Source organism: Euprymna scolopes, chromosome 30, assembly GCF_053919585.1.
Source record: "Euprymna scolopes isolate OS-2025 chromosome 30, ASM5391958v1, whole genome shotgun sequence".
Lineage (NCBI taxonomy): Eukaryota > Metazoa > Mollusca > Cephalopoda > Sepiida > Sepiolidae > Euprymna > Euprymna scolopes.
The window spans coordinates 36,595,591-36,719,328 of NC_136511.1; the positions used below are offsets into that span (position 1 = coordinate 36,595,591).

The following is a 123,738-nucleotide window of genomic DNA, read 5'->3' on the forward strand; positions in this document are numbered from 1 at the left end:
GGGGATTGGCTTCATAAGGTAATGGTTACAGGAGCAGGAGTGAGCACGCTAGTAACAATAATTTTGCTGTTGTTGGTGGTTGTATGGTGCGTGAAGAGAGCGAATGTTAGAAGAAAACAAGGTGATGAGCATCTCGGGACAGATTGCGCAGGTAGCAGGAGAGACCCTGGTTCGAGACCGCCTGTGATTCTGGAAAATGCGGCTGCTGGTGCTGACGAAAACGAAGTGCAACCCAGAGACCTCCCTGATGCTGAAATCCAAAGGAACTGAGGAAGACTTGATTTTCTTTTCTTTTCTTTTCTCTCTGTTTTACCCAAAGTTCTTGGAGGGCGCTGAGCTGAGAACCATCGAAAGAAAATCCCAACGATCATTTATTGAGGTGAGAAAAAGTCCTCAGTGAAAGAAAATCTTACAAGATGATTATAAAGAAGACTGGAATTGTGAAATAAATGAAGGTTCAACTACAACTGCTTAAGGTGAGAAATATTCCCCTAGCTCCATAAAAAGCGGGTCCTTTGAGAACCCTGATTAGGGCTTCATGCCCTTTATTACGAGACTGTGCTGTTGATAGCAGTGAAGTGGAAAAAAAATCCTGTAAATTGTGACTGACACTCTGTGAAAAAAAATTTGATTGAATTGATGAAAAAAAAAGGAAAGGGGGATTAACTCTTATAAAACCTTGAAAAAAAGGGGACAAAACTTTTGAGCAAGGCAAGTAACTCTTATGAGCTAATTGATGGACTTGTTGCATTTTATTGAGTGACAATTCTTGAATGATGATTATCTTATCTTTGAATTATTAATGTGAATTGAAAAAAAAACAGAATATACAAACAAAGAAAAAAATTGCATGTGAAAAAAATGAAGAAACAGTATTAGCCCTGAAGAACTTTGAACTTTTACATTTTGATGATCTTACGCACTTTTTTGAATTGACTTTCTTATGGACTTTTGAATGAAATAGTAAAGGGTGGATATGGGATTGTGTGTATGTTATCTTTTTGACGGGTAATTTGAGGATGGAGAGAGGGGTCTGGGAAGACAAATCTGACGGCGAACTGTGAAAAGGGATAGAGCGGTGTGCTGAGGAATTAGACTCCATTGCTTCGTAGTACCAATATAGTCTAATTGGGTGAATATGACGTAATCCTCCATGTGGGAGCTTTGAAACTACGCTGAGATAGCTAATCGTTCCCAGGTGACGCCAGATAAAATGTCAAAATGTCAAAATAGATATTGTTTGAAACCAGAGAAATATATTTTGCAGCTAAAGTTGATGGCAGGAAACTTGAAGCATAACATTGTCTGACCTTGGTGAACCAATCTGACATCTGACCTTAGTGAGTCGTGAGAATTAGTATGCCTGTAGGACTCAGATCCCAGATTCGCGAATTGCACACACGCAAAACTTAGGGCTTTTCGATTTCGTAGCGAAATCTTATTGGGAAACTTCCACCCCATCCACATACCTTACTACATATACGACTGTCGCGCGAAAATTAGTCAGAACAGAAGAGTTTTTCGAGCGATTGCTTTTTGATTTCGGGGAGAACAGATCGTATAGAGACCGCCGTTCCCTGAGGACCCGATCCTTCCTCTACTTTCTCATTCACCCGCCTGATACTGTCTGTGAAGAGATTTGAGACTTTGAAAAAAAATAACTAAGAACTGAATGATATTTGTAAAAACATTTGTACATAAGTTTGTGAAATCAATTCTGTAGAATAGAGTTTCACGTGTTTGTTCTTTTTCCTGCCTGCGGCTTCGATATTAGCTTTCAGCATACAGGATTCAATGTAAGAACCCTGAGAAAAGAACTAGATAATACGAGCCGAGATTTCCAAATAAACAGGGGTCCTAGCCAGTTTCATCAGAAAAGGGGTTACAAACAATTAATGATAATGATAATAATAATATTAATGATAATGATAATAATAATAATAATAATTATGATAATGATAACAATAATAATAACAATAATAATAATAACAATAAAGGAAGATTATTGCCACCCAAATTACAGCGAAGACCAGTAGTTGCTACCAACGAAATAAACGGCTATTGCAGTAATGCAAATTAATTTGCAACGTTTATCGAAAGAGGTAGTGAATACTGGAAATCTAGAGAAGCTTGTTGTCACTCAGACTCCGGGGAATACCGTAGGTTGTTCTCAAAGAGAAATCTTTGATGTTAAACTGTGTGAAAACTCCTAGTAAGTGAACAACAACAGCAATAATAACAACTACAATAATGATAATGATAATAATAATAGCAATAATAATAACAACAATAACAATAATAACAATAAAAATAACAATAATAATAATAACTAATAATAATAATAATAATAATAATAATAATAATAACAAGGCAGAGAAGCAGAGCAAATGCGCGAAACTGATTCATTTTGAGGAAGCCCCATGTCTTGACAAAGTTTCTGGGACTGATATTCACTCTTGATCTGAAATCGAACACATGCATCAAATCTGTTGCCAAGATCCCTGGGAAAATGATTTGATCATTCTACTGATCCAGCCGATGCTATTCTCTATATAAGAGCCAAGTAGGTCCTAAAATGGAGTACTGTTACCACATCTGGGCAGAAGTTGCTCGATTCTCAATCCTGTCTTGATAGAGGTCAAAACCGGCTTCGAAACCTAGTAAGTGATGCCCTTTTCTCTTCCCTGACACCTCTTTCCCACAAAAGAGACGCTGCAAGCTTGTCACTGCTCTAGTGTTATTTTTAGGACACGTGCTCGTCTGAGCTCCAATCTATGGTTCTCCCTCTCCTTGCCAAACTTTCACAAAAAAACACTCGACTAGTTACAACCACGATCAACAATTTCCTCCCACTTTCTATCTTTGCCTACATCTAAACGCAGATTCCATGAACAAAGTTTATTTCCCAGAACTACCCACCTGTGGAACACTGTTCGGTTATCCTGCTTCTCGATTGAATACAACATGGTAGCCTTCAAATCCTATGTAAACAAGTTCTTGTTGAATCATGACTTTAAATAATTAAATTCTATCCAATTTATACTATTAACGATTATAACACTACCACTTTACATTCATTAACCTTTATCCTCGAGTGGCATTTAGGGTCTTGATAGGTGATTGTAAAAAATAATGGCTCTCAGCATGTAACCAGCAAGGCATCTGATAAAACCTTCTGATGTTCCAAATTGTAGGCTTTTAAAATTTGTTGCCAAAAGGATTTTCAGGAAAATTAAATTTTAATATCATCTATATATTAATACTGTAGTACCCTTAGCATACGTATGTACGTGTGTCACGGTTTCCAGATTTTAAGTTATTCGATTAGGACGATTAGGAGATCCTATTTTTTAAAAAAAGTTGGTTAGAAGGTGAAAGCATACTACGAACATTAAATTGCTAGATAGGTACGCTAATTTAATTTTCGTAGTATGTTATCACATTCTAACCTCCTTTTTAACAAAAGGCTCTCCCAATCACCGAAGACATAATATAAAAAAAAAAAATTTAAATAATAATAATAATAATAATAATAATAATAATAATAATAATAATAATAATCGCGATAATGCAAATTTATTTGCAAATGTTATTGAAAAGGTGGAGAGTACTGGAAACCAGGGGCGACTTGTTGTCACTCAGCTTCCAGGGAACACCACATGCTGTTTTCAAAGAGAGATCTTTGATGACCTGTGTGAAAGCTCCTTGTAAGTCAACAACAATAATAATAATAATAATAATAATAATAATAATAATAAATGATAATAATAATAATAATAATAAATGATAATAATAATCATAATAATAATAATAATAATAATAATAATAATAATAATAATAATAAACAATTATGATTTCGTTTATCAACATCTCCCTGAAAAGAGATGAGATTCATTTCCAATCCCGGCTTTAAACCAGGAGCTTCAATGATCAAGGGTTTTCCTAAGGATGTTGGTAGTACTTACAATAGCGGAGGTATGAGGGCCGCCTAGAACATCGGGAAATCGTAGTTTTTTGCAATTGTCCTTCCAGACGACTTGATACTATTACTTGATGATGATGATGATGATGATGATGATGATGATGATGATGATGATGATGATGATGACGACGACGACGACGACGACGACGACGACGACGACGACGACGACGTTTTTGATCCGTACGTGAAACTAAAGTATACTTTCTTGGTTTTCTGGCTAGGATCCAAGAGTAGTATCTGTTCTGTTCAAAAATGCTATAATGTTATCATCGGTTTTCTGTTTGCACTGGGCGTCCATACAATGGAAAAATGTCATAGACTCCTATAAGGATATTCGAGATAAACCGTAATAACCAGATATATTCTTACACTATATGAACTAGATTATTTAGGTAAATACTTTTTCAGTTTTAACAAAAGGGCTACAGTGTTATCGTGGGGTCTCCATTGACGCTAAACATCCACAAAACGCCCATCAGCAATATATTACATATGCCGCTGTGGAATTTTCACAGGTCCCACTAGCCTTTTGAATCTTTTAATATGAAAGTGGCTCTATGTCTCCGACGGGATTTGAAACTTGCATGCCTAGATCAAAGCAACAACTAAACCACAAGGGAACAATTATGAAACGAGGAATAATTATCATCTTGTCCCCTATCCATACCCGCAAAATAAATTTTGGTTTAGTTAATGTATTTTTTTATCGTAAAACTGTAATTTTACACACAGTAAAATGCGACGAGTTTTAGGGCCGGGGGTTTAAGCTAAACAGGATCTTTTGGAATAAATACAGAAATGTGTTAAACCAATTTGTCGATATAAACAAGTCGGGAATGCAAACAATTGTGGTCAGATTATAAAACAACACAGTTTCGTATTTATAAACATGTTAAACGAGTTTAGCAAAGAACTGGGACGAGAAAGGAAAAGAGAAAGCGTCAGAAAAAATGCTCTTTGAAATGACAGGGGCGCATGAAAAGTTGTATCCACTTTCTGAACTATTATATTATAAATATTCGAGTGAAAGTGTTTTTATTTTGTTTATCGTGGTTTTCATGGTAATGTCTTCTAAGTTGAGTCTTTTATACAATTGGATATTATTTTCGTATTATTGGTGCCATTTAGATCGGATATATGGCACCAATATTCATCGGATATATGTATCCTATCTAAACGGCACCAATAATACGAAAATAATATCCAGTTGTGTGTGTGTGTGTGTATATATATATATATATATATATATATATATATATATATTTTATTTTCTCTCTCTCTCTCTCTCTCTATATATATATATATATATATAGAGAGAGAGAGAGAGAGAGAAAGAGACAGACAGACAGACAGACAGATATTGCAAACGTTGCTTTCATATAAGTTGTACCGCCTTAAGAGGTCTCTAGTTACTGGCAACGAGCTGACCGAAACATGCTCATAATTGTGTAGCAACATGCTACTGCTTATGTAGAAACAAAAAAAAACAAAAACAAATATATATATATATATATATATATATATATATATATATATATATATATTTATATATACACGTACTCAATTTTTAATCATTTCCTTCACTATTTAGATCTGATTTCCGATATGGATGGGTTCGAATCTCATAACCGGCAGGAATTGTTAGCCAACATGATGATTGCATAAGTATGAAACACTGGTGTCTGGAGGTATAAATGAATAGTTATTATTTAATTATAAATTATTCAGCTCTCAAAAAGGAATGAAGATTCACTAAAGCAAAATAGAATTTGCTAGATATCCATATGCAGCGCTGATATCACAGATAAGACGCTGGAAAGCCAATGTAACGCGGCCGTTAATCTTTACACAAAAATAAAACTAGAAATAAATAAATAAATAAATAAATAAAATCCGGGTCAGCATTTTTTTTTTTTAACAAAATTTTTATTTTCATTACTTTCGGCACCAGTTAAAAAGTATCTTGCTTCTACCTGTCCATTTTAGCCTAGCACATGTTTCCCTTTCTTCCAACCGCAAGCTGTGCACAGCCGGCCCATTCTCGTCTTCGACTTCACTTGTCCATTTTCTTCTTGTTTTAACAAAAGTATTTATTACTCTTCCCGGTCGAGATATGAGTTATTCCGTTGTGGTAGTGATGATCGGACACTTTGGACTACAAATGTTTCTACAAATGTCAGGTTGTAGTCTGTCGAAGTTTTGTCTAAGCTTTCTACTACATTGCCCAGTCTTTTCATCGATAACACGTAATTATACTGCCCGTGTTGCTGACTGTTCTTTCATGACCAATCAAGTGACAAAGATGTTTGTATATCATTAGACGAATCTTTTCTTTTCAATCTTTGCGCTGACTATCCAGGACCCAACTTTATCTTAATTGTTATCAGTCATCTTTAAAAATGAACTAGCATGGATACCGTCCATTTCACCCGATGTACACTTTTCTTCTACCTCCAAACGCATGCCAGCTACAGCCGGAACATTCTCGTCTTCAACTTTACACGTCCATTCTCTTCGACGTCCACTTTGCTCCTTCCCTGAGCACATGGTGTATTTTCCTCTCCTTTTTTCCTTCTTCTTGTGCACACCTCCTAATTTGTATATGTGTTTTTTTCTGCTACTGCTGCTGCTAATATCTTCACAAGCCAGCCATTCTTCGCAGCTGCTGATATTTTCCCACGCACTCATATGCACTTTGTTACACCAAGCCGCGGGCACAACCAATATTGGATATCTAAGCAAATGAGTAGATTAGTTAAAACTCTCCAGGATCAAATTTCCACCGGCAGGCAGTTCGGAAGAATGATGTATTCTTCACGACTTTTTTTTAACAAAGGATTCACCACTTATCAAGGCATGGATGCCACTCAAGGATAAGTGTTAATGATTCTACAGTAGTCAGTAGGACAATATCGTAGAAAGCAGGAAAACAGAACACAGTTCCACAGGCATGCAGTTCTAAGAAAACTTTGTTCATGGAATCTACGTTTAGGTTTATGCACGGGGAATTAGTGATAGTGGTTTCAGTTAAACGAGTGTTTTTCGTGTCAGGTCAGAGTGAACTATAGATTGGAGCTAAAACGAGCACTTGTCATGAAAATAACGAAAAAAGCAGAGATAGGCTCGCAACGTCTCTTACGTGGGAAAGAGAATAGGGCATCCCCTACCAGGCTACGAAGTCTATTTTGAACTCTGTTTTGGCGGAATAAGCTGCTGCTTCTAGCATCTCCTGTCCAGATGTGGCAACAGTACTCCATCCTTGGACGTACCTGGCTCTTATACAGGTAGAGAATTGCATTAACAGTGATATCTACTGGAGCGGTAGAATGATCTCACTATTTTTCCAGTGACATTGGCAACGGATTTGATGTACATGTTCCATTTCAGATCAGGAGTAAAGATCAGACCCAGTAGCTTGTCAAAACATGGAGCCTCCTCAAAACGAGAGCCATTCAATAAGCAATGCACTACACAAAGAGCTGTATAGAAAGAAGGATGATTAACCATTGAAGAATGCGGTCATATTATATACCGAGTTTGGATTGGATTGTATGGTGAGAAAGGAGAATCAACTAAACCACAAGTCAAGGAAAACAGAAAACAGACGCGGGTGGCTGATCTATGAAATAAGAAAATACATTTGAAACGAGAGCTCCGCGTTTTAAATTCTTATGAGTATGATGGTTTATTAAAGATCCAGAATGATCTCAAAGATAAATACAGATAGGCGGAATGTGTCAAGAAGAAAAAAACGACTGAGACGGAAGAGAGACGGTGAACGGTTCTTTCAACAACAAACCAGGAGTACTAAAAACGGAATAGGGCGTTTTTAAAATTGATTAAAGACACGCATACTCGGAATACAACCGACACATCCAACTGGAAACAAAATAGTAGAATGACATGACCAGAAATCAGCCCCAAGAAATTCAAAATAATGCAGGAAGGGGCAAAGCGTGTTGCCAACAAAACCAGAAATAAATCTGCACTCGAATAGCATACCCTTCTTACTTTATAAATGATGCTCTAAAGTGCTTAAATAGTTATATCAGCGTCGTTTTTAACTTAAAAAGTTGAGCAGTTGTGACAATGAGAATGAAACCATTTAAGCGATCGACTTTTTGTGCTTCCGAATTTCTTTCTCTACATAGTCACCATCATTCTCTATGTATTTTGGTATTTTCGGGTGTGAAGATATTCACAATTTCTATCTTCTACATTTTTAACTAACAAAAAAATTGGATGAACAAAAAGAAAAACGTTTCATTATTTAAAAACAAAACTTAAATTATGCTTTGAAAATGCTTAACTTTCTTTTGAGGCAACATAGAAATTTTTGACACAATTATGGGATCGTGATATCTCTTGAAGATTATTAGATTTTGTTATAAATAGACATCGTCCCTCTTTTGTGACCACTTTTAGTCTCGACGGTCTTGCCCAGCAGATCAGCTCAAAATAAACAGTTACCTGGGACTCAATCTGTTGTATAAGAATCATCCGAATTTTTACGGTTATTTCGTGTGAGTCTTGAGAGTTACGCATGATGATTGGTCGAGGTTAGGAGATAAGAGCACATTGCAAACAGAGGTATGGTGAGCAGTGCACTTAGAATGGATTTTGTTATAAAATCCAGCTTTTTTATTTAGCAAACTATAATTTCCGAATATGGCCCTGCTTGTATTGTCGACTTCGACACTGTACTGACGATAAGAGATTACCTTAATTGCATGTCTGATAATATTCCACCAACAACCTAGTATATGCATATCTGTTGTAAAGTGCCTTTTCATTATTTAAACGTTGCGATAGTGTCTTTCTTACTACCTTACAGTTGAAGGATAATATACTATAATATCGATAGGTATACCCTGCGTTAATTCCATGGGGTATTTTGTTACCCCGATTTTGCTTAAGTGCTCATAATTCCTAGTTGGCAACTTCTTTTTCTCCCTCCGAGTACTCTCCTGACTCAGTGACGTTGTATGGCGCAATTTTATTTCAGTTTTCCTTGGAGATAGACGTCGGTTTGTCCTTCTGAGGTGACCAGTCGCCCCAGCTGACAGTATGTATAATTATATGGCATATATGTTTGTATTTTTCCAGTGGGAATGAAAGTTTGTAGATATAAGCGCATATTATGTATCATTAGGTTAATTTGTAATATTTAATATAAAATTAATATATTTTGGTATTTTCTTTATCATAAGTTTTTTTTTTTTTTTACACAGTGATCACCACTTATCAAGGCCCGGAAGCCACTCAGGGATAAGGGTTATTGCAAGTACATTACGTTAGTGTGGAGATTTGATGAAGTGTTTACTTAAGGGGGCGGTTCATTAGGAATTTGTTAACATTAGACTTGAAGACATCCAAGTTGTAGTCCGGAGGGAAGCAGGCAGACGGAACAGAGTTCCACAGGCGTGCAGTTCGAAGAAAGAAGCTTTGTTCATGGAATCCGCGTTTTGATTTAGGCACAGATATAGAGTGGGGGAAATTTTTGAGAGTGGATTCAGCTAGACGGGTGTTTTTCGTGAAGGATTGGCGAGGCGGGACCAGGGATTGGAGTTCAGACGAGCACCTGCCATGAAAATAACGATAAAACAAGGATAGGCTTGCAACGTCTCTTCTGTGGGAGAGGGGGTGCAGGGTAGAGAAAAGGGCATCCCCCACTAAGCCACGAAGTCTATTTTGTACTCTGTCAAGGCATGATAGGCTGTTTTTGGCAGCTCCTGCCCAGATATGGCAACAGTATTCCATCCTTGGACGTACTTGGCTTTTATATAGATAGAGAATTGCATCAATAGTGAGATATCTTCTGTAGCGGTAGAAGGATCCCACCATCTTTCCAGCGACCTTGGCAACAGACTTGATGTACGTGTTCCATTTCAGATCAGGAGTAAAGGTCAAACCCAGAAGCTTGTCAAAACACGGGGCCTCACCCAGACGAGAGCCATCCATCACAATTGATGCCAGATGGGGATCAGAGCGTTGATGATGTAAGGATAGGAGTTTGGTTTTAGATGCATTAAAGGTAACTAGCCACGTCTTCCCCCACTGAACCACGCGCTCAAGATCAGAGGAGAGAGAATCAGAGAGAACTTCGTCATTTACAGCCTTTGATGTGTTGCCGTAGATGGTCGTGTCATCAGCATAGACGTCAACGAATGATTTAGGTATGTGTTTAGGGAGGTCATTGATGTAGATCAGAAAGAGAGTTGGGCCCAGGATTGACCCCTGAGGGACTCCAGTATTTATATTGCAGGCCTCCGATTTTTGTCCATCTACCACTACTCTTATGAGCCTACCGGAGAGAAATGATTTAATGATTGAGAAAACATTTCCAGTTATACCGTAGCTGGAAATCTTGTGAAGTAGACCCTTATGCCATACCTTGTCGAAGGCCTTTGATATGTCAAGAGCAATTGCCCTAGAAAGGAAGCCTTTGTCAAGAGATTCACTAATCCTGTGGGATATTACCGTCAGCACATATGCGGTAGATCTTGCAGAGCGGAAACCATATTGTGTGTCACTAAGAAGGTTATTCCTGCTGAGGTGGTTGACTATTTCTTTATTTAATATTGATTCCAGCAACTTACTCATAACACAGAGAAGACTTATTGGTCTGTACTGAGAGGGATATAACTTATCACCTGAATTCTTAAATACAGGGCAAACTGATGAGGTCTTCCAGGGGGTCGGAAAGCACTTCTCCTTAAGGCAGCGCTTAAATAGTTTCGTAAGTATGGGAGCAAGTTCTGGTTGAAGCTTTTTTAACACTATAATTGGGATGCCATCAGGGCCAGTTGCTTTACTGGAATCTAGGTTTTTTATAAGCTTGGCAACCTCATGCACGGATATTTGTATGTTACCTAGCATGTTCTGTGTTATAGGAGGAAATATGGGGAGTTGATGGCCTTCGTCGCATAGGGTAGAATTAGCTGCAAAGTTCTTTGCACATAGTTTGGCCTTGTCTTACGCTGACGAGATGACCTCTGGTCCGTTGATAATGGTTGGGATAGAACGCACACTTCTGTTCAGGATCCTATTTGTTATTTTTCCAAAACTGGTGGGAACCAAGCCGCTGATCAGCTACCTTGGATTTAACAGACTTGGCATATAGCTCTCCTGCATTTTTTATTACTCTTTTACAGTGGTTGCTGGCAGTCCTGAAAGCAGCTTTAGTCTCAGTGCATCTATTACGTTGGTAGCTATGGAAAAAGTGATTTCTGTGCGCGATAGCAGCAGCACATTCTGGGGAGAACCATGGCTGGCTGTTAGGTTTTTGTTGGAATTTTTTAGATGGTATGAATTGGTCTATGCCTACAATTAACCATTCGGTCAGATCTGATACTATAGAGGACACTTCCTTTTTAAACATGGAGTGCAGAGGTAAATCAGATATGAATGTACGGAAGCTATCCCAGTCAGCCATAGAGTATCGGTATACAGTACGGTGGAGGGGTACGTCTGGGGGCTTCTTACATTTCGTTTTTATCTTAACTGATACGATGGAGTGATCGGAGGATCCTAGAGGAGAATGAACGGTACATGAACATAGCTCAGGGGAAGTTGAGAGAAATAAGAGGCTTGCATATTGATTGGGTGTATCGGGCACACGGGTGGGTTCGCGAACAATCTGAGTGAGGTCATAAGCAATGGCAAAATCATGACAAAACCTCCCCTCATCATCTGTCTTATTTGAATGGGTCAGCCATTCCACGTTATGGACGTTGAAGTCACCACAGATGTGGATGTTAGCCGAGGGATGTGAAGACAGTGTGTGGTCTATTTTCTCAGATATGCTCTTAAAGATAGTAACTCCGCTGTTGTGGGGCCTATAGAGGGCAAATATAAATGCAGTGGTGTTAGCAAGTGCAACCCTGAAGCACATATAGGGTAAATTAGGATCTTCTCTAGAGATATCCCTGCCACATGGGAAGCCATCCTTTATGTAGGCACATATTCCATGCCCATGGCGATCTTGGGTGTCAGATTTAGCTGTTAAATTGGAGTATCCATTAATTATGAACTCATCTAGGGAAGTGGTTGGCCCTATTCCAGTTTCACTTAGAAATAATATGTCCGGTTTCGCCTCCTGTAATTGGGTTTCAACTTCTGAAAGGTTGGAACGTAGACCCCTGATATTGGAGAAGGAGACCTGATAGTAGGGGTCTACGTTGGAAGATGGGGTTCTAGGTTTAATCGAGTTTTTATTCTGGAGATATTTCATGTTGAGGTTTTGGGATTTGTGGAATAGGTCGGCATACTTGGTTAGAGCAGTACAGAGAGGGAAAGTAAGAGAGAAAAAGACAGGAAAAAAATTTTTATTTGTAGCACACGAAAAGTTAAAGCCGTAAAAATTACCCACTAGTATGGCATCGAGAGGCCCCACCAGAGACTACTGCATGGTCCAGATTCACTCACCAAATGGCAATACAGCAGTCCCAGTACTTTGCGCCTGCTGATAGGACAGCCTCCTTAGTGGTTAATCCAAGGTTCAGGTCCCTGACTATCAGGCGGATAACGTCAGCCCAGACAAAACGTTTACCTCCAGCACCCTTACTAGTGACATGACCACAAGGACAGACAGAGACAGAAAAATTTCCGACATCTCAGACTACTGGTCACCAAGTAGTACCGACCTTTAAGCAGCTTTTTCTTCACCCTTTGTCAGAAAAATCACTCATTGAATGAGGACTGAATGACAAAATAGGAGAAGCGAGAGTTACTGGAGCTGCCGATAACACATCCACTGTATTATCTACTCTCCATTAAAAAAAAGGGTGGGGAGGAAGGGGAATGGGTACAAGTGACTTATTTATATCTAAGTAGTAAGTCCGGTGCGAAGTTAATAATTCATGACACTTTTGATGATAATCTCCCCTCCCATACTAATGGGTGGAAGTTTGTCGTTATCTATCTAGTTTGAATCATTAAAGTTTCATCTTATAATTAATTAAAATCCAATAATTAACTATTATCAATTTGTAAAGTCTGCTTACTATTAATTTACATTATAGTTTAAATAATTATTCAAGGTTTTAATTTAGGAGGTTCGTTTTCATGAGTGACTGTTTCTTTGCACTGTATTATATTTCGAATGTACTTGAACATAAGGCTAACTATATAAGATAGTATGATTCGTCAGCAAGAAGAAAGTATTTTCAATACAGGCAAGCTTGAAGTAATAGTATATATTAAGTATACTACTTAAATAAAGTCCTAAGTTTATCTACTCTAGAGAATAATTTCCGGCATTTTTTTTTATCGTTAGTTGCCGGCATTTTGTTTGTTTTCATCGTTCAGCTTTTTAGCAGGAGGGGGGGACGGATAAGGCGGAATACAGACAAAAAGACAGGAGAAATACAGACAAAATACATAAAACACGAAAAGCAAATTTAAAAACAATGTAACAAAACATTTAGGATTAGTTTAGAGAAAAAAAATAAAAAATATTTAACGTTTTTGCACTAGAAATTCCGCCCGCGGTCTTTTTATCAACTTGTTAGCTAGCATATGCCTTTCTAGAGTGACAGAAGATTTCTATTTCCGGATAACTTGGTCGAGTGGCTATCTGTAGAATAAAAGTCGTAACGTTCCTATGTGTAAAGAATATCTAATTTACATTTTTTTTTTGTTAAAGAAAAAAAAAAGTTCTAGCTTTTTTTTTTATAAAGTCCTAAGTTTATCTACTCTAGAGAATAATTTCCGGCATTTTTTTATCGTTAGTTGCCGGCATTTTGTTTGTTTTCATGGGTTTTGATGGGATTATTATTTTATTTAAAATTTATTACTTTTTCAGTCTTGTAACTATGAGCTTAATATCTTAATATTTTTTCTTAGTTTTATAATTTATTTTATTGTATTATTATATATTAATATCAACAGGGACTATATAAATATCCTGAACCAAAATAATAACATTATAAACGTTTTTGCATAGGGATGTATAAATACCACTAATTATGTTTGGAACACTCAGGTGATTAACGCAGGGTTAAAAGCTCTTTATAATGTCTTTTATCAATTCGTTGTTTGTAGAAAATGCGTTCGGATATGGAAAAAGTAGTGGAATAGCTAATGAAGTAAAAGTTGCACGGAAAATGAACAGTGACCTTACAAGGACGTGTTTAGTAATATATCTGAAAAAAAATTACTTAAATTCTTAAGAATAGCGTCTGCACACATTGATGAAAATCGGAATTTGGCCAAGACGATGAGGAAAAGTGTTGAAAGCGTGTTTAGTGGAGAAAGGATAAACCAGTGTAGGTAGCATGTAGGATAAATTGTTTCTTAAAGCGTCCATGCGTATGTGCATCATGTATATGTGCATCATGTGCATCATGTGGAGTCGAGCTGTCAGAGTGAGGGAGAAAAGAATCAAGATGGCGGCGCCCACAACTTTTATAACTGGGCGGTTTCGCAAAGTAACGGAAAATCTCGTGGCTCATGTGCAAAATCTCGACGGTCGGCTACATAAAAGGAGGCCGCGGGGACGATCAATGATGAAAATCCTTGGAGAGGGTTGTACGGGAATTCTTGGAGAGATGGTCCGTGTGGCTGACTGTCTTGCCTTTTTTTAATTACTTTTTTCCTTCCTTCTTTTTTGTGTTACAGGGTATATTTCTGTCCATAAACCCTCCAGCTCTGTTCGATTTATCACATTAAAAAGTCTAGCTTATAAAATTATCAATGCCAAACTTCACTAGAAAACTCTGACAAAAGTCCTAGTAAAACTTTCACTGTACATGCAGTGGTCCAGGAAAGTTCTTTTGCTTTATCAAATATGTATTGGCTCGAAACAAAATATAGTTTAATAACTTGCGGCCTTCCGTGACCAAAAACTACAAAGTGTAGCAATGAAATTCAAACCATGTGCATCATTATGAAAAGACTAAACAAAATATGGTGCGTAAAAGGTTTACCAATGACTATGAAGTGCAGAAATTGAATGAATTTTTATTCGTAACGATGTATAAAATATTTAAAATGAGAAGCTAATAAAAAAAAATGAACGATCGGCTTGATTGGAAGGCGTTGGCTCAAATTACCTGAGAATAGATAAGTAACTCGTGCTTACTCCTATTTAACTCTACTCTGGTATAGGGGTGGTCGGTTTATATATAAGCCTCATAATTGCATCTCGGGACGCATTCACGTCGTTCAGAGAGCCGGCCCTCGTTACCGGTTGTTTGTATGGAGAACTGAAATCCAGGCAAAAAAACAAAAAAAAACAGTTGAATTTTCAGTGTATTCTACGAAGAATTTTTGCTTCACACAAATTGTACGATATTCCATATATAAACTGATCGAACGTTATGTTACAACTGCATTGATGGTTTTTCCTTTGTATACTTTCTGTCTTTCGACCGACTTGAGCTAAAATATTATTCGATGACATGCAGATTTCCATGATCAAAGGACACAACGTAAGTTGGTGAAAGTTAAAGTCAACGAGACCCAATGACAAACTAGGTACGGGAAACTGACTCTTCAACCTTAAACAGGTTACAACCAAACTAAGCAATATGTTTATAGAATTGAAGACAATTCTATTTTTAATAGAGTAATAGTTATTTAGGTTGCATGGATTGGGGGAAGGGGCGTCTGTTTATATTGCGTCAAATGTTCGCTTTTACGGTGCATCAGCCCTTTTAAGGGGTTTATAAAAACGAAGAAAAACGTACCTTATATATCTTCTTCGCATCTCTTGATCGTGCCCTCGAGTGGTTTGTTTCCCGACGTCGGCTTACTTAGAATAAAAGCTCTCTCATGCATAAAAACAGACGCGTCTCATTTCTGTGGACAATTGGATCTTTATTCAATTTCGTGGTCGAAGTCATGTCCTGTTCTCTGCTCATCCTTAGAAGGAGGGTGGGAATTTTGCTATCGACTTATCTGCCATCCATCCCAATTTCTCGCCGCTTCAACAAGAAGTCTTTCATCTTCTCGGAATTGTGACAGACTCTAGACTGTAGACTGCCGAACTCAAGAATTTAAACTCTAAAAAACGCATGTGCGTCCCTATTTCAAAGTGTATGTGTGGTGCGGTAACCCCCATTAACCGGCTTGCACTTAAAACACACTGACCTGCCTCGTAACCCTTTGATGGGATCCAAGAGAGGTTTGAAGTGTAACGAACACGATTCAAGCTTAACGGTCACTTTACACTCACAGCAAAATATCAATTGGGTGTTCAAAATCATTATAATGAGGTTTATTGATTTTGCCCTTTTCTCAGAGACCAAAGTTTTAAGTTGTTATCTCAATACTCTTTCTCCACTGAACTAAGACGTGTGATAGATAAACGCGGAGTCGAATAAGTTCACATAAAATACATTTTTGATAATAACTCATTTAACTTACAATAAATCATTCTCTATCTTTTTGACAGAATGGTCATTATTGACCATTTAGCACTCTTCACAAATCAGCGGCATTGACTCCAATCCTGCACCATTCTGAGCAACTCAGCCATGCTAATGTCCGCAATGTCCTTCAGGGGTTATACTAAAGAATAGATCTTTTGTTAGGCCGTCTGTTATAGCCACGTCCAAAAAATCGCAATATCCTGTCATTGTTTGTACGTTGGTCACACAAAGAAGTCTGCGATTTTCCTCTTGTCGAATTTCTTCAAGACCTAATATTCTGCTCCGTATGTTCCTGTTGAGAATACCAAAGCTTGCAGGAGTCGTTTCTTTTGTGTGTTGTGAAATGAATCTGTCTTTCCAGATATTGGTTAGTGCAATCATTCTCTTCAATGAAATCACAAATATTATAATCGGTTACAACTCGTTGTAACAATTATTACAATCATTTGCTGTGTAGTTATTTCTGTAGCCATACATTCATTTGCATCTTTGCCTGGGACAAAGTGTACTATCTGTTCTGATGTGATACCACGTGACCCAAATAACAAGTCGTTGACCCCAACTTTGTGTGCCGTGAATTTTTCCTTCATCTTCTTATAGTCATGTCGTCGTCTTTTACGACCGTCGAGTGAGAACGCACGAGCTCACAAGTGTAGAAATAAAATAACATGGGAAAAGAAAACGCAGACTCCGATGTTTTACATATATATCTGTTGGACTATAGATTTATGTGTGTCTCACATCAACTCTCTACACGCTAAGGCCCAAAATCACGTCCTGTCAAAGTTGTGTCCGTCTATTGGCGAAAGTTTATCTAAATCTCCCTAAACTTTTCCGACCTGGCCTAAGATACGATCTGCTATCTTCTGCGTCTGAACTTCAACTCAACTCCTAACCATTAACTGTACTGTCGTAAACTGGACTTTTTTCGACCGTAAATAGTTTCAATTATCATTAAAATCTCATTGAATGTCGTTAAATCCTCAGCGTCATAAAACTCACTGTAAATTCTGAAGTACCCATGGAAGACTCTGTCCAGTTTCAAAGGACAATGGGTATAATCTGTAAGTGTAGCTACGTGTGTAATTGTAAAGTACGTGCTGCGAAATCCCAAACTACACCTCTCCTAAATCGGAATTGCTTGAGTCCAGTGTGAATGAGATGTTCAGGACGACTGGAAACGGAGAGCACGTATAGCACCTGGAATTCCCAAATGGTCACCCATTTTAGTACTGCCAAGGTTCAACGTTGCTTAAAAGTAAATGGTACTTTATGGGTACTTCAAAGTACCCACAAACCAAATCTAAATATATCTACATGTCCATTATTCGATCCCTTCATTAAAGTCATTTGTCACACCCTAATTTCTCCTTTGCGTTAAGAACAAATCCCTCTTTATTGTCTACTCATAAACTATTTCCTACTTCTTTTGTCGCCTTTCCCTTTTCTTTTCTCTCTTATTTCCTAGCACTTGGACTCAGTTATCAAACTGATACTACAATTCATTTTTGCTATCCTCATTATCAGTTTTATAATAAGAATAAGTTTCCAGACTTTTTTCGTATGGTCACTTTTATTGATAGTAAACAGATAAAACTCTAGTCCCCTTTGAAGTCATCTTCTCCGGCTGCAATGCATTTGTTGCACCGTTCCAACAATTTCTGGAAGGCCCGTGGAAGTCCGTTTCTGTGAGCGTGTCAATGACACTCGTCACAGCCTCTTTTATCTCGTCAATTGTCTTATGAGCTTCTAAGGTTTTTCTTGAACTTAGGGAATAACCAAAACTCATAGGGAGCAAGGTCTGGATTATAGGGAGGGTGAGGAACTGTCTTGATGTCCATCTTAGTCAAATTATCTGTAATAAGGATGGAGTTATGGACTGGTGTATTCGCGCAAATCTTCTGCATCTTCAGTTCCTCGTGAATAGCTGTTTTTACAGTTCCCACACTGACATCAAACTGTGCACTTTATGTCTCTATGGACATACGACGGTCCTTGTCGATGAAATTCTTTATTTGGCCAATCAACTCTGGTTTTTTGACTCCCTTACTCGTCCTATCCATCTCCCACATCTCTCATCATCCCTCACAAACACCTTGCTTCTTTGAATCTCTTATGCCACTCAAAAACTGATGCTCGATTCATGCAATATGGTCTAATAGCAGTTTGAAGTATTCCATACGTTTCTGTGACATTTTTTCAAGTTTAAAACAAAATTTTATTGCATATCGTTACTTTAAAGTGTCCTCACGTCCACATTGCCTTTTTAAAATTCACCAGCTGTGACAATCAGGTTTTAGTAAGGTATATTCCAATTCCTGCTGTAGCTGTTCATTTGACTGTGAAATCATAAAATTTGGTCAATCATCTCATAAGATGTATAGCGATAATATACTGAATTTTCAGGAGTCTACAATAATTTTAAATGCTTGTACAAAAATTCCTACACAAAAATAGTCTGGAAACTTATTGAAGGCACTTCGTATTCCTGAAGCATCATGAGATAAATGCAATGTTTCCACTCTATGATGAATGTGATGAGAGCAATTGAGGCAAAGGAAGAGGTGCTGTCCGCCTGCAGCATCCAACACGTACATCTTTATGGTGAGTGGCACCTGTAAAGCTAGAACACTAGTGTTGTGTCGTTATTCTCTTCTATTTTCTAATGTTCTCCATGTTTTATGCGCAGGTGGGGAGGGGTAACCCATGATACTACACGAATAGGCAGGTGTGCTAACGAGCACTAAGGCGATGGTAATTCTTTTCACCTCATTCCAGGGAGCTGTCGCAGCTGTTCCTTAAAATGACATTTTGAATTGAACCTTCATTCAGATAGATATAGGATGGAGGAGCACACATACTAGGAAATTGTCCACTAGTGCTGAAATCAGCTGTAGCAAACTGATGCAGCAAGTATTCATTAAGCTTCTCTAAATGGAAAGAGAGGGGTTAGGTGAAAACAGGAACTTGCGTGTTTTATGTTTTAGGCTGATGAGAGAGATGTTTTTTTTTGTTTGTTTTTTTTTTTACACAGTGATCACCACTTATCAAGGCCCGGAAGCCACTCAGGGATAAGGGTTATTGCAAGTACATTACGTTAGTGTGGAGATTTGATGAAGTGCTTATTTAAGGGAGCGGTTCATTAGGAATTTGTTAACGTTGGACTTGAAGACATCCAAGTTGTAGTCCGGTGGGAAGCAGGCAGACGGAACAGAGTTCCACAGGCGTGCAGTTCTAAGAAAGAAGCTTTGTTCATGGAATCCACGCTTTGGTTTAGGCACAGATATAGAGTGGGGGAAATTTTTGAGAGTGGATTCAGCTAGACGGGTGTTTTTCATGAAATATTGGCGAGGGGGGACCAGAGATTGGAGTTAAGACGAGCGCCTGCCATGGAAATAACGATAAAAAAACGGTTTAATGATCAGTTTAATTATAAGGCAGGTTAACAGTCGTAGGGTCATTTTGTGCTGAAACCGTGCATATGTCAGAGTGGAGAAGTGATAAGAGAAGTATGACGCCACATTCATCAAATCTTTTTAAGCTTGGGCCTCAACATCAAAGTCCGTATCATACCTATATATATATATATATATATATATATATATATATATATATATATATATATATATATATATATATATATATTATTTTATTTTATTCATTTGAACATGGAATACGCACGGGTTATTGTAATAGGAACCAGATATATAGGAGGTAACTTGGAGGAGTTGGGGAAGCAAGATGTTCGGTTATATCCAATTTAAATTTTTATATGTTGGTAGGGACGAGAAAAGAGTAAGCAGGAAGGGAATTCGAAAAGCCAGAGGTTCAAGGAAAGAAGCTATCAGAGTAGAAAATTTCCCGGCATTTACGCGCCACTATAGTGAAGGGGTTTTTTTTCTGCTAGTCTGGTGAGTCAAGGATATTTTTGCTGAAGGACATTTTGATTATATGATAAAGAGGAAGAAATATGACAGGCGGAAAAGTTGAATTTGGTGTTTTGTTCTCCTTCAAGCAGGGTCTAAATAGAAAATATTCCGTCATCATATCTACAATGTAAATAAGATTTTATTGCTATTCCGGTGGGTTGAAAAGGTTTACATTGAAATGGGAGTGTAAAAATGCAGAAAGTTCTTTGGCGCACAGATACAACACTGCAGCTTAGCAAACAGCGGAGAATCTATTAGTTTAGAAATCCTTTCTTGCCGAAGTGGAAAAGGTTGATGGTTGGTGGATCAATACAAAAAATTCCAACAAAAACCTACCAGCCAGCCATGGTGCTCCCCAGAATGTGCTGCTGCCATTGCGCACAGAAATCATTTTTTCCATAGCTACCAACGTAATAGATGCACTGAGACTAAAGCTGCTTTCAGGAACGCCAGAAATCACTGTAAAAGAGTAATAAAAAATGCAAGAGAGCTATATGCCAAGTCTGTTAAATCCAGTGGCGGCTCGTGCCTGGAACTGTGGAACTGCAGCACCCCCAAGTCATTTCTACTCATTATTATCGATACACGTTAAAAAGAATACGTTTATTTTTTTTTCTTTATATTTATATATATATATATATATATATATATATATATATATATATATATATATATATATATATATATATATATATATATATATAATCCTGAAGCTTAATGTCGATAATTGTCCCCATACTCATATAAGCATAAAAGCAAAACTTTGCTTGGGACTGCGAAATTCACAGTTACACATTCTTAGTGAAATTCGCTTGTGCGCATGCCCGATCTAGAACGGTTAATATGAGTCAAATCGGAACTGTATTTTTCGCAGTTCCAAACGCGGTGTTTGCACGTTTTCGCTTTTTTTTTTTTAAGAAGCTTTGTTTACAAATGTTTTCTTCTTATTATTATTATTATTATTAAAAAGTGTAACGTGTTCTTGTAAATAAAATCTCCACCTTAAAAAAAAAAAAAAAATCCCACACTTTTAAATGCGATTTAAGCAGACAAAAATATATAATATGCCAAACTTTTTTTTTTAATTAAAAGTGTTCGGGCTTTTAGCCTTGAAGTTACAAATGTTAGTTTTTATTTTACCTATATGGCTTATTTTATTTGTATTTTTAAGTAGTTTAAAATTTATTTATTTTGTAGTAGTTTAACTTTACAGAATAAAAAATATTTACATTTTTTTATAGAAAAGCGAAGAAAAGTTTATTTCTTAAAATACATTTTAGTTAGAAATGTTTTTGCCTTATATATATATATATATATATATATATATATATATACATATATACATATATATATATATACATATATATTCACACGCATATACACACACAGACACATATATATATATATATACACACACATATATATACACCCACATATATATACATACATATACACACACATATATATATACACACACACATATATATATACACACATATACACACACATATACAACACATATATATACACACACATATATACACACATATATATATACATACGATATATATATACACATATATATACACACATATATACACGCACATATATATACACACCCACATAAATATATATATACATATATATACACGCATATATATATACACACACATATATATATACACACACATATATATATACATGCACACACATATGTATACACGCACACATTATATATATATACACGCACACATTATATATATATATATATATATATATATATATATATATATATATATATATATAAAGCTTTAGCATTTATTTACATCCCACGAGGACAAAGCAAGAAGTTTTACACTTTGAACAAAGTTTTTTAATTAAAATGTGCAATAACAAGACGAGTATGTAAAGCCGTTTTTATAATAAGCTTAGTAAATAGCAAAGTTTGTTTTTATTTTTATATAAAAAGTTGTAAAAAGATTTGTAAATAAAATTATGTATCTTTAATTTTTGTTTGTTTGCTCATAGTACAAACATGTAAACTTTTTTTATTCTATATTTTATTTACAAAGTTTTGTTATAAACACACATTTTTAAATTTTAAATAAAACTGTTATCCAATAAAACCATTTTTAAATGGTAATCTCCTAAATTTACCATCGTTTGCAGGCAAAGATTTTGTTTTTATGAAAAATAAATTATTAAAAAATTGTAAATAAAATGTATTTAAACAATGTTTTCGTTTGTTTGCCTGCGGTAAAATTTTATTTAATCTGTAAAGTTTAAAAGAAATATATTTGTATATTTTTTTATTACTCTGTAAAGTGTATACAATTTAAAATAGTGTTTTTTTATTAAAATGTTTTTGCGTATTACCCCTTTTTCGACGGCTTATAATGGCAAAGTTAAAAATATTTGTATTAAAAAAAGCAATTTTAATGACAAGCTTATTTTGTTATACGCCTATTTTTAATTAACAATAAGCTTTTTATAAATAAAACCGTTGTTAAATAATAAAACTTTTTTCGTTAATAAAAATCTGTGACCTAAAAGTTATAAAAGTATGATTCAACTCAGTTAGAACTTCTGGTTCAGTTGAATCGCAAAAAGAGGATCACATAAACATTGTATTCCTTCTACCCTAATTGATATTCTACTAATAGACTACCTAGTACTTACCTTTCGCAATACAATTGATATAAAAAGAATTTAACCATGGTCTCCTTGCACCCCCAAGAAATAACTTCTGCGACGGTAAATGAACTTCAACAGATTGAGTTTTCACAGCAGTCTCTACATGATAAAGTTGTAATTAAGAAAAGAAGCCGTTCAACGCCTGATATTCAAATATCTCAGCCAGGCATTAGCAACAACAAAGTGTATATTCGTAGCTTTAATGGTACCAACGGAAAAGTTAGCTTTGCGGCTGTGAACTAAAAAAGGGATTGTTCTGCTTTCCTTGTTTGTTGTTAGGGGGTGATGTAACATGGACAAAAGATAGTTTCAGAACTATTAGCAAAATGAAAGATAGAACTGAAAAGCATGAGAAGCACGTTGACAATGTAGTTTCCCTATCAATTTTGGGGACCATATATATTAAAGCAAAACTTAGTGAGGCCTGCAGACTTTCAATCAATCATCATAACATGAATGTTAAGAAGAACCGTGAAATTTTATCTAAAATAATAGATTGTATTTTCTTTTGTGGGAACTTTGAAACTCCCTCACGAGGACATGATGAAAAAGATGATTCAGTAAATCCAAGTGTATTTAGAGGATTTTTAAATTTTGCATCTTAATTAGATCCAGATTTAAAGAATCACTTAGAAACCAATAATGTCTTCAAAGGTGTTTCCAAGACTATTCAGAATGACGTACTTGACTGTCTTTTACAAATATACCATAATGAAATAAGGGCAGAAATTAGCAAAGCTTCCTTTGTAGCTGTCATGGCTGATGAAATAACAGATGTGTCTGAACATACACAAATGATCATTGTTTTACGGTACGTCTTGGATGAAAAAATACTTGAACGCATTTGGGGATTCTTTATTCCAGAAAACCAAACCGCTGACAGGATATCAAAATGTATTCTACAACAATTAGATATAATCCTTCAAGGGAATCGCTAAAAACTGATAGCTCAGACATTTGATGATGCAAATGTCATGAAAGGCAAAAAAAGCTGGTGCTCAGGTGAAAATAAAAGCAGTTTATAGTAATGCGCATTTCACTCACTGTTATGTGCATCAACTTAATTTGATAATGAGGAATGCAGCAAGCATTACACGAAATGCTAGAATATTTATCTCTAACATTTTGGCTATTCCGACTTTCTTTTCTAGACCACCACAGCGTCTGTCCATTTTTCAAGAAGCATCTGGATGTAAGCATTCTACGTGTATCCGCCACAAGGTGGAACTTTATCATACATAAATAGAGTTCATGAAAATGTTCAAGCATAAAAAAACTGTCACTGAAATTCAGTCAACATCATATGTAGATGAGACCGTTGCAGAAGCGACAGGAATTCTGAAATATTTGAACGATGACAATTTCATATTTTGGTTTGAGCTATTCCATAAAATTATGTCTCATTTTGAAATTATTTCTCGGGAAATTAGCATATATAAAGTCAATGAATACGTAACAAATTTCAAAACTGCTATTTTAGAGATAAGAAACACCAAATACTGTGAAAATTCTTCACAAACACTCAAGGGCGAAGCTAAAGAACTGTGTGACTATATATCTGTTGATATAACGGACAGATATTCTTCAACTAAACATTTAATACTTGCTAAATTGTTTTACAAGATAAGCTTTGCTAGTTTTAAGAAAAAAAAAACTACCTACAGAAGAGATATCCTTGACAACTGAAGCATATCCCATGATTGACAAAGAAAAGTTTGAAACTGAGCTAGAAATATTTTATAGTAAGTCAGATATCCATGAGTATTGCAAAGTAATTGATCTCCTGAAATTTATTTTGGAAAACAATTTAAACGATGTTCTTAGTGAAATCACAAAACCCATAAAAATTATCTTGACAATTCCCATGACTACATAAGAGATAGAACGTTGTTTTTCAACTCTGAGAAGAATAAAAACTTTTCTAAGGAACACCATGGGTTGCGAAAGACTAAATGCACTTGCAGTGCTTTCAATTGATAAAAAAAAGTTCTTCAGCAGTCATTCAGAAGTTAAGGAGAAAATTATCAATCTTTTCTCACAAATTAAAACAAGAAGAATGGAGTTTACTTTCAAATGAATGTAATAAGTAAAATATTTAAAATATTTACATCTATTTAGGATTCCTTTAAGTTATTGTATTTTTATACGTGTGCATACGTATAAATTATGTATAATTTTATGTTTGTTTTATTTTTACACAATATTAAAAAAATAGGTGTTTTCTTTATAACAGCACCCCCACTAATCTTAGGCACGAGCCGCCACTGGTTAAATCCAAAGTAGCTGATTAGCGGCTTGGTTCCCACTAGTTTTGGCAAATAACAAATAGGATCCTGAACAGAAGTGTGCGTTCTATCCCAACCATTATCAACGGACCAGAGGTCATCAACTCAGCTTCAGACAAGGCCAAACTATTTACCAATAACTTTGCAGCTAATTCTACCCTATGTGACAAAGGCCATCAACTCCCCATATTTCCTCCTATAACACAGAACACGCTAGGTAACATACAAATATCTGTGCATGAGGTCGCCAAGCTAATCAAGAACCTTGATTCCAGTAAAGCTACTGGCCTTGACGGCATCCCAATTATAGTGTTAAAAAAGCTTCAACCAGAACTTGCTCCCATACTTACGAAACTGTTTGAACGTTGCCTTAAGGAGAAGTGCTTTCCAACACCTTGGAAAACCTTATCAGTATTCCCTGTATTTAAGAATTCAGGTGATAAGTTATATCCCTCTCAGTACAGACCAATAAGTCTCCTGTGTGTCATGAGTAAGTTGCTGGAATCCATATTAAATAAAGAAATAGTCAACCACCTCAGCAGAAATAATCTTCTTAGTGACACAAATTATGGTTTCCATTCTGTAAGGTCTACCGCAGATGTGCTAGCGGTTATATCTCATAGGATTAGTGAATCTCTTGACAAAGGCTTCCTTTCCAGAGCAATTGCTCTTGACATATCAAAGGCCTTCGACAAGGTATGGCATAAAGGCTTACTTCACAAGATCTCCTGCTACGGTAAAACTGGAAATATTCTCTCTATCATTAAATCATTTCTCTCTGATAGGCTCATAAGAGTAGTGGTAGATGGACAAAAATCGGAGGCCTGCAATATAAATGCTGGAATCCCTCAAGAGTCCATCCTGGGCCCAACTCTCTTCCTGATCTACATAACTGATCTCCCTAAACACATACTTAAATGATTCGTTGACATCTATGCTGATGACACGACCATCTACGGCAACACATCAAAGGCTGTAAATGACAAAGTTCTCTCTTATTCTCTCTCCTCTGATCTCGAACGAGTGGTTCAGTGGGGGAAGACGTGGCTGGTTACCTTTAATGCATCTAAAACCAAACTCCTATCTTTACATCATCAACGCTCTGATCCCCATCTGGCATCAATTGAAATGGATGGCTCTCGTCTAGGAGAAGCCCCATGTTTTGACAAGCTTCTGGGCTTGACCTTCACTCCTGATCTGAAATGGAACACGTACATCAAGTCTGTTGCCAAGGTCGCCGGAAAGATGGTGAGATCCTTCTACCGCTCCAGAAGATATCTCACTATTGATGCAATTCTCTATCTATATAAAAGCCAAGTACGTCCAAGGATGGAATACTGCTGCCATATCTGGGCAGGAGCTGCTAAAAAAAGCCTATCCTGCCTTGACAGAGTACAAAATAGACTTCGTAGCTTAGTGGGGATACCCTTTTCTCTTCCCTGCAACCTCTCTCCTACAGAAGAGACGTTGCGAGCCTATATTTGTTTTATCGTTATTTCCATGGCAGGTGCTCGTCTGAACTCAAATCTCTGGTCCCCCCTCGCCAATCTTTTACAAAAAACACCCGTCTAGCTGAATCTACTGTCAAAAACTTTCCCCACTCTTTATCTATGCCTAAATCAAAACGTAAATTCCATGAACAAAGCTTCTTTCTTAGAACTGCACGCCTGTGGAACTCTGTTCCGTCTGCCTGCTTCCCTCCTGACTACAACTTGGATGTCTTAAAGTCCAACGGAAACAAATTCCTGATTAACCGTCCCCTTAAGTAGACACTTTAAATATCCACACTAATGTACTGTACTTACAATAACCCTTATCTCTGAGTGGCTTCCGGGCCTTGATAAATGGTGACCACCTTTTAAAAAAAAAAAAACTCCACACATGGATGAAAGGTGGCTTGATAGAGATATAGGATAATAGCAGGTGTGAGAAAATTTTTAGACCAATAAAGGGAACCTACATTCTTTACAGCATACTTGGCAATAACATCTATGTATTTATTCTGATTCATGTGATCTAAGAATATTAAGATGAGGAGTCCAACGTTGGACTTTCAAAAAAAACGTTTTCGTTATGACAACAAGTGGTGTATAGGTTTCCCATTCTATTATAGTACGGAGATCATATTCCAAGGATATAGTCATTGCCTTGCTTGTGTAGGCATTCGATTTCCCCTCATGAGATGAGAATAGACCATGGTGACATCACTAAATACACCCACGTTAGAGGTGATTGCATTATTAACGTGTAAACCGTGGGTCTCCCTTTTATTTGAAATATAATAAGCAATCAAAACTTCAGACACTAGAGAGAACCCATCTTGTTTTTCCCAGATGAGGTTGTCTGAAGATACTGACTTCCTGACCTTAAATGCACCAAACATTATTATTGGGTTCTTTTTCCTTTTTTTTCTTTGCAAAACTTAATTATGTTCTGCAAAGCCAAAAACCAAAACAACAATTTTCCTCTAAAAACAAAACAACCAAACCAAACACCATGAATTGAAAATATAAATAACTTAAAGCATAAAAACTTGTTTTCCAAAATTACAGGATTTGACATTAAATGGCTTGAAAAAGGTTGATATGCCGTAAAACCAAACAACCAAACTATCACATTTTTCTTTGATGAGGTTAATTTTCTCTTTGATAGGGTCATATATTTTGTAGGTTTGTTCTTGCTATTATAGTAGTTTATAATTACTTACGACGTGAGGTCTTTATTGGATAAGTAAACATGGCAAGCGAATTGACAGACAGACAGATAATTTTTTTTAATTTTATATATAGAAAAATTTCAACACAACAAAAGAGTTCATTTTGTCAAATATTTTATTATCAGAAAATGATCGAAAAATGAAATTGCTTGACATTTTGATGAGTTTTTTCTTTTTATGACTTTTTTGCTTTATTGCTTTGTCCAAATACATTGTAGATTTATTTGGAAATTTTCGACAATATAACGTCGTCATCAGAGTTACAATATAGGTTATACCTTATTTTTTGTAATATTGTTTCATTCAATTTTAATTATTTACCCCCTTACATGGAAGTCAGACACAAGGTCAAGTATTGGTTTGTTAAAATTGGTTTTGTGGAACAAACTGGATTTGAACTTGGTCCACTCAGGTTTTCAGACCATGTCGTTAACCACTTAACCACCGTCACCTCACTGCTCTTCTTCTTCTTCTTCTTCTTGTTCATCATCATCATCATCATCATTTCGTATGAACCAGATGATTATTCATATTATTTGGTTGGATTCATCGGACTGCTGTTTTCATCTTGAGTGTGATTTTGATGAAAAAAATCACACTTAAGATGAGAACAGTAGTCCAGTAAATCCAAATAATACGAACAACTAATCCTCATCTCAAAAAATCATAAACGTCAGATGATTATTGTTGGTATTCGTTTCCCTGTTATCTTTCTAGTTTTAATTCTTTCGGGTACTTACGGGAGGAACTATGAGAAGGCTGCCAGCATTCCTAAGTGAAAAGCGTTTCTGTAGAATGAACTGACTTTGAACTTGCTACACTTAGGTTTTCAGTCCGTGTCATTAACCATTTAGCCCCAGAAATTTTTTGTTATAAATCTGTATGATGTTATGACCATGTCTGGGTGAAATGTAAGGCCAAGAGGAGACTTCGTGTTTTTTTTTTTCTTACCTCTGACATCTTATATAGCAACCCTCATAACACCATATGGATTAATAAACCATTATGAACCAAAACCAAATGTTACTAAAAAAAAAAAGAAGATATGAAATGTCTGCTAACGACGTTATATCGTCGAAAAATTTACATTAAAAACAATAATAAAATATTTTATATAAAAATCATATTGTTTGGCTTTTCTACTCAGCATTTTAATAATTCCAAATTTCAATAATTCTTATAAACAATAGACATTCAACAATTACTTTTACGTCGTAGCATGTTTGGTTTTCAACTTCCGGTTCCGTCTATCCATGACTTCAAACAACCTCAACCCACGTAAATATAAATTAATAAAACTTACCTTCCAAGTATTTATTCATAAGCAATCATATTTTATCAGTTACGAAATACATTAATCACTAACGATACTCCATGTTTTTCTAGCTCTCCTGAAAACAAGCCCAGTCTGTTATTTGAATTATTAAGCTAACCGTTCTTATCTTGGATGTTATTATCAAAATGTTTCTGCAGCTGTAACCTCTAACTTCTTTTTAGATTAATCCGTGACGCAACGGATATAAGTGCTAAGTTAATCAGGTCTAAGTGATTGCTTTTGGGAGATAAAATTTGATTTTCATTACAGGCGACACTAAGAATTTAATTAGGAATTCTTTTAAGACTTGTACCTACTCACGAGAGGAATTTACTTCCGTTGATTAAATAAAAGTTTGGCTCGAAATTCCATACAGATTCCCGAGTTCGACATAAAAATTCTCGAATTCGATTGAAACATTGTGAAAATAAAAGTCAAGATGAGAACAATAGTCCGAATAATCTAAATATTATCAATCCTTATCTAAAAAGTTCGAAATAATAATAATAATAATAATAATAATAATAATAATAATAATAATAATAATTCTGATTTCGTTTAGCAACGTCTACCTTAAAAGAAATGGGATTAATTCTCAGACGACTTTTCTTCAATCCCGGCTCCAAACCAGGAGCTTCAAAGATCAAGGATTTTTCTAAGGATATTGGTGGTACCTACAATAGCAGAGGTCTGAAGGCCGCCCAAAACATTGAGGATTCATAGTTTTTTTCAAATGTCCTTCCAAACGACTTGATACTACACCTAGTGTACCAACTACGACTGGGATTATTTGTGTTTTAACAAGGCCAATGGAGCATAATTGCTCCACCTCGTTCTCCTTCTCTCTCACATTCCTGTCACAGGGTACTGAGAAGTCTATAATTTGCCACTTTTTGAGACCTTGTCAATGTTGACCAATAATAATAATGATAATAATAATAATAATAAGAAGAAGAAGAAGAAGAAGAAGAAGAAGAAGAAGGAAACATAATAGAAATGTTTTGTGGCTGAAAGATGTAAAGAATGAAATGTACCAAGTAAGTTAACGCGACCCCAAGATATGGTGAAAGTGAGCAAGGAGAAAGTGAACACAAACAATGTAAGAAAATTGGAAGGCTCCCGGACCGGATATTGTACCGGACTATTCGATAAAAAACGTTATCAACTCGCATGGAAGGATTGCATCTCAAATTGATGGAATGATGACAGGAGATGTAATTCCTGAATGGAGCATGCGTGGAATAATATTGCTCTGACAGAATAATGCATCAAAGGGTAGTGCAGTTGATACCTATCAGCGCAATGATGGAGAGACTGCTGACAGGCATTTTAGCAGATGAGATTTCCCAATACCTGGAACGGGAAGAGATCTTACCGGAAGAACAAATAAGATGTAGACGAGACAGTAGAGGTGCCAAGGATCAATTGGTTTTTGATATGAAAATAGTTTGGGATTGTAAGAGAATCATGTTAAGAAGCATGAAACAATGGACAGGAAGTTCATGTGAAGAGAGGGATTTTTAAGGAGACAGCCTGTCGCCATTGTTGTCTGTTTTGAGTATGGTACCCTAGTCGTTCATATTACGAAAGATAAATGCATGTTATGAGTGTGTGAAGGAGTACTGGATGAACCAAGTATTATTTATGGATGACTTAAAGTTGTATGCAAAATCAAAATCCAGCAAAGTATGCTTGTGAGGACTGTTCAAATGTTCAAATGTTCAAATGTTCAAATGTTCAGTAATGACGTATGAAGAAATGTGATGCCAGAAATTGAAAAAAAGGAAAATTGTTGAAAGTGAAGGAATAAAGTTTTTGACTAAAGAAATAATAAAAGACGTTGGAGGAGAAGGATGCACCTACTTAGGAATTGTGGAATTAGATAAAACAAAAGAAACTGAAATGAAAGAAATAATAGGAAAAAATACAAGAGAAGACTATGGTTGGTTCTTAGGTCAAGATTGAATGATAAAAAACAAAATATCTGCAGCAAACGTATGGGCAGTGGTTATATTTCGATATGAGCCGAGTATTTTTTTTTTTACACAGTGGTCACCACTTATCAAGGCCCGGAAGCCACTCAGGGATAAGGGTTATTGCAAGTATTCAATGGAAAGAAAATGAGCTGAAAGATATGGTCAGGAAGCAGCATACCAAATAGTGCGTGAAGAGTCAAGGTGAGTGAAAAGACCGAGGAGAGGAAGTACCAACTAAACCTTCACTGGATGAGTGTGAAAAGGACTGAGACCTTGGCGAAGCTTAATGCCACTCAAATTCTAGTTAAAACCATAGTTGGCACCAGCGTCAAATCAATGGTAAATTGCTGTTGCGATAAGGCAAATTCAATTGCAAATGTTATCGAAAGAGGTAGAGAGTACTGGAAATCTGGGAAGATTTGTTGTTATTCAGAGTCCAGGTAATACCACAGGTTGTTCTCGATATTGATATATTGATATATTTAAACAAGAATATATCCCACGTCTAAAAATATTCATACAAGATATCCTTTCAATACTTGAAATTAAATAAGAAGGAAAATGTAACAATCAGGAAAATCAAAAATAAAAGAAAAACGTATAAATCGGTATTATTATAAAGAGAAGAAGGAAAAATGTTTCCTAATAGATATAAGTACGGACAAAAATGGTCAGGAAAAAAAAACAAGACTACGGTTCTCAAAAGAATCTTAGCATAATTATTTTTAGTTTACGTTTAAATTTTGATTGTGCTTTGAAGATTAAAAAAAAAAACAAAGGTAATCTCTAAAATGAAAAATGTATATTTACGCGGTAAAAAAATTACAGTTAAAAATGGTGTCACGTGATTTTAGAAAAATAATTCAAATTAGTTCGAATAAATCATCTTTGAAATATTTTAGAAAAATAATTCAAATTAGTTCGAATAAATCATCTTTGAAATATTTTGGAAAAATAATTCAAATTAGTTCGAATAAATCATCTTTAAAATATTCTGGAAAAATAATTCAAATTAGTTCGAATAAATCATCTTTAAAAAATTCTGGAAAAATAATTCAAATTAGTTCGAATAAATCATCTTTAAAAAATTCTGGAAAAATAATTCAAATTAGTTCGAATAAATTATCTTTAAAAAATTCTGGAAAAATAATTATTCGTTTTCTGAAAATATTCCAACAATAAATAGTAGATGAAATTCATAAGATACTGAATTAAAAAAATGTTTTATTCTTACGAAAAATGCATAATTATTTTTAAAAAATGATTCACGTTAAAAATCATGTTTAAAAATGTCTGCAGACCAACGAAATAAAAAATGTCTGGCTTCCAAAAAAGTACGGAACACGCGAAATGTAGCAATTTCACGTTTCACTGAAGAATAAGTTACGCTCAGTATCTTTAACTTTGTGGACTAGATTTCCAACTTTTTGTAAAATCGGAAGGATCAATGGAAGATTAGGATTATTATACAACGCGAACTGAAAAAATATATTGGCTCTTGCACAAGTTATTGCGTAAATAATTTTTCAATAAAACAGTTACAATATATATATATATATATATATATATATATATATATATATGTATATATATTATAATATATACCAATCCTTATTTAATAAGCTTAATGTAATTACAGAGCAATACAGATAATAAATGACAAAAAACTATATTCCAAAATTCATGATGTTGGACATCTTATAGTTCATTCCTTGTAAAATTGTAAAAGTCAACTGAATTAAATTATAAGATGGTCAACATCATTAATTTTGGAATATAGTTTTTTTGTCATTTATTATATATATATATATATATATATATATATATAAGTAGGTTGTAGTTTGCTTGAAGCATTGTTGAAGAAAATTATAAGGTAAAATTAAAAGCCAAGAACAATGCGAGATTTTTTTTTATATAGAGTAAAATTAAATGCAAACAAAAGAAATAAAGTTCTTTTTTTTGTTGTTTGTTTTTTCTTTTTCACACAAATTTTAACTCTAAACAACAGTAATTTTTTTTTTCTGTTGTATTCAATGGTGATATAAATCTCAATATATTTCAGACTTATTAGTCCATTTTCAAGAGAAGACAGCGGAAGAGTGTTCAAAATTGGAAAAGTAGCCGCAGAGTTTGCCACGTGATACCGCGAAATATAGAACAAAAAATGACGTTAGGAGAACGTTAAAATAAATCAGTTGATGTTTGAAATACTTGTTGCGTTTGTGAATCAAGGGAGATGACTATTCAAGCAAGGTTTTTTTTTTTTTTTTAATTATTGTTTTTCTTATGTTTTAAACTTATATTATAAAAGCGGAGCTCAATTCCAGTCTATTGTTTAGTGTGGGAGTATTTTTTGAAATAATTAAAGATTCTAGGATACGAAGTTGACCTACGTTTCTTGAAGAAGCAAGAATGTTGATGTGAAAATCTGGTTCTGAATTAATGCAAGTGCGAATATGTTTATAGAACGACGAAGCAGTAGTGTTTAAGTGCTCTTTAATGCGGTGATGAAGCAATCTGGTAGTGCTTCCGATGTAAGATGCACTGCATTTAGCGCATTGTAGGTCGTAAACAACGTGGTTCTTAAAGCATAAACCTGTGTGTGATATTGGGCAATTAGAGAGTGAACAAGGGGAAGGTGTATGCGATGGATGTTTTCGGTTGAGCTGTTGTCTTAAAGTAGATCCAGTGTGGATGAGTTGAATGTTGAGCCCCTCGCTGCGGATGGCTTTTCGGATTGAAGATGAGATTTTGTCACTGAGGAAGGGTAGTTTTAGAAAACAATTGTTAGAGAAGGGTCGGGTGTTGCGTTTTTTCTTTTTAAGTGAGGATAGGATCGTATTAGGGTAGCCGTTTAGTGAGAGGGTCTGTAGGAAATTGTTAGTGTGTGTATGTTTGTCGGAGATGTTAGTGCATTTGTCTTGTATGCGTGAGATTTCGGCATGTGCGTAGTTTAGTTTGTCCTTGAGAGGTAGCGCAGATTTGAAATGTACGAAGAGGCGTTTGCTGGCGGGTTTTCTGTAGAATTCAGTGCATATGGCACCATTTTTTTTTATTTGTATTTTAAAATCAAGCAGAGAAACCTTGCTTGAATAGTCATCTCCCTTGATTCACAAACGCAACAAGTATTTCAAACATCAACTGATTTATTTTAACGTTCTCCTAACGTCATTTTTTGTTCTATATTTCGCGGTATCACGTGGCAAACTCTGCGGCTACTTTTCCAATTTTGAACACTCTTCCGCTGTCTTCTCTTGAAAATGGACTAATAAGTCTGAAATATATTGAGATTTATATAACCATTGAATACAACAGAAAAAAAAAATTACTGTTGTTTAGAGTTAAAATTTGTGTGAAAAAGAAAAAACAAACAACAAAAAAAAGAACTTTATTTCTTTTGTTTGCATTTAATTTTACTCTATATAAAAAAAAAATCTCGCATTGTTCTTGGCTTTTAATTTTACCTTATAATATATATATATATATATATATATATATATATATATATATATATATATATATATTGGTTTTATTGATCTTTATTATAAAGCAAAGTATACATATTTTATATTCTATATTTATTCCCGCCATTTGTCATTGCTGGTTTTGCATTATCAGGTTGGACTAGCGTTTAAAAGAGATATAAACATAAAATATACAAAACCAACGGTGACAACGGCATATAATATTGATGATGATGATGATGATGATGATGATGATGATGATTTTACACAGTTTTCTGCTTGATTCCTTCCGCTGATTGAAGTTTTCACACTGTTCTCTGTCTCCCTGTTTTTTCTATTGAACACATTTAGAGACGGCCCTTTTTGCCTCCTTTATTTCGATTCATATCTTTGATTCTACGTTTATATCCCGATTGTCACTGCTGGTTTGGTCTTATGAGAAGATATTAAACACCTCATCACGGTAGCCCTCCCCCACAGTTGCTGTCACTTCATTCTGTACTGATGATGTTCTCAAAGCGACGATAACGTTTTGTCCTTAAATGCGCTGTATCGAACTTACTTTTGTGGATATTCACTGTCTTAACTGCAAGTTGCTTGTAGCCATATCAAGCATGATCTTCCACGCCTCTCTATCAAATTCTAAACCGGAACTGACATCTTACTTCAAATACCTTCTACGTCACATGATTAAACTAACAAGTCAGATATGAAACCGCGAATGATCTGAAAGATAGTTACACACCTGTTACACCCAATGGGCCGATCTATACTTAACTGCCGAAGTATATATTCCTGCAAAGTAATAGGTAACAGGTGTTTAACGAAAAATAAACAGAAAGATCGGGTTAGGGTTAAAATAAGGGTGAGAGTGAGAGTAAGGGTTAGGGTTAGGATGAGAGTGAGGGTAAAGGTTATATATAGAAAACCGTAACGAAAAAATAATGACTTTTCATATATAGATACTTGTAAATGTCATCGATAATTCGATCGATAGTAAAAAGATAAAATGCAATAAAAAATAAAAAAATAAATAATTAGCGAAACTTTATATTCATTTCTAAACATTCGTCTCATGATGTCAGCGGCGTTGACCACCTGAAAGGTAAAAGGATAACAACTGTTATTAGTTTTTATATAAGCCAATGAAGCAATAAAAAACTGTATATAAACACACACACACACACACACACACACACATACATACATATATATATATATATATATATATATATATATATAAATATATATATATATATATACTAGCTGTACCCGGCCACGCGTTGCTGTGGCTCAGTTTGTAAAAATGGAACACATGTGAAAGTAGAGAAAAGTTTGATTCTTTTTTTCAAGGGAATGTACAAATTATTTTTTTAACAGATGTTAAGAAAATAAACAGAAAAATACTTCCATCATTAATTATGCAAAAAAATAAATAAAATGTTGATTTAGTGTTTCAATATGCTTATAAATTACGATAAAACTTGCTGAGTATGCACTGTTTTACGGTTGTTGTAAAAATGGAACGGAAACTTAAATTTCTCTTCATTTTAATCTTTCTTAATTTTTTAATTGTGCCCTCCCCAAACGAATATAATCAAAACAGTAACATTCAACAATTGTACTTTATGTATATGAAACAAAAAATATTTATTAAAAAAAAAATTTAAAAAAAAAAAGTTAATAACGAAAGGGAAATAATTCCATTTTTAAACGAGAAGTCAGTTTACCTAACTTACTGTATTAATGCTATTTTTTAAGCAAGAAAAAAAAGGTAAATATCCAGATACGCTACTACAGAACACCGACCACTCTAATTTGTTTTTTTTATAGGTAATTGAGGTCGCTGACAACGAATCTGATAGTCAAACTTGGGGCAAATTTACCGTTTGCATGGTATTTACCCCTGAACCCACGAACTTCTTTCCACCATTTTGCAGCTTCCGTTTATGCTACGCGCATGCACGCTGTAGCATAAACGACTGCTTCACCAAGCAAACTACGTTGGGGGGGAGGGGATTTTTTTTTTCCAGGACATAGAATTTTCTAATTTTCAAAAATACATTATAGCGCTTTTTGGGTGGAAAATTTAAAATTAGCTGAAAAAGAAATGAAATAAGAAAAGGAAAGCACACCAAGTTGGAGTAGGGGGGGTAATTTATCTGTTGTTGTTTTTTTACCAGGAATATCGAATTTTCAAATTTTCCGTAAGTAACGCACCGACATTTACCAATTAGAACACCATTTAACATTTTCCGAAGATTTTACTTTGTACATTGGGGGCGCGAGCAGGGGGGGGCGGATGTGATGTTAGAGTGGTCGGTGTTCTGTAGTAGCGTATCTGGATATTTACCAAAAAAAAATATTTAGGTTTGGCTATAAATTTCTAAACTCATTTCACCCTAAATAATTTAGGTGACTGAAATAGGAATCTAATTGAATATTTAATTTCCTGAATAGTATACGATAATTCATTTTTCTTCGAGTTATATCGAATACATTAATACGGACTTTAGGGGCTTTTTTCGTAATGTTACTGTAAAAATTATTTTTTATTGTTACAAATTACGATGCTTTAAAAAAGCAAAAATAAATTCTTGCGTTTTTTATTTACTACTGAAAACCATAACTTTAGTAAAGGTATTTTTTGTTTAAACAAAATAAAACATTTTCACTAAGAGTTAAGTAAAAAAAAATAATTAGTTCATTATATTCTGCGATCATTATTTGAAAAATACTGCAATTTTCATTAAAATTCGTTAATTTCCTGATTTTTGGTGAATTTTTAAGTAAAGGGAGGAGTCAAAATGTGTATACACTTTGAGCGTCGGCATTCATTTTGCGACCACATGTGGTTAATTTAAATTAAAGTTCAATCACATGGTTACATTATCAATAATAATGTAATTAAACCCATTGAAAATTTACCGATATTGTAAACACATTCTGTTTACATTAAGCCTGTGGTGATTTTTAGTGATGCAATGTTGTCAACTGAGATTTAAAAAAAAACCCGCGAGATCAGGAGAAAGAAATGTCCAGAAAATCGCTAGATTTTTAACTTATCGTCTGAAATTTTCAAAAATCGCTAATTCCCCCCCCACCAAAAAAAAACTCCATAATGTTCCGTCTTTTCTCACTATGGGTTTGTATTACTGTACACATAGATTCGAAAAAGTTGTCAAAAAACAAATATATAACAAATAAATGTTATCAAAGGCAAGATAAGTTACTTTTCTACCTAACTGGATATATTTTTCGTGTTTTTATTCAATGTAACATGTTTATTCAGCTCGAAAACCATACAGTGTTTACCGATGTATTGGAACATTCAAGATGGAGTCTGATTCTCTCTTTAACACGGTAAGTTTGGGAAAAGATGTTATAAATAAAAAAAACGGATAAAATACTGTTAAAAACTCGCTCAATACATGTTACTGTTACATAGGTTGACATATATTCGGCGGGTTTTTAATAGTATTTTGTATAGTTTTTTATTTATAACACCTTTTTCCAAACTTACGGTGTTAAAGAGGGTGTGAGACGCCATCTTTAATTTTCGAATACATCGGTAAACACTGTATGTTTTTCGAGCTGAATAAATATGTTACATTGAATAAAAACACAAAAAATATATCCAGTTTGGCAGAAAAGTAACTTATCTTGCCTTTGATAACATTTATTTGTTATATATTTGTTTTTTGACAACTTTTTCGAATCTATGTGTACAGTAATACAAACCCCTTCGGGGAGATTGGAATGCCCCCCACCTAAAATGTACTTGGAAAAATCGATTTTATAGTGAGATTTAAGAATGGTTAGTCGAAAAAAAGGTGAAAAACAAAACAAATAATCAATAAATAATTGTTACCAAAGGCAATAAATGCTACTTTTTTTTTTTACTTACATGAATGAGTTTATTTTATGTTTTAAAGTATTTTCAAGCGAATCTAATGCGGGTGTGTGGGTGCCAAATATCTCCAGATTTTCTAGAATTCCCCGCTAGATTGCAAACGAAATCTCCAGATCTAACAGGAAAACCGCTAAATTGTAACACTGGTCACGTGACAGGAAGCGGTAATAAATAATTGTCCCTAAATAAAAAATGGCCTCTCGATACAAAGAAAAACACCTATTTAACATAGAAAAATTAAGTGCAATGTTATAATTAAAAAGGAATATATAAAAACACACATGGATATAGTACACATATTATACCAAAACGTGGAAGCCATCCGTCCAGTGGTTTTTTAGACAATTAATTCCGAACGAACCAACAGTTACATTTTTATATAGATAGATATATATAACTACTTCATTTACTCACATATAATTAATATACGAAAGTATAAATTTATGCGTAAACTTTAAGTATTTACTTCAAAAGTGCTCAATACGTAGGTAGAACTAGTTAGTAAGTTATAAAATATATATGGCGATTAACCTACACTGAATATTCCGCGTTTCATCCACTCTAGGACTCGCATACAGAGTCCTAGAGTGGATGAAACGCGGAATATTCAGTGTAGCTTAATCGCCATATATATTTTATAACTTACTATATATATATATATATATATATATATATATATATATATATATATAATTATTTTCTACTATAATAATTAAATACCTACAGACACTAGTGATTCATCCTTTCGGGAATCTTCAGTACAGTGTGTCACGATTAATACCAGTCGAACGATTCGAACCCCGTATCACGAGACATCTCTGGCACGATTAGCGGAGACCTAATCCATTCGGCTACCATTAACCGCTTGAAATAACGTTGAATTTTAAACATCTTAATTTTAAATGTTAATTTACGTCAGTCAGACAGTGATCTAATCGTTATACGATTATCTACGCATAAGAGCTAAATTGACCAACTTTAATTGAACTGAAAGTGCTCAACGATAAGATACGAATTTCTTAAAGGGGCTGTCATAATCATTTTCTACTATAATAATTAAATAACTACAGACACTAGTGTTTCATCCTTTCGGGAATCTTCAGTGCATATATATATATATATATATATATATATATATATATATATATATATATATATATATATATATATATGTGCATATATATATTATATGTATATATATATATTATATGTATATATATATATATATATATATATATATATATATATATATATAATTAAATAGGTTAAATCGCAGATTAGATAATCAAATGAGATGTCTTATTAAATATTACAGCAATATATTTTCCAAACGATCCTAGCCAAAAAAAAAAGTAAAGTTCAATATATAAAAAGTAGAACACAGTATAAATGTAAGAATTGAACTTAAATTCTGTAGATTGAAATATACATAGAAGTATATCACAATTTGAGAATTTATTGTTTGAGACAAGGAACATATGGGAAAAGAATTATATGGATTTTCAATAAGGGATCATATTATCAGAGGAAATGAAATGCAATTAGCAAAATTATCTCTACAATTATATAAATGCAACTTTGTCTGTGTTTGTATGAGTTCGTTCCTTATAGACTCCGAAACGGCTGAACAGATTTTTTTTTGAAATGTACAGAACTTCAGTGTATAAGTCTGGGAGTGATTTTAGTTAAGTTTTGTCTCAAAATATCCCCGATAATTATCGATAATCGAAATCGTTATTTTAATTCATCTATGATCAGTAAAGCCATTTTTCCATGTCATCGCTTTGCAACAATGATAGAATAACGGGCCGTGAAAATTCTACTGTTGGTAAGTTGATAGTGTGTTTTTTTTGTTTGTTTGTTTTTTTTTATTTTGATTGCATGACGTGGTCTGTAGGTTCAAATCTCGCACGTAAATTTCTTAATATTTTTTTGTTCGTTAACTGGAAAGAAGTTTATATAAAATAATTTTATAAAAGAAACAGCATGTTCTCTGGGGGTGCAATATAGAATAACATATTTTCGACAAGTTATTCCGGGGCAATTTTACGGATTTCGATGACAATAAAAATATAGGTGTGTGAAATATTCGTTGATGATCATTCAATTCCGGGTAACGTGGGTTTCCCTGCTAGTCAATAATAAATAAACACATTTTTAATACATAGTTACCAAGCCTGTTATAAGTTCTGCCTTGTGACATACGTATTAAAGTATTTTGTTTCAGAATCTATGTATCATAAATAGATGAAAAAAATGTTTAGTATTCAATGTGATAATTATACCAAATATGATATTAAAGCATTATTTTATTCATATAACAATTCTCTGACATTTGTTGTTTACATTATATATTCCAGAATAAGAAGACGCGTTCATAATAACTTCAGAAACCACAGAACAGTTTTTTTTATCATGACTATTATGAAAACTATATAAAAACGGATACCCCAGTACCTTATTAAACTTAGCAATTTTTTGTTTCCGTTAGCAGAGTTAAGTATCGATTTGCAAATGATTCGTAATTAGATTTTTAAATCACCCATGCTGAAGATCGAACTGATTACAATTGGCATTTAAATCCGTTACGCTACGGGTCCCAGCGGATTTCTACCCGGTAATGGATGACACAATAATAGCAACCTATCTACTCAGATTACATAAATGTTCCGTTCGAAATCCTGTACAAACTCACGTTAAGAAGCTCCTGAAGAAAGTCGTAGGGTTTATCGGCTGAATTTTTGTGAGAATTATATCCAGTATTCGTATTATTTGGATTCCACGGACTACTATTATCATCTTCAGTATTATTTTCACAGCGTTTTGGTCGATGTAACCTCCGATCTCATTCAGGTGTATCGTGTCGAACTCGGGAATATTTCTGCCGATCTCAGGAATCTACACGGAAACTTATTTAATTCACTGGGGTAGCATGCTCTTAGAATGCTTTCGTTCCCTCAACCATGACTGAATAGAAGTCCTAAGGAATTCGAAATTGTATCTTTGGTGGCGCACACTGACGATTGAACCTTCAACCTTCAGAAGCAAGTTACTTTTACAACTGAATTTTCGCAATTATTCTAACAACTGCTCCACAGTTCCTTGCAGACAATTCTAGTACGAATTTTAGGAGCCGTCAATCTCTTTTATTTCTAGATATAAATATCACTGTACACATTATTAATAATCTATATATCCATAAAAGTGAGAATGTGTGAGTGTGAGGACACTTCTCAACCTATATACTCAACTAATTTTTGATCTACAGATTCAAATTTTGGTATATAGTCTATTCAGACATGTGGAAAACTTTTTATTTGGTTTTTTCGTTTAATTTTAGGCACAGCAAGAGAGTGAATCAAATTGTTGAAAGTTATTGCAGTGAGGTGAACATTTATGGCGAATGTTTTACTTAAGGGGGGCATAAATAAAATATCAATCAAGCACCTGCAATAAAAAAAATAAATTATTTTAAATAGGGATCGAGCAAAGACAAGCTCAGGCCGTCTCTTGTATGTAAAAGAGGAAGTAGGGAAATGAAAAAATCTTTGCCATCTAGATTTCGAAGTCGTTATTTTTGTACCCTGTCAAAGCAAGAAAGTGTATTCTTAGCAGATATGGCAACACTACTCAACTAAGGCAAAAGTAAATACACCTGTATTGAGTTAAACAACTATCATCATCATCTAATAGGTCAAAATTAAAAAAATTGTTACATGGGGGGGGTCGGATTTTTATCTGTTTGTCAACTTTTTCACGGCTGCGCATGCGTGAATCGTTCCCATGACAGATTACTTATATTAAGAAAAAGTTGGTTTGCAAACACTTCTTAAAATCGTAACAAGCTGGCCTAATGGTTATCATACTTGACGCATTATCTTTAGGTTTTAATTTCGATCTCAGCTCGAGCATTTTTTTTTTACTTATAAGAAGTGAACTGCTTAGAAAAAAACATACTACTCGCATGCACATGTCTTAGTTTCTTTGGGCTTTTTTTTACTTTTTTAAAAAAATAATTTCATGTTATGATTTACACGTAGAGTATTTCTGTTTATAATAAATAAGCATTTTACGTTAATTAAAATATGATATGCATATTTTACGATTAAGCAATGCTGGGCGGCTTGCTAGTATTAATAAATGGTTAAAACCGAAACGTGTAAAAATAACACTCAAGATGAGAACAATAGTCCGAACATTCCAAATAATGCAAATTAGTAATCATCACCTAAAACACCTGGATTTGTAATAAATTATAAGTAAAGGAAAACGTAAAAAATTCACTTACCTGTTCCGGGTCGGAACATGACTGTTGGCGGAGAAAATAAATTGGAAGGCAGTTCTCTTCCATCGATGCCAATAATGGTTACTTTGATGTCAAAATCATCATGGACATCGAGACGCAATTGTAATAAACTCTTGGAGATGTCATACAAGAAGAGTCTGTCAAACGCCCAGAACATTTCGTGTTCTCCTCCCAAAATGGCGAAAGTGCCAGCAAATGTACACTCGCCGTCTTTGCGGCAAACATCAAAGGTAACATCGGCCGATCGTCCAATCGTTCTCAAGAGGAATCCAGCAAAAACTCTGTCTTTCTCCTGATTCTTCTTTAATTGCACGTTCAATTGAGAAATGGTCATTCCATCAAAGATAAGGTTGTCGTAATCGTAGTGCAGGCCGTGGTAGTCAAATGATTTGAATCCAGTCGCGTGATCGTGTGTTTCAGCGTTGTCGTTGCTTTCAGAGCTGAAAGGCATCAATGGTTTCTTTAATTTGTTGATCTCACAGTTGGCCGTGTTATAAGGCAACCCTCGGTACTTTTGAAGAGCCTGCCAAATAGCCCAGATACGATCTGTGTTGGAGTGGTGCAAGTAGAAGAGGGGATCGTAGGAAGTGTAGTGGAGTGTCGACATGCCATACGGACTGCTGCCTCCTACCCAAGAATGGATGGCGTTGTGGCCTATCTCGAATTGGATTTCAAAATCGCAAAAGTCAGTCTGTTCGAGAGCAAATGCTATTTGTCGGTAGAAGAATGAATGGTCATCTTGTTCTGGGTCATCGAACAACTGTGGTCTTGGTGCTCGTGTTGTGTCGGTATTGGCCACATCGATGTGAGCATGGTGGAATGGATTGTTTTCAGTTCGAGTGACTAATGTTGGCAAACTGGTGAATGCTGATGTCCAATCCCAATAAGGAATACCAATGGTTGCACCTTTGTTTTTCATGGCGTCTTCCATTTGTTTGACGAACAGTCTGTGCCAGTGAGGGAAGGTAACCATTCCGTGTTGGCAGCAAGCGTATGCTGTTCCGTTGGAGTAGTGGCAGCTGAGTGGCATGCCGTGGAAAGCGGCGATCTTCTGGTAACCATGTTCGCCTTTGTCAGCTTGTACAGCGGCCAAGGCGTCTTTCAAGTTTTTGATTTCTGAAGGTGTCAAACTGTTCACGTTCTTTCTAACCATCTTTCCATGGACAATGGTTTCGGTTTTTCGCTTTAAAAATCCTACAAAAATAATTTAAGACATGATAATCGAGTATATAAAGGAGAGTATTCTGTGTGCATGTAATAATATGTAAAATAAACAAAACATTCATTCTTTGACCATAAAGTGACGCAGATTTCGGCATGGGTTGGCGATAGATTTGTCAGAGATTTTATATACTAACTATTATATATTTTATATACTAACACTTATATATTTCTCAATTAATTACTTCTCTCATACCGACTCATTCCTTGATGAATCCATATAAAGGAGAACTGTCTTTGTATGAGTGTTTGTGTCTCCAAAAAAATGAATGGGTTGGGTGGGGAATAAAGGGTGTGGAGGCACGATGAAATGGGGTAGGACTAAAAAGAAACGGAATAACAGAGTTGAGAAAATAGAAGTTTCAATTCAAATATGTTGCCCCGGGTAACGGCGGATAGCCCTGCTAGTCTGCATATTATACGAAGATATATGCATATGTTTATGTCTGTACTGTCACTGTTGGTGTTATATTGTTGGTCTCTGAGAACACCGGAGAGTAAACTATATGATTATTATTATAATTGTTTGAGATGTTTTTCAGCTGAATAATATAACAAGATTGCTAATGTTGGGATTTTTATCATAACAGACAGTCAGGAATTTTAGTTAACAATTATGTTTTCACTTGGAAATGGAATTTTAGAATCAATAGCAAGTTAGGAATGTAAACTGACAATTATAATAACTTTGAAATTCTTAGATAAATAGAAATACGATACAACAGATCAGGTGATGATTAAATAATAATGATGTAATTAAAATGGAAGATAGTTTGATACACACGTAGAGTTTAGTCTAGAGATAGTCGAATGGAAGCAATCGGGGGTAAAACGTCCTCACATGTTAAACACCTGTTATATACATATCAACTCGAGTAGGATTTTGAACACTGGACGATTTCAAACAATAGAGAATCTAGACGATCACGAACATTAAAGACTCTCATATATATATATATATATATATATATATATATATATATATATATATATATATATATATATATATGCGTTTGGAAGCTAAATCATAATGCAATATTATAAAAATAAACAAATATTTTATTTGTAAGAAATTTATAATTTTGTGCATTTTTTCTTTCTTTTTATTTTTTTCCTCTTCTTTCTCGTCGTGTTATGAGACGATATCCAGAAATATTTCTCGATAGTTTTTTGTAAATATTGAATGATAAGAGGATATCGTTTCCGAAACGATCGTACATATAAACATAATTTTTGTTATGTTTCTCCCTATGAAAACTAAATTGGTAATTTCACACAATTTCTATATATAGCTCTAAGTAATTACATCTATTGAGCTTATCATAACTGCAATACTCAGAGCACAGCACCTTTAAATCTATTTTATTTAGACTTTGCTCATTAAGACCCTGTCTATTACTCTCTCTCTCTCTCTCTCTCTCTCTCTCTCTCTCTCTCTCTCTCTCTCTCTCTCTCTCTCTCTTGATTTTTTTTTTATCTTGATTTAATTTGAATAAAACAAAATGCGTATAGGATACGTTTGAAAATCACAACGCAATATCATGAAAAAAATATTATATTTGTTTGAAATTTATGATTTATATATTTCGGAGTATAACTCCATCCTCAGAATTTTGTGCATTTTTTACTTCCTTTTTTTTTATCCCCTCTTCTTTCTTGTCATATTGTTAAGTTGGAGAAAAGAACAAAATCAGTAAAACTCCGCGTGTTGCATCTCAGCAGTCGTATTTTTAAGTACCGGAACGATGCGTTGGTTACGCGTGATTAATGATAGAAGCTTTGATTTAATTTGAATAAAATAATATACGTATATATCGTTCCGGCGGTTCATAATACAAGCGCTTAGATACAGCACGCAGACTTTTACTAACTGAGTTTTTCACTTTTCTCCAACTTAACAACATGACAAGAAAGAAAAGGAAAAATAAAAAGAAAAAATGCACAAAATTATAAATTTCAAATAAATAAAATATTTGTTCATTTTCATAATATTGCGGTGTACTTTGGCTTTCAAACGTATCCTATGCATATATATATATATATATATATATATATATATATATATATATATATATATATATATATATATAAATATATATATAAGCCTGAATCCTAGAGTGGATGAAACGCGGAATATTCAATGTAGCTTAATCGCCATATATATTTTATAACTTACTATATATATATATATATATATATATATATATATATATATACTCAACATCCTAGACGACCATAGACACTGTCATGAATATATATATATATATATATATATATATATATATATATATATATATATATATATATGCGATATACATTATTAATTATATAGACGACACAGACACATTGCTTAAACAAGTGTTATATATCCGCAGTATATAACAGATCACGATTTGATTATAGACTCGTTATAAAGATGACTATATAACATTGGGTTTTGAAATCCATATCGTGGTCATGAACATCTGATCTAAAGCGCAATGAGCTTTATTGTAAAGCAGCTTTCGTAAATCTTGCGATTCTTGCCAGATGGTCAAACTACAATGCAGTAAGAGGATACAGTATAAGATTGTAACAATATATGTATATATATAGTAAGTTATAAAATATATATGGCAATTAAGCTACACAGAATATTCCTCGTAGCTTAATTGCCATATATATTTTATAACTTACTACCTAGCTCTACATACGTATTGAGCACTGTTGAGGTAAATACTTAAAGTTTACGCATAAATTTATATTTTCTGTATATGAATTTATGTGATTAAATGAAGTAGTCATATATAAATATATATATATATATATATATACACACACACACACACAGTATATATTGTTACAATCGTATACTATATATCAAGAAAAAATAAATATGAAATAAATTATAATTAAGTTTATAAAATTTATAAAAATGTATATGGTTAAATTTATATTTCACTTCAATACAGAAAACATGTAGAGATGACGATATTATATTAATACTTTATACAATGGCATTTCGAAGCTTAACGTTACTCGTCAGAAGAGGCGAAAGGAGCTAAGGTTAAAGATATATATTTACGACGTCTAGCATATGTTATATTAGCTTAGAAATGGAATATTTATATTGAAAATAAAATGAAATAAGATATAGGGGGGAATAGGCTATTTACAAGTATTACTTTTTATTGTCTTTTTCATTGGATTTATCGGATGCAGGCGTAACTATCATCAAGCGTAACAATGCGACTCAAGGAAGATACTGATGAAAATATTTAAATAAAATAAAATCACCAAAAAAACTTTATAACGAAAATAAAAAGAAACAACGACCTACCGTAACAATTTCTGTGTCATTCTTGTAAACAAATTTTTGAAAGTGAAAAATTAAACTTGCATTTTTCAACCAATTTTTTTTTTTGGTCAAATAAAACTAAACAAAACTAACAAGAAAATCAATTTCTTCGTGTTTCATATAATTTTTAACAATTTTTTTTTTTTTGCATTTTTTTCTTTATTTTTGTAAGTAATGTAAAAACAAACTTATTTTTGTTAATTTTTTCCTGTAGAGTGGGGCTGGGTAACCGATTTTACAAAATTAAATTAAATTAAGACAGCTGGGATATTCCCTTAGGATGAGGTACACTTTTCTACGGTCGTGTCACATGATGTCAAAGTTCGGTGAGAAGAGACAGCCGATGTGGAAGAAACTTCGCCAACTGAGTAGCTTTCCGATATATGTTTTAAGATGGAGGCAAAAAGATCATTACCAAATTTCTGTCTTCATATAAATCCGAAAAGCTAACTCTCGAGAAACTTTCGGCTAGTCCCGTTAATTTCTAATACCTTCAGTCTGTTCTTTTGCCGCGCATTGATAAGCGTCTTACGTAATATTACAGTCAAACCCGAGCGCATGACGTCATGTTACGTCTGTTAGTTACATCTGGTTCAAATTCTGCACAAGTACCGATTTGTCGGATTCTATGACATTGGAGCAGATCAGAGGATTTATCGAAAACCACCCGAATGTCACGAACAGTGAGCTGCTCAAATAACTTTCAGCACAGCACGTTGAATTTACTAATTCCGTCGATGTAATCATGGTTTTTATCTATATATATAAAAACGAAAATGTGTGTTTGTATGTATGTGTTTTTGTTTGTATGTATGCATGTGTGTTTGTATGTCTCGCAAAAACTTTCCACACGGATTTTTACCAGATTGGTATCATTTTAAACTTCCAACCTTCGCCCGACAAATATCGAAATATTGACCAAAAACGTTAATTTTTCCACCCTGAAATCATCACTTTTCTACCGGGGGGGGGTCAGAAAAACCCGTCCTCTCATGACGAGTTCGGGTCTACACATGCGCAAAGACTTCGGAACCTGATTTAGTTTAAAGATTTAAAAAAAAAAAAACGATCTAATTTTGTGGACGTCCTCTTAGCTCCGAATCGTGGTGTGAGATGTCTTTCTTTTTTTTTTCGATTTTTAAAATTTTAATATTGAAGCAGGGTTATTTAAGCCATTTTTCACGTAACGTTCGTTTTTCTGTTTCGCGTTTACCTTACGTTAGTTTTTTTACTTCGCTTATTCTTATATTCTTAGGTTTTCATTAACACCCCCACCCCCATCGGACACACACACCCAAAAATACCCGGGCAACGCCGGGTACCCCCCCCCCGCTAGTTATAAAATAAAGCCGGATCGATGCGAGTGGACTTAGCTAGCATGATGAGTCGACTAACTTGGGTAGCGTATAAGGATGTCGAGTTAAGAGAGGGTTCAGCTTTATAAGTACATTTAGCAGAATTCTTTATTGACGCACTGAGTAACCTCTTAATTAAAATTCGCTAACTTCATCGAAAACTCAAGACAATGTTCGACTGCCGTTCCAAATGGGAACTTTGATTACAGACAAGAACAGATGATAACATTAATTTTTTTATGAGTCAACGTTAAATGAATATATTTCCTATCCCGATATCTACTATTATATAAAAGTCACTGTGTGTGTGAGCGTGTGTGTACGTTCCTTCCTCATAGTTTCCGAAACGGCTGAGCCTATCTTTTATAAATTTCACACAAACTTAATTTATATGTCTGGCAGTGTTCTTAGATATATTTTGTACAGAAATTCATCCGATAAGTATCGAAAATTAAAAAAGAAATCGATCTTAAAAATAGGTTTTCTCTCTTATAGCTAAAAAAAATTATTTTTACAGGGGAATATTTTACGTTGCACCGACAACCGAGAGATAATAAAATTTCAGCAAAGCATTTCTTCTTAAAAAAAAAAAAATGAAGCAGATTTATTATAATCTGGAGCTTAGTGTTAGAGGATTCGACTACACATCGAATGATCCCCTGTTCAAGCCCGCGTGTACCTCCCGATTATATTTTAATTTTTCTTATTAATAAGTTCAATTTACGATAAAAGAAGAGGCATTATTTAAAATCGCTGCAAATCATTTCTTCGTTTGCATATTTAAAAAATAAACATTAATCAGAAGTAACTTTTCCGGGGCATTCATCGTCAAACCCAAATATCAGCTGACGTTATACTGTAAACAAAGACAGATGGAATTTGATGAGCGACATTTTCATTATCATTTTTTTTTTTATGCGAATTAGTCAACCGGGCAAATTATTTCTCGTAATATTTAATATTCAATAGAGGACTGATTTTATAATAATACATGCACAATCTGCAAAAATTAAAATAGCATGTTTAAGCGTATTGTACGACAGGGCAACGCCGGCTGGCAGCTAGTGAAGCTAATATATTTTCTACCGTATATGTTATGTCAGCAGATGAAAGACCGACGAATATATTTTCAGTCACTGCAGACCGACGAATATTTTCCTACGATAACAAACAAATATGATATTTCCGATGGTTATAGAACGGAAAATCTATTTCCGCAGCCGTTATATTTGGAATTTAAGCTTAACTGACCGAAAAACCTGCTCCTTCCAACTAAAACGCGGGTGACCGACTTACGGACCGACCGGATGTAGAGATGCTTGGCCGTATCTAATAAATAAATAAAAGAACAGAAAATAATTCTCTTTTTACTTACTTTTCTCGGGCGTGTAAATAAGCGAAGGTCTTGGGATGACATTAGCGTCCAGTTGCTTTCCTTCCACCGACTTTATTCTGACCTTCAGATGAATCCTGCTCTCGGGTTTGAAGAGATCCTCGAGTGGGATCTCCATCCTATGGAACACACTCGTTATATCCATCCTGTAATTGCGGTCAAAACGCCACGGCATTTCTGTGGCGCTGCCGAGTATGAACAGAGCACCAGCGTCCACACAGTCAACGTCGTTACAAATGTCCAGGTGCACACCGGCTGAGGTCTGAATGCCGTGCAGCAAAAATCCGGCAAAAATGCGATGTTTCGTCTTCTGGTTTCGAATAGCCTCTTCCAGTTGTGTGGGACTCATGCCATGAAAGTCCAGATTGTCGTAACTGTAGCCGAGTCCCCGATAATCGAAAAGGTTGTTAGGGGTGGAAGCCACTCTGGTGAAAATGTTGGGATTCGAACCCCAAGAGAAGGGTTTCATGGCTATGGACATCTGATCTAAAGCACAATGGGCTTTATTGTAAGGCAGCTTTCGTAAGTACTGCAATTCTTGCCAGATGGCCCAAAGACGATCCACCTGCATTGAAAGAAACATGATTAAATTGATGCAATTAGAGAATAAATCATTGTGACAATATATATCTGGGGGGGGTAAAATAATGCAAATGATGAGTAACAAAATTTATAGTTCACATATTATTGATATCCAGGTCATCTACATCTGCCAATCCATGAGGCACACTGCTCATTCGAGCCAAAACACTGAACATTCACCATCAGACCGAATTTGAGGGGTGGGGGGACGGCGCACTCAAATGTTTACAGGCGCATCATCTGATCAATCAATTCACCAATGAACAGTCACTATATCACAGTACCTGAAGACGGCCTATGTGGGTTGAAAACGTGAGTACGTTTGGCAAATTTCTCTCGCAGAAAGGCGAAAAAGTTAATCCACCATATTAAAAAAAAATGGACAAAAAATGAATATGCAGAGCTTAGCGCCGATATTCAACCAGACCTGCATAAATGAAAGAAGGCTGCCTAATTATACGAATTTTTAATCTATCTATCTACCTATCTCTCTATCTATCTATCTATATATATATATATGTGTGTGTGTGCATATATATATATATATATATATATATATATTCGTAGCAGTATTGACGGTGAAATAAGTAACACCCTCTTCGAATCAATAAAACAACTTAGAATTAAACTAGTTATTATTAAAAATTAAATTAGCAATTTGGGGGCTGTAAATTTATTTAAATATTAATTCAATGGATTTTGTCATCTGACACCCTAAGTTCGTAGAATCCATGCTGACTTACTTATTTTCCTACTTCACTCCCTTGTCTAAATGTTTTTTTTTATCCATAAATGCAGCAGTAGACATATGCCCATCGGAGTGAAACACTCTTGGAGCCATGGATGGTTTTGCTGTCAGAATAATAATTAGAGGATATATAATATTTTATTTATTCAGACACCCAAGAATACAACGCATGAATTATATGACATGGGCAGCATAAGTGATTAATAACAGATGCGGGTTTAACCCATGGGTAATAAACCAATTCTTCGGGATTCAAAAACATAATTTATATACTTAACTTGTTAAATAAGCCATCGTAGCACGTTCTGGACCTATATGATTAAATTAATTATTAAATCATAGACGCGTTCTAGTAATTAATGAACCGTAAATATCAAACAGCCTGAATTACCTTCCTTTAACCGTTATAGGAAACAAAAATTGACCCAGTTTCAAACAGAATTAACTAGCAGTACTTAACAACATAATTGGATTATCTCCCTTCATAATTATCCTAAGAAACGATACAAAAACATTTTTCAAGTAAAATAACAATGAATTTTAAAACATTAAATAATTAAATAATAATAAGTAGATTAGAACACTTCACCCGAAATATTGTACAAGGATTTATATATATTTAATACACCCATTTTATTTATTCTCATATTCAATTAAACTTAAAACCTAAAACGGTCTTAAATCCAAGTGCCAATATAACGATAATCTATAAACATTACTTGCCACTAATACAAAACTAAAACTAACCATAACGCTTTCGAAAGGTTGTTACGGCCATAATATAAATATAGAAACAAAAATGTAAAAAAATTATTTTTATAAAAAAATCAACTACTGGGAAATAAAGGAATAGCAGGATCTAATTTAGGAACCCAACGAATGGGATATATAAAAAAAAATTTTTTAATGGCTTAGGGTTCTCTGTAGAAACTTCCAATTACTCTGTTCTTAAATAAGGATACGAAAATTAATATTAATATATTAATATTTAAATGGGCTTTTCCGTAACCACAGACAAGGTAAATGTTTCTCGCATGCTTTTCCCGTTAGGGATTTTCTACTTTTTTCTTTATCTTCAAAAAATGCTCCATTGCCGAAAGTGTGTTTATTCATAAAGTCTGACGAAATGCTGGTTTTTGAAAATTTTCAAACGATATAATGCTTGAAATTGTCGAACTGGACATGGAAACAATTGTCACATAAAATGAAATACACTTTTCGTTGTCATCAACACCTTGTCTTGAAGTCTTGATTTTGCACACACAGTATATTAATGCTCAATTATGAAATGTGATAATTTTGTAGCTTAATTCTTAAGTCAACCTTTTTTGGCTTAAAACCTATTGGTATATGAAAATTTACTGAATTACACGAATTCAGTATATTACATATATATATATATATATATATATATATATATATATATATATATATATATATATATATATATATATTAGTGATGGAACGATTCCAATATTTTTCCCGGTTCCGATACAATTACTGATTCCGTGCTGAATTCCCGAGTCCGATACAGTTACCGATTCCGATTCTCTATAAATCTCTTATTATTTAACTAGAAGATTTTTGATTTCCCTGATTTTTGTAATAACACATGTTAATATGCAGATATTTTCCTAAACGTCAAAATACACTTGTGAAGGATGATCTATTGATTTTAGCTTTACTGGTAATTTCAAATCAATAAATATTTACTATTTTATCATTATTACTAGCAATGGAAAATGTTACTTTAAACAAAATCAAATAAAAAAAAGATAATTAAAAGAATCGTTTTGGCATCAGAAAATAGGCATCAATTTTTCCAATTTCGATACCGATTCCGATACCCCAAAATCTTCCGATTTTTCCGATTTTTGATTCCGATCCTGATTAATCGTCTAAACATTCACACACACACACACACACACACACACACACACACACATATATATATATATATATATATATATATATATATATATATATATATATATATATATATATATGGTGTACAGAAAGTTGTTAGATGAGAAAATTTTCTCCCAAAATTAATCAAAATTCCATACCACCAACGGACTTTATATGCACCGGACATACCAATAACTTGGTTGCAAATTAATTATGTAATGAGGTGAGGAATGATAGATGAATAAACAGTTAGACATTTCTTTACTTGAACATACCTGCTTATTTTTTTTGTTTGTTTTTCTTTTATTTACTCTTTTGATTCTGGTCCTTTCCCCCGTTGCTTTTGGCATTTAAAAAAAAAATATATATATATATATATATATATATATATATATATATATATATATATATATATATATATATATATATATATATATATATACTGGAGTTACCAAAGTGTAAATCTTTAACAAGGCAAAACTTATCAAGATAAAGAAAAGCTCAAGACTATTAAAAAGAGCAAACAATGATATTAAATGAAAGATGAGGAATAAAAGTTACATATAACTTTATTATATCATCAGAACAATAAGGAAAAGTTATTATTTACCATTTTATTCTATTCTTTTATTCTATTCTCTTATTCTATTCTATTATTTCCATTTCATTTCTAAATGTCACTCAGCCAGTTTTTTAGGGTTTTTTTTCTATATTTCTAGTCCTTCTCCTCTTCTGATGAGAAATATTTAGCTTCGAAATGCTATGACTTAAAAAGTTTTTTTCCTTAATTTTCCCTTGACTCTTCCTTATTATTCTATGGATATAATATATATATATATATATATATATATATATATATATATATATATATATATATATATATAACTTTTATTCCTCATCCTTCATTTTATATATATATATATATATATATATATATATATATATATATATATAAAAGCTGAGAGATTCTGCACCAGCGGAAGCAATGAACCTGGATAAATCCTGGGAAATCCTGCAAACTGCGATGCATGACGCTGCAGTCACATCCTTTGGAACCAAGCGGCCGCCTTGCGAAGACTGGATGGCTGAGAATCCAGAAATCTTGGAAGCTCTACTACTGTCCAAAAACGATGCTCATAAGGACTATGTAGCAGGCCGACACGCAGCACCTGGTTCAAGCTGAAAGAGGCTCGCAGTCAATTCCAGAAAGTTGCTCGACACTGTGCAAACAACTACTGGAACAACCTGTGCGACGAAATCCAAACTGCTGTTGACTGCGGTAAACTACGTGTGATGTACCGTGGACTCTGCAAGGCAACTGGACCGAACGCAAAGAAAGTTTGCCCTTTAAAATCTACTACAGGGGAGCTCATCACTGATCCTATGAAGCAGCTTGAACGCTGGGTGGAGCATTACTCTGTACTATATGGCGAACCGCGCAACATCACAGTCACAGCTTTAAATTCCACTCCGAACTTCAACACCCTAGTCGAACTGAACAACATTCCAACTATGTCAGAACTCGAAGTAGCTCTCCAACACACGAATGTAGGGAAGGCCCCTGGTACCAACGAGATTCCAGCAGACCTGCTCAAGTGCGATAAGTTCCTGCTCCCGCACTTGTACGACCTCCTCTGCACCAGTTGGCGCAACGGGAAATTTCCAACAGCTATGAAAGATGCTAAAATTGTCACTTTATTCAAGAAAGGAGACAAAGGAGATTGCAATAACTACCGTGGTATATCTTTACTCAGTATCACCGGCAAAGTCTTTGCCAGAGTGCTCCTTCCAAGGCTCCAGCAGATTGCAAACCGCATTTATCCAGAATCGCAATGCGGTTTCTGCAGCGAGCGCTCAACCACGGACATGATATTTTTAGTGCGTCAAATCCAGGAAAAACGCAGAGAACAACGTAGACCTCTCCATATCGCATTTGTGAACCTCACGAAAGCTTTTGACATGGTCAGTAGAGATGGTCTTTTTGCTATCTTACAAAAGTTGGGCTGTCCACCAACTCTTCTTAGTTTGATGATCACTCCATGATAACATGACAGCCGCAATCTTCCTCGAGGGCGACATGTCTGACAATTTCTCCGTGTGCAGTGGAGTCAAGCAAGGTTGTGTGTTGGCTCCCACACTGTTTGGCATCTTCTCAGTTCTTCTGTACCACGCTTTTGGAAATCACGAGGACGAAGATAGTGTGTTCCTTCATACTCGATGGAGAACTTTTTAACTTGGCTCGCTTTAAAGACGCTGCCAAACGGAATCTGATCGCTTTTGGCATCGATGTGAATGTGTGGGAGGAGCTAGCCGAAGATAGACCAGCATTGAGTAAGGGTGACGAAGGACTTGAGAACCTTTGGTTCGAGAGGCTGGCGCAGAGAAGACAAAACTAGTGACTACGTTTACTGTTGCTTGCATTAATCTTTCGTAGATTGCTTGTCTTTATTATATATATATATATATATATGCGCGTGTAAGCTGCAAAACTAGGAAGAAGACGATACTTAAAATCGTGTATACTTACCATGGAATGATGGATGTAAAAACTCGGATCAAAGGAACTGTAGGCGAGACTGGACATGGCGTATTTTTGATGGCCACCAATTAGGTAGTGAATAGAGTTATGGATGACCTCAAGTTGCACTTCGAAGTCGCAATAGTCATCTTGTTCAAACATTAACATCACCTGCTTAAAGAGGCGAGATTCTCCGTCGCCGTTGCTGTCGTGGTATAATTCAGCCTGCACGTCGCGGACGGTATAAGTGCTTTCATTTTCGATATAACCCCGCAGGAATGGGTTCTCGATGACGGCTACCCTCAACGCATCGTAATATTCCGCAACGCTAATCAAGGGCGGTAAGTGCGTGATCGGTAACGTCCAGTCCCAATATGGAATGGCTACGTTAGCTCCGTGTCGACGGATTGCTTCTTCGAAATGCAACAAGTACAAACGATGCCAGTGTGGAAATGTCGGCATCCCGTGAAGACAGCAGGCATATTTCGGATTCTTTGGATCTGGGCACATTGCGGTGCCGTGATAACTGGCGATTGTCTGGAATCCGTTATCGGACTCGTCATTCTTCAGGCGTGTCATGGCTGACATAAGATTTTGGACATCACGTTCTTCTAAGGAATGGAGATTCTGTCGGATTCGGTTCAGAGGAATAGACACGCCAAGATTTTCATCTGTGAATAAAAACGATAACAGAAATGTTACACTGAATAACTAGAAGAATATTCACCCCCAGTCAAGCAATTCAAGGGAGTAGAAGGTTTTCCTGTATCTAGGGACCTCAAGAGTTTAGGGGTGGGATTTTGCTTTTTGTCTTAGTCGGGAGTCTGTTTGTCGAAACGGCACAAGTGCTATGAGTTCATTAGGGCATATTTCATTAAAGTACAGGCACATGGATGCAATATTGCGGTGATGGGACAGAGGTTGAATATTGGTCGATAGTGCGAAACCTATTATATTTGGAGCACTTTTGGGGACCCCTCTAAGAGTGAGTTACTCGTGGTAGATGCACTAACTCAGATGTGACAACAATACATATCGCATGGACGAATTTTGGCTTTGTAAAGATACTCTCCGATGTATTTTTCTAGCACGTTAAAGGGAGCCAATCTTCTTTGCAGCAACGTTGGTTCTCAGTGTATTTGTTCCAATTCATGTTGACTGTGAATGTTGAGCCTAAAAGTGTGAAGGAAGGGGTCTCGGTTGATATTTGTTATAGCAATTAGTGGTTGAGAGGGTTTTCTGCAGTTGTTAAAGTAAGATGCTTAGTGGCATTATGACAAAATTTACATAATAATGTATCCATGTTATGTCCTTGTTATTTCGAATGAATAATGCATATTGCTAAGTCTATGATTTTAACAAGAACAGACATATCATTGGTGTTCGTGCCTGGATACCGATCTTTTTAGAATGTATTACTTAAACTAAAACTTTGATTCAAAGTAACTGTTTTCCACAGTAAATTTTTCGTATCTAACTTATTTTAAAAGTTTTGGTGAGAATGATAAGAGTTTGAGTGGGTGCAACAAAATCAAAACATAATGTGCCCATGATATTCACTGTGTTGCCGAAAATATATATTCCAAAATCCATAATGATCAGTTGATTAGTTTAGTAGTTTATTCTGTACGCACACAAACACACACACACATATATATACATGTATATATGTATATATACATATATATATATATATATATATATATATATATATATATATATATATATATATATATATATATATACACATATATATAGAAAGCGGAGAAACCTTCGGTTACAGTTGGAACTATTTGGTGGGACATCTAAGGCTTTTTTTTATTTTTCGTTTCTATCGCTTTCGTTATTATTACAATTCTACAAAAAAAGTTTCTGTTCCTTCTTTCAGACGTATATCCTCGAAAAGTCTGTCTGACGAAAAGCGCTTCGGGTTCTATTACATTTCGTGATTTTTTTTAATCGACTTATTTTATAAAATAAATAAGTCGATTAAAAAAATCACGAAATGTAATAATAATAATAGAACCCGAAGCGCTTTTCGTCAGACAGACTTTTCGAGGGTATACGTCTGAAATAATGAACAGAAATTTTATATATATATATATATATATATATATATATATATATATATATATATATATATATATATATATAAGTACATACAATCTCACAAAATATATACTAGGACTATACTAATTAGATTCACTTACAAATTTCATAGATTTTTTTAAAATAGCAACTCACGTTCGGCAGGAATTCGGATAATAGTTGGTTCGGAAAGCGTTCCCTCTGGAAAGATGGTTCCATTTGGCGAAATTGCCCACAGTCTGATAACAAAAAGTGAATCGTAGTTGAGATTCATACGTCGGAGGGGGTCGGTAATTTCCACGAGATACATCCGGTTAAACGCCCACGGCATTTCGGCACTTCCTCCCAATATCGAAAAATGACCCGCCATACCGCAATTGTCGTAGTCGATACAAATCTGTTATCAAATAAAACATAGATAAAATACATATTTTATATAACAATTAATATATCTATCTATATATCTATAAAAGTGAAATTGTCTGTGTGTGTACATTTCGCTACCAAACTACTCTGTCAATTTTCAGTCTACAGACTCGATATCGTGATTTGGGAAAATCTTTTTAATCGGTTTTCTGCCAGAAATTTGGCTATCAAGTGGTCAAAGTTCAACGATTTGACCTTTGAAAACTCAACCAAACTCCTCCGCTAATTTTGGGTTTAAACACTTGAAACTTTAAATGTAGATTAGTTGAACATGGATCAAATTTTTTTATCTGTATTTGGGCCCAAAACAATAAATGTTAAGGGGTAAAAATTGGGGTAAAAATTTAAAAAAATTTTGACTTCTGCAGTCTCTACCAAATTACTCAGTCAATTTTTGGTCTAAACATTTGAAATTTTACATAAAGTATATTCAGACATAGGGCAAGCTTTTTAATCGCTTTTTGGCCAATAATTTAGCTGCTAAGTGGTCAAAATTCAAACTATTTAGCCAATTTCGAGTCTAAACATTTGGAATTTTACATAAATCATATTCAGACATGCAGCAAGCTTTTTAATCAGTTTTGGGGCGAAATTTTTGCTGTCAAGAGGTCGAAAGTGAAAGAGTTGACCTTTGCAGACTCTACCAGACTCCTTCGCCCATTTTGGGTCTAAAATTTGAAATTTTAGATCTAGATTACCTGGACATGAGTCAAACTTTTTAATATATATATATATATATATATATGCACATAAAGTTATGAGCAGTACATAGGACACGAGCAAACCCGGGCTGAACTGCTAGTTATCAATGAAACGCTTTACATCTAAATGATGTGTTCCAAACTTCATAATGATTGGTTAATCAGTAAAGGAGTGAATCGTGTACATAAAAAATGTCAGCAAGAGTTGTTAGAAGACACTAAATGGAAAATAAATAAATAAATAATAAAGAAATAGAAAATAAATAATACAATAAATAAATAAATAAATAAAAAATAAAAAATATAAAATAAAAAAATAAAAATTATTTAAGAGGAGAGGATGGCCGGTATCTGCAAATTCAGGAAAAAGCAAGAAAAAAGTAAGTAAATGCATATAGTAAAATATAAGTAAATATGCATACAAGATATGAAAGTGTGGGTAGATTGATATATTAGATAGATAGGAAAGTTTAAACAATAAAGCAGAAAATGCAGATAAAAAACCGGCCATGCAAAGAAGAAATAAAGAATTGAAATAAAGGATTATTAAATTATAAATTATCAAGAAGTATGTAGAAAAACGATAAAGTTAAAGAAAAAATTTTATATATCTATATAAAAGGTAAAAGTAATAACTATGTAATTTCAAAATTGCCATAATTAAATTTGGACTTATGTTTACAGAAAGAGATCAGTTCATTTTTAGAATTTATTATATTGTTACTTTGAGGGGAAGTAATTATAGTTATAGCTTCGGTTGTGCAGAGGCGACAGACTATCCATTCACGTGTAATCACCTTTTTCTTCACCATATTCCCTCTGCTTTTTTTGTTATCAAGTAAGATCTCCAAATTGTACGCCTTATTTACGAGACAAGATATGAAAAAACAAATCGTTATGTTTGGTCTCTTATGCTATGATCACAACGTAGTATCTGTTTTGTGTTGTGGCGGGCAATGCCAAAGGTCTGAACGATTATTATTATTGATTTGTGAACTGTTTTGTAGAAACAGATATGCAGGGAAAACGTTTTAAAGGAAAAGAATGTTTAACTAAAACTATTTATGTTAAAAATCTAACAGAGGAATTTTAACTTAGATTTAGGAATGTTTATTAATAAAATATTACAGAGATATTTATGTAATAAAATAAATTTAGGAATTTAATTTTATAAAAAAATAAACAATTAGATTGACCTGGTAATAAAGTAAGAGTATGTTTTGCTATATAGACTAGAGATACAAGTAAGAGGGTCAGAACGAGGAAGCCGTCCACAATAGGTGGTTGACTGTCAGTCGTAGTGTTATATAGCGCCAGGACCCCTAGGTTGGGAACGGTCGTTGTTAGTTAGTTCCCCGCTGCAACAAAACCAAGTAGCCGTCTTTTATTGATCTTCTATGTTTTCTGATTGTTATGGTAACGGCTAAGACTGTAGAAGCATTCGACTGAACGACTAAGAGACGATGTTAGGACTAAAGGGGGAAAGCGTTGTAAATCCCTGACTGTGAAAATGAGGATAAACGAGAACAAACAAAAACAAATTCTTTTGTTACTGCTTCACAGTGAGATGTGTACTTGCTTTGTCCAAGAGACGAAGGGGGCCACAACTCAAGATTAATAATCCGTTATCAATTGTGTGCTTATGCGTCATGTTTGTTGAATCCGTCTCGAATTAATGACTGTTACCTTGTCCATGTTACGTGAACTCTGTTTGAATACGTGCAAACACACACAAATACACACACACATACACACACATACACACAAACATTTATAATCACTAGACGATACACGAGCATCGGTTTCATGCACACATATATTTATATAGACTAGTCTGCATGAATGCACTATATACACTCGTTATATACAACCTCATTATACAACAGAATTGTCGATAAATAACTGTTACCAAAGGCAAGAAAGGTTACTTTTGTACTTACCTGCATATTTTTGTTTGTGTTTTAAAGTATTTTATTAGATACTCACTGCAAAAGTAGCATACGCTGAATGACCAAATCCTTCCAATAGGAAGCCAGCAAAGACACGGTCGTGTTGCTTCATGTTCCGGATGTACGATTCCAGTTGTGGAATGGACATTCCGTTCATTTCCAACATGTCGTATTCGTAATGGAAGTTTTCTTTGTAGTTGAACACATCGGTCGGCTTGGAGTACTTGTGTGTCATTGGGTTCAGATTATACGGGGGTCCGAAAGAGAATGGCTTTAATGGCTCGTTCATCAACTCGAGAGCGCAATTCCACTCGGAAGGAGGAAAACCGCGGAATTTCTGCAATTCTTGCCAGATGACCCAAAGACGATCAACATTGGCATGGTGCAGGTAAAAGACCGGATCATAAGCGGCGTAGTGTAGATGGTTCATCGAGTACTGTTCACTGCCACCAATCCATGTATGGATGGCGTTGTGGACAATTTCGAATTGGATTTCAAAGTTGCAATAGTCCGTTTGCTCCAAAGCCAGAATAATATTGTCAAACAACCACGTCTGTTTTCCAAGAATCGGTCTTTCAAACAGATACTCGCTTACATTTCGTTTTGTTATCGTGTCGGGACTAACAAAAGATATATTGCCATGGTGAAAGGGGTTTACTGTCACAACACCAGTGAAGGGGTTCATGTATTGTTCGGAGGCGAAAAAATTAGGCACTTCATATATCGGGTGTGTCCAATCCCAGTATGGTACGCCTATTTTAGCGCCGTGCCTGTGTAAAGCCTGCTCAAACTGGACGACATGCAACCGATGCCACTGGGGGAAAGTTGGCATGCCGTGGAGACAGCAGGCGTGTCGTTTCTTCGCCATTGGGTCGGGACAAAGGGGAGGTAAGGCATGAAAAGAGGCGACTGCTTCGAAGCCGTCGGATGATTTGTCGAGGTGCATTCGCGTCATAGCGTTTACTAATGAACTTATCTCATGCAACGACAGGCGCTCGACATTCTTACGCACGAGGTTGCCATGGAGCGACTCAGGGGTTTGCGTCGGCTTGGTCTTTTCTGAAAAAAAAAAAGCAGAATTAATCATGATATATATATATATATATATATATATATATATATATGTGTGTGTGTGTGTGTGTGTGTGTGTGTGTATATATATACTCCAAGTTCAAGAGTGATAACTCCTGAATTTAACGAAGTTATTAGATGTGCTCGGTAAAATAAGAGCAAGAATATTTTTCAAATATATATACATACAATTATTTCTTTTATACCAAGACACTAGCGACACTTTTGAAATCAGCAATGCTGGAAGCAATAATTACTAATGGTTGGGATATTCGAACCCAGTTATGAAGTCAACCTTTAACTCCATTTTCCAGTGTGTTACCTCTGGGCCAGTATCAATTAACACGAAAACTAAGATAAATTAAACTCCTATAAATGGCAAATGCGTGCATAGCAGAAAAGCAGTCAGAGAGTGTTTTAACGATCGAAATTTCTGACGTTGTATATCGCCTTTTGTTTATTTCCTAGATAGAGCTACCCTATGCGACGAAGGCCATCAACTCCCCATATTTCCTCCTATAACACAGAACAAGCTAGGTAATATACAAATATCCGTGCATGAGGTCGCCAAGCTAATAAAAAACCTAGATTCCAGTAAAGTAACTGGCACTGATGGCATCCCAATTATAGTGTTAAAAAAGCTTCAACCAGAACTTGCTCCCATACTTACGAAACTATTTAAGCGCTGCCTTAAGGAGAAGTGCTTTCCGATTCCCTGGAAGACCTCATCAGTTTGCCCTGTATTTAAGAATTCAGGTGATAAGTCATCTCCCTCTCAATACAGACCAATAAGTCTTCTCTGTGTTATGAGTAAGTTACTGGAATCAATATTAAATAGAGAAATAGTCAACCACCTCAGCAGAAATAACCTTCTTAGTGACACACAATATGGTTTCCGCTCTGCAAGATCTACCGCAGATGTGTTCTGACGGTTATATCCCACAGGATTAGTGAATCTCTTGACAAAGGCTTCCTTTCTAGGGCAATTGCTCTTGATATATCAAAGGCCTTTGACAAAGTATGGCATAAGGGTCTACTTCACAAGATTTCCAGCTACGGTATAACTGGAAATGTTTTCTCAATCATTAAATCATTTCTCTCCGATAGGCTCATAAGAGTAGTGGTAGATGGACAAAAATCGGAGGCCTGCAATATAAATGCTGGAGTCCCTCAGGGGTCAATCCTCGGCCCAACTCTCTTCCTGATCTACATCAATGACCTCCCTAAACACATACTTAAATCATTCGTTGACATCTATGCTGATGACACTACCATCTACGGCAACACATCAAAGGCTGTAAATGACGAAGTTCTCTCGGATTCTCTCTCCTCTGATCTCGAGCGCGTGGTTCAGTGGGGGAAGATGTGGCTAGTTACCTTTAATGCATCTAAAACCAAACTCCTATCCTTACATCATCAACGCTCTGATCCCCAGCTGGCATCAATTGTGATGGATGGCTCTCGTCTGGGTGAGGCCCCATGTTTTGACAAGCTTCTGGGTTTGACCTTTACTCCTGATCTGAAATGGAACACGTACATCAAGTCTGTTGCCAAGGTCGCAGGAAAGATGGTGGGATCCTTCTACCGCTCCAGAAGATATCTCACTACTGATGCAATTCTCTATCTATATAAAAGCCAAGTACGGCCAAGGATGGAATACTGTTGCCATATCTGGGCAGGAGCTGCCAAAAACAGCCTATCATGCCTTGACAGAGTACAAAATAGACTTCGTGGTTTAGTGGGGGATGCCCTTTTCTCTACCCTGCAACCCCTCTCCCACAGAAGAGACGTTGCGAGCCTGTCCTTGTTTTATCGTTATTTTCATGGCAGGTGCTCGTCTGAGCTCCAATCCCTGGTCCCCCCTCGCCAAACTTTCACGAGAAACACCCGTCTAGCTGAATCCACTGTGAAAAATTTCCCCCACTCTATATCTGTGCCTAAATCAAAACGCGGATTTCATGAGCAAAGCTTCTTTCTTAGAACTGCACGCCTGTGGAACTCTGTTCCGTCTGCCTGCTTCCCTCCGGACTACAACTTGGATGTCTTCAAGTCTAATGTTAACAAATTCCTAATGAACCGCCCCCCTAATTAAACACTTCATAAAATCTCCTCACTAAAGTGATGTACTTGCAATAACCCTTATCCCTGAGTGGCTTCCGGGCCTTGATAAGTGGTGATCACTGTGTAAAAAAAAAAAAAAAAAAAAAAAAAAAGCTAAATTTTAATAATCTTAAAGCGGCTTATAATTATAAATATTAATAATTCTTTTTATACCTGCAGACACTAGTATTTGATGCGTTTGCAATCTCTTTCTTTTCCTTAATCTATCTATCTTTTTTCCTCTTCTCTGTCCTTTGTTTATTGATTATTTCTTATTGACCTCAACCTCGCATCTTTCCTTCCTATATTTGCTATTCTTTTTTCTTGCCTTTCTTTCTGCATCAATATTTACCTATATTTTGTTTTATATTTATTAAATTTTAGATTTTGATCATATTGTTAAAATTTCATACAAACTTATAGTAGTTTCATATTCACAAAAGGTCTCCACAGAAACTAAATATAGCCCATATTACACACATGTAGACAGCTTTATTAATTTATTTATCACGGACATTTATCCTCATCTTTCTTGGTTGTTGTTTCACGAAGTTTCGGCCAACTATTCCTCTGGCTTTCGTCAGGTGGTAACCGCGACGGGATAGAAACATTGACACAATTTCTGACACAAACATTGACACAATCTCAGATACAATCATTGACACAATCTCCTATACAAACATTGACACAATCTCCTATACAAACATTGACACAATCTCCTATACAAACATTGACACAATCTCTGATATAACCATTGACACAATCTCTGATATAACCATTGACACAATCTCTGATACAAACATTGACACAATCTCTGATACAACCATTGACACAATATCTGATGCAAACATTGACACAATATCTGACATAACCATTGACACAATCTCTGATACAAATATTGTCACAATCTCTGATATAACAATTGATACAATCTCTGATAAAAACATTATCACAATCTCTGATACAAACATTGAAACAATATCTGATACAACCATTGACACAATCTCTCATAGAACCATTGAGACATCTCTGATGCAAACATTGACACAATCTCTGATACAAACATTGACACAATCTCTGATACAACCATTGACACGACCACTAACCAGTTACACACTCCATCATAATTTTATTAAGTGTAACGTTTACTTACTGTGCTTTGGAATGTAAATAATCGTGGGCGTTGGGAAAATAGGTCGGGAGACAATGGAACCATTAACGGCGATAACTTCGGTTGTGATTCGAAAGTGACTCTCCTGATTAAGACCCAATAGTTGTAATTCGCCGGTGATTTCATAGCGAAAGAGACGATCAAACTTCCACGGCATTTCGGAATCGCCACCCAGAATCGAAAAAATCCCGGCGTAATTGTTACAATCCTCCTCGGTGGGGCTATGACGGACGCAGATATAAATCCGGACGTCAGCCGAGGCCTGGACACCGTGCAACAAAAACCCAACAAAAACTCGATCTCGATCTTTTCGCTTCTCCAGGGTCATCGCAAGTTGTATTATATTAAGACCATTAAAGGACAGGGTGTCGTATTTGTAATGCAAAACGTTCTGATAATCGAACACGTCGTTCGGTCTGCTGTGCGTGAATGTCAGCTTGTCCTGGTTAGCCGTGCTGTTGCTAAATGGCCGCATTGGTTGGTTCATCTGGGGTAGAGCACAGTTGGCCTCGTTGAATGGCAACTTCCGGTAACGCTGAAGCTCTTGCCAAATCGCCCACAAACGATCCACATTACTATGGTGAAGGAAGAAAACGGGATCGTAGGCAGCGTAGTCTAGGGAAGACATGGAGTGGGGATCGCGACCGCCAAGCCAGGAATGGATTGTGTTGTGGAGCACTTCGAAATGAACCTCAAACTCACAGAAATCGGTCTGTTCAAATGCAAACAGCGTGTGATCATAAAGATATCTGTTATTAAACAACTGCGATTGAGGATCACGATCAGTTATGGCGTGTTCGAAGGTGATCTCGCCTTTAAAGAAAGGATTCGCCTCAATATGGAGAGTACGGGAATTGTAGTAAGAAGCCTCGCTGAAGAATTTCGGCAAAGATTCAAATGGTTCTACCCAATCCCAGTAGGGTACGGCCACTCCAGAACCGCGGGCCAACAATTCGTTTTCGAGTAAAGTGACGTAAAGACGATGCCAGTGTGGAAATGTAGGCATGCCATGCAGGCAGCAGGTGTAAACCGTGTATCCGTATCTATCAGGACATTTGGCCGGAAGTCCATGGAATGAAGCTATTTCCTCAAATTTGCCGTCCTTTTTCATACGTTTCAGTGCACCACGAAGCGAGTTGATTTCGCCGTTGTTTAAAGCTTTCAAATTCTTTCTTACTTTGTTGGCCTCGGTAGCAACTTCGCTCCATGCATTACCTTCTCCATGCACAACTGAAACGATATGATAAATTAAACAATTATTTAAACAATTATTTCAAATAAGTGTCTACTTTTCTTCAAACATGACGGAAAAACATTCATATAAAAATGGTAGAATTATATCAATAATTTATTTTTTAATATATAAATTAGTATTATCAGTTATGATGACCAAGGGAAAAAACGTGCATCTTGAATTTCTCTCTGAATTCATTTCAAATGGTGTGGACTATCTTATTTGCTATTTGTTTTTGCAGTGTAAGTCTTGAAATAATTTTATTTTATTTTGATAAGGTAGGACTGAACTATCGCGAGTAATTCTTGATGATCTAACGGGAAAAAATAGTAAGAGCCGATTTTGCATTTTTATTTACTTCTTTCGGTTGTTGGTATGTGGTGTGGCTAGACATTGCAAAATGACGCTTGATGTAAAAAAAAACAAACATCGACGATGTAAGCGGCTAAAATGAAATTGGAAAAGTATAATTGTCGCTCAGTTAAGGATAAAAATAGGAAAGAAAGGTAGTTAAAAATGGAAGACGTATGAATCGATATTGAAGCAGAAAAGCAAACAGAAAATAAACACCTGCATACACTGGGCAGAAATTCTTTTTTTTTTTTTTGCTCTCGAAAAAAATAGCTGATATTGAGTACTTTCAAGCCGCTGAACATAAACACAAAGTCAATTTAACCCGATCTGTTAAAGATTTATTGTCTTTAAAATAAACTTATTTTAATGTATTGGCTTATAGTACAGTACTCGATGACTTACTTGTATGTGTTATCTCACCTGGAGTTATACTTGTCTACAATTGTGTTTGTTCTCATACTTATACCCATATTGTACTCATAATTATACTCATATTTGTACTCATAATTATACCAATACTTGTACTCATAATTATACCAATACTTGTACTCATAGTTATACTCATACTTGTACTCATAATTATACCAATACTTGTACTTATAATTATGCCAATACTTGTACTCATAATTATACCAATACTTGTACTCATTATTATACCAATACTTGTACTCATAATTATACCAATACTTGTACTCATAATTATACCAATACTTGCACTCATTATTATACCAATACTTGTACTCATAAGTATACGAATACTTGTACTCATAATTATACAAATACTTGTACTCATAATAATACCAATACTTGTACTCATAATTATACTCATACCTGTACTCATAATTATACCAATACTTGTACTCATAATTATACTCATGCTTGTACTCATAATTATACCTATACTTGTACTCATAATTATACCAATACTTGTACTCATAATTATACTAATACTTGTACTCATAATTATACCAATACTTGTACTCATAATTATATTCATACTTGTACTCATTATTATACCAATACTTGTACTCATTATTATACCCATACTTGTACTCATAATTATACCAATACTTGTACTCATAATTCTACTGATACTAGTACTCATAATTATACTCATACTTGTACTCATAATTATACTCATAACTGTACTGATAATTATACTCATACTTGTACTGATAATTATACTCATACTTGTACTCATAATTATACCCATACTTGTACTCATAATTATACCAATACTTGTACTCATAATTATACTCATACTTGTACTCATAATTATACTCATAACTGTACTCATAATTATACTCATACTTGTACTCATAATTATACCCATACTTGTACTCATACTTGTACTCATACTTGTACTCATAATTATACTCATACTTGTACTCATAATTATACCAATACTTGTACTCATAATTATACCAATACTTGTACTCATTATTATACCAATACTTGTACTCATAATTATACTCATACTTGTACTCATAATTATACTAATGCTTGTACTCATAATTATATTCATACTTGTACTCATTATTATACCAATAGTTGTACTCATAATTATACCAATACTTGTACTCATAATTATACCAATACTTGTACTCATAATTATACTAATACTTGTACTCATAATTATACCAATACTTGTACTCATAATTATATTCATACTTGTACTCATTATTATACCAATAGTTGTACTCATTATTATACCCATACTTGTACTCATAATTATACCAAGACTTTTACTCATAATTCTACTCATACTAGTACTCATAATTTTACTCATACTTGTACTCATAATTATACTCATAACTGTACTGATAATTATACTCATACTTGTACTCATAATTATACTCATACTTGTACTCATACTTATACCCATACTTGTACTCATAATTATACCAATACTTGTACTCATAATTATACTCATACTTGTACTCATAATTATACCAATACTTGTACTCATAATTATACCAATACTTGTACTCATAATTATACTCATAACTGTACTCATAATTATACTCATACTTGTACTCATAATTATACTCATACTTGTACTCATACTTGTACTCATAATTATATTCATACTTGTACTCATTATTATACCAATACTTGTACTCATAATTATACTAATGCTTGTTCTCATAATTATACCAATACTTGTACTCATAATTATACCAATACTTGTACTCATAATTATACCAATACTTGTACTCATAATTATACTAATACTTGTACTCATAATTATACCAATACTTGTACTCATAATTATATTCATACTTGTACTCATTATTATACCAATACTTGTACTCATAATTCTACTCATACTAGTACTCATAATTATACTCATACTTGTACTCATAATTATACTAATAACTGTACTGATAATTATACTCATACTTGTACTCATAATTATACTCATACTTGTACTCATAATTATACCCATACTTGTACTCATAATTATACCAATACTTGTACTCATAATTATACTCATACTTGTACTCATAATTATACTCATAACTGTACTCATAATTATACTCATACTTGTACTCATACTTGTACTCATAATTATACTCATACTTGTACTCATAATTATACTCATACTTGTACTCATAATTATACTCATACTTGTACTCATAATTATACTCATACTTGTACTCATACTTGTACTCATAATTATACTCATACTTGTACTCATAATTATACTCATACTTGTACTCATAATTATACTCATACTTGTACTCATACTTGTACTCATAATTATATTCATACTTGTACTCATACTTGTACTCATAATTATATTCATACTTGCACTCATACTTGTACTCATAATTATACTCATACTTGTACTCATACTTGTACTCATAATTATACTCATACTTGTACTCATACTTGTACTCATAATTATACTCATACTTGTACTCATACTTGTACTCATAATTATACTCATACTTGTACTCATACTTGTACTCATAATTATACTCATACTTGTACTCATACTTGTACTCATAATTATATTCATACTTGCACTCATACTTGTACTCATAATTATACTCATTATTATACCAATACTTGTACTCATAATTATACTAATACTTGTACTCATAATTATACCAATACTTGTACTCATAATTATACCAATACTTGTACTCATAATTATACTCATACTTGTACTCATAATTATACTAATGCTTGTACTCATAATTATACCAATACTTGTACTCATAATTATACCAATACTTGTACTCATAATTATACTAATACTTGTACTCATAATTATACCAATACTTGTACTCATAATTATATTCATACTTGTACTCATTATTATACCAATAGTTGTACTCATTATTATACCCATACTTGTACTCATAATTATACCAAGACTTTTACTCATAATTCTACTCATACTAGTACTCATAATTTTACTCATACTTGTACTCATAATTATACTCATACTTGTACTCATAATTATACCAATACTTGTACTCATAATTATACCAATACTTGTACTCATAATTATACCAATACTTGTACTCATAATTATACTCATAACTGTACTCATAATTATACTCATACTTGTACTCATAATTATACTCATACTTGTACTCATAATTATACTCATAACTGTACTCATAATTATACTAATACTTGTACTCATAATTATACTAATACTTGTACTCATAATTATACTAATACTTGTACTCATAATTATACCCATACTTGTACTCATAATTATACCAATACTTGTACTCATAATTATACTCATACTTGTACTCATAATTATACCAATACTTGTACTCATAATTATACCAATACTTGTACTCATAATTATACCAATACTTGTACTCATAATTATACTCATAACTGTACTCATAATTATACTCATACTTGTACTCATAATTATACTCATACTTGTACTCATAATTATACTCATAACTGTACTCATAATTATATTCATACTTGTACTCATAATTATACTCATACTTGTACTCATTATTATACCAATACTTGTACTCATAATTATACTAATGCTTGTACTCATAATTATACCAATACTTGTACTCATAATTATACCAATACTTGTACTCATAATTATACCAATACTTGTACTCATAATTATACTAATACTTTTACTCATAATTATACCAATACTTGTACTCATAATTATATTCATACTTGTACTCATTATTATACCAATACTTGTACTCATTATTATACCCATACCTGTACTCATAATTATACCAATACTTGTACTCATAATTCTTCTCATACTAGTACTCATAATTATACTCATACTTGTACTCATAATTATACTCATAACTGTACTGATAATTATACTCATACTTGTACTCATAATTATACTCATACTTGTACTCATAATTATACCCATACTTGTACTCATATTATACCAATACTTGTACTCATACTTGTACTCATACTTTTACTCATAATTATACTCATACTTGTACTCATAATTATACTCATACTTGTACTCATAATTATACTCATACTTGTACTCATAATTATACTCATACTTGTACTCATAATTATACTCATACTTGTACTCATACTTTTACTCATAATTATACCAATACTTGTACTCATAATTATACTAATGCTTGTACTCATAATTATACTAATACTTGTACTCATAATTATACCAATACTTGTACTCATAATTATACCAATACTTGTACTCATAATTATACTAATGCTTGTACTCATAATTATACCAATACTTGTACTCATAATTATACTAATACTTGTACTCATTATTATACCAATACTTGTACTCATAATTATACTAATGCTTGTACTCATAATTATACTCATACTTGTACTCATAATTATACCAATACTTGTACTCATAATTATACCAATACTTGTACTCATAATTATACTAATACTTGTACTCATAATTATACCAATACTTGTATTCATAATTATACTCATACTTGTACTCATAATTATACTCATACTTGTACTCATTATTATACTCATACATGTACTCATATTTGTACTCATACCTATAGTGATAATTGTACTTATATTTATACTCATACTAATCCTCATATCTAGTTAATATAGTTCTTTCAGCTTGATACACAATTTCTTTTGGGAACTCAATTGATAAAATTATTAATTTATTAATTAATTACTTAAGTATTAATTCTATTAAATTTTTCTTAATTTTTTTTCTTTAGTTTTGTGACAGAGAGCGGATGCGCGAATGCAAATGCATGCGAAGTAACGTCACCAGCAAAGAAAAAGACTATAAAGGTAGATAGATAGATAATATATAATACACACATATACATATATATATATATATATAGACAGATAGATATATAGATAGATATATATATAGATAGATAATATATACTACATATATATATAGACAGATAGATATATAGATAGATATATAGATAGATAATATATAATACATATATATATAGACAGATATATATATATATATATATATATATATATATATATATATATATATATATATATATATATATATATAGATAGATACTGTTATAATAAGGAATATTGTATTCTGTGTGAGTTCCCTATAGACTCGGAAAGGGTGAGCTGATTTTTTTTCAAGTTCACACAAAAGTACTTTGTGTGTCTGTTCTTACATTAGTTTTGCTTCGGAATGCGTCTGATAAGTATTGAAAATCGATAATTGAAAAAAATCTGATTAATGAAAGAAGTACGATTTTGTTGATTTAGTCGGGGCAATGTTTTTAAAGGGATTAAAGATAATGCCTCCAGTAAGACCAGAGGTTGTTCATTTCATCTAATAAAGTCGCGACTAATGGTAATTTTGTTTACCTAAATTGAATAAAATAATATCCTGTACTTTTTTTATTGAATACTATCAATAATCTCGTGAAATTCAATTGTTTTTACTTTTGTTTTGTTTTTTATTGTTTTTTTTAATTTTGAACATCCACTTTCACCTTTTCACCTCTTTTTCTAATGATTTCCTAATAACTTCCTTTCCCTCACACTGATAACCTTGAATAGGCCTTCATTCTTCTTTCCTTTTTTTTTTCTTTCTTTTCTCTTTTTCCTTATTTGGAATGTCTGGAGTATATATGTCACATGATCCATCTGCTCCTCCCTTTAAATTTTATATTTTAGTTTAAGTAAATAGAATTTTTTTCTTTATTCGAGGACTGGTTTCTTCTGTAGAAAGCAGCCATTTTTTAAGTCGCTTTATGAGAATTTGTGGATTAAACCGACCATCTGTCCGAAACATTAGCATGTCCATTGTCGCGACCTTGTAAATTTGTTTATATTAATAAAAATATATCTTGCTCTTCTTTTATTGAGCTCTCTTAATAACCTTGTTAAATGCATTAGTTATCACTCTTGAATACCTATATCTTGATATATATATATATATATATATAGTAATTTATAAAATATATATGGCGATTAAGCCGTAGCATTCAAAGCTGATCACGTTACAACTGCACCAATTTGACACGCATATATACTGATTAAAAATAAACTAAGATCAATGTACAACATGTATAAATTACTAACTAGCTCTACCTACATATTGAGCACTTTTGAAGTAAATACTTAAAGTTTACGCATAAATCTATACTTTCTTGTATTAATTTTATGTGAGTAAATGAAGTAGTTATATATATGTATATATATATATATGTATATATATATATATATATATATATATATATATATATATATATGCACATACGCGCACATATATATGTATACTACACACAAGGCTTCAAGCAAACTAAAACCTTTTATAAGATACTAGCGGAGGGGGGAGGGGGAGGCGCTCAGCTTTGCCCGGCCGTAAAATACGCTTAAATATGATATTTTAATTAATCCAGATTTCGTATATATTATTATAGAGAAATAAAAAAATGTATTTGGGTGCTATCAACTCGAATCTAAACCGAAAGAAAAACCGTAGCATTCAAAGCTGGTCACGTTACCACTGCACCAATTTGACACGCATATATACTGATTAAAAATAAACTAAGATCAATGTACAACACGTATAACGATGTTTTTCGATTTTAACCCCTTAAAAACTACTTTCACCGGCTAAGGACCCATAAAAAAGGCCATAAAAAATACAATCATTTGAGGCCCCTAGTGCCACTCTGCGACTTTTAGTTTCGGAAGAGATAGAGTTTGAAAATATGGAGACAGACAGACATTGTGAGTTTTATAAATTAGATGGATATACATACCTTTACCTGGCTCATATATTACAGTCGGCTCTAGGTCTACGTCCTCTACTGTGGCGCCTTTCATATCAGTCATTTTGTAGTGAATGCTATAACTGTCGGCGTAATGAAGTTTCAGTTCATCCATCTGTTCTGTAATGTCCGATTTGTACGATCGATCGAACTTCCATGGCATTTCGTTTTCACTTCCCAATACGTAGAACTCGCCGGCTTTCATTTTATTATCACTTGCATCGTCTTTAATAAAGTACTCAACGAGAAGAGATTTCTTTAGACCTTCCAGCATAAACGTAACAAACACTCGGTTCTTCGCCTTTCGTCGGTTGATTTCTCGTGACAGTTGTGGAATAGACAGACCGTTCAGTTCTAACGTGTCGTATTCGTAGTGGAAAACCTTCTTGTAGTCAAACACGTCGAAAGGAACAGAATGTTCACGTGTCTGTTGGTAAGGGTTGATCTCACTCGACAAGCTGAACGGAGACATTGGTCGGCGTAACATTTCAATGGCGCAGTTGGCCGAATTGTACGACTTGCCACGGAACTTCTGCAGCGCTTGCCATGTAGCCCAGATCCTGTCGACGTTTGAATGATGCAGCATAAAGATTGGATCAAAAGCAGAGTACTCAAGGGATGACATCGAGTACATCTCGGTTCCACCGACCAAGGCATGAATGTGGTTATGGGCGATTTCGAACTGAACTTCAAAATCACAGAAATTTTCCTGTTCCAATGCATAAAATATCTCATCAGCAAGGTGGGTATAATGTCCGAATTTGGGTTGTTCAAAGAGAGTTGCTGATGGGTCTCGACTTGTTTTAGCACCGGCCTCATCAATGGCACCACTGAAGAATGGATTTGGATGTACCTCGCCCTTCTCGTCTGTGTATTGCTCTTCTGTTACAAGTGCTGGAAGATCGGTGAGAGGTCGGGTCCAGTCCCAATAAGGAACACCTCCATTATAACCTTTATCTCTGAGTCCATATTCAAAGTTTAGAGTAAGTAATCTGTGCCAATGGGGGAAGGTGGCCATTCCATGTTGACAACAGGCATATTTCACTTCAGCTTCAGGGCTCGGACACCATTTCGTAGAACCGTGGAATGCGGCTACTTGTTGGTAACCAGTGACAGTTTTATCGGCCGCAAAAGCAGCCAATGCTGTTCGAAGTTCAGTCATTTCGTGATAGGCCATACTGGCAATGTCTTTCCTTGAGCGGTGCGTCTCGTCAAATTCCACACTTTCCACTGCAAATTCAAAGAAACAAAACAAATCATAATTCATTAGATATTATTGCATAAGAATTGTCTGATAAATAACAAGACTTGCTTTGAAACATTTATTTCAAACCCAAACAACAAACGATGCGTGATTTATCTCATCACATGTAATGTTAACTATTGGTTGAACACACTAGCATATAAAACGGTTAGGTGATAATAACGGGAAATGAAAGGTCAGTTGGGATGACCTTGTTGAACATGAGATTAGAATTACTGAGACTGTAGAAACTGATATGACGTCACATTTTTATGGAAATATCCCCAGACAAGGCGTGAAGCCACTTGAAATCGACACAAACAATACGCGAAGGCACTTAATGTAAGGAGCTAACAAAAACGACAGATGATCATGCAAAAACAGAAGATTCTTATTAACTTTAATCTTGAAAGGAGGAAGACAGTGAGCAGGAAGAGAGTTCCACAACCTTGCATTTTTTGGAATAAATAATTGTATTAAAACCAAAACAGCGAATTGGTGGAGACCACAAGACCAACAAGTCAAACGAACTGTAACAAAGTAAGCAGGAAACAGATCAGACAATTCTGAAGAACACGTGTCATAATAGTATTTATAGAAAACACTTTGCTCAAAGAGAGTATAAGTGAGAAAAGTCACCAGTTCGTTTGGGGTATTAAACACGTGAACATGTTATTTAATGATTAAGTAGTGAGCTTTTTTTATTTGATTGTTTTTTTAACACAGTAGCAATGTGACACTAAAAACAATCTTTTTAAAAAATAGAATAAATCACTGAAGACGGAAGCAATGTTTCCAATCCCATGTGCCTCTTTTGGGGGAACTAGTTTTCCCCACATTTAAAGCATTAGTGTCTAAGTGCTCTCGTGGGTAGGCACGTAAATAACAATTTTTTTTTTTTATATTTTCATTTTTTTTTCCTTTTCTTTTTTTTTTTTAATAAAATTGCATAGTTCCGTTTTATGATAACGCAACTCTGATTCATTTTTCAAAAAAAAGGAAAAGAGTCAATGTGCGCTGCTGGTCCAACCTGCAAAGAGTGTTTATTTCGAGAATCGTGGGGAGGTTGAAAATAAGAAAATTCCTTTCAGAATTACCACCTTCAACCTCCCCATGTTAAGAACGGCTTTCGGAATAAACATCCCTAACTTCCCCATGTTAAGAACGAAATAAACATCCTTTGCAAGTTAGAAAAACAGCGCACATTGACCAAAAAAAGCAAAGGAAAAAATTTTGTTAAGTTTTCTCAAACATTTTTTTATTTATATTATCGACTACTGCTAGTTTTTTATTTTTGTTTTTGTTTTTTGTTGTTGTTTTTTAATTAAACTGGAGAAAAAAAGGTTCAAAATAAATCATAAATAAACTGAAGTAACTTTTTACTTTAACTTTGATTTTTTTAACACAAACTATATTCTAAAACTTTGAAACGAAAATTGATAACAAAATTTGAAATATCTCACAAGATATAAATATTAGGTTGGTGCAAAAACAATGTCGTTTAAAATTGAACGTCAAGAAACGACATTATTTTTGCACCAACCTAATAGTTGTATTTTTATTTTGTTTACTTTCTGACTTAAGAGAGAATTTTTTTTTTAAATAGTTTATTTTTTGCAAATATCTAAAGGTATGAAACTAAAAAGATATTTGCCAAAAATAACTTCGACTGAAATTTGAGTAAATTCGTTTTATTCTTCATAAAATATTTTTTTTTTTTTTTTTTTTTTTTGTGCTAACGAACCATCTGTGTGGAAAAGTTGCTTTAACTGATTAAACCCTTAACGACTGAGACAATTTTCTAATACAGTGTGCCAAATAATTGTCTTAGGTTTTTACGATTTAATTAAACGTAAATAAAATCGGGTTTAATTTTTAGTCGTGCATAATTAGTAAAACCAAGGCACGACTAACCTATAACAAACTTGTTTATTTTTTTACAAAGATTTTCAACGAAAAAAAAAACGGAATAAAAGTAGCACATAGAATTGGAAAAAATAGTATAAAAAAATTATTTTTGTGAATACTTTTTATATGAATCTAAAAATATATTTGCCAAAAATAACCTCTCGATTTGAAATTTGTGAGTAAATTCATTTTATTGTTTATTTTTATTAATACAGCAGATTTTTACGATTTTTTGGACTGACAAAACCAGCAGCATGTTCGTGTAAAATTTGCTTTAATAGTAAAACAGCAGCAGGAGCAAAAACTCGTAACCCGGCACGACTGAATGTCCGATTCGGCTGCTGCTGCTGCTGATTCAAGCAACTTTACATGTTGTTTGTAGATGACAAACAGCAGGAGCAGTCAGTCGTACAATGATCGGGGATAATTTGGTCGTACATATTTAGTAAAACCGCATGGTATGTTATATTTCAAACTTAATCCTAATCGTAATCCTCTTATATACTAGTTCAAAATTATACCTATCCCTAAACCTCACCCTCTTAAATGCTATTTTAAAATTAACCCTAACCCTAACCCTATGCCCTTATATTCTATTTAAACCCAACCTCTCCTTTAACTCTAATCCCTTTATATGCTATTTCGAACTTAACTTTCGGGAGTATTTTTTTACAATCAGCCATTTAATATGCCGCGTAGCAAATGAAAATAATATTTCAAAATGAAACGTGACAGAACGATAGACAGACAAAGCCATTTATAGAAAAGTATGGACGCATCTAAGAACGAATTCCAATGAAAGTTTTCACTCACCTTTTTGTGGCATGAAAATGACAATTGGAGGCGGTAAAGCTGAATCCGGTATGACAGTTCCATTCATGTCTGTAATCTCTACTCTTAGTGAATATTCGCCGTTTATACCGATTCCAAGTTCAGCGACAGCCGCAGTAATTTCATGTTTATATAGACGGTCGAATCTCCAAGGCATCTCTTTGGTGCCCCCAAGAACCGTAATGGAAGAACCGCCCTTGACCTGGTTCTCACCGGAAACAACATAAAGGTCCACAGTGGCTGACGTCCGAATTGCCAACAATAGGAAACCGGCAAACACTCGATCTTTGGCCTTATTAGCTTCGATCTTATTTTGCAACGACCTGATCGACATCCCACTAAAATATAAAGAATCATAAGTATATTCGAATGCCGAACGATAGTCATAGATGTCGGTCGGCACCGAATGCTCCTTTGTTTTGGCGTTGTCGTTGAAAATAGACTCAAACGAAAATGGTTTCATGGGTTGGTGCACTTCAGAGTTGGCACAATAAGCCTTATACGGCTTTCCTCGCTGGATTTGAAGGGCTTGCCAAATAGCCCAAAGCCTGTCAACCTGTGAGTGATGCAACCAAAACAAAGGATCGAACGACGTATAGTGCAAAGACGACATAGAATAAGTTTCGTTGCCTCCAATCCAAGCGTGAATGGCGTTATGTACAACTTCGAATTGTATCTCAAAGTCACAGAAATCGTCCTGTTCAAAGGCCAACATCATGCCGTTAAATAGATAGCCGTGGGAACCAGTTGCCAGTTGGTTGAAGAGCCTGGAATAGATAGATAGATAGATAGATAGATAGATAGATAGATAGATAGATAGATAGATAGATAGATAGATAGATAGATGTAGTCACATTAAATAGGGAAGCAGTTAAATAGATAGCCGTGGGAACCAGTTGCCAGTTGGTTGAAGAGCCTGGAATAGATAGATAGATAGATAGATAGATAGATGCAGTCACGTTAAATAGGGAAGTATATAGTATCAGATCTGATCGAATCGTTACTTGTAGGCATAGGCCAATTCATACCATCTAAAAAATTCCAACAAAAACCTAACAGCCAGCCATGGTTCTCCACCGAATGTGCTGCTGCCATCGCAAAAAGAAATCACTTTTTCCATAGCTACCAACGTAATAGATGCAATGAAACTAAAGCTTCTTTCAGAACCGCCAGCAACCACTGTAAAAGAGTAATAAAAAATGCAAGAGAACTATATGCGCAGTCCAAAGTAGCTGAGCAGCGGCTTAGTTCCCACCAGTTCTGGCAAATAGCAAATAGGATCTTGAACAGAAACGTGCACTCTATCCCAACCATTATCAATGGACCAGAGGTCATCTCGACAGCATCCGACAAGGCCAAACTATTTGCCAAAAACTGCGGCAAATTCTACCCTGTGTGACGAAGGCCATCAACTCCCCATATTCCCTCCTATAACAGACAACACGCTATGCAACATACAAATATCTGTGCATGAGGTCGCCAAGCTAATCAAGTAACTCCAGTAAAGCAACTGGTCCCGACGGTATTCCAATTATAGTGATAAAAAAATTACAACCAGAACTTGCCCCCATACTTTCCAAACTGTTTAAGCGTTGCCTTAAGGAGAAGTGCTTTCCAACACCCTGGAAAACCTCATCAGTATGCCCTGTATTTAAGAATTCAGGTGATAAGTCATCCCCCTCTCAGTACAGACCAATAAGTCTCCTGTGTATCATGAGTAAGTTGCTGGAATCCACAATAAATAGAGAAATAGTCAACCACCTCAGCAGAAATAACCTTCTTAGTGACACGCAATATGGTTTCCGCTCTGCTAGATCTACAGCAGATGTGCTAACGGTTATATCTCATAGGATTAGTGAATCTCTCGACAAAGGCTTCATTTCTAGGGCAATTGCTCTCGACATATCAAAGGCCTTTGATAAGGTTTGGCATAAAGGCCTACTACACAAGATTTCCAGCTATGGTATAACTGGAAATGTTTTCTCTATCATTAAATCATTTCTCTCAGATAGGCTCATAAAAGTAGTTGTTGATCGGCAGAAATCAGAGGCCCACAGTATTAAGGCTGGAGTCCCTCAGGGGTCTATACTGGGCCCAACTCTCTTCCTAATCTACATCAATGATCTCCCAAAACACATACTAAAATCTTTCGTTGACATCTATGCTAATGACACGACCATCTATGGCAACACATCAAAGGCTGTAAATGATGACGTTCTCTCTGATTCTCTCGCGTGGTACAGTGGGGAAAGAGGTGGCTGGTTACCTTTAATGCATCTAAGACCAAGCTCCTATCTCTACATCATAAACGCTCTGATCCCCATCTGGCATCAATTGAAATGGATGGCTCTCGTCTAAGGGAGGTCCCAGGATTTGATAAGCTCCTGGGTTTGGCCTTTACACCTGATCTTACATGGAACACATACATCAAGTCTGTGGCCAAGGTCGCTGGGAAAATGGTGGGATCCTTCTACCGCTCCAGAAGATATCTCACTAATGATTCAATTCTCTATCTATATAAGAGCCAAGTACGTCCAAAGATGGAGTACTGCTGCTACATCTGGGCGGGGGCTGCAAAAAACAGCCTATCCTGCCTTGACGGAGTACAAAATAGACTCCGTGGCTTAGTGGGGGATGCCCTTTTCTCTACCCTGCAACCTCTTTCCCACAGAAGAGACGTTGCGAGCCTGTCATTGTTCTAGCGTTATTTCCATGGAAGGTGCTCGTCTGAGCTCCATTCTCAGGTCCCCCCTCGCCAATCTTTCTCAAAAAACACCCGACTAGCTGAAATCACCGTCAATAATTTTCCCCACTCCCTATCTGTGCCTAAATGAAACCGTAGATACCATGAACAAAGCTTCCTTCTTAGAACTGCACGCCTGTGGAACTCTGTTCCGTTTGCCTGTTTCCCTCCCGACTTCAACCTGGATGTCTTCAAGTCCAACACAAACAAATTCCTGATGAACCGCCCCCCCCCGCCCAAAGTAATGACATCTTACCAATTCTCCAATATTATTGCTACACTATCCCTTTGATTACTGTACACACAATAACCCTTATCCCTGAGTGGCCATTGGGCCTTGATAAGTGGTGAACTCCATGTAAAAAAAAAAAAAAAGCAGTTAAATAGATAACCGTGGGAACCAGTTGCCAGTTGGTTGAAGAGCCTGGAATAGATAGATAGATAGATAGATAGATAGATAGATAGATGTAGTCAAGTTAAATAGGGAAGCAGTTAAATAGATGACCGTGGAAACCAGCTTCTAGTTGGTTGAAGAGCATGGAATAGATAGATAGATAGATAGATAGATGGATTGATAGATAGATAGATAGATAGATAGAGTAACGTTATATAGGGAAGCAGAGATGATTATAAACAAATAATTTCAAAATAAAAAATATTTTTAAAGGCAATTTCAGATAGCTAATCTCTGCAAACAAAGGAAAGAAAGAAAAATCCGGGTCGATATTTTTTTTTTTTCTTTTTTAACAAAAGTTTTTTTACCCGTTACTCTTCTGCCTCGATACCACTTAAAAAGTCTCTCGTTGCTACATGTCCATCTACCCTGACTCGCGTTTCTCCTTCTTCCGACCGCATGCCGTTCACAACCGGCCCATTCTCGTCCTCGATTTTACACATTCATTTTCTTCACTTTTGCACTTTTCTACTCCCGACCATGTGGCGCACTGTTTTCTCCTTTTTTCCTTTTTCTTCTCGCGCACACTTCTTAATTTGCATATGCGCTATTTTCGACTACTGCTGCAACTAATCTAATCGCAAGCCAGCCATCCTTCGCTGCTGCTGATATTTTCCCATGCGCTCATATGCACCATGTTACACAATTAAAAATTATTGCCTCTGAAATTCCAGAGAAACCTCATGGTCATTATTAACGATAGACTAATTGTAAACGGCAGTTGTGAGAATGCAAATTCATTTGCCGTAAGTATAAACCATTACAAAGGTATAAATCGAAATTTAAAATTAGTGAAAAAGAAATAAGTACTTACAGCTGATTGATTTTTCGTGAAGTAAAAATATTAGCTTTCAAGAATTCTATCGGTGCATGGAAAAAAGGATTCAGCTTTGTTTCATTCGTGTGAGGGTCTTTGTACGTCTCGTCAGCGAAAAGATGGGGAATACTTGTCAATGGTTTGGTCCAGTCCCAATATGGCACTCCGATGGGTGAACCACGAGCGGACAAGGCATCTTCAAACTGAACGATAACCAATCTGTGCCAATGAGGGAAGGTGGCCATACCGTGGGCACAGCAGGCCACACGGTTGAGGGCATCTGGTCGAGGGCACTTGGCCGGAAGACCGTGGAATTCGGCCAGGGCTTGGTAACCATTGATGGACTTATCAGCCATGAAACGTTCCATCGCAACTCTTAATTCGTAGTCTTCTTCTTTTGTTAATCGGTTGATGTCCTTTCGGGTTTTTAGTCGCGTTTCGTCAACCTCCCGCATCGCCGCTGAAAAAGTAAAAGTTTATAAAAAATTTTTTTTTTTTTTACTTATATATATATATAAAAACAATATTAATCTCAAATTTTTTCTATTTATATGTATAACCCATTGTATTGTTATTTGTGCGGTAATCGAAATAATCCGATGAAACAAGAGACAAGTGGTTTTGATCAAAGTTAACACCTTACACAGCCTAACATCACAAGTGCATTTGAGAAGTTTTATTACCACACAAGCAAAAAGGCCCCACCTATAAAATCAAAAGTAGGTTCTTTGATATACTGAGGCACGTTCAAAATGAATGTTTATGTTTAAAGAACAATTTCACCATGATACATAACTTTTCCCTTTTAAACTTAAATTCAAGCCATTATCACCGCACAAGTAGTAAGGCCAGGTATATAAAATTAATAGTAAGTTCTTTGATATGACAGGGACGCATTCCAAATAAATGTTTCTGTCAAGAGCACAACTGAACCATGATACTTGACTTTTGCATTTTAAACTTTAATTCAAGCATCATATATCAAAAAAATTATTTTATAAAATCAATGATAGATTCTCTACAGTGCAATGTAGACTACAAGGTATTGCAGGGAATCATGTGAAGCTCCCCCCCCCCCCCCGGTTCACCACGATGGATCCTCAAACCGAGCAGGCAATCAACTGATTTGATTGAAAAATGGGCGATTTCACCGATTTTGTATGACAATAAAAATATGAGAGTGTGAAAAATCTGTTGATTATCATTTAATCCAGGACAACGCCAGGTCTCCATGCTAGTATTAGATAATAATAAATACCGAATTGACTGCATGAATTAAAATATAATATTTATGCATATTTTACGACTGCACAATACTGGGCAGCCTGCTAGTACACACACACACACACAAACTAACACATATCTATATATATGAGTGATGGGACGATCCAATATTTTTCCCGATTTCGATACAATTACCGATTCCGTACTAAATTTCCGAATTTGATACAATTTCCGATTCCGATTCTTTATAAATCTTTGAATATTTAACAATAGAGTAGTTATTCATTCTCGATTACTGTTAAATGTGCAGATATTTTCTCAAACATCAAAATGCATTTGTGTGTGTTAGTGGGGGGGATGATCTATACACTTTAGTTTTAGTGTAAATTAATATTAGAAGTGGAAGATTTTACTTTAAAATAATCAAATAAAAAAAAAACGATTAAAAGAATCGTTTTTGGCATCGGAAAATAGGCACAGATTTTTCTGATTCCGATACTAATTCTGATGCCCCCCAAAATTCTGATTTATCATCCCAACACTAATATATATATATATATATATATATATATATATATATATATATATATATATATATATATATATAAAGTCACAGCTGGTGAATTTCAAAACTGCAAAGACACTAGAAAAACGATATGCAATAAAATTGTTTTAAACGTGAAAAAATTCCACAGAAACATGTGGAATGCTCCGAACTACTTTTGAACCATATTGCATGAATCAAGCATCATTTTTTTTTTGAGTGGCATAAGAGATTCAAGGAAGGTAGGGAGTCTGTGAGGGATAATGAGAGGTGTGAGAGGAGTAAAGACGTAAGAACACCAGAGTTGATTGGCCAAATAAAGAATTTCATGGATAAGGACCGTCATGTTTCTTTAATAAACATTGTAGTCTGTCCCTTCTGATACTAACTAAAGGGATGGATTGCAACGAAACTATTTCCAGTGAAAACTATTTCCAGTGAAAACTATTTCCAATGAAAACTATTTCCAATGAAAACTATTTCCAGTGAAAACTATTCCCAATGAAAACTATTTCCAATGAAAACTATTTCCAGTGGAAACTATTTCCAGTGACCTTTTATATTTCATGTATAGCTGAGCACTAGGACGTACTAAGAAAAATTAAAACACATATATAGTGAACTTTATATATATTAGTACATATAATATTAGTATTATATAAACTTTATATATATTAGTACATATAATATTAGTATTATATAAACTTTATATATATTAGTACAGGGCAAAACAATAGGAAATTTTTTATGAACATAATGAGTTCTTGTACTCTGTACGGAAAAAGTGGTTAAAAGGATATATATATATATATATATATATATATTAGATTTGTTATTGTTGTTATTTTTCAAGCGATACATACGGTTAATATTGGCGCCGCCTTGAAGCTCATTTTTTATTTACTTAGAAAGTCGCCATTTTTAATTTGTTTGGACGTATATAACATTTTTTTTATTTATTTATTATTTTTAATATTTTTTTTTTTTCGTTACATCTCGTCAGTACAGTTCAACTGTTTCTAGGGATCGAACCTCAGACCATGTTTACCACAGTCCGGTGCCTTAACCGTTAGGCCACAAACCCTAGATGAATTTTACTGTTTAAATAGATAAATAAATAAATACAATTCAATAGTTAAAATAGATATTGATTTATTTTACTTGATTGTAGATGGTAAATTCTTCAAATATTTTCAGATGCAACATCCATTTTCAAGAGGTAGAAAATATATGTCCACTCTTTATGCTCTCGTTTCTGATTTAAGAAAATCATATATTTTCTACCTTTTGAAAATGGACGTTGCATCTGAAAATATTTGAGGAATTTACCATCTACATCTAAATGAATATTTATTTAAACTATTGAATTGTATTTATTTATTTATCTATTTACAGCGACTGAATAATTCCTGCATTGACAATCCTTCAAACACACTTTTTATCCGATAAACAATGCTCCAAACGAACTCTGACATACTTCTTTTTTATATATATATATATATATATATATATATGATGATGATTGCAACATCTTGTCAGACGAGTACCACTCCCTCAGACAATTAAAGTCCATGAGCCCAAAAATGATTTCTATCGCCACAGGACCATTTTAATAGACAAATGCTTGAGGGAGTATCTATACAAAGATAATGTTACAGAGCCTTAGCTTTGTACGACAGCTAAGTCTCTCTCTCTCGGTTCAAAATGTTGAGATCCAGCAACAAGCAAGAGCAAGATAGCCAGCAACAAGTTAAACTGCAGACCAGCTTAATGCAGGTACTGGTCTCCCGCTTTATGTTGTTGTTTTTTTTAATCAGAGATTTTCTTCTCCTAGAAAGGTTGCATTCACCACGGCTTACCGGAGCCCTCTCCACACACACACACACACACACACACACACACACACATATATATATATATATATATATATATATATGATTACGAAAGACTATATTGTATTATCTAAATAATATTGATTTAATATTTATTTAAAAACGGCCTTGTGCCTAATTTGCTCAGTGGGGGAGCAAATAAACACCATCTAAATAATATTGAACCGTTTTGATAGCAACACAAGTGACTGAAATGGTAACATTTAAATTTAGCATCCGATGGAACGTTAAGAATATCATTGCCACTTTTTCTTTACTTGATAAAATACACAGATCTGCTCGTTGAAATAAATAGGAATGAGGAAAATGTTGATCAATAGTGTTTACTCTTCTTTCAGCATTTGTATATTACTCATGTCGTATTGTTTATATAACAAACGGTCAGCGCTGGTTTAGCCAACTATTTACAAACTGTAAAACCAGAAAAATCACACACATTCACCAGAAAAAAAAAAAAAAAACGATCTTAATTAAAATAAAACACATCGACTATTAAATTCTTGTGTTTATATTTTCATTAGAACATGGGTGACTTATAGCAATATAAGTCACACATTTTTCTTGTGTATTTAAATAGAAACAGAACGTGATAATTATGTGAAAATACGTTTTTCGCTGACCGTTACATAGCGAATGCCATGTTTGGATGAGTGAGTTTGGTTGGCACCTGAAAGGTCAAAGCGGAAGCTGGTGTAACCATGTGACTTCATGTAAGAGTTTTTTTTCTCTCTTTTTGGACTAAAAACTTGCCAAGCGGACGGTGTTTATAAAAAAATAAATTCAACCATAAGTTTTTAATTTTCCTTCCACATACAACTAAAACAACTTTACGAGATGTTACGAAATAACAGACAAAATGAACATAAACTGTTGTTATAACAAAAAATAACATTATGCGAGTCACTATATATATATATAATTATTTTTTACTATAATAATTAAATACCTATACTCGTTATTTGTTTTTTTACATAAGCAGAAATATGTTGCTACACAGTCAAGAGCATGTTTCGGTCAGCTAGCTACCAGTAACTAAAGACCTTTAATTAGCTGACCGAAACAATGCTCATAATTGTGTAGCAACATATTACTGCTTACGTAAATAAACAAATAAAGAGTATACCCTGCTCTACTTCGGTATTGAGCACTCTTGTATTAACCTCGTTAAACTTCATTGGTTACTTAACCTCTGGAAAACAATAACTTCAGATATATATATATATATATATATATATATATATATATATATATATATATATATATATATATATATATAAGCTAGTAAAAAGCTGCTTTAGAGAAATCTAAATATGATGAAATATGTTCAGTGATAGATTATGTATTATTACGATAAAATAACAAATTTAACTGTAAATAATATTTATTATTTATATATATATTTGCAGACTGTTATTCTCATGTTTATAAGTTGTTGTTTCACGATGTTTCGGTAAATTATTCCCCTGGCCTTCGTCAGGTGATTAACTGCGATGGGTTAGGAATACTGAATCTCTTAACTGTATCCTCAGTAATTACTGCCTTCCATAATTGTTGTCTCACCATGTTTTGGCCAACTAATCCTCTGGCCGGCGTTGGGTAGGATTGAAACTGCTATCTTCAAACAATACTCACCTGGAACCGCAGAGACTCAACGTCTCTATCCACTGCGCCACTGTTGGATTTTTTTGGTTTTATAAATCCAAACGTCGTGAAAAACAACTATTAAGATGAGGATAACGGTCCGTAAGTAAATAAATAAATAAATTACTCATCTCAAAGAATTTCGAATAACAAAATAATATACCATTTAGTACGGACCCGACAATGAAATACCAGATAAGAACGAAAAACTTGGAGTAGTATTTTTTGTGACGATGGACATCCAAACTATTCTTGCAGAACGTTCCTTTCGGAATAATACTTACGGTCTTGAAATCCATGCGGGGGAATATAAGAAACTGTAGGTTTCGGAATGATGTCGTCTGCCAGAAACGTTCCGTTTATTGCAGTGACCTTGACCATTACGTAATAGTCTCCGTCAAATTCTAAGCCGACAGCTCGGACGGCGTCGGTTATTTCGTGAAGATAAGCATAACCAAAGTTCCATGGCATTTCGTTTGCACCGCCCAGAATGAAGAACTGTCCTGCCTCGTTATCGCAATTATCGCTGTGCCTTTTGTCTTTTGCAGGAATGCACAACATTATTTGGATATTCGCAGATGATTTGATGCCACCCAATCTAAAGTTGGCATAAGCTCTTGGACGACTTCGACGGACTTTCAGAAAACTGTCCAGTTCTGCGATGCTCATTCCATTTAAAGTCAAATCATCATATTCATATTCCAAATGATCGTATGCGAACACGTTGCTAGGTTTGGCGTTGTCCTTGGTGAGAGCGACCGGATTTGTCTCACGACCAAACGGTTCCATTGGTTTATGGAAAAGGTTCAATCCACAATTGGCTTGCGGTGAAAGACCTCGGTGTTTTTGAAGGGCCTGCCACAAAGCAAATTGTCGTTCAACATTGGAATGATGCAAGAAGAAGAGTGGGTCATAAGATGTATACTCCAGACTGGACATAGAGTGCTTTATACGACCTCCGACCAAATAGTGGATGGGGTTATGGGCTACCTCAAACTGGACTTCGAAATGACAGAAATCTTCGTATTCCAAAGCGTTGAGCACTCCTTCTAAAAGAAAATTCTGATGTCCTTTTTGAGAAGCTTCATATAATCTATCGTCAACAGCCCTGGCCGTGACTTTATTTTCAAATTTTATCTCGCCAGAATAGAAGACATTCTTCTTTGCCTTTTTACCACTTGGGTCAATAAACAGTGGATGTTGTACGAGTTCTGGAAGATGTGTCATGGGTCGGGTCCAATCCCAATAAGGGACACCAAGTTTTGAACCGTGGGCGGCCATTGCTTGTTCGAACTGCACCATGTAGAGCCTATGCCACATCGGGAAGGTAGGCATACCATGCAGACAGCACACAATGGTTGAACCATCAGCAGCTTTACAATCAGCTGGTTCTCCGTGGTAGGCAGATATGGCTTGGTAACCTGTTGGTCCTTCATCGTCTTGCATACTGCGTAAAGCTACTTGCAGTTCAAGAATCTCATCCGGGCTCAGTTGGTCGACATTTTTGCGCATAAATTTGCCTGTAAAAAAGAAAGACATTTTAAGTTAAAGACAAACCGTGTCTTAAATAAAGGAGCAAACGATTATTTTAGAGTAAATAAAACGTGAAGGTTTAGGGTGGCTTTCTTTTTTATAAGAAAACATCACGCACATATTTTTAATATAAAAAGATTAAAAAATATTTTTGCACATAATTTTGCCTTTATATCGAACGCAGGTAATAATTTTATTCAAAGTAAAAAAAAAAAGTCGTTTAATACGAATTTTGGAATAGAGGGCGCATGTATCTTGTCTTTGTTTAATCTTTGCTATGTCCCACCCGCGACTGGGAAGTGACGCTGACTAAGTAACTTACGACACGGGTTGATAATCTGAGTGTGCCATGTCCAAATTCGTTCGTTCAATAGAAATACTTTCACTTAGGGGTGTTAGCAACCTTCACGTGGTCCCTCAGATTTTGTTATATGTCTTTCTACAAATAATTGTAACTAGAAAGATAGCAGGGAAACCAATGCCAACAATAACCATTTTCATACGAAATGAATGAATGATGAAATACCAACCAATTAGCAGCAAAATATCATCCCATTCACTTTAGAGGACATTTTCTACTCTTATGGCTTTTTACTTCGGGCAGTTTGTCTTTAGAATCCCCTTTCTATTTTCTGTCCCCTTGACCGCACCATTATGTAGAAATTTAAATATAACATGCAAAAAGATCTTGCTGGGCATTTTGTGTGCCAATAACTCGATTAACGCGGTACGAGTTGAACCCAACTTGCTTGTGTCGAATTGAGTGCAAAGGGCTCAAAAATGGTTACCAGTGATATAAATCAAACATGTTAACTCTTGATTGGCGAACGATTTCACTGAGAAATTGACAGGCGCCACAGGTCAAAGGGTGTATTTTAAGTACAAACGGTTAACGGAATATTACCGCCTCATACATACACCTTAAAATAAATAGGTACGCACATACGTTTCTAGTCTAATTAATGGCTGTTAGTCTATAGTTAGCCAGTCAAAGACTTGAGAAAACGAAAAAAGAAAAAAGTGATCGGAATCGATTGAGCGATGCGAGGCTTCCCAGAGAACGATGGAATCCGGAATAATGACTTTCTCCAAACAGTCAAATCCAGTCGTGTTTTTGGGAGCAGGCATGAATCTTCGCGCAGTGGGGGACACCAACCAAGAATGAGAAAAAGGTACGTGTCTTAAGATCTCCTTATATGTCACACACACACACACACACACACACACACACACACACACACACACACAAACACACACAAACACACATACACAAATGACTGTATCATACAAAGACAGACGAGCTCGACCATGTTATAAGTATATAGACACCCCACAAGAATATACACGTCACATTATATAGAGAACATACAGGAGAATATATACACCTCTCCCCCCACAACAGAACATGCAACTACTAACCAAGGTTGCTCTCTATAAATATGCGTCCTAGCACAGTAGCTTCATTGCCAATATAGCTTGTTTGCGACGAAGAAAAATAATAACATTTTTAAGAACTAAAAAGTACACAGTTAAAATTAGTATGATGGAGACATTTAAGAATTTTCTGAATTATTCTGATTATTCGTATTATTTGGATTCTTCGGACTATTGTTCTCATCTTGAGTGTTATTCATACAACATTTCGGCCGATGTAACCTTTGACCTTCTTCAGGTGTATTTTGTCGAACTCATGAATATTTCTGTCAAACCCGGAAATCTACACGAAATTTCGAACAGAACCCTTTATTTAATCCACAGCAATCCCTCGGTTCCCTCGGTCATCTCCGGGTAGAAGTCTTAAGTAATTTGAAATTGTATTCTTAGTCTCGTCTGCTCGCAATGAGGATTGAAATTTCGGGGCTTCTGCACTTTTGTTACCGTGCTGTATTTTTAAATATTATTTTCAAGTTAAATGAAAGTTTTACATCTTGTTCTATCAAATTATTAGGTAAAAGTACAGAATAATTACAAAACACTCTCACCTACCCATACTAAGAATAGCCTTCTAAATAATAACGTTATCATTTCAGCACGGTAACAAAAGTGCATAAGTACCGAACTTTTGACCTGTAGAAGAGTTTCCCTAAAAACTGAATTTTACCTAGTACTTTATCCGTTAGACCACGGGTCCTTGTAGACGAAGAAAGTCGAAGGTTACATCGGCTGAAACGTTGTGTGAATAAGTAGTTCGAATAATACAATGCTGACATATAAGATCAGTAAATACGATTACTATATGGGGACAATATGTTGTTTTTAATGGGAACCACCACTTATCAAGGCCAGAAGACGACCCGAGGATAAAGGTTAATAGATGTAAGGTGGTCATTGAGACAACAGCGTAATGATCGGTAGCAGTGTAAATTGGGTAAAATTTGATTATTTAAGAGGACAGCTCAACAACAACTTGTTTACATTGGACTTGAAAAAGACTATGTTGCAGTCAGCTGAAAAGCAGCCCCGCGGTATAGAGTTCCACAGGTGGACGGTACAGGTCTATATAAAGAAGCTTTGCGTTTAGATTTAGGCACGGAAAAATAGTAGGAGAAATTGTTCACAAAAGTAGAAGAAAAAAAGAAATAGACATTTTCTCACCGCAAATTATTTCCTCGGGGCACATCCATAACTGAAAAATGAAAAGAAAATAAATATGTAACAAATTATGCAAATTAGTTTCAGATGTAGAAAAACAGTCAAGACTTGGAGAATCTAAATATTGATTTACTTGTCCGACGTCCGGTGTCACAAATATCCACCATCACCGCAAACATTAACTAATGAGAAACTCCCTTTATACTCGCTCTTTATTAGTTAAAAATCATTAAAACTATTTCCTCTCCAAGAATTTTCAAAGCAAAAAAAAAAAAAAAAAAAAAAAAACATGACTGTCTGTTTACGGCTTCAAATTGGCCGTTTTATTTTATAATTTAAAAAAGTCATATTTTTAAATTATAGATTCTTTTTTTAAAATAAAAAATGCGCAAGTGAATTAACATTTGTTTCTTTATAATTTATATAAAAATTATTCAGAAAAAAAAATGTGTTGTGCGTTGAATATTCATTGAAAAAAATGCAAATTTTTTAAATTAATTCTGTTTAGCTTAAATAGGTTAGAAAGAATTTACTAAGTAAATGTTTTCAATTCGTCGTTATTTGTTTTATTTTATTTTATATTATTTTTTATTCTTTATTTATGATGTGTTTTAAAAATTTCAACTGCTGTGGAATTTCCACGGGTTCAGCTAATATAGTACTATGACAATAAAGCAAAAGAGAACTTGTTTAACAGTGTGCCTTAATGGTACAAAAATTTGATCATCTCTTTCTCTACTCATATATATGTGTGTGTGTGTGTGTGTGTGTGTGTGTGTGTGTGTGTGTGTGTGTGTGTGTGTGTGTGTGTGTGCACGTTTCATTGAAGAGCAGAGACAACTCTTATTTGTTTTCACTTACAATCCATTTTTTCTTTTTGACGGGCTAGTTTCCGAGCATTCTGTTCAAATGTAAAAAAGAAATTTGCCGTATCCGCAAACGTTTTCAACCTCCATAGGTCATCCTCAGGCGAGTGAAACTAGCCCGTCAAAAAGAAAAAATGGATTGTAACAAAAACAAACAAGAGTTGTTTCTGCTCTTCTATGAAGCGTGCATAAAGGGGAAAATGCTGACCAAGTATACTAATATATATATATATATATATATATATATATATATATATATATATATATATATATATATATATATATATATATAGTTTGGGGATTAGAACAAGAGTCTAAAGAGCAGAGTATATTTTAATGTATTAGTAAATGCATTAATACAATTAAAATAAAAGAAAAGAAAAAACAGTGCTCGTTGTAATGTAGATATATAATAAGCTCGATAGGCATATATATCCTAGAGCTATTTTAATATTGAGTAAAATGATTGATAATTTATAATTAAAATTAAAAATTAAAAATCGATTTCATAAGGAAGAACAAACAAAATCAATAAATTGTACGATCGTTTCTAAAATTTTAGAAAGGCGAACCATTGCAAAATACATCTGCCTTACTTAAAAATGGTAGGTATATTTTTGTGTCTTTAGTTAAACACCCACCACCCAATATTTTTGCTGATGAAGAGACCTTGTTTTCAAAAACTATATGATAAAATTATTGCCCAAGACTCAATGTCTATCACAATAAAAACATCGTTTCCGAAACGATCGTACAATTTATTGATTTTGTTTGTTCTTTCTTATGAAATCTATTTTTATTTTTTTATTTTAATTATAAATTATCAATCATCTTACTTAATATACTACACTTTTTGACCCGTTAAAAATGGGAAAGTTATAGCCCATTGACTTAGAAAATGAATGCTTGATGCCAAATAGATTGTTTAATATGGTTAAATTTGTACTCATTTTTGCATTATATAGTAATCCATGTTAATTCCTATTAATCCTTAACTGTTTATCGAACTGATATTATAATACTTAGTTCGCTGCACTTTATCATAACAAAGCTTCATACAAATGTTCAGCCAAATCGTTTCTGAGAAAAAATTAGACGAATAGATAGACAAACAAATAGAAATATAGATTTATATTACAAGATTCATTCCTTAACTAATTAACCGATCATTATCAATTTGGGAACACGGTTGCTAGGCGTAAAGGGGTCGTAATATGGGCTATATTTAGTTATGAAATGGGACAAAAAGAAGTAGAAACCTTTTGTCGAAATTCAGATACCCCCGATTTCTGTGAAAATTTAACACTAGGCATAGCATTTGATGAATATTCTTTAAATGAATAAATGGAACTTTGTCGTAAATAATGTATGAACTTTCTTTTTATTAACACTTCTTGTGTTTTTTTGTTTCATGCTATTGGCTTCTATTCCATATTTAGCTAAACCAAGTCCACTTCCGGCGTCTTAACATTGCGTACTAAATTTTTGAATATAACCACTTTATTGGTACCCCAACAAAAGGAGAATGGACCTGTAAATTCATTCTTGTCCGTTCGTACTTTTCTCAATAGCTACACCTAAAATGGCTAAAATTGACACTTTTGTGCTTATTTAAAAAAAAAAATGATGCTTTGGATTTTTATAAAACTTTCTGAAAAGTTGTAATTAACTGATTTCTATATAATGCTGAACTAGGTGTGTCAGAAACTTCGTGAAAATATTGAATAATTGAAGACATCCAAGTTGTAGTCAGGAGGGAAGCAGGCAGACGAAACAGAGTTCCACGGGCGTGCAGTTCTAAGAAAGAAGCTTTGTTCATGGAATCTACGTTTTGATTTAGGCACAGATAAAGAGTGGGGAAAGTTTTTGACAGTGGATTTAGCTAGACGGGTGTTTTTCGTAAAAGATTGGCGATTGGGGACCAGAAGTTGAAGTTCAGACGAGCACCTGCCATGGAAATAACGATAAAACAAAGATAGGCTCGCAACGTCTCTTCTGTGGGATAGAGATTGCAGGGAAGAGAAAAGTGCATCCCCCACTAAGCTACGAAGTCTATTTTGTACTCTGTTAAGGTTGGATAGGTTGTTTTTAGCAGCTCATGCCCAGATATGGCAGCAGTATTCCATCCTTGGGCGTACTTGGCTTTTATATAGTTAGAGAATTGCATCAGTAGTGAGATATCTTCTGGAGCGGTAGAAGGATCCCACGATTTTTCCAGCGACCTTGGCAACAGACTTGATGTACGTGTTTCATTTCAGATCAGAAGTGAAGGTCAAGCCCAGAAACTTGTCAAAACATGGGACTTCTCCTAAACGAGAGCCATCCATTTCAATTGATGCCAGATGGGGATCAGAGCGTTGATGATGTAAAGATAGGAGTTTGGTTTTAGATGCATTAAAGGTAACCAGCCACGTCTTCCCCCACTGAACCACTCGTTCGAGATCAGAGGAGAGAGAATCAGTTTATTCGCTATTTCGTGTTAGGGGTGTCAATAATTCCTACAAAAATTCTGATGCACCTGATGCTGAACTTAGTCATTTTTTATGCCTCGTTCAATGGGCACTGACGGGGGACCATGCATGCTTCACTTGTTTTTCTTAAAACAAGTGAAGCATGTATTGAATTTTGGGGCATAACTAGTAAAGCCCTCAATTCTGAGTTCTTGACAAACTAGTAGAGCTTCTCCGATGAGACGTTTACGTTTATTTATGTATTTATTTATTTTTGATCGTAAATCACCCGATGACGTAAGAATGAACAAGTCTAACGAAGCCAACTGCGAGGGTCGTGTTTTGCATATCTTATCAAAAAGATCGTTTAAAAAAAAATATTATTTACATTTGATATTAGTAAACCTGAAAACATGACAACTCATTGTTTTTTTTTAACAAAAGATCGAGTTTCATATTTCTGACGAAATGAAATTCTTGTTGATTGAGCTTTGTTTCATTGGCAAATTATCTTGAGATACGTCCATTCAGCCTTTCAGTTGCGTCGATTCAATCTGCGCGTTTAGTGTTGAAACATAAAAAAAAAACACTAAAAAGACCAGAGAAAATGGGCAAGTGATTAATTTCCAGAGGTGAACAGTTTCTTAAAAAATTAGAATGAACTTATTATACAGGAGAAAATATAAAATCAATTTAGTATATATATATTAATACCGTAGTATTGTTCTCTGCTCGCTTCATAGTGACTTTCTGCTACTGTTTCGAAAGTTTCATTTTAATAAAAACAAAAGAAAGAAAAATGTGAATAGTGTATGTACTAGTGAGGAAATGAAAATATCACATTCCAAAAATCACATAAATCGATTGTTATGTATTTTGTTTTTTATCTTATCGAACTGTGTGTTTTTCTAACTGGTGTTATCTTCTGGTTATTTAACGGACTATTGTCCTCGTGCTCCTTAATGTCTATTTTAACGGCCTGTGACTCGTCTAGTGTTCGTGGGTGCGTGTGTGTATTCACAGTATATTTATAACGACATACCTGTTGCTGCGTGTCCTTTTGCCATTTGTTCACTGCCTGGGGGATTCGCCAACGTCTTGCGGAGCTGGGTTCTGTTATAACAAGCACGCATGCACGATACACAAGACGATGTGTGTTTTTAAATATTAGTTTTTATATATTAGTTTATTTCACACCCAGGCATGTCGTCTTCCACAGTATGGATTGAAATCGACGATCTCGAACTTGTGGCGTTTCTCTGCATCCATTTGGAGACCGTCGCCCCCTTATGGAGATACCTGGTTAATTCATCTTATTTCCTTGACTTCTCGAACCCAACTCAACTAAACTTAGCTTATTCAAATCGGAACACCTGACACATCATGTCCGGTCTCCATTCGGATACTTCCGGTGCAAACTGACCGGTCAACCAAGTTTGATACATGTCACAACATAACTTTTGACCCTTTCTGCATCTGTATGATTGCTCAACTTATTGTTTTCCATGATTCAATCTCTGTTATTTACTCCGTTAGATAGATAGATAGATAGATAGATAGATAGATAGATAGATAGATAGATAACTGAATAAATGCTTTTTACTCGACGTTGCCCGGCGATTACCTAACACGATCAAGTAGTTTTATAAAGAAAATAATTTTTAAGCGATTAATGGGAATTCATAGACATTACAACAAAAATCTCGCAATTGTTAATTATTGCTGAGTTATCTTCTTTGTTTCCTGGGATTATATTCAAGATAGCGACGCAAGACAATTGCTGCTCTCTTACTCAAAAAGTTTGATGTTCTTATTTAAAAATAAAACTACTTAAGCCAATTCCAAACTATGAGTTATTCTCTTGCTTTTACGTCACGTGTTCCAAATATGGCGAAGCGGCTTTTTTCGATAAACCTTTATTTAATAATGCAATAATATTTAACTAATTGCGACATGACAGTTAAATAGAGAAAATTACTTTTAATTGAAATTGACATAAAAAGTAAATAATATTTAACTAATTGCGGCATGACAGTTAAATAGAGAAAATTGCTTTTAATTGAAATTGACATAAAAAGTAAATATTAACTACTTTTTAATGGAAATTCAGTTTTTTTTTTTTAATTTTATTTTGGGATTTCTTATAACGAAAAAGGCGCAGAAGTTTGTGACCAAACGATAGCAAGAGTTCTGGTAGCAGAACGATACCAAATTGAAAACTTAATTTGACACACTAAAACCTACGTCATCAAAAAAAAAAATGGTCTTAAATCCAGAGTCTACCTTTTCTTTCTTCATATGTATTAAATGGTGACGGTGGTTAAGTGGTTAACGATCCGGACTGATGACTTAGGAGTCTCAAGTTCGAATCGTTCGTTCCACAAAAATCACTTTCACTCAGAATGTTGGCAACCTTCATGTGATTTCTCCTGTAAGTACTCGATGTCTTTCTCGAAAGAATTCTGACTACAGAAATATCGGGGAAATCAATGCCAACATTAGAATCTTCGGATTCATGAGAGATCATGATGATGATGATGATATACGAGATGTCTTCATTCCAGGCGTTTTTACACAGGCATTTAAAATTGTTATAGACTCTTGAAAATTCAGTATTTTATTGCTATACATCTTATAAGATGACTGGCCAATTTTTATGATTTCAGGTTTAAACTCAACAGTTACAGCAGGAATTGGAATACACCCTACTAAAGTTGATAAATTTCAAAAATGCAATCTAGACATGACGACACTTCATAAGAACGATATGTAATAAAATTCTGTTTTAAACTTGGAAAAAATGCAACAGAAACGTATGGAATGCTTCAGACTGCTTTTGTGCCATCTTGCATGAATCGAGCATCAATTTTTGAGTGGTATAAGAGATTCAAGGAAGGCAGAGAGTCTGTGAGAGGTAATGAGAGGTGTGGGAGAGGTAAAGAAGTCAGAACACCAGAGTTGATTGACCAAATAAAGAATTTCATGAATAAGAACCGTCGTGTGTCTATAGAGACAATAAGTGCGCAGTATGATGTCAGTGTGAGCACCCTTGGGACAAACTTTGTCCCCAAAGAAGTTCACAAAGAAAGATCAGACTATTTGACCAAGATATGCATCAAGATATTTCCTCGTCCTCCCTATAGTTCAGACTTTGCTCCCTGTGACTTTTAGGTATTCCCTAAGCCCAAGGAAAACTTTAGAGACTGTCGTTATGGGACAATTGAGGCGTTGAAAGAGTTTGCGAATAAAATACGTGCTTTTTTCTAGCCCTCGGACGAAACCATTTAAAATAGTGAGGGAAAACGTTTAAGCAAAAAATAACAAGTCAGGTGATCAACTCAAACTTATCGCGGCGTATGAAATAAATTCGGTAAGAATAGTCAACTATGAGGTTTTTCCCTTTAGGTCATCGGAAATGACAAAAAGAACTTATATGAAAAATTACTGACGTAATTCTATGAATTTACGTGATTAGTTTAGTGATGTACTCGAAAATTCAGGAGTAGGAACACTAGCGAAGCATAATTTTTTTTCTCACTCCTGACATAGGCTGCACATTAGTATTGCATAATGCGCAACTTTAAACTATAATTATTATTTGTTAAATATTTTAAGTAAAAATTGAAAACCAAAAAGTGGGCAATTTTAAATGAATAAAATCTTTTATTATTATTTATTATTATTATTATTATTATTATTATTATTATTATTATTATTATTATTATTATTATCATTATTGTTGTTATTATTATTATTATTGTTATTATTGTTATTATTATTATTGTTATTATTATTATTATTATTATTGTTATTATTGTTATTATTATTGTTATTATTATTATTATTATTATTATTATTGTTATTATTATTATTATTATTATTATTGTTATTATTATTATTATTGTTGTTATTATTATTATTATCATTATTATTATTATTGTTATTGTTGTTATTATTATTATTGTTGTTATTATTGTTATTATTATTGTTATTATTGTTATTATTATTATTATTATTGTTATTATTGTTATTATTATTGTTATTATTATTATTATTGTTATTATTATTATTGTTATTATTGTTATTATTATTATTGTTATTATTATTATTGTTATTATTGTTATTATTATTAATATTATTATTATTATTGTTATTATTATTATTGTTATTATTGTTGTTATTATTATTATTGTTATTATTGTTATTATTATTATTATTATTGTTATTGTTGTTATTATTATTATTGTTATTATTGTTATTATTATTGTTATTGTTATTGTTGTTATTGTTGTTGTTATTATTATTATTATTATTATTATTATTGTTGTTGTTTTCACCACTCACTAGGAGTTTTCACGCAGAGTATCACGTTATCGCAACAGCCGTTTACAATTGATCTCTCGTTGGCAGCGACCATTGGTTTTCGCTGGATTTGGGTGACAATAAGCCTCCCCAAGGTCCCAGTTCTTTTCGCACTCATCCAGCGGAGGTCTGGCTAGTGCTTTCTTTTCCCCGGTTTTTCTATCCTTCACGGCCCTCTTCAACTCTTTGGTATGGTGCCTGTTTATGCCAATCCCCGCCTTTTTATGTGAGTGGATAAGGATGTTAACTTGCAATTATACTTTCAGTTTTCTTACTTCCATGTGGTGTTGGTGTTTCTTGTTCTGTGACTCATGTGTATTAGTCTCCGCATTCAAGGGTTTTCCTTAATATTTCAGCTGTTTTCAGTTATTGTTATCCGTTGTATTTTCTCAGCCATCTCTCTGATTCCAATCTCTCTCATTCTTTTTTCGAAGTTTTTTGGTATTGTTCCTAGTGCTCCTACTAATATTGGTATCATCTTAAATTTCTTCATTATTATTTATTTACTGAGTCGAGACTTCCAAAATGTAAAAACTTCGTCTTCGGAGTAAGATTTTTTTCTTTTCCTCATTTTGTTGATATTAACCCCAGGGATTGGGTAGGAAGAGTCCCCTTAAGATAAAAAAACTGTCCAATAAGGTAACAACAAGTCTGAGCGATGCACTGTGATTAGTAGCTCGTGTTTGAATAGAGAAATGTTCACGTCTCAGAAAGCATCGTATATGTATGAATTTTTAAAATAGAAACAATTATTTGATTTGATTTTAAAATTGTACCATTCTTTAATTTATATCAAATTAAGTATTCGTATATGTTTATATATTTGCACGTACATCACTCCTAAACTAATTAACCGATCATTGCGAATTTTAACACATTGCTTCTATGCTTAAAGGGCACACATGTGGACTACGTTTAGGTTAATTTAGTTTTACGCAAAAAGAGAAGTGTTCATGAAAATTCAAATACTTTCGATATTTTTTAAATGTTAACAATATCTAAATTCACCAAATTTCAATTTTTTTTTTTTTTTGTATGTAAAAGAATTTTCAGATAACATAATATAGACACAACTTCCTGTTTGAAATTCAATTATTTCAGATTTACATTAAGTTTCATGCGTACTCATTAGACACCAAATTAAACAAGATTCCCCGAATTTCAATTTTTTTAAGACCGTTTAAGCTTTCGATATTTTCTAGAAATAAAATTATGCAATGGCTTTTGATCAAATTTGGAATAAGGATTCTAGACATAATATTTAGTGGCATTATACATTGATTTAAATCTTGTAGTGAATATAAAAGTGGTGTCACTATTCTGTTCGGAAAATTCATCTGACACACCCTGAAACGAGTATGTATATATATATATATATATATATATATATATATATATATATATATATATATATATATAACGTATCTGTGTATCTGTGTGTCTGTGTGTCTGTGTACATTTCCCTATGCAATAATTCTATCAATTTTTAGTCTACAGGCTCGAAATTTGATATACAGGGTACTGAGATGTGGGAAAATCGATATGATCGGTTTTTGGCCAGAAATTTGTCTGTTAAGGGGTCAAAGTTCAATGATTTGACCTTTGAGAACTCTACTAAACTCCTCCGACAATTTTAGGTCTACGCACTTGAAATTTTAGATATAGGTTCCTTGGACATGGATCTAACTTAATAACTTGATTTGAGCCCAAAACAATAAATTTTAAGCGGTCATAATAGGGGTTAAAGTTTTTAAAAAATTGACCTCTGCGGTCTCTTCCAAATTACTCAGACAAATTCTGGTCTAAATATTTGAAATTTTACATAAAGTGTATTCAGAGATAGGGCAAGCTTTTTCATCAGTTGGGGTCGAAAATCTTTAGTTACCAATATATAAATGTATGTATGTATGTATGTATGTATGTATGTATGTATGTATGTTTGCATGTCTGCCTTAAACTTTCAATAGAGGCGACGGATTTTACCAAGATCAGTATCGTTTTAAAGTTCGACCTTTCATGAGACAAATATCGAAAAATTGGCTAAAAACATTAATATCTTCCCCTTCAACTAGGCACTTTTCTATAGGGGGGGGAGGGCACTGTTTTCGCCAATATTTTTTAAAGTTATCCTCTCCTTTAGATTGTCTAGCCTTAATTTTAAAAAATATCGCTTCCGATTTGGCGGTGGTCGTAACAGCATAAACGTTAGGTTTTACCGTTCTTTTCCTCCTTTGCAGTACGGGTTCGAGCCTGCCTTCCTACTACCACTTTTTTTTTTTTTTGTTCAACATACACATCCAAACACCCGGACAACGCCGGGCGCCCATGCTAGTATATATATAAAAGTGAGCGTGTCTGTGTGTCTGTCTGTCTATGTACATTTCCCTACGCAATAACTCTGTCAATTTTAAGTATACAGACTCGAAATTTGATATACAGGGTACTGAGATTTGGGAAAATCTTTGTAATTCATTTTCGGACAGAAATTTGGCGATTAAGGGGTCAACGTCCAACGATTTAACCTTTGAGAACACTGCCAAACTCCTCCGACAATTTTGGCTATAAACAATTGAAATTTAAGATCTAGATTCTTTGGACATGGATCTAACTTAATAACATGATTTGAGCCCAAAACAATAAATGTTAACGTGTCATAATAGGGATCAAAGTTAAAAAAATTGAACGTTTTCTTTTTTTTTTCTTTTTTTTTTTTTGCTCAGCATACACCTCCAAACACCCGAGCAACGCCGGGCATCCATGCTAGTATATATATATATATATATATATATATATATATATATATATATATATAGGTTTGTGTTTACTCTAACCATTTTACGCAAATATTATGCAAGTATAAATCATGTAGAATATCTGCATGAATATAATTACACGTAGCAGTTAACTAAAGAAGATAATCCCATAAGGAAACGGAAAAAAACCTAATAGGGAATTAATTAAGATGAATGTTTAAAAGATATGCAAATTAGTTAGATCTTTTGCAGATGAATGCAATTCCACCATAGATATATAACAAAGTTGTATTTTCTGTTTAAATAAATATAAAAAAGGGCTTTTAATATGAACGTCAATACACAAAAGAATTATATAAATATATATATATATATATATATATTATATATATATATATAAAATTGAAAATGTCTGTGTGTGTCTGTGTACATTTTCCAACGCAATAACTCTGTCAATTTTAAGTCTACAGACTCGAAATTTTAAATACATGGTACTGAGATTTGGGAAAATCTTTGTAATCCATTTTCGGACAGGAATTTGGCTGTTAAGGAGTCAAAGTTCAACGATCTGACCTTTGAGAACTCTACCAAACTCCTCCGACAATTTTGGATCTAAACACTTGAAATTTTAGATATAGGTTCCTTGGACATGGTTCTAACTTAATAACTTGATTTGATCCCAAAATAATAAATCTTAAGAGGTCATAATAGAGGTGAAAGTTAAAAAAATTGACCATTTTTTGGGGGAGGGGGGTGTTTTGATTTTTTTTTGCTCAACATACACCTCCAAATACCCGGGCAACGCCGTGCTGAAATACGTATATATATATATATATATATATATATATATATATATATATATATATATATATAGAGAGAGAGAGAGAGAGAGAGAGAGAGAGAGAGAGAGAGTGACAGAGAGACAGAGAGACAGACAGAAGGGAGGGAGAAAGAGAGAGGGAGACATCGCTCCAAACAAGGCATGAAGCCACTTGATGCAAGGAGCTAAAAATAGTACTTTAAGATCAAAAACGAGCAAATAATAAGTGTGAGATAGAATAGATTCTGACCCAGAAAAAAAAAACAATTCCTCCCTTTTTATAAGAAAGATTGCTCATGGAATATAAGGACTAAAGGACGAAATAAGGAAAGTGAGAGTCACGAGGCTGATATATAAACAACTCTCGGGAAACTATCTTAATTAATAAAAACAAATCGCAGATGCATAAAGTCCAGTATATCTTAAGATGAAATCCGCAACTAATAATAAATATGAAATTATTTAAAACCGAAAAAAAAAAAAAAAAAAAAAAAACTTACCACAACGATAAATGCTAAGAAATGAAGCCTGTATCCTTGAAAGGCTAGCATGTTTCTTGCCCTCCGGCGATGCTCAGCTGTTTAACAGATATCGTAAATCAAACATGCTTTCAAAGTTTATATATTCGTACGATCAGATAAATAAAAAGGGGGAAAATTTATATCAGCAGACGAGTAAACGACCGATATAACTTGACACCCCAACCCCATAGTTCAACAACGCACGCAGCGCACACACAGCAGTCATCTCAAGTCCAATGGTCGAGAGAGATCACTCGAATTTCTTTGAATCGTACGGATTTAAGGAATTACACCAAGGAATTGGTCACGTATTCTGTTTTTTTCTATCTTCTTTACGGACACTAAAGATATTTTGTTGGAGTTTCCTTCTTTAAAAAGGCGGCTCTCGTTTAAAGTTCCTTTAGTAAAATTATAGCGCAATATTTCTAGACTTACAATTTAGAAAAAAAACGTGATGTATGTCAAGCCGCACTGGTGAGTTGTGATACAGTGGAACAGTACCGTATGTGGATGACAATATATATATATATATATATATATATATATATATATATATATATATATATATATGCACAACTTTGGTGCAAGTCTATAAATGGGCCACAATAAATCTTTTATACAATAAAAATCTGAAAAAAAATCTTTATAATGTACGTACTTGTCACTGCATGAAGATGTCATATTCCAAAAATTACGTAAATCGATCAAGTAGTTTTTTTTTTATTTAAGAAAATCAAAAATTATCGGAGGTTTAATCGGAGATTTGGCACGCGCCATCTTGTTTGAGATATAACGTCACTAACGCCCCCTGGCGAAAATATGGGTCAACAAGGGCAGTACATGCAGACCATCGAATATTTTATTTATCAAGTATTTTTTTTTGTTTTTTTTTTTAAAGAAAATCAAATTTTACAATCTTTAGGGATAATAAATAAATAAATTGACTTCTTTTAATAAAGAGAATGTGGGAAATAATAAATAAAATTAAATTAAGAATAAATAAAAATAAGAAATATATATATATGATGTACTTACCTGTAGTTGGAAAATTATTTTACACAAAAAAATCACATAAATGAATCAAATAGTATTAATTTTATAAAGAAAATAATTTTAAAGCAATTTTGAGTTTTCGAAATGCCCCAACCAATGTTAAGAACGGCTTTCTAAAATCTCGCAAGTTTTAATTATTTAGATTAACCTACCTTCAGACTGTTTTCAAAATGGCGTTGTGAGATTGTGGCTCATCCTTCAGCTATAAAATCTGATTTTCTTATTTAAAAATAAAACTACTTAATCAATTTCCGAGATTTTTGGAATATGATATTTTCTTTCGCCCATGGATACGTACATCATACAATTTTTTCTTTTTTTTTTTAGAATGGGAAATTCTGGACAAGTAACAGATATTTTGATCAACAGCAAAATTTAATTCTTGATCTATGTGCCATTTAAATAATTACAAATGGTTAATAATTTCAAAATTGATTGTTTAAAATGGTCATTATTTTAATTTTATTTATATTTTTACAAAACCCTCAGTAAAAATAAAATGCGAGTAAAATTCATTTTTAATGGATTCAATTTTTTATTGAATCACATTTGAAATATTCACACAATCTTTTTTTTTTTTAGTTAACTTTAACTGTCTACCCCCGAATTATAATTTGCTTGGTCACGTGAGGGTTTGAAAATTAAAGATTCAACCTGATGAGTCTCGAACAGCTTTTTATCTACGTGAATACTCATTCTTTCTGTCATGAAAATTGTCTCTATGTTAAATTGGTTTTTCTCCTTTTCAAGTAAACTCGATATAATGATGTCGAGAAGATATTTAAATACTGGCGTTGCCTGGGTGTTTGGAGGTGTTTGTTGAGCAAAAAAAAAAAAAAGTGATAGTAGGTAGGCTGGTTCAAACCCATACCGCAAAGGAGGAAAAGAATGTGAGAAAAAAAAAATCGTGACGTCTTTGCTGTTGCGCCCATCGCCAAACCGGAAGTGATGAATGTTTTAATTAAGGCTAGTCAATCGAAAAGAGGGGGTGGCTTTCGAAAATATTGGCGAAAAAGTGCCCTGTTGAGGGTGAAGGAATTAATATTTTTAGCCAATTTTTCTATATTTGTCGTCCGTTCTAAACGATACCGATCTCATGAAAATCCGTCGCCTCTGTCGAAAGTTTGGGCATACATACATACATACATACATACATACATTTAAACAGACAGGTGAGATTTATATTATAAATATTTTCAAATATTGTGAAGTAGATATAAGACGTTGATTTCTATATAAATGTATTGACATTCAGCTATGGTCCTGGATATGACCTTAAACTATATCCGATGATGAGGCCCCAGCTTGCGGGCTTTGGGGAGTGTGGAGCCACCCCTTTAATTGCCATTGCTCCCAAGTCCACTCTGACCAGAGTGGTAGTACCTATTAGGGTCCCAACTATGGGTTAAATAGAAACCGACTTGAAAAAAATATATATTCTATCAAAATTTTTTTTCTTAAATCACTGGATTCGGCATTAAATAACCTGAAAAGGGCTGATGTGCTGTAAATGCAACCAACCTGACATTCAGTTAATTCTGGGTTGTAGACATTTTTGTGGAGTTGAAGGCAATTTAAATTTATTTATTTGAAAATATCCGAGAATTAAAAAAAATATGCATGACTAAAAAGTCATTGTTTTAAGCTACAAGGATTATTCAATATCATCAGAACTTTTCGGTATAGGGATTTCTAATACAGATAGAAGCTTACTTTGTTCAACGTAGTCTCCCAGCAAAATCACACACTTTTCCCATCTGTGTACCAGCTTCCGTATCCACTCAGTGCAAAAATCTTTGGACTGATGTCTAAGCCAGTTGCTCACAACACTTTTGACTTCATCATCACTTTTAGACTTTGTGCCTCTTGTGAGCGCTTTCAAGGCGCCAAACAGGTGAAAGTCCGAAGTGACAAGGTCTAGGTTGTAAGCGGGATGAGGGAGCAGTTCCCAGTCCAGCTTGTTGATAGTCTGCACCGTTTTGGTTGCTGTGTGAGGCCTTGCATTGTCACGGTGCAAGATCACTCCCCACTGATGACCCCTGTGTTTGTTTTTAATGTCTTTCTTGACCCACTTTGGCAGTTCACAGTAATTGAAAACTTATTAATATTAATAAGAGCCAATATGCATTTGTGTTCATATTACAAGGAAATTTCAATGAGAAAGGTTGGGAATATTTCAATGGGTAAGTTTATACAGATTGGCAGACGATAATGAGTCAATGAGTTGTGTGTCTGTCTGTTCGCTAATGTTTGTGTGAGTTGAGGCATTACAACAGGCTCATGACTCAATAGAGAGACGCAGAGAGACGTTGGTCTTGGAACTTCTACTGAACAGGTTAATTGAAGAAAAATCTGGTTTTTAAAGCATCCAAATGACTCCCAGAAATATCATTTCGAATAAATTCAGATAATCATCTGATTGGTCCAAAATATTATTATTTGCTTTTATTAATTCATGCCTGCTCAAATTTGATTGCAAAGAAACGAGTTGAAGGATTTTGGACACCGAGGTGAAAACATCAGGGCTACAAGCCAGTCACCAATGCATGGGAGATGACGACATGGCCAGAACGAGAAGATTAGATGAAAGAAAAAATCCATGAGACACAACATTGGGGTAGATGAGCGGGGTAGCATGTGGTGTTATCACAATTGCACTGAAATAAATCGAGCATTTCCGCTTTGAGTTTGAATTATATCAGATATGATATTATCAATTATATCAGATATGATATTATCAATTATATCAGATATGATATTATCAATTACAGTAATGACTTCATATTGTATGAAATTACTTGATATTCATGAAAATTGTTTTCAATTCTTCTTTGAGATAAAGTCTTGATACAAAGACGCTATTTATTTCCGCAAAGCAATGTGATAACTTGCGACGATCTCCTTTTTCATCATGGTCGCACAATAATAGTTTTTGTTTTCAAAAATATACTGCAGCATTTACTAATTGTTTCAATTTTGAAGATTCATTAAAAACAATTACGTTATTTTTATTTTATATTATTTCGATTGTTTGGACTATTATTCTCATCTTGGTTGTTTTTTTTGTTTTTTTTTTTCCACAACGTTTTGGCCGATCTTATCTCCGACCTTCTTCAGGTGCATTCACACTGGATGTTATTGGTGAAAAATGTTTTATTATTTTTATTTCCCAACGAACATAGTCGTTAGAAATTCAAAACACAAACAGCGTCAAGTCTATTTCTTTTATTAATAAATCCTGATTCATTCCCTAGTTTTGATATCCATCCATAGCCCTTGAGCCCCTGGAGAGGCATAGGCCATCTACAACTTTTTGTAGATGCTTTTGTAGCGAGGAGTTCTTTTACAGGGCGAGGGTGCTGGCCCCACGCCCAACCTTCCCAGAAGGTACATACAGCACCTAGCCTTCCCAAATGGTTCCCCATCTGGTACTGGCCAGGCTCAACATTGCTTAACTTCGATGATCTGGCGAGAACCGGTGTGTCAACGTGATTGTGCCGTACATAGTTTTGATATGATGTTTGAATATTTTTTTTTCACTATTCACCAATGACATTCAGTGTGAATGCATCTGAAGACAGTTGGATGTTACATCGGCCAAAACGTTGTGAAAAAACACCAAGATGAAAACAATAGTCCAAACAATCGAAATACAAAAATAATTATCAATCCTCATCTCAAAAATATTCAAACAAAATTTCCAGCAACGGTATAACTGGAAATGTTTTCTCAATCATTAAATCATTTCTCTCCGATAGGCTCATAAGAGTAGTGGTAGATGGACAAAAATCGGAGGCCTGCAATATAAATGCTGGAGTCCCTCAGGGGTCAATCCTGGGCCCAACTCTCTTCCTGATCTACATCAATGACCTCCCTAAACACATACTTAAATCATTCGTTGACATCTATGCTGATGACACGACCATCTACAGCAACACATCAAAGGCTGTAAATGACAAAGTTCTCTCTGATTCTCTCTCCTCTGATCTCGAGCGCGTGGTTCAGTGGGGGAAGATGTGGCTGGTTACCTTTAATGCATCCAAAACCAAACTCCTATCCTTACATCATCAACGCTCTGATCCCCATCTGGCATCAATTGTGATGGATGGCTCTCGTCTGGGTGAGGCCCCGTGCTTTGACAAGCTTCTGGGTTTGACCTTTACTCCTGATCTGAAATGGAACACGTACATCAAGTCTGTTGCCAAGGTCGCTGGAAAGATGGTGGGATCCTTCTACCGCTCCAGAAGATATCTCACTACGGATGCAATTCTCTATCTAAATAAAAGCCAAGTACGTCCAAGGATGGAATACTGTTGCCATATCTGGGCAGGAGCTGCTAAAAACAGCCTATCCTGCCTTGACAGAGTACAAAATAGACTTCGTGGCTTAGTGGGGGATGCCCTTTTCTCTACCCTGCAACCTCTCTCCCACAGAAGAGACGTTGCGAGCCTGTCCTTGTTTTATCGTTATTTCCATGGCAGATGCTCGTCTGAACTCCAATCTCTGGTCCCCCCTCGCCAATCTTTCACGAAAAACACCCGTCTAGCTGAATCGACTGTGAAAAATTTCCCCCACTCTATATCTGTGCCTAAATCAAAACGCAGGTTCCATGAACAAGCCTTCTTTCTTAGAACTGCACGCCTGTGGAACTCTGTTCCGTCTGCCTGCTTCCCTCCAGACTACAACTTGGTTGTCTTCAAGTCCAATGTTAACAAATTCCTAATGAACCGCCCCCTTAAGTAATAAATATATCAGCAAATCTCCTCACTAACGTAATGTACTTGCAATAACCCTTATCCCTGAGTGGCTTCCGGGCCTTGATAAGTGGTGATCACTGTGTAAAAAAAAAAAAAAAAAAAAAAAAAAACATTATAACAATTATATTATCACATAAACCAACTATTATTGAAAAAAAATTTTTTTTATGTGTAAGACATTTTCATCTACAAAGTGCCAGACTTTTTTTGTACAGGCATTTGAAATTGTCGTAGACTTTTGAAAATAGTATGTTATTGCTATACATCTTCTGAGATGACTGACAAATTTTTATGATTTCAGGTTCAAATGAACAGCTACAGCAGCAATTGGAATACTCCCTACTAAAGCCTGATTCTCACAGCTGGTGAATTTCAAAAATGCAATCTGGATGCGAGGATATTTTGGAGGAACGATTTGCAATGAAATTCTGTTTTAAACTTGGAAAAATGTCACAGGAACGTATGGAATGCTTCAGACTGCTTTTGGGCCATCTTGCATGAATTGAGCATCAGTTTTTGAGTAGCATAAGTAAGTCAAGGCAGGTAGGGAGTCTGTGAAGGATGATGAGAGGTGTGGGAGGAGTAAGGAAGTCAGAACACCAGAGTTGATTGGCCAAATAAAGAATTTCATGGATAAGATCCGTTGTGTGTCTATAGAGACAATAAGTGCACAGTTTGATGTCAGTGTGGAAACTGTACACACAATTATTCATGAGGAACTAAAGATGCGGAAGATTTGCATAAAGTTTGTTTCAAGGGTGCTCAGTGAAGATCAGACTATTTGACCAAGATGGACATCAGCACGGTTCCTCACCCTCCCTATCGTTCAGGCTTTGCTCCCTGTGACTTTTGGTTATTTCCTTAGCTGAAGGAAAACCTTAGAAGCTGTCATTATGAGACAATTGAAGACAGATGAAAGAAGCTGTGGCGAGGGTCACTGACAAGTTGTTGGAACTTTACAACAATTGTATTGCAGCCAGAGGAGATTACTTCGAAAGGGACTAGACTTTCATGTATGTACTATCAATAAAAGTGCCTTTACAAAAATATGTCTGGAAATTTATTTAAGGCACCACATATCTCATGTTGTTTGTTAAACATGAATATTAAAAATATTGAAAAGTATAATAAGACAACGACCGACAATAGGGAGTGTTCACCGGTACATGAGTTCTGTTTTAGGCTCTTATAATCACGGAAGGCCTAAGAAAGTTCAACAGCTATACTGGTTACCCAGAACTACTCGCACAACAAGATAGTTTGGTCTTGATTGTCTACACAGGGACAGGGTTTGAGGAGGGATTCTGGTTATTCGGTTTAAAAAAGAAAAGTCTGCTGATCCAAGTGTGGTCCACGCCATGTTGTGATGGTATTTGACCCACAGGTCATAGCCCTCTTCTTCCGGTGCTGATGTAGGCACTCCTCTTCTGAATGATGTCTCCTGAAAAAATAAGTTGACCATCTGGTCTAGTATCAATGTTAACAACCTTACAGAAGCAATAATTAAAAACTCCAGTCGTTCATATTTTTTTTTTATAAAAATTATATTAACAGAAACTATAGAACTACAGAGTTCTAATATAATACAGCTGTACAAGGATAAGTGTAGAAGTTGAAATCAAATCACTTCAGAATCCACAGTTCAAATGTATCGTATCATCTGTGACCGATAGTGCTTTCAGCTAGAGAGACAGTTGCTCATGGTTCCAAAATAGACTTTTCGTAACAAATACGAATCAGTCGACAGTTAGTTTGAGGATCGATCAGCTACAACGATCTCATGCTTTCTTCCTGTCTTTAGTTTTATTTCTTGTCGGCTTGGCAGTCAGCTGACTGGTCAGAGCGGGAGTGGCACGGCGTGGAGTTGGAATTAACTAAAATTCTATTTAGTGCCCGTTCATAATCAGGAAGTTAGAAAAATAATTCTGCATTCCCAATCGGTGGTCTTGCCAATCTGTAATCTTGTCTTAACTGCTTGATTCATGCAAGATGGTCCAAAAGCAGTCTGAAGCATTCCATACATTTCTATAGCATTTTTTTTTTTAAGTTTAAAACAGAATTTTATTGCATATCGTTCTTCTAAAGCGTCCTCACATCAAGATTGTTTTAAACTTATGTAATGGGGGATGGGCTGGGTCTAATACTCTCAGGTCCATTCTAGCCAACTGGTGATCGCTGCATCATATTCCATTCTCTACTGATTGGTCTAGTATCAACGTACATGATCGCTCCTCTAGGTAGTTTTCCATCAAGGTGCGTCTCACGCCGAGAAGACCTTGGGCGGATGACCTCAGGTCCAGTTACTAGTCTCGGTTATAACATAAACATTGTTTCACTACCATTCTGTTGAAATACATAGTTTTATTAGGAAAACAATATTAGTATTAATATATTATTATCAATCTCAAATCCTCTTAGCTGAAGTTATCTTCTTGTTTTGGTTTGCATGATTGACCAAATAAATAGAGTTAGCAAGGCAATTGAGAATTGCCCGGGATCGTTCATGTAATAAATCTCCAACTCTGCTCCATTATAACCGTTATTAATGTAAAATTCGACCACCAGAGAGGGTTGGGTCACAAAAGTAAGATGATTCCTCGGAAAGATGAAGTGACTCTTTGGAAAGGCACGGTGAAAGTTGAAGTAGCATCTTGAAAAAAAAAAAAAAAGAAATATGTAAATTATGAGCAATACGATCAAAGAATATCCATCAGGTCACTGTGTTCTATTTTCACTTATAACCCCTTATACACCTATGTTTTAAGAACTCAGGTTCTATTTGTCTGCTGACAATATCCACTCAGATGTTGATGTTCATAAAATGGTTTATTATAAAGTGAAAACAGTCAGAGAAAACATTAGAGACAAGTTCTTTTGTATGTATCATGACAGAGAGAGAGAGAGAGAGAGAGAGAGAGAGAGAGAGAGAGAGAGAGAGAAAAGACAGACATGTAGATAACCAGATAGCTATTCTAACTTTACTTTGTAACACTGTGCATGTTGCCTCTCTCACTGGAAATGACACTCTAGAAATAGCTTTTCTTCTTGAAGTCTCGCCAGCTAAGAGGTAGAAAATCTTTACTGGTATGTCATATGGTTTAGCGATTTCGGTCCGGAATCACCTTTGACTCAAGTTTTTTCCATTTACTTGAACGCTAATGTTCATTTATAAAAACGGTTTATTGAAAAAGAGGAACAGCAAAATATGGGACAGAGAGAAACGCGATGAGTTACAGAAATTAGGAATTCATGATTTCTGGAAAATCTATAATAATGTGGTGATTAATAGGCAATCAACAATTTCTTTGCTATCCAACAAACATCATCTGTCTCCAACTGAACTCTCAACTTTGTCATAAAGTCACAACTCATGAGTGTCGTAAAAAATTCACCAATTGTCGTTAAGTCAAGCTTTGTGTCCGTCAACCGTTTGTCATTGCCACTCCTCAATGTTATAAAACATATATATAGAAGTTATAAAAATATATATGGCAATTAAGCTACATAGAATATTCCACATTTCATCCACACTAGGATTTGTCAGGCTTTTTTTGTTAGCGCTAGAATTCGTCAGGCTTATAAGCCTGACGAATCCTAGCATGGATGAAACGCGGACTATTCTGTGTAGCTTAATTGCCATATATATTTTTATAACTTACTACCTAGCTCTCCCTATGTATTGAATACTGTTGAAGTAAATACATAAAGTTTACGCATAAAAGTATACTTTCGTATATTAATTTATGTGATTAAATGAAGTAGTCATATATATATGTTTGATGACACAAGATTTATAAATTGCTTTAAAGAAAATAGCCGGCTAAACCCGGGGGGGGGGGGGCTTTCACCAACAAACTCATCAAGAGTTAATCATTGGGCTATGGAAAAAAATAAATAAATATAACATAAGAGCAGAGATTTATGGGGGTGCATGTAAATTTTAATGAGAGAAAAAAAAGACGAGTGGGAATATGAATAAAATACAATTATGTAAAATATGTGTACAAGTGGGGACAAAGGGGAAAATTAGAATACATCCCTAAATAAGTCTAATGACTGGAAGAATTCTGTCTGTCGACAGAGAGAGGGCCTACATGAAAGAATGGAGACCGACTCCAAAATCCGCAAGTGATTCATAGTCAGCCTTTACATCCAATGTGAATATGCCTGGTTTCAAGTAAAAAGAAAATAGAATTTCATTTCCTTTCCTGTATAAATTTTAAAATATACTCACAAATAAAACAAGCAACACTAAACTAGAAGAACACTGTAAAGCCAAGTACGTCCAAGGATGGAATACTGCTGCCACATCTGGGCAGGAGCTGCTAAAAACAGCCTATCCTGCCTTGACAGAGTACAAAATAGACTTCGTGGCTTAGTGGGGGATGCCCTTTTCTCTACCCTGCAACCTCTCTCCCACAGAAAAGACGTTGCGAGCCTATCCTTGTTTTATCATTATTTCCATGGCAAGTGCTCGTCTGAACTCCAATCTCTGGTCCCCCCCCCCCCCCCGCGCCAATCCTTCACGAAAACACCCGTCTAGCTGAATCCACTGTGAAAAAATTTCCCCCACTCTTTATCTGTGCCTAAATCAAAACGTAGATTCCATGAACAAAGCTTTTTTCTTAGAACTGCACGCCTGTGGAACTCTGTTCCGTCTGCCTGCTTCGCACCTGACTACAACTTGGATGTCTTTAAGTCCAACGTTAAAAAATTCCTAATGAACCACCCTCTTAAGTAAACACTTCATTAAATCTCCACACTAACGTACCGTACTTGCAATAACCCTTATCCCTGAGTGGCTTCCGGGCTTTGATAAGTGGTGACCACCGTGTAAATAAAACAAAAAAACATGGGGGGGGGTCGAAAAGAATGGAAAGAAAAAGCAACGAGATCAAAATAATGCAAGATTGAGAGTAAGAAAACTTAAAGAAGTGGAACATATGCTAAAAAAAATAAAAGAAAAAACACTAAGCAGACTGAATATAGATATCAGCAGCATCTGGGAAAATCTAATTTTAAAGAAAAACAAAATTTGAACAACCCCTCCTTAAAATTTTGACGGTAAAAAGAAGATAATCCTGTCAAACTTTATTAAAGTAACCTCGCTTGTCAACCAAATTTTTTTTTTACACATATGAAACCACAGTGAAATAAAACAAAAACTAAGAATATGAAACCATCTATGGAGCCAGTAACTTTTCTCCTTTCTTTTCCAAGATGGCGACTGGCATGCCTGACGAAGGTTAGAGGCTACACCAAGTGAAACGTTCAAATCAGAAATAACGCTCAAGATGAGAACAATAGTTCAATCGAAACAAGTAATACAAACAATACTGATTCAGTTCAACTGGTAATGAATAGCATTTTTTATTTTTGTAATTCTTAAATGGAAGAAAATAAGGCAAAACATTCTGTGAATATAAAGAATTTATTCATAAAATCCAGAAATATATTTTTTTAATGTTCATTGTTTCTTTTAGTGCTAACTAACAGACTAAAAAGATCAGATTTTTTTTTTGTGTTTTGTTTTGTTTTTTTCACAACCTATAATATTAAAAAAAAAAAAGTTTTAATCGGGTAAAAAAGGAGAAACAAGAGAGGGTAATAATACTTCCCATTGACGTTCCTCCAAACAATCAAAGCATTCTAATGAACAAAAAACAATGGTGGTTGTTCAGAATTCCCCGTATATTAAAAATCAAAAATACAAAAAAAATCTTTATGATCTACATACCCATCATAGAAGAAAAAAAAATCATATTCCAAAAATCACATAAACTGATCTAGTAGTTTTTTTATAAATAGAAAATAAAATTCTTTTTATGATTAATGGTAAATTGTAGCCATTTCAAATTTAACCATTAAAGCTAAAAACAAAGAAAATAAATCTCAAAAGTCTGAATAAAGTTATCTCCCTTCCTTTATTCAAGATGATAACGTGAGACACTTAATAAAATTTTATTTTTTTAATTTAGTTAAAACAAACCAAAAAAAAAAAAAAAAGGAACTACTTGATCAATTTACATGATTTTTGGAATATGACACTTTTGTCCAGTCAGGAGTACGTACATTATACAGATTTTCTTTATTTGTTTTTTTAAAATAGGGGAATCTGGACAAGAATCAAAAAAGAGGTAATAATAGTAAGACGTGATAACTATGACTTTGTTGGAATTTTTTTTTTTTTTTTTTTTTTTGATGATACTGAAAATCATTTCATCTTTAGAATCAAGAAATCTCATTCAAATTTTTCTTTTAAAAAAATAACATTGGTCTAGGGAGTTAGAAAGGGCACTGAAATGTTTCGTTTAAAATTAAACAAATAAAAAAAAAAGAAAGATGGTCGATGATTTATTTGGATAACAAACAATAAAGACTGGTGGTTGGCAAAACATGAAGGGATTAATGTTTTAATGAAAAAATTAATAAAAACATAAAAATGAAATCTTTACATTGCTTTTGGTCATCTTGATTTTCTCCGTGCCACTTAAGCGACGCCAGAGTGCAGTGAAAATTGCACAAGCCTTCCTTTACTATAAACTCCACATCGCACGGAGATTCATTCAGGGATTATCCATTGTCTTGCATGAGAGAGGGAGACTAACCAACACTTGTTCAGAATTTCCCCCATATTAAAACACAAAAATAAAGATATGTATGATATGCATACCTGTAACAAAATGAAAATATCATATTCCAAAAATCACATAAATTGAGTCGTTTTATTTTTACAAAGAAAATCATTTTTAAATGATTAATGGAGAAATTCATAGATATTACAACAAAAATTTCACAAGTTTGAATTATTGTTGAGTTATCTCTTGTTTCTTGAGATTATTTTCAAGATGGCAACGTCAGACAGTTGCTTCTCTCTTCCTAATAAAATAAAACTACTTGATCAATTTACATGATATTTTTGTTTTGTCAGGGGTACATATGTCATATAGATTTTTGCTTTTTAATATAGGGTGAATTCTGGACAAGAACTCAGAAATCATTTGGAAAATTGTTGTGGAATTCAAGAATATCTTTGCAGATTGCCATCAATCAATGGTAAAACATTCAATGTTTGTGCACCATGATCTTCGCTCAATTATTGCGGTTAAAAGTTCCAATCATGAAAGGACAGTATTCTATGCCAAAAGAGTCTACATTTTAATTGATTTTTCAGTCATCATTGAAAAATATGTCCCCTTACCAATTATCTGGATATGACTCATTAAATTCATTAAAATAAACTGTACTAAAGTATGTTATTATAATCATAATCAAAGTCTTATGTCAGCTTAAATGCTATTTAGGTACAACTGACAGGTTTTTCAGTCATAATTGAAAAATATTTTCTACTAAAAAATATCCAATAATAACAAATGAAAATTGGCTAGTTAGAATCAAATTTTGATATGTCAGCTTAAATGCTATTTAAGTACAACTTTTAAAATCCCACAATATAGCTATAAATGTTAGCTTATAATGCCAATAACATTGTACAATAATAACAAATGAAAATTGGTTAATCAGAATCGAATTTTGATATGTCAACTTAAATGCTGTTAAAGTTCTATTTTTTAAAATCCCACACTATAACTTTCATTTATACATCATCCATTAATTAATGGTGAAACATTCACTAAGTTTGTAAGCAATGATGGTCATTGTGGCTAGGAGCTCCGATCCCAAGAGGACAGTGTCTTTCTCCACAAGACTCTTGGTCATAATATGAAGCCTAGCAACCCTTCGGTTGACCTATATAATCAACAGAAGCACTTTTTTCATAGTTTTGTCATGTTGAAATAAATTTCCAGCTAGCACCAAAAGTTGGTATTGAGCAATTGAAAGATATGCATAGAAAGCAAGCATTTTGTCATTTTGTTTGTTGCTACGAACGTAACTAACATTACAATGTTGCTACGAACGTAACTAACATTACAATGTTGCTTAACTCAAGTGATCTGACAATGATTGGTGTTTCAACATTGCAAACTGTCACATTTACTATGCCTACTTATGAATTGTTTACAAGCTTAATCAGTATTAAATAGCTCAACAAGAGTTGATACGTCTTATGCCCACAAACTAAACTTAGAAGAAAGTAAAAATTTGAAGAAAAAAAAATCTTAACTCCTTATTTGGTATTAAATGCACTGAAATTCCAAGAGTTATTTTATTAGTCATTATTAGTCTTATTCAACCAAAAAAAGGAATAGTGCCACTTGGACATAAGGGACTACTGTTTAGGACCATATCTACAAGAATGAAATTGTGGCACTAACCCTAGGTTGGGTTAACCAGCTTCCTCCAAGGGAGGAAGTTCCATGGGAGCATGAAATTCACAAGCGGTCTCCAGTCACATGAATATCCCTGTTAGGAGAGATGACAACATTAGATTTTTGCAACTCTTGCAGGGAGGTGTCGTCGTCCTACATGCAGCACCTAGTATTCCTAAATTGGTCACCCATCTGGTACTAAACAGGCTTAGTGTTGCTTAACTTCGGTAATCTAGCGAGAACCAGTGTGTCAACATGATTATATCATATATCTACAGAACACTATGTAGGGAGTTGAGCAGCAAGATGTCTGTTCACATTACATTTACATTTTTGCATGTCAGTACACTCAGGAAGCAGGAAACCGGCAGAAAATTACAAAGTCTAGCAGTCCAAGGGAAGAAACTACAGTAGAAAACCGGGATACGGTGGCCTAGGATACAGTTTTGTCAGGTTATGATGTGGAATACAATGTTTTTCCGGCCTCTGGTTACGATATTTGCTGCGCTTTATGGTATTATTTGTTATTTTTGATTATATAAATGTGTATTATATACTGTACTGTATTTTGTTACTAATTTTTAATGCTGTATTTTGGGGTTCTACTGTTTGTTTTTTTTTTTTACACAGTGATCACCACTTATCAAGGCCCGGAAGCCACTCAGGGATAAGGGTTATTGCAAGTACATTCGATTATAACGCTTTCCAACCTCTACAGAGAGCGGGATTTGCTACTTGTCAGGTTAGTCGGAGATATTTGTGTTGAGGGGGAAGAGGCCTATTGTCCAATAAATTTGTGTTGAGGGGGAAGAGGCCTATTGTCCAATAAATTTGTGTTGAGGGGGAAGAGGCCTATTGTCCAATAAATTATCCAATTTAAATAAAACAGTTTTTGTGATGATGACATTGCAAAAAAAGAGAAAATAAAATTCTCTCAAATTAATCCTTGTTTTTATATTTTTTCGATTTGATCAACATTTGATGGATTGTTTGTATCCGAACGCTCACCCTCATCAAAATGTGGCGTATATACTTCGATATCATTTCAACCAATGTTCTCTCTGGCTTTCTTAAAATGTTTTCGATATTTATATTTTGATGCATATTTAGTATTACACATTTTAAAAAAAATAAAAATACAAAAAATGTCATATTCCAAAAATCACGTAAATTGATCAAGTAGATTTTTTTATTAAGAAAATAAAAATTCATGATTTTTAACGATTTTAATACTAAATGTATCCATTATAAGGCTGATTTTGATCTCGATAGTTCGAATTGAGTTATCTCCCCCTTATGCTGGATAAAAAACATGGTTGACCAAAAATTATACTCCTTGCTTTGTCATAAAATTTCATTTTCTTAGCTAAAAAAAAAAAAAAAGAAAACTACTTGATCAATTTATGTGATTTTCGGAATATGACATCTTCATTCCATGACGAGTATGTACATCATAAACATTTTTCTGTATCTTTGTTTTTTTAATAAGTGTAATTCTTGAAGAAACATTAATATTTTCACCCCGTTTTTTTTTTTTTTTAAATATAATCAGGAAAAATGTGACAATAAATCACATAAAACATCTGTGTTCTTATATGAATTCAAAGGAATTGCATCTAATTAGGATTCCTATAAACCGTTGCTTTTATATTTTTCATCAACAGTTTCATAATAATAAAGTCCAATTAAATGTTATGTTGCTCAACTATTATTAGTTAGTGTAGTATGGATTTGAATTCAATATGGGAGCTATTAATTAACAGTCTGCCCATACGCTGGCAACTAATACAGTAATTAACAGAGACAACCTTTATTTTTAATAGCCTGTGTGTAATTTTTAGAAGAATCAGTTAAGGATTTCACTTTCATTTTAATACAACCATAACTACAATGAGGATCTCTTATTTTCGTCAAATTTGAAAATATTTTCAAATTTTCACCAGCTATGGGAAAATAACTCCACTGCCTTGTGGGTGCCTTGGGAAAGACAAAGGCTAAGAGAGAAAACCCCGACAAAACATCTGGTTTAGAGTCCCGATACGCAGATGGTAAAGCACTGCAACACCTTTCTGTCGGACTTTGTCTGCAATGCTGAGAAGGAGACTCTGGTAACTAGGCAAACCTAGTTCTCCTTATCACCCATTCAGACCTGCATCCGGAGAGGTAATTCCAGCTAAGACACAAGATGCAGAACGCTATTGTCTCATTTGACACACGGTTGCCATTTTACATACAATAATCCTATTAGTGAGTTTTGTTAATAGGAAGCAGAATGTTTAAAATGACTCTCGAATTCTCCAGGAAATGGTTAGTGTCATTGAAAATTTTTATCAAACAAGAATATCCTAGCACTATTAGCCATGTATGTATGCAAGAATTACAAAAACGTTAGCCAATGCCAGAAGACAACGTTGAAAAAAAGATTCTAGAAATTTTCGTAAAACAAGCAAAAACTGATTCCAACAAAAGAGAATCAATTGTCTTTATGGTGGTAAAAAAATAAAAAAAAAAAAAAAAAAAAAAATCAGCATTTGAAGAAAATCCAGGTGAAAAGTATATTTAAATGGAGAAAAAAATTACTGTGATTGTCCAGAGAATTCTCCCTAAAAGATAGAGTTCTGAAATATGTTCTTGTAACCAAAAATAATATCTACTAAATTATGTTGGAAATAATATATCCAAATATTATGAAATTTTATTGAGTAGAAAAACCGCTATTGTGTTTTTAGTTGATTTCTATAGACTAAAATGTTGATCATCATTCAAAATTGGCCAACATTTTAGCTTCTGAGTTATGTCCCTTGTCGTTGAAATCTTACCGTCTATGTTTAAACATTTACGAAAAATGCAATTTTCCCCCATTTTTCATAAAAATTACTTTCAACTACAAATAACTTTCTACTCTATGAATTTTTGTAATATTTGGGCATATTACTATTTTAGACATGACAATTAAGTAATATTATTTTTGCTTAAAACAAAATATTTAATAAGCCACCCATGTGGGGTCCCCCTCCATGAGTGAACAATTTTGGGGCAATTTTACCCATATAAGCAACCTAAACTTATCCTGGAAAATTCGTTTTGACAACAGTTTACTTTCACCATGACTAATGTTTGTGCAAAATTTTTAAAAAATTCAAGGCATGGTTATTGAGAAAAGTGCAAGCAACCAAATGGGAATGAATTACTAGGTCCAATCTCTCCTTTGTCGATGGACTAAAAAAAAATCGATCTGTCAACTATCTTAACAAACACCAATAAAATCTTAGTAATCACTTAAAAATGATTTTCTTTATAATTTTCATATAGCGTGACTTCTGGACAAAAAACACAATTTTAGCATAAGTGACAAGTAATGAAGGCTGGAGAGAATATCTACCAACAAAATAATAATATGACTTTTATATAATAATAGTATTATTATATATAATATATACATAATATGATATATATATGATATAATATATATATGATATATATATAATATATATATAATAAATATATATGATATATATAATATATATATAATAAATATATAATATACAAATAATATATATAATATATATATAATATACAAATAATATATATAATATATATATAATATACAAATAATATATATAATATACAAATAATATATATAATATATATATAATATACATAATATATATATAATATACATAATATACATAATATATATATAATATATATAATATACATAATATATATATAATATATATAATATACATAATATATATATAATATATATAATATACATAATATATATATAATATATATAATATACATAATATATATATAATATACATAATATATATAATATACATAATATATATATAATATAAATAATATATATATAATATAAATAATATATATATAATATAAATAATATATATATAATATACATAATATATATATATAATATACATAATATATATATATAATATACATAATATATATATATAATATACATAATATATATATATAATATACATAATATATATATATAATATACATAATATATATATAATATACATAATATATATATAATATACATAATATATATATAATATACATAATATATATATAATATACATAATATATATATAATATACATAATATATATATAATATACATCATATATATAATATATATATAATATACATAAAATATATATAATATATACATAATATACATATAATATATATGATATATACATAATATACATATAATATATATATATACATAATATACATATAATATATATAATATATACATAATATACATATAATATATAAAATATATACATAATATACATATAATATATATAATATATACATAATATACATATAATATATACATAATATACCTATAATATATACATAATATACATATAATATATACATAATATACATATAATATATACATAATATACATATAATATATATAATATATATATAATATATATATTATATATATATTTTCATAATATTATTATTTTGTATTCCTGCACGTCACCAATTAAAAACGAATAAAGAAAAGTTATAAGCTTTTATACTTTTCGCATTCTTTTTTATTCATTTATATATATAATATATATATTATATATTATATATATAATATATATATTATATATTTATATATATAATATATATATATAATATATATATTATATATATATATATAATATATATATATCTTATATGTATAATATATATATAATATACATATAATATATATATAAAATGAAAATTACAATTAAATTTAGCAAAATGACCCAAGATGGTAAAATTAAAGTAAATTATAAATATTAAAGAATTAATATTTATAAAATTATCTCAGCCAGATATAAAAGCTCGATAATACCAAATAGGAAATAGAGCTTATAATATGAGCAAACAGTCAATAAAATATGTTAAAAAACACTTTGAAATGAGTTAAAAACATATTTAATCTGAAAAGGAAACACTAGATAAATGAATAGTCCTTAATCCGCGGAGTTCCGAAGAAATACTCTCCTTCTCATCAGAGAGTAGGAATTAGCAAAATGCAGGATCGGATTTTGCATGCAGAAGTATTTAATGAAACAAAAAATAAGTCAAAGATCTTACTTGAACACAAAATAAGTTAAGCAGAGGGAATATGGTAAACAGTTTTTTAACATATTTCATTAACTGTTTGCCCATATAATATATAATATATATATAATATATATAATATACATATATATATTATATATATTATATGTATATTATATATAGAATATATATATTATAATATACATATAATATATAATATACATATAATATATAATATACATATAATATATAATATACATATAATATACATATAATATATAATATATATATTATATATATATACATATAATATACATATAATATGTAATACATATATAATATATAATATACATATAATATATAATATATATATTATATATATATACATATAATATACATATAATATATAATATATATATTATATATATATACATATCATATATAATATACATATAATATATAATATATATATTATATATATATACATATCATATATAATATACATATAATATATAATATATATATTATATATATATACATATCATATATAATATACATATCATATATAATATACATATAATACATAATATATATATTATATATATATACATATCATATATAATATACATATAATATATAATATATATATTATATATATATACATATAATATATAATATACATATAATATATAATATATATATTATATATATATACATATAATATATAATATACATATAAAATATAATATATATATTATATATATATACATATCATATATAATATACATATAATATATAATATATATATTATATATATATACATATAATATATAATATACATATAATATATAATATATATATTATATATATATACATATAATATATAATATACATATAATATATAATATATATATTATATATATATACATATAATATATAATATACATATAATATATAATATATATATACATATAATATATAATATACATATAATATATA

The 123,738-nt window shown here is 33.9% G+C and overlaps 1 protein-coding gene across 1 annotated transcript; it reads right to left on the reverse strand.

The window, feature by feature from the left end:
* Positions 1-35,769: 35,769 nt before the first annotated feature.
* On the reverse strand, positions 35,770-103,750 carry LOC145254744 (hemocyanin G-type, units Oda to Odg-like). The gene is made up of 13 exons (XM_080113483.1): positions 103,543-103,750; positions 91,795-91,825; positions 87,951-89,186; positions 82,363-82,825; positions 78,334-79,118; positions 74,361-75,599; positions 65,505-66,752; positions 61,218-62,239; positions 58,261-58,501; positions 56,026-56,687; positions 50,243-50,825; positions 42,937-44,148; positions 35,770-35,833 (listed from the first exon to the last, which is right to left on the reverse strand). Exons 1-13 carry the CDS (start codon positions 103,591-103,593, stop codon positions 35,817-35,819), a joined length of 8,790 nt encoding a protein of 2,929 aa, XP_079969609.1. The 5' UTR covers positions 103,594-103,750; the 3' UTR covers positions 35,770-35,816.
* Positions 103,751-123,738: the final 19,988 nt, after the last annotated feature.

What these genes read in the sequence shown, in the direction of transcription:
- LOC145254744 (XM_080113483.1), bottom strand. Translation starts at nt 103,593, where the DNA reads ATGCTAGCCTTTCAAGGATACAGGCTTCATTTCTTAGCATTTATCGTT. An exon ending in CAGCGTATGCTACTTTTGCA is followed by an intron (nt 58,502 to 61,217) that starts GTGAGTATCTAA and finishes ATTTGATAACAG; the next exon opens with ATTTGTATCGACTACGACAA. An exon ending in TATTTACACGCCCGAGAAAA is followed by an intron (nt 44,149 to 50,242) that starts GTAAGTAAAAAG and finishes TTATTTTTGTAG; the next exon opens with GATTTTTAAAGCGAAAAACC.